This window comes from Pongo abelii, chromosome 10, assembly GCF_028885655.2.
Source record: "Pongo abelii isolate AG06213 chromosome 10, NHGRI_mPonAbe1-v2.0_pri, whole genome shotgun sequence".
NCBI lineage: Eukaryota > Metazoa > Chordata > Mammalia > Primates > Hominidae > Pongo > Pongo abelii.
In genome coordinates, this window is record NC_071995.2 from 108,504,004 (window position 1) to 108,633,291 (window position 129,288).

A 129,288-nucleotide genomic window follows, 5' to 3' on the forward strand; every position below is an offset into this window, starting at 1 on the left:
CGGTGTTGTGAGGATTAAAGTACTTTGCTACATAAGTATTAGCTACAGTTGTTATTTTTAACAAATTCCTCCTAAGGTTGGTTTTTGGCAAGATTAAATTAAATAATGCCGATAATGCACTTATACAGTGCCTTGTCCCAAATATGTGATCAATAAATGACACCGGTTTTGCCACCCCTAGTTCCTCGACAAAGGGACTACAAAAACCAGCATGCCCTGCGCCCCCAGTCGGGGCCCCTCCACCCGGCGCCGGCACGCAGCATGCCGGGAGTTGCAGTCCTCGCGAGGCAGGTTCCGCCTCGTCCCTGCTTGGGGGAGGAGGTTGGAGAGCCGCCCTGCCGGCCTTTGAATTTTGCCGCGAAAAGCGCGCGTGGCGGCCCCCGGCTCCGCCCCTCGCAGGACGCGGCGCCGCGTCACCCTGGTAACCGCCTCTCAGCTGCCGCTGATTGGGCTGGGCCGCGGGGGGCGGGCGGGGGACGAGACGCGGGGGCTGCTGCCGGCGCTCGCGCCTGTCAGTCGGGCCGGAGCGGAGCAGCGGGCAGGACTGCCTGGCCGGCTGCTCCGCGGAGAGGCTGCGCGCGCCGGCCGGGGGAAGCGACAGCCGGGCCCGCCGCCTGTGGGGCGCGGCGCGCGGCACCCGGGCCTGAGACCAGGCGAGGCGCCGGCGCGCGCCAGACGGCGCGAGGCTGCGGCCCCGGGAGCCCCCGCGCGCCGCCCGGGGCCATGGGCGCGTGAGAGCCCAGCGCGCGCGGACCCTGCTGCGGCTTGCGAGCTCGCACACCCGGTGCACAGTCCCCCGGGCCGTCCCCGTGTCCGCCCTGCGCCACTGGGATCGGCTGTTTCTCAGCGCCGAGGCCCCCGAGGCTGCATCCGAGCTTGCGTCGCCCGCTGCCGCCGCCGCCGCCGCTGCTCGCCGGCTTCCCCTCCCCCCACACCCGGGGCTCAGAGCAGGAGGAGGAGGAGGGGCCGGTGCATTCTCGCCGCTGTTCTTTGCAACCTGCAGGGGCCGGTGTATGTCCGGCGGGGAGCCGGGGCCGGTGCGGGTGCGTGCAACCCCCGGAGGAGACAATCCCCCCACCTCGGGGCGAACCCGGGGACTGCAAGCCGCGGGCGGGCGGGCGAGCGAGAGGAAGCAACAAAGACAGGCTGCAGCTGGGGCTGGCGAAAGGGGCCGCGGCCGCCGGGCTCCCAGCGCGGGCGGAGAAGGCGCCCTGGGAGCGGCGCGGGCCGAGCTGCAGCCTTGAGCGGGGCCCCGAGGGGAGGCGCAGCGCCGCCCGCCGGACGTGGCGATCACGGGCCCCGGCGAAGATGCGTCGCCTGAGCGCCCGCGCGGCCCCTGTCCGGGGCGGGCGTGACCCCCGCTGAGCGGAGACCTCCCCTCCCCCCCGACTTCGGACGGCGCAGGCCGGCGCCAGGATAGCCCTCACCGACAGCACCCCTTCCCACCCGGAGAGAGGCATCGGCCCCCAAGGGGGGCTTCCTCAGGCAGCCTCTGCCACTCCTGCATGGCTGCGACCCGCCGAGCGGAGCGTCGTGATAGCTGAGACCTGGTGCCCTTCGACGGCCTGGCTGATCCGGTGAGTTGTGCGGGGCGGGGTTCTGCGCTGGAGCTGGGGGCACCCCCTGGCGTCCGGGCAACCAGGATTGGACAGAAGGGGTCCTAGGCTGTTGGGGGTCCTGAAGCAGCGATAACCCTTGTCCGCCCCTTTCCTCCCTCCAAACACAACTTGTTCAGACGGGCCAGCCGATGGGAGTGGGGGTTGGGAGGCCCATTCGGATTCCGCGGGGCCCTGGGCGGGTTGGTTGCCAGAGAGGAAAGGTCACCCCACCCGTAAAGCTAACAAAGGTAGCGGCTCTGTCATCCGAAAATTTCCCGGGAACTCCAGTGTCTTGGAAGGGCTGCGGGGTGGGGGGCACCCAGGATGGGAAAACGCTGAGGGTCTCCCGAGCAGCCTCTGAGATCGTCAAGGGAAATCACCTCAGAGGGGGGTTTGGGGTTCCAGAAACGCAGGTGGCCACGTTTGAGGATTGTGCCCCATGGGGCTAGACCTTAGAGTCCTCGTTCAAACCACGTTCCCACAAATAACTCGCAGGGACGGTAGGTTCCCCAGTGGGGGCACGACATGATGTCAAGGCTTAGCCTCTGATGTCACCGGGGTTGCCGTGGCAACGCCACTTGCCTTGACCCAAGGCCGGAGGGGGCGGGGTCGTGGTAACAAGGGGAGGGGCTGGATGCCTTTGGGTAGTGGAGGGGTGAAGGCAGACTCCCCCCACCCCTACCATTGCAGTCCTCTGACCTAAATCCTTAGCGCCCCATAAGGTGGGGGAGGGAGGCAGTGCCAGCTGTCCCTGTTGATGCTCCTCCCCCCAAGGACAGGTGTTCAGAGCTTTGCCCATGTAGCCTGGCCTGTGCCTGGGGGCTCAGGCCTCCCAGACAGAGCAACTTTCTGTTTTGAAAAGAGATGCTATAGAAGAGACATTCCTGAACCCCACCATGTACCCAGCCGGCAGGCTGAAGTTCCCAGGGTCCCCAGAGAGATGTGGACCTCCCGCCCTCCAACAGGCTACTTCTGCTGGGGAAAATGTAGGTGCCCCTCCCCCAGCCAAGGAAGGTGCAGAGGAGCTGCTGCCTGCTGCACCCCCTAGTCCAGGGGCTCCCCGTGCTGTTCTACCGGAAGGTGAGGGGCCTTGGCCAACCTGGAACTCCTGATTGCCCCCTGCTCCTTCTGGTGTTTAAGAGGATTTCAATGAGCATATTGTGAGGCTGCTTAAGTAAATGGTGGGCAAGTGAGGCCCATCAGTGCCAAGGTCTGAATAAACTGTGTCTCTGTCAGGGCACCCCCCAACCGACGCACACCCCAGTACTGGCCCTCTTCCCTGCAAAGGCCCAGAGAACCCCCAGCCAGCATCCTGCTTCTGGCTCTGGGATTCGTCTAGGTCCCTTCCAGCAATTATTGCCAGTGTCGGGTGCTGGTGAAACTGCTGTGATCACATTTCTAGGAAAAGGTTCGAAAACTGTGTCATTGCTTCAGCAGCGTGGGGCGGGGTAAGAGCAGAGAAAGTGTGTGTTCGGGTCATTAGGAGAAGCCAGGCCCCAGTCTCTGCAGCGAGCATTTTCCCTGCTCTTCTACCAAGCTCTCTAGCTGGATGAACAGGTCAATAAATATCAGTGGAGCTGCTTTTGGGGGCTTGGCAGGGAGATGGTATTTCCAGCTGAAATGGTGTCGTTAAACACACAAGCTTCCAAGGACAGAGGAGCAACAGCAGATTGGGGGAGAGCCGGGAGAGGTGGGCAGAAGGGCTGTTTGCGCTGCCTCTCGAAGCTTCCCAGTTTAGAAACAAACTCGGAGTGCGCGCCAGAGATTCACAAACACAGGCAGTTGGAGGCCCTCCGCCGAGTATTTACACTTCCACAGCCAAGGCAGAGGGAAAGGCTGTCAGAATTGGGCAATTCCTTCTGTTCCCTTCCCTCATCTCCCTGGGCTTGGCAATCAGCGTGCCAGACGATGAGCAGGAGGGAGTGCCAGCTTTCTCAGCATCTCCCTATATGCCAGGCGTTTTACATGATCTCAGTTACTCCTTGGAGTGGCTCATACGCTGTGGCCCATTTTATAGATAAAGAAACTGAGGCTTAAACAGAGGAAGTGATGGGCTACAGGTGATCAGCCAGGCAGCTGCAGAGGTTCGGCCCTGAATTGCCTTCCTGGCTCCAGAGTCCTTGTGTCTTACCACCTCCTCCCATGGAGTTGGGGGGACACTCCTACTTATTGGACAGGGGCCCCTGCAGGCATCAGAGGCTATCAGCCATGGAGGGGGAGTCTGGCCCCACCAAGATGCTTTGTCCACACCAAAAGGCAGGTTTGAATCCTCTCTTCCTATGACCTACAGGTCAGCGTTGAGTAGAGTAACAACTTCTGCCCGGCCTTGTGGTCTGTCTGGTCCCCTCACCCGCAGGACTCCTTTCTCCAGCACTAGGGGAAAGAAGGTGTAGCTTGAAACTCGCTCCTTGTCACCTGCCCTTCTGGGCTTGCTTGGAGGGAGGTGGTGAGGCTGCCCCTGGCCGCCCCAGCGACCTTCTTGGGATGTAGACGGAGCAAGGGCAAACTAGTAGATGAGGTTCCTGACCCAGCCTGAGGGTCAAAAAGCCCTAGAGGAGAGGTGCCATGTGAGTCACAAAGAGGACAAATAGGAATGTGCCAGACAGGAGTGAGAAGACTGTTCTGGGTGGCCGGAGTGGCCCTGGAGCAGCCAGTGATGTGTATGATGGCCCTCGTGCCTGATGGGGAAAGGGGCAGCCGTGGGTGGCTGTGTCCTGGAGCCTTAGGTGGATGGGGAAGGTTTAAGCAGGGCAGAGGATCCAGTGATCTCCCTTGACAAGGACAGTAACCCCGGACATCCCTTCCCGTAAGCGTGGAAGAGGCCACCTCGGTTCTGGGGGCAGTCTCCTCTCTCAAGGTTGGCCCCACCCCCACCCCTACTAATCCTTCTCACTTATCTAATTCCTGTAAGCTTGTCCATCCCCTGTCCCTTCTGAGCCTTAGGGCTGCTCTGGACTAAACTGGGACTGGGCTGGGCTGCTGAACCCCCTTGATAAGAAACTTGAGGCGCCCTGGTGATGGGAAGTGGCTCCTGATTAGGTGCCAGGCTCTGGCGTGGGTTGGGCCTGGATCGTACTCTTAGCCTGCCGCTTGCAGGCTGTGTGACCTCGGGTGAGTACCTTTGCCTCTCTGAGCCTCAGTTTACTCATCTGTGAGAAGGACCATAGCACTCACTGCGCAGGGTCTGGTGAGGATTCAGGGAGGGCCTAGCACAGCACACAGTATACAGTAAGCACTCAAACGCATGTTGTCATGGCTACTGTTACCTCCTCCTCAGAACGGAGCCTTGAATGACTCGGAGCCTTGAATGACTCAGTCCCTTGGAGCCAAAGGTTGAAGACCCCATTTGCAGTGAGAGGCCCGAACTCTACCAGCTATCTCTGCCAGGGGCTTCTCTGTCCACTGAGGCCCCCACCCACCCACATGGTGAGCACTCGTGGCTCTTTTCTGAGCTTCTGCGGGGGCTGGGACTTGGCCGGAGGTCCCTCCCCAACCTCCCTCCAGCCCCCTCTGCCTTCCCATCCCTCACAAACCGGAGGAAGGCAGCGAAGCAGCTCATATTCATGAACCGTAATTCAATCAGGCGGCGATTCCTCTGGGCTCGGGGCGGGGGTGAGAACGAGGAGGCGCGCACAAAAGGGCCGCTTTATTACCTCCTGCGGGCCGGGAATTGCTGCTCTCCCCCAGCAGCGGCCGGAGCCGCCTTTATTGTGTTAACCCATTTGCGTGTCAAGAGCTATTGTGCGCTTTCTCTGCCTGTACGGTGCGGGCCGCGGGAGGAGGGCTGCGGTGCCGGCTGGTCACCTCCGCGGGCGCCGCCCGCCGCCCTGATTGGTTGCTAAGTGATTTGCATCCAAGGTAATCACTTTTATCTCAGAAGGATGTCGACTATAATTATAAGCTACTGACATCTTTTGAAATCTGCCTAATGACTATTTTAGTCTGTACGGGCTGGGTGTAGGGCGGGAGATTCTGGAAAGGGTGGAGGCTGGGAAGAGGGATGGATTCCTTCCACCTGGACCCCTGATTGCTTAGTTGAGAAATATCTGAGTACCTACTGCATGCATCAAACAAAAGATGGGGTCTCTGTGATGGGGGGCTTGCATTCCTGTGGGCAGAGTTAGTGCCACTTCAGAGATGGGGAAACGGAGACCCTGGGGAAGGGGAGACCTGCCCAGACCTCACAGCCAATGTGCAGCCACCATCTGGGTCTCTCTGACCCCAAACTCATGCCCTGGCCACTCCAGTGGCCACAGCCAGGAATCATGTAATCATGCCTGGATACAGGTCACCAGACTGGTACCTTCCAGAGTTTACATCATAACCCTAAGAAATGCACGTGCTGGTACCACCCCCATTTTGCTGAGAAGCAGGGGCCCAGAGAAGGTATTATACTTTGCTGCCCGAGGTCACACAGCCAGGGAGTGGCAGAAGTATGAGGTTCATTGGCAGCCAGAGATGGGAAGGCAGAGATGGGGTTCCAGCTTCCCACTTCTCTTCCCACCCATTCGTGGTTCCATTCGGTAAAGCCAGGCATTAGGTAAAGACTGAGCGAGGACACCGTGTCGCCCCTGTCCCAGTGGTCAAGTGATAAGGAATCAGACGGCCCACAGCCTCTAGAGGGAGTAAGATGAGTCTGCAGTTAACTTGAATTCTAGACAGGGCCAGAGCAGGGCTGGAGGAGGGAAAACCTGCAGCTGGTCCTGGAGGGCTTCCTGACAAAGGGGGCTGTGCTCTGTGCCCTGAGGACTGAGTGGCTCTGCCCAGCATGGAGTAAATGGGGGTGTCTCTGGCAGAGGGAGTTTGGAGACCCAGGAGCATGACCAGGAAGGGCAGGGGGGAGCTTATAAGATGGTGGAGGTGAAAGGGAGGTAAACTAAGAGGGTGTGCAGGGGGCATTGGGTGCATTGGGTGCTGAGCTAAGGGTGCTGTGAGGCCCTGAGGAAGAGGGAAGCCAGTGAAAGCATCTGAGAGGCAGGGGCCAGCTAAGATCCCGGTGCCTTAGAGGCCAACAGAGAGCTTGGGAGTCACAGACCTGGGCTGAAACCCGTTGAGAGAGAGCACCTGCACTCTCACTGGCTGTGTCCTCAGAGAAATCATTTTACCCCTCTGTGCCTCAGTTTCCTCTTGTTCAGGAGAGTCTCAACAGCTTTCTCATGGGCTTGTGGGTGGGGTGAGCTTGCATGTGCAGAGTGCTTGCGGGGGGCTTAGCTGAGTCCCTCAGAGCTGGGTGGGCTGGGCTTGAGTACAGGCCTGGGCCAGTCCTGGCCCCACAGCAAGCCAGCGTCCCAGCCGCAGCAGCTGTTTGGGGTCCTGGGAGCCCCTGCTATTGTGCAGAGGGCACAGGGGACAAAGGCCTGGGAGGTCAGGGGGTGAGGCCGAGACTGGCTTTGAACAGGCTCCCGGGGATGGGGACTTAATGATGCAGAACTTAATGACCCAGAGTCTATGGGGAGGGGGGCCTCCCTTGGAGGAGGAGGGAGGTCCAGCCACCAGCTGTCTGCTCCAGGATTCGCTGCCAGGGCACGGGCGGCTGCCTCACAGAGTCCAGGCCTGAGCTTGGCACTGGGGGAGGCAGAAGTGGCAGGGCCTCCCGGCATGAAGTCCCCAGGCCTGAATGTCGGGCTTGGCCCTGCCCCTCGGCATCTGCAGATCTCCATCTCTTCATCTGTGATGGGCCAAAGGACCACCTTAGAGGGCAGCTGTGAGGTTTGGCAGTAACCAATAGCCAACGGGCAGTAAACAGGAACTGCTATTTTTGCTCTTTATCCATCCGTTCATTCAGAGAGCTTCACTACTCTAGGCCAGGCTCCCTGCCAGGTGCTGGGGACATGAAGATGAACAAGCCCCAGTTGCCTCGAAAGGTGGTGTGTACCGAGGGAGAGGCCTTGAGCGCACCCCCTCAGCCACCCAACAAGTGCATGTGGGTTAATAGCCACAATGGAGGAATTCACAGTATGTGGGCACTGTGCCAGGGGCAGGGGGGCACAGCAGTGAACAAGCCAGACGTGGGCCCTGCCCTGGGCCACCACCGGTCTCTCAAAGGAAATCAGAGGTGGAAACAATTACTTCTGGCTGGAGTAGCCAGGGAGGGCTCCCTGGAGGAGGTGGCACTTGTAATTGAATACTTTCGCCTATTATGAGAATCACAGGACACTGGTATCTGCTGTGTGCCAGACTGAGCTTCCTACTTTGGCATTTTGTTCTCTCATTTAATCCTCATATCCCTCTCTGAAGGGTGTTTTTATCCCTGTCATGTGAATGAAGAAACTTAGCCTTGATGATGTAAAGCAGCAGCCCTGGGCCACATGGCAGGCCCACAGAACCCCCTTCATTATCCACACAAGCTTTTGCCTCTTCACTGCCTGTAAGGGTACTGGGCATGGTAGAATCCTCGGGCAGGGGCCGAGGGGACCTTGTTCTGGGCCAGCTGTCTCCTTTATGAGCTTCACGACCTTCAGCAGGTCACCTTCCCCCACCCCTCCCAACCCAGACTCAGCCGCGTCCTTCATAAATGTCAAGGATGGCAAATCTGCGGCAGGCCTGGCTTGCCTTACACCGCTGTGCCCTTGGCAGACATTGCCAATCAATTGCTGCCCTCTTCCCCTGCTGAGTTCTTCCCCTGACCTTGGGTTCCTTCCAGGGCTCTGGGCAGGCAGCGCCAATCAATCAGCAGGGCCTGTGAGCTGAAACCAGTTGCCTGCCTGGCCTCAATGAGCTCAGGGTGCCTCTGGCCCATCTCCATGTGGCTCAGAGGACCGGGGGGACAGCGAGGGATTCTAGGGAATCTCTGTGTATTCAGGTTGTTCTTAAGCCACAAAAACCTTTTAGGTGGGAGGGTGTTACCCTCTTCTAACTCCCACTTGTGTTCATCCGTGCAGATTCCGAGCACTGATAGTCTGGATGATGATAACAGCACGTATTGAGTTCTTCCTGAGAGCTAGGTCCTTCCTGGGCACTCTCTCATTCATCATTCTGCAGAACACCTGCAGCAAGCCTCCCTGCATCCCTAGGGAGAATTCTTAACCCATTTTAGAGATGAGGGAACTGAGGCTTGGCTCAGCTAAGCAGAGTAGGGGCATGCACTTGTTGGGTGGTCCAGCTGGCATTCAGACCCAGGTCTCAAAGTTCACAGCCTGCAACAGGGCTGTGGGTGGCAGGCAGACAGGGGAGCCCTCCCAGAAAAGATGTCATTTTTTTGGAGGCTTTAAAGGCTGGTGGGCTTCTGACGGGCAGAGCCAGGAAGGGTGAACTTCCAGGTGGAGGGAACAGCATGAGAGGCAGCTCAGAGGCAGACAGGTGAGAGTGTTTACTAAGGGAGCCAGTGTGTAGCCAGAGGCTAGAATGGGGAGAGAGGACTGTGGAAGGAGCCAGGGCTGGCCTTGATGTTTGGACTTTGCCTTCCCATAGTAGGGAGCTCTGGCAGCTCTTTCAGCAGAGTAACAGTGAGGTCCCGTCTAAGAGTACTTATTCAACAGCTCTGTGAACCCCGGGTGAGGTTGCTTGGGGGGCTACCTTCAGTCTACTAGAAGCTTTGGCCTAGAACAGTGCCTAGTGCACAGTAGGTAGACATCCAAGAAGTATTGATTGAATGAATAATGAATGAAGACTCCCCGGACTGAAATGCTCCTGACCTCCCCAGGGGCCCAGCTGCAAGGAGGGGAGAGACCAGAGTCCCCCTCTCCAGGCAGAGTTGAACACCAGGCCTGCCAGTGACGGGCAGGAGAGGGGGCCAGGCAGGTACCTGGGACAGGGCTTCCCTGTCACCACTCCCCTACCCTGCTGCCTGTCTCCAGGACCCCTCCTAGACCTTCCTGCTGGGCTGTCTGCACCTTTCGAGCCACGCCTGGCGGGCAGTGTGGGCCCAGCGCTTGAGGGGATGAAAGATGAAGGTTCGTGACCATTTTTTAACTCAATAAAGGGAGAGACAAGCTGCAGGCTGCAGGCCGGAGATATAATTAGTTCACAGCAGTGGCGCTTTCTTGATTTAGCTTCTGAGAGAACAAGACAAGGATGTTATACCCAATTAGCAGTAACATCCAGTCGGAGCCTCAATAGGTGAGATAACAAGCTATTTTTATGACTTTTCTTTCCCAGCTTGGAGGGAGCGGGGGAAAGGGGGTATCAGGGCCTTATTTCTTTTCATCAGGGAACAATTATTAGCGATCTCAGGATTTCCCAAAGCCAAATGATGCATTTGTTAACCCAAACATGCAAGCATCCCAGGGTAGCAGCAGGGGTGGCAAGCTGGCATTTTGAGCCCGGGGTGGGTGGGAGGGGTGCAGGCCCCTAGCCTCTATTCTGGAAGCCCTCTGAAAAGGTTCCCAAATGCAGACAGCCCATTGGTTGGGCAGCAGAAGCGCAGGCCCTTGAGATATTCTTAGTATTTGCCTTGATTTCCCTACCTGCGTTCAAAGGGACATAAGGAGGCCAGGCCAGTTTCCCTGGGGATGAGGAAGGAGCCAGTTTTGGCCCTTGGCAGCCCTTCTTGGCACCACTGTAGATTCTTTCTGCCAACTACGCCAGAGGTTCTGGCACCTCAGTCTTGAACCTGCCATTGCACTTTGCCCACCAAACCCCCATTATGGCTCGCCCCACCCAGCCACCCTTCTCCTGTCCTGGGCCCTGGGCTTAGTCCCTGGCAGGGGCAGACTGGTGATTAGCTCCTTTCTCTCCACCATCATTAGCCCCGCAGTCAGGGCACCCAGCACTGGCCAAGTCCCTACTGGGCAGGGAAGCCCTGCCAAGCCCCACCCCAGCTGCCTGGCTGTGCTCCCACTCCTGGCGAAGGCTGGGGGATGCCCGGAGAGGGAGCTGGCAGGGCTGCTGTGACACCACATCGGCCTGGGCCCCAAGCCCAGAGCAGGTTCCTGGGCCTCCGCCCCTCCTCCTGAATCTTGCCCCGCCCTGTCCCGCATCCTATCTTCCTGTCAGTGCGGAGCTCCCCACTCCTGGTTCAGACAACTGACAAATCCAGCCATGCAAAGTGGGAGTTTAATTGCAAACAGTTTTTACGGATCACGGGCCCATCTGTGCCACCATATGCAAAAGAGAAAAAAAAAATCCCCTTTTTTTTTTCCCCAACCCACAAACTACAAAAGAAACAATTGCCAAGGTTTTTCTGGCTGGAACCAAGCACAGAGCTGGGACCCATCCCCGGGGGCTTCCTGCAGGGTGGTCTTGGCAAGGCCAGATAGGGCAGAGATGAGCGAATCCCAGGGGACCCACCCAGAAGTTGAGATCTGACTGCAGAGAGGCTGTGACAGCCTCAGCAAACTGCTGGCAGCTCCTGAACCCACTGAGATCTCTCGCAGCTCTGGGCCTTGGCACGTGCCGTGCCATGGTTCAAGTACCAGGTCCTGGCCTTTTCCAGCTACCTGGCTGACACTATGCATGGCCTGTGAGACAGGGCTTGGTGTGGAGTGGGCACTGCACAGTGTTCATGGAAACATGTGAAAGAGCCGTGTCACGGGGCCCCAAGGACGAGGCGCCTCCTGTCCCCTTTCTACCCAAGAAATGCAACTCCGGGAGGCTGGGGCTGACCAGGCCTCACAGACTCCCTTCTTCCCAGTGGTCCCTCTTGCCCTGGTGCCCAGCCTGGCTCTGCAGATGAATGCCACCCAAGATGTAAAGGACATTGGGCGCCAGCAGCCCACCCTCCTTGGGCCCTCAGATGAGGCTTCCCCCAGGGCCCGTGTGAGCTTCTGAGAGGACTCACCTGAAGCAACCTGCCAAGGTTCGATTCTCATGCCACCCCATCCCAGCTGGGTCACTTCAGACTGTCGGTCCTCCCTCTCTGTGCTTCAGTTTCTTCCTCTGTAAAATGGGAGTGCTGGAAGCACTTTACAGTGCTTCTCTCCTTGTCATCTATCTTCCCTTATGAAGTGGGGGTGAGGGTCCTTTGCTTTGCACACTAATGTCTTCCCAAGTTTCTAATCGGGACACCCAATGTTGAATGAATGAATGAACAAGTGAGTGAAGGAATGCATGAGGGAGGTATTAGGAGGGCTTTCCGGAGAGGAAGTGGGACACAGGCACTTGGCTTGCCAGGAATTCAGGATTTTTACTCCCTTTCTTGTTGGCATCCAGAAACCACCCTGCGATCTATGGGAATGATGAACTCCATTCTACAGGTGGGGGAAACTGAGGCTCGGAGAGATTGAGGGACTCTCCCAAAGCCATGCAGCTGAAAAGAGGCCAGAGCTGGGACTGGAACCCTGGGCTGAGCAACTCCAGCTGGCCAAGTCCCTGCCCCTCAGGTGAGGAGAGTTCAGCCCAGAGCTGTGAAGGAGCTTGGCCAAGGTTACACAGCAAGAAAATAGCAGCCAACATTTGTGGGGCACTTCCTACCCCCATTTTACAGATATACTGTGTGCTGTGCTAGGCCTTCCCTGAATCCTTACCAGACCCTGCGCAGTGAGTGCTATGGTCCTTCTCACAGATGAGTAAACTGAGGCTCAGAGAGGCAAAGGTACTCACCCGAGGTCACCGAGGTACTCCAGCCTCAGAGCCAGGCCAGCCAAGTCCTGCTTGCTCTTCCCTCTTCTCCCCCTCCCTCCCCTTCCCTCCCCTGGGTCTGCACCCTGTGGGTTCCCCATGCGCCTTACCAACTGTGTATGCTAGCAGCCGGGCCCTGAGCGGGGGTTCCAGTGTCCAGGGCTGGGCACCTTGCACAGCCCTCTTGCAGCAGGTAGCAGGGGAAAGTGGGACCCAGGAAACATCCCCATTTCCTGGGACCCAGGTGAGACCAGGCCAGGCACCAGGCAGCCCATTCCCCGCCTGTAGTGATCACCAGCTCCCATTGTAATCATTAAAACTATTAGAAGGAAACGTTCGCTTGAAGCAAATGTCAGGCGCCGAGTTGTGCTTTGTAAACGCTCACAATTAATGCCAATCAGGCCCGGAAAAAAGCCGGCCTGGAATCCTGTCTGTTTCGTCTCATTTGTCAGCTGGTGCTGCTCCATGTTGCACATTTTCATACAATTGCTATAAACATAAAAGGGAAACTCCACAGTGTTCCCGGGCGCCCGGATGGTGCGCGCCGGCTTAATTACTTGGTATTCTGCTGTTCATTTGGCCGCCCTGAGCTGGTGGGAGGGAGAAAGGGGGACTTTGTGTGGCAGGGTGAGGGTTCTTGGGGGTCAGCCAAGGAGATGGGTCAGGCTGCTGGCCTGGGCCTCCTGCCCCGTTCTCTGTAGGCTGCATGACCCACAAGCTAAGCTGGGAAACAAGAAAAAATTGCTAAAAAAAAAAAAAAGTTGGCAAGACCTTCAAGTAGAAAAGGGTGTTCAGAGTCTACCAGACTTGGTTTCAAATCCCTATTCCCTCTCTTTGAATGACTCATCAGGTTTATGGTCCACCTCCTGCTTGCCAAGCGTGGGGCCTCAGTTTTCCTCATCTGTGAGTTGAGGGTAACAGCCCAGCGGTCAGGATTTCAAGCCTGCTGGGGCCTGGGGACATCATGGTTTGGTTTTGTTTTCCCATTTGGTTGCTGCACAGACCCTGTGAGGGTGAGCTGCCTCTCTTAGCAGAGCGTGAGGGCCAGAGTCCCACAGCAGGAAGTGGTGGAGCCAGGATTTGGCCCCGGATCACTGGCTGCAGAGCCTGTAACCATTGTACCATCCTCCCACACCCACCCCGGGCAGCCACGGGTCTGAAAGAAGATGTGATGTCTACAGGTCCCAGCACGCAGTAGGTGTTTGGTAAACAGTGGCTGCTGTCTGCCCCCTGCCTGGAGATGGTCAGGAGCAGCAGAGGGGCTCAGGCCTGGCCTGATGGTCAGCACCAACAGCATGTGGACCTTGCCGGGTAGAGGGTGAGAATGGAGTGATCTAGAAGCAGGTGCCGTTCCCCCTTCCCTCGGTGCCTGGGTCCGCCTGGCTTCCAGGGCAGGACTTAGGAGGGAGATGCTGAGAACATGCCTGGCCAGGCCCCAGGGGACTCCCGCCAACCCCCATCCGCCCTTGCCTGGCATCTGGCTCTGAGGTGCTGGGTGTGGTTGCACACTAGGCCCCATGTTGTCTCACGAGACCTCTGATAGTCCAAAAAGTTGGGTGTGCTATTGTCATGGTCCCCATTGTACAGATGAGGAAGCAGAGGTCCAAGCTGACCCAAGGTGGCCGGGCTGGGAGGTGGGGATGCTGGAACAGGCTCCTGCCCAGGTTCCTCGTTCCCAAGTCTTTTGTGCCTTCGTAGCCCCCTCCCTGTAGAGACTGGACACAGCCCTGCCACACCTTACACGCCCTCCCCAGGGCCCTTTTGAGCTCTCCAGCTCTCTGTGGTCGGGGTCTTCTGAGGCCAGGCTGGGACACACTGGCCTTTGTGTGAGCTTGAGCCGGGCCGGGCGGCCAGCAGAGTGGGGAGAGGGCGGTGCAGCCTGGCCGGCCAGGGACAAATGCTCAGAGCGGGAATAGAGGCCCTTTTGTGTGCCTCTCGGAGGGGGAAGGGGTGCTGCCAGCTGCCATCCCGTGTGACTGTGGAGGCCTGAGCCCTCCACAGAGGTTTGGCCGACACCTCCAGGGGACCAGCCAGGGAGCCTGTCATCATCAGCTCTGCCTCCTCCTCTATTTTGTGTCTTCCTCTTCTTTCCTGGGGGTCCTTGGCTGCTAGAGGAGCCACAGGCAGCCATTAACCTGGTTTGCTGTGGGCCTGCTGTGTGCCAGCCCTGAACCCAACACTCCACCCACCCTTCAGGCAAGGGGCGGTAGTCTCATGTTTCAGATGAAGACACTGAGGTTCACGGAGGACAGGCAACTTGCCACGCTGGCACGTGGTCATGGGGTAGGGATGTGGCCGACTCCAAAGCTTTCTCTGTCTGTGGAGTTGCCCTTTGTGTCATGCCCTGGGGTCCAGGTTTGCAGCTTAAGGTGCTCATTCCCCAGGGTGGACTAGGGGAAGAGCAGAGATAGGTGCTGGGGACTGGGCCTCCAGGTGTACCCCACCACCAAAGTCCTGGGTAGAAACCAGCAGGAAGTCTTCAGGTGTCTCTGTTCCCTGAGGGACATTCCATCCCTCAATCGTGGCGGGACTCTGGGCTAGTGGCTGCAGGGCATTCATAAACAAGCCCAGGGCCCTGTTGAGGGCTACCATACCTGTTCAACCCTCTCTGAGCCTCGATCTCCCAATGGAAATGAAAGAGAACCCGCCCCAGGGGCACTGGGGGAAAATGTAGTGCCAGGACCTGGGTAAAGCGCTGAGCTTGGTACCTAAGCACACTCGGGCTACACAAACGTAGGCTGGGGTTTCCCAGCATTCCTGCTGCCTCCTGGGAGGGGAAGAATATGAGCTACAGCAGTAGGTGGGTGGTGGGAGTTGAAGTCTCTCCCAGGAGCATAATCATGCACCAGGGACTGTCCCACTGGGTCCCCGCCACAGCCCACTTTACATGTAAGCAATGGGAGGATCAGAGAGCTAAGGTGACTTGTCAGGGGTCCCAGGGTCCCAAAGAGACAACACGGGGATTGGGGCTTCTGCTGAGGCCCAGCCCTTAGTCTCTTCCTAATCCCCACTTTGCCTAGTCGGTAGCAGTCCACTGTAGACACGGAGTCCCTTTTATATGAACCCAGCCCCGTGGGAGAGCAGAGCCATGCAGGATGCCCTCAAAGGCCACTTGGCCTCCTGCAGCATATTCCAGCCACCTGGGATGAGCTTGCACCTGCCAGGCCATACCTTCCTCTGTGCCTTTGCTCAGACTGGGGCATCTGCCAGGTGTACCCTCACCATCCCTTGCCCCAGCACACACACGTGTGCCTTCTCTGCAGGGCTAAGGGTCCGGTATCTGCTCACCTCCAGAGCCCCACCCAAGCCCTTTTCACCAATCTCCCATCTCTTCATGCACAGTGTGGCACATGGTAGGCATTCAGTGAAGTTGGAACCAAGGATCCAGTCCAGCCCTCAGAGACCTGGTTCCCACCTAGCAGGAGAGACAGACACAAACAGGTCAGTGACAGGGCTATACGTCCAAGGATGGAATCAAGTGCGGGATGCCCACAGAGCAGGGAGCTCCCGTTCCATCTCTAAGACTAACCGAACCCCTACTATGCTCCTGAAAACTCTGCCATCTCCTTTCAGTCCTCCCAGGGCAAGGCAGTGGGGTTACAGGTAAAAAAAAAAAGGAGGCTCAGACAGCCAGGTACTGACAGGTCACATGGCTGCCCAGGACGCCTTGGCCATTCCAACTCCAAAGTCCCACTCCTTCTCCAGGGTGGAAAACTCAGGTACCTGGGGACCATGCAGGTAACATGAGGAGCAAAGCCATCGCAGCCACCCTCAGGACACATCAGCCCAGGGGTTCCAGCACTGCCAGGTTTGGGTTTTTCCCCCAAGAGAAAGCAGACAATAAGAATTTTAGGTAGAATTCTAGTTTTTATTTTTCTTTTGGACATTGGCAAACACATCATAAGTTTTTAAATGCAGCGAACAGGGCAAAGAAAAAAAGATGTGGGCAGATTTGCGCCCTTTAATGACCCTGTATTGTCTGGGTGAGGGGCATGCTGGGGGGTCTCAAGACAGCTTGCCTTCCCCATCCCCGGCCAGCAAGAGCTCCTGGAACCTAGTGGCATCTCCCTGAGCCCCTCAAGACACCCCCAGCCACCGCCTTCACCGCCAGAGGCAGGAGGCAGGGCCCGAGCCCCACGAGGGCACCACCCAAATAGCTATAATCAGCAGCCTCGCCAAGACTTCAAACTCACCCAATTATCCTGTGAGGGGAAAAAAAACACAAAATGAAAACAAATTAACATGTTTGCATAGAAGCCGCTGCAGCAACACACACAGACGCGCGCACGCATGCACATGCTGGCGCATGCCCCAGCAAGGCTGGGAGACGGCGCCGCCACCCCCGCTCCCTGAGCCTGGCACCCACCTGGACCAGAATGCGGGAGCAGGCCCAGCAGCCAGCTTGTCCCCAAACCTGACTGGGCACTGACTCCCTCCACCAGCTTTCAGTTTTTCTTCTTTTCGATTTAATAAACACAATTCATTGTGTGCCAAAATTCCACTGCACCAATCTGTGAGGCAGATATATTATGAGCCCCTTTCTACAGATGGGGCAGATGAAGCACAGAGAAGTTAGCTGACCTGCCTGAGGCTGCACAGCTAGCACATAGGGGAGCCAGCTGGGGCTTGAACCCAGACAGGCCACTTCCAAAGTCCCTGCCATGACCACCGCACCTTCTCTGTAGCTACTTCTTGCCTGTGGGTGGTGTGCCAAGGCCCCAGTCTGCCTTCGAGGCCCCTCCTAACCCCTGTGGCCTGCGTCCACTCTTCCCTTGCCCACGCCACCCAAACAGCCCACCCTTACCCTACAGGCTGGCTCTCCTCAGGCCGAGGGGCTGTTGGTGTGATGATGATTATTACGGAGCCAGGTGAATGTGGGTTCAAATCCCTGCTCCACCAGTTTCTTACCAGATGGCTTTGGGCATGTGGCTTTGCTTCTCTGTGCCTCAGTTTCCCCCCCTACTAAAATGGAATAACCAAGGAGGTGAGGAAGATTCTCCAGGCGAGTGGCTGCCTACAAGGTACTACCTCTGGCACCTGCCTGGGGACAGTGGGGTTCCTCCAGCCCACACCATTCATTTAGTGCCACAAGGCCCACCTCATCAGACTCACTGAGCCCCTGTTGGTGCCTTTGGGCTCCGTGCCAGGCGCTGCCCTTGCCGTTGGGGCACTCAGACAAGAAGCTCAGATACTCCTTTTTCTGAGAAGCAGCCTGTCCTCGGAAGGACCCCTCTTCTCTGGGCCCCCTGAAGCTCTGTCTGACCTGGGATTGGGGTTGCGTGGGTGTGTGTCTGGTCATCTTTGCCATGTTTGGTTTTTCTCTGGGTTCCTGCAGCCTGGCACACCACAGGTGCTCAGGTAGGGTTTGGTGACTGCACTCGTTGGAGCATCCCCTCTCACTCTCAAGGCACACTTGGGGCCTTGTCCCTGGCATTAAAGGATAAACTGCTGGAAGGAATTGGGGTTTAGGTCCTGGGGTTCAAGGATCCCTGCCCTCCTCCCCTGCTGCTGTGTGATGGCAGGCAAATTGCTTCACTCCTCTGAGCCCATCACTGTCATTTCCTGGGGTGAGAGCTGGGCAGGCAGTTCACGAGTGCTACACTGCATGTGTTGATCACCGGCTTCATCCTCACAACTAGCTGGTGAGGAAGGTGTGGTTTCTACTTCCATGTTTCATATGGAGAAACTGAGTCCCCAAGGGACTCGATGGCTTACTCAAGACAGCCCTGCTAGTAAATAGCAGAGCCAGGGTTCAAACTGAGTTCTGGGTTTTTGCCTTAGCTGAGGTGCTGTTTCGCCCTTCCTAGACACTGTCCGTCAGGAGCCAGAGGGGTAGTGCCTTGTGGGTCTGGAGAATGAGGGCTACTAGGATGCTATGGTGGTGGTGGGAGGGGTAACTCAACTGGCTGCAGGATCACCCCTTTGGCATGCTGGGGAGGTGACCCAGCGCCTACCCCGGGAGCGGCTGGTCCTGTGGGACATTGGGTGCCCACTCAGAATCCGGCCCTCCCACAGCACAGCCATGCCATGGGCTTTAGAGTCCAGCAGACCTAGTTCACATCCAGACCCCACCAGGTGCAAATCCTCTTCCTCTCGGAGCCTCTGCCCCTGCTGGAGAATGGGAGGCGTGGATGTATTCACACTCTAGAGAAGGGCTTCCAGCTCCATGTGAGCTGAGGCATGGCACCCAGCACACAGTTGCTGCTCGATGAAGCTACCCCCTGCCCAGACCTCCTGCAGGAGAGGCCCTCTCCCTTATCCAGAAGCTTCCCAGCCCTGGAGCCTCCATGACACAGGCTGGGGGTGGGGCTTGTGTTGCCTAGTGGGTAAGCTGGGCCCGGAGGAGGCTCTAGCCCTGCCCCTCTGCCCACCCGTGTTGAGGGTCTCTGGGGCCCGGGTGTTCTGGGTGTGTGGAGGGGTTTGTTGGGTTGAGGTGGCAAACTACAGTGAAAAGAAGGGGGAGAGACCCTGAACTGTGAACACTGGACCATGCAGGGAGTGTGGGAAATAAAGGTCCCAGCCCAGCTCTCTGTTCAGGTGGGATTTATTGAGCATCTACTGTATGTCTGGCCTTGGAGTAGAAAGACCAGCGAAGGGTTTGTGAGGCTTGAGGCCCAGCCTTCTCACTGCTGTGCACCCTGGGCAAGCCACACAGTCTGTGGACACAGCCTTCTCACGCAGGGCTGTGGTCACATCACAGTAAGAGGACGTTTGTTACTCGGTGGTTGAGAGTGCAGGTCTAGAGCCCCCCAACCAACCCCTAGGGGTAGGGCAAGGGCTGCTTCCAGTGGTCATCGTGAGGCTTCTGAGGCTCTGAGTGCAGAGACTGAGTGCCGAGTGGGAGGAGGTTCTTTCCCCCTCATTACAAAAGTCATGTTCATCTTTTAGTATTTGGAAATAAGTCTGACAAAGAAAATAAAATTCAGCCGACATCTAACTGCCCAGAACTAACACTTGGTGTCATGTGGGAACATTGTGCCCAGGTGCTGCACATTTGGGGAGTGTCTGGCCCCAGGAAGGGCCACTCTGTGCTAAGCCTGTCCTGGGCTCCTAGACGCCACCTGCCTGCCCGCCTGCCCAGCAGCCCATTGTCTGGCATGCGGGGGCGCGGAGCAGCCGTTGTTCTGCGCACATCTGATCCCGTCTTTTCCACATCAGATCATTTGTAACCGTCACCAGGCAATCGGGCCCGTCGCTGATTCAATCTCAGCTTTGTGCTGTCACAGCCGTTTTTCTGCGCCGGGCTGATTTTGAAAGGACGCCCATCCTCTGGGCCCACTTTTCAGAAGGAGGGGAGGTGGGTGGGGGGAGGTGTGTGTGTGTGTGTGTGTGTGTACGCAGGACATGTTCCCCACACACGTGTATACACACACACACACACACACATTCCACTGCTGCATCTCATCACCTAGAGTAGAATTTGGGATGAGGTAGATGGACAAGGGCCTCAGGCCAGGCCCATCATCCCTACCTCCATTCCTGACCATCTGCCACCCTGAGTGCCTACTGTGTGCCCCATTGTGCAGACACAGTAGAACCGGCACTCCAGTGGAAGAGACAGACACTAAACCATTCATCAAGATAATTTCAGAGCAGTAATGACAGTGAAAGAACTGCTGTGGTGATGGGACAATGGCCGGGGCAGAAGGTTGCCAGCTTGACCAGGTGGTCAAGGAGGGTCTCTCGGAGGAGGTGATGTTTGAGCTGAGGTGTGAATGAGGAAATGGAGCTGGCATGGAGAGTGGGGGAGTGGTGTGTACTGGGGACAGTGTGGTGTTGCGCTGTCCACAGGTGGCATTGAACATTTGCAGTGAGGCAAGTCTGAACTGAACTGAGATGTAAAATCCATCCCAGGTTTCAAAGACTTAGGATAAAAACAAGAACATAAAATATCTCAGGAATTTTTAAATATTGATTACACATTGAAGTGATACTATTTTGGATCTATTGGGTGAAATAAAATATATTACTAAATTTAATTAACTCTTGCTGCTAGAAAATTTACAATTACATATGAGGCTCCCATTATTACATATATTTTTTTTTTTTTTTTGAGACGGAGTCTGGCTCTGTCGCCCAGGCTGGAGTACAGTGGCGTGATCTCCACTCACTGCAAGCTCCGCCTCCTGGGTTCACGCCATTCTCCTGCCTCAGCCTCCCGAGTAGCTGGGACTACAGGCGCACGCCACCACACCCAGCTAATTTTTTGTATTTTTAGTAGAGAGGGGGTTTCACCGTGTTAGCCAGGATGGTCTCGATCTCCTAACCTCGTGATCCGCCCATCTCGGCCTCCCAAAGTGCTGGGATTACAGGCGTGAGCCACCACGCCTGGCCCCCATTATTACATATTTCTATCAGACAGCACTGGTGTAGGGTATTTAGGTAGAGGCAAAACCATAAGTGCAAAAGCCCTGGGGTGGGGACGGGGTTGGCTTGTGAGAGGACCAGAAAGCAAGCCAGTGTGTCTGAGCAGGATCAGCCCGGGACAGGGACAGTGCAGATAGACATTGGGAAAGGGATTCACAGAGGTCCTTCAAGGATATTGTTAGAAATGCCACGGGAGGGATGGCTCATACCTATAATTCCAGCACTTAGGGAGGCTGAGGTGAGAAGGTTGCTTGAAGCCAGGAGTTCGAGACCAGCCTGGGGAACATAGCAAGATCCCACATCTACAAAAAATAATAATTAGCTGGGTGGGGTGGTGCACGACTGTAGTCCCAGGTACTTGAGAGGTTGAGGCAGGAGGATCACTTGAGCCCAGGAGTGAGCTGCAGTGAGCCATGATCATGCCACTGTACCCCAGCCTGGGTGACAAGGCAAGACCCTGTCTAAAAAAAAAAAAAAAAAAAAAGCCATGGAAGCCACTAGGTGAGCTCTAAGCAGGAGAGATGGGTGCTACACACAGAAAGGCTTGGTCTGGCTCCCTGGAGGTGGAGATTGGTAGCAGGGGGGCGATGGGGCACAGGGACGGGCAGGAATCTGTTGTAGAAGAGTCACTGCCGGACCTGCTGGTGAATTAGCTTCACCGGATCTGGCTCCGCAGAAAGCTCACTGCTTCCTGTGGCTCCTGGATTTCCAAGCCTCTGGGGCTTCCTGTCTCTCCCCGCACCATCTCCACCTCCCCAGCAGCTGTTCCCTGTCATGTCAGTGCATTTACAATGAGCACCAGTCGCCTGTCTCCAGGTGGTCAGAGGTTGAAATCCCTTTTGAAAAGTTATTTTAAAAAAAAAAAAAGAAAGAAAAAGAAAAACCAGAAGTCATGCATGTTCATTGTGGAAAAATTAGAAATACAGAGAAGCACAAAGAAGAAAAAGAAAATTCCCCAGAGTTAACCATCAGCCGCTAGGCTATGATGGGGGAGGGGGTTGAACCCTGGCAGTCTGGCTCCAGCACTTTCTAAATCACAGTGCCTGTGGCCAGATGACATGGAGGAAGCTCCCTGACCATAGGAGGGGTTAGAGGCACGACGCCCCTCTACCCTCACTCACAGCAGAGGTGGAAAGCTGGAGACTGACCCACACATGGGTGGTGAGTGGCGTTTGACTCTTGGAGATTTAAATAAAACAAACATTGAGAGAGCTCATGAACTCTGGGATGTGGAGTGGTGGCACTGTCATTTGGGCCGAGTGTCCTGTCCTGTTTCCTAACCCCTGCCTCAAAGGCTCCATTCATTTCTGCCCCAGCCTGATCCCCAGAAGCATCTATTGATCTTACCATTGGGCTAAAAGCTAAGGCCAGCCCTTGCCAGCCACTTTTGTCCACTCTCCTCCCCCGACCTGGGCCACTCCGTCTTTTAAACACTCTTGGGCCATTCTTGCACAAGGACCCAGTCTTCTTCCTCCCCGTCCCTTGGGGCCTGAATCCTCAAACCCTGTCTGGCCCAGGCCAGCCTCTTCCGTGGGGCTTTCCTGTCTGCTCCACCAACCAACCCCGTGGCCCTGGACAGCTCCTTTCCCTCTCTGTTTCCTCATGGGTACAACGCCAATCATGTCTTTCTCCCGGTTGTGGCATGGGTTATGTGAGGTGACGTCTGTAAAGTACTGAGCCCATGGAGAACACTAAAAATAAAAGCTAGCTCTTATTATTGCTCTTACTATTAGATTTTTCTCCTTCCCCGTTGCCTGCTTTAACCCTGAACTGTGGGTGCAGGGACTGGGGGAATAGGTGGGAGGAAGGCTGGAGATACCGGGCCCCTCCCATCTCCACTGTGGGTCTTACCTTTGCCCGTTGCACACAGTGTTCCGTCTTCCGGGATCCCAGTGTCATCTGGTGGCATCCCTCCTTCCCTCTTTTGGTCTCCATTTCCATGTTGTTTCTCCAGAGAGATTCTATGACCACTTCCAAAAAAAACTGGGCGGGGGGCTTTCGGCTGAGCTCACAGCCCCATTATGGCATCGTAGTACTGAAGCTGTTCAGTATCGATTCTCAGATCTCCCCACTCACTCTTTGCTGGAAGGTGATGATGGAGTATTACTTGACTGATAATTTTCATTAAAGAGCCAAGGCTGGAACTAGGAGAACAGAGGCTCAGCCTGCCCCTGGCTCCAAACTTTGCACCTTGGGATCCCTGGCTCTCTGGGAAGAGTGAAACTGCCCCTCAGAGGTCCATGGCTCTGGGAGAGGGCCAGCCAGGCCTGTTGCCAGTGGCAATGACTGCCTCTCCTTCCGGCACCTTCTCTGAGTCCCTGTCCTGAACTAGCACTAGTGCAGAGGAAACAGATCTCCCCGCCCTGAGGTTGGGGGGTCCCTGCCTGGCCCTGCACAGGTGAGGTGCTCTCAGTGACTCACCAGAAGCGTTTGCTCTCCAGCAGCCTGGAGCTCCTTCATGTTCTCTGTTTGCTCCTCTCTCTCAAGTCTCCATGTGGTGGCCTGTGCAGTCCCTTCTGTGGGATCCTTCCCTTCCCCTAGCTTTTTCCTCCTTACCTGTTGATAGCGACCATAAACAATGCTAACAACAGGTACCACTTAGGCAGCTACCACAAGGACCCTGGCACTTTGTTGTAAGGAATTAACCCCTTTTGCAGACATGGAAACTAAGGCTCAGAGAGGAGGGAGGGATTTGCCTAAGCTCACAGAGTTAAGTGTAAAGCTCAGACATCCGGATGTGAAGTCGGGGACAGACACTGTCACTCTGCTTATGAGGCAGCTGGTGTGTCCTTCCATCATGACCCCCCCAGGCCAGGTAGGGTGACCCCATCATGGCCACCGCTTGTCTCCCTGCCTTGTAATTTACCCCTCTGATGCCTCCCATCCACTCAGGGTCTGTCACTGCCCCAGCATCTAGCACAGGGCCTGGCCTGGCACATAGTTGGTGTTTAATCTGTCATGTCGTCCCCAGTGGTTGGAGTGCTGACGGAGGCACATCGCAGTTGTCAGTTCCCATGGCGACTGACATCACTACGCTCTCAGGCTGTACCCCGCCCCTTTCTCCAGGGCTCTTGCGCCGGGAGCTGGCCATGGTGCTGACAGGCCCAGGCATGGCCGCCTAACCCCCAGACCCCAGCCCTGTGTCCCAGTAGGACACTTCCTGAGGCCCGTCCTGCCCCGACTCCCCAGGACAGCCTCTTGCCCATCCTTTGCTCAGGAGACGTTTTCCTGAGGGCTCCTGTGCTCAGGCACTGCTGTAGCACCGTGAACCCATAGAGGAAGGATCAAGGAGAGCCACATGGGACTCTAGTCATTTGATGATTCATCAAACATTTATTATGCACCTTGTATGTCTTGGAGAAGCCCTCAGGAACCCGGACTCCAATTGAAGGTCGAGTTGAGTTTTAAGGGGTAGAGAGCCAGAAAGGGCTTTTGAGCAGTCCTTCTGCTCAAAAGTCCTTCCTGGCTCTTGGGATTGCGTGGGCCAAAGCCTGCAAGTGTGCAGGTGAGAGGCTTGTGCAGAGGGAAGCCCACCTCAGGACTCTGGCTGCTAGCCAGAATTGGTGATTGTCACTTTACTTTTTGATCTCCCCTTTGGCTCAGAACTGCCAGCATCTCTGGCTCCAGTGCCCAGCCCAGAACCGGGCACAATGGAGGGGTGTTGGAGCCAGGCAGGGGACTGGCATCTTTGTCCTGGAAACCAAAGAGCCAGGTATGCTCTGTGACCAGATTTGCAGCATTTTAGAGAGCCCCTGGCCTGCTGGGGTGGGGGCAGATACAGTGGTAATCCTGGCAGAAGATGAGGCCTCCTATTCAAGGGGACAGTACCTCCCCAACCCCCAACCTTAAAAAAAAAAGAAAAAGTAAAAATCCCCTTCTGGTGCTGAGGCCCAAATGGCAGTGGGAAATAATCACTTTTCACAGGCCCCTTATCCACAGCCAAGCCCTGTGCCAGTTTAATCAGCAGTGCCGGTGTGACTTGAAGAATCCCCGGCTTGAGAGATCAGGAGAGGGGTTAAAGAAAATTACCCTCGCCTCCTCCATGCTAATGTAATCTCTAACCAGATCTGCCTAGCCGCAGCTCAAATTGCTTTTTAGATTAACATTTAATTATTAACAGGGTCCCTTGGAAGGCCTCCGGCTCAGAACAGAGATGGGGGAGGGAGCAGCAGGAGGGAGGTGGGGATGGGCTTCCACTCTGGCTGCCTTGCTGAGACAAGTGGGGTGGGAGAGAGAGGAAGGAGCAAGGGAGAGAGGTCGGGAAGGGAGAGGAGAGAGAGAGACAGCAGGAAGGAGAAGGGAGACATCAGGACAGGAAGCAGGTGGAGCTAGGGACAGGGATGTAGACAGAGGAGAGGAAAGAGACAGATAGTGGATCTTCCTGTCGTGGGAGCCCCAAAGGGGGTTGGGGGAAGCTTGCACCTAGATTCCTGAGGACATTCCTGGGCTGGGCAAGGGTCCCTCCACTCTTCCTGGCCAGAAGCAGGTTTGCTGCCCGTCGCTATTGAGAGAGGTCTGGACTTTCTGAGGCTTTCTACTTGCTCAGCTTGTGGTGCTGGGAACCAACACAGAGAAGTGACCCGTTTAGGGCCACACCACCAGGGTCTGACCCTAGTATTCCCAATCCAGCATTCATTCTCTTCCCGGGGCCTGAGCCTCCCACCACCACTTCAGGCTCCTATCTGCCTTTGGAGCAGGCTATGTGGCCAGGCAGCGTGAAGAGACTTGAATTACAGCCAGAGGGATGGAGGTGAGAACTGTGGGAGGGCTCCCTCACCACCCACCTATCCTGCCACCACCCCCAGGAAGGCTGCGAGGCCCTGAGGAGTGGCCGGCATCTCATTCACTTCCTGAAAGGGAATTCAGAGTCTGAACCATCTACTCTACTCCTTGCATGATGAACTGCTGGGTTTTGCCAGCTTCCTATCTTGTCCCTGCTCGAGATTCTAAGTCCCTCAAAGACAAGGGCTATAATCTAGAGCCCCTTTGTATGCCCACAGGTCAGGGACTGCCCCACACCTTGCACACAGCTGGATTAAGTTTGAAAACCAAATGGTCACATCCTCTTATGTCCAAGCTAGATGGCCCTCATACTATCAGCTGGTCCACTCCCCATAAAGGTTCATTTGGGAAACAGACTCAGAGAGGTGCTGTGACTTCCTCCAGGTCACCCAGCCAAGTGAGAACCCCAGTGCCTGGCCCCTGCCTGGCAGGTACAACCCAGAGGCCTCTGGGGCCAACTCTCTTCTCTGAACTAGTCCTGTTGGACACCAAGAAGGGCCTGGCATGACCTTCCCCTCCAGATCACAGCTAGGCTTTGGCCTTGAATGGAGCCATAGAAGCCAGGTAGGTGGCTCTAGGGATTGGAGGTAGAGGAGGAAATGGGGGCTCAGAGGGGTGCAGCCCATGGCTTTCCCGGGGTGACAACCTCAGGGCCCTGCCGTGAAGCCAGGTGTGTCCTCCTATTCTGCCTTGGGGTCAGCCTAGCCTGGCAAGGGGCAGACTGCTGACCTGCGGACACATGAGGGAAAGTTCCAGGTGCCTGCCACATTAGGAAAATGCTGGAGGCAGAGAGAGGTCAGGAACATTCATTTTTAGTGGGAGGTCAGTTCTAGCTAGATGTTCCTTTCTGGCAGGACACTTTGAGTCATTTCCGTCCTCCCAGTACATGGCACAGGGCTGGCCCTCAAAAGATGCTTGGGAAGTGTTTGCTGCCTAAATGAATGAATGGGCGGGTAAGAAGCAAGGCCTGGGCTTTACTCATTTCAGTGTTGTTCTGCCCAATGCTGGCCTCATGAGTTGCACTCCTTGAATGTTTATGGGATGAATAAGTGGCCTCTGGGAGCCCTTCCCCTCCTCTCACCCCTTCCTTCTGTGATCCCAGCCCCTCCCACAGTAGAATCAAAATGGATTTGGGCCCTGGGGAGAAGTAGACCCTTGCTTCCATCCCTCCCTGCCCAGTTGACTGGGAGCTGAGGGCTGACGGGCCCCCAACTACGATGGAGCTGCTGTACAGTGTGGGGCTGAGGGTCCGACTGGCATTGGATCCTTGGGCTCTCCTATCTAAAAGCTGTGTGACCTTGCACAGATTGCCTCCCCTCTCTGTGGCCATTTCCTAAGCTGTGAAATGGAGCCACAGAGGCCACGAGGAGGAGGCACATGGGCTTGGTACACAGGGCAGTCAATACATGCTCACCACTGTTAAGAGCCCAAATTGCGTGTTGCTCTTTCAGAGCTTCCCCTCCCACTGGCCCGTGGGCTCCCTGATGCCCCCTGCAGCCAGACAGGCAAGGGCGAGATGACAAAAGGCAGGCAGGGCCCAAGGCCCCAAATCCCTGTTCTTTTCATAAAAACAGAGACAGCCTCCTCCCATTCATTGTTCTGCTAAGGCGAGCATCACAGACTCAATTCCTCCTCGGACCTGGAAAGTTCCTTCCTTCCTTTCCCCTCCCCTGTCACATTTCCTTTATCTAAATCCTCAGCTATGAAAGGACACATCGACAGCTGGGGGCGTTATCTGGTGGAGGGGACCTTTTCCTCGGGTGTCTCCGAGATAAGGCGTCTTATCAGCCCCCATGTCAGGGAAGGTGCCAAGCATTCTAATCATTGAGGCATGCGACATTTTTCCCCTCCCTGCCCCCCCCCTCCTTTTTTATTAAAGTCACAAAAGACCTTGAGCTTATAAACAGTCTGATTTGCAGATAGGGTTTCAAAATGAACAGTGCTCCCTGGATGGTGCTTGGCCAGCAGGGTAATGAGTCCAGGCGGGGGCTCTGAGAGGCTGGCCTCCTGCAGATGGGATGATGCCAGGCAGGGAGGGGGCAAGATGGGGTCACAGAAAGAACATGAGTGTTTTAGGCGCATGCCCCAGTCCTGTCCCTGCCTTGCTGTGTGACCTTGTTTGGGACGCTTGGCTTCTCTGGGCCTAGATCACTTTATCTGACAATAACCAATTCATTGATTCGGCCATTCATTCAACACCTATTTAGTAAACGATTACTCTTGCCAGGCACTGGGGAGAGACAGATAAATAAGACACGGTCCCTACCCCTAAGAAACACAGTCCAGCGGAGGGAGAGAGATGTGAAAATTGGCAATTACACCTCGGTGTGATTAGAGCAGAGATGGTGGATATCTAGAGGAAGGGACGGGTGAGCCAGGGTCTGAAGATAGATCTGAGTTTGAACGGATCAGGGTCATGGTGCCATAGGCAGGAGAACCAGCAGGGACAGAGGTCTGGAGGTGTGAGGCAGCCTGGCTGGAAGGAGGGCCAGGGGGAGCCGTGAGAGAGATGAGGTGTGGTGGGCAAAGAGGGCTGGGCTCCACGCCGGGGCCAGAGAGGTTTTAAGGGCAAGGAGGGGGATTTGACCGTCTTGGTTACAGATGATGGGGATGATGCAGGAGTTGGAGGTGGTGGTCTCCTCCCCACTTCCCTCCTAGGACACCCCACCACCCCACCACATGCCCCCAGTGGCAGGACACAGGGTTCCTGGGAGAATGGGCAGTGAGTTGGGGGAACTGGGGGTGCAGAGAGAAAAAAGTCCCTCTTCTTTAAGTGAAGAGCATCTCTCAAGCTGCCTGTAGCCCTCCAGAAGCAAGGAATGGGAGGATGCAGGCAGCTGCCCTGGCGAAGCTGAGCCAAAGCTGAGGCCTACACTTGGACACCATCACACCCTGAAAACCCCCGCACCCTGAGCTCAGTCAGGTGACCCCTCCCAGCTCCCAGAACTGCCTGGCATCCACCATAAGAGCACGCTGACAACCAGAGCCCCGCTGGGAAGGGAGCTGATGGGGTCCCAGGAGGCTCCAGAATAGGCGACCTGCCCCTTCCCCAACAATTGCAGCCCCCAACCCACCCTTTTTCAACTGCAAAGCATGTGGGATGTATGGCCCAAGGGGCATTAGGGCACCTAGAGAAGGGCTGGACTTCTGGACCCCTGGCACCCAGTAAAAGGCTGGAGATAGGGCTGGGCATGGCCAGGACTCTGGAAGAAAGTGACCTGGGAGTACCCATAGGGATCATGGAGCCACTGTTACAGGCCAGAGAGGGTCATTAGCCCAGCCGAGGTCACACAGCGTGTGCTGGGAGGTAAGGAGGTTCCAGGCTTCCAGCCCAGGTTTCCACAGGGCACCAGCCTCTGACCTCCCTCCTTACTGGCCTGGGTGCAGCCAAGCTCAGTGGTGAGGGGGTAAGTGCACCCAGCCACTCCCTGCCTGGCAGGCCACTGCCCGCTGTGGCTTGGGTTTCCCATTTGTGGAGGGAGAAGTCTTGGACTGGCTTTCTCCGGATCTCCCTCCTTTCCCTCAACCCCTATGTCAGAGTGGCGAGAGATGGACTCTGCCCTGGAGCAGGGGCCACAGAAAGAGGCTAGGCCAGGGTGAGGGAGGTTGCCACAGGCCTCTTACCTTCCAGGTTGCACACGACTGTGAGTCCTCGTAGACCACCTGAGTGTGCGTGAGAGGGTGCCTGTAAGTGCAGAGGAACATGTCATACAGCAAACACATATGTACATAGGTGAGTGTATACCAGGGTGTGTGTGCACACCCAGCCCTCCCTGTCCACATGCACAGCGTGTCCTCCAGGGCTGGTGTCCAAGGCTGTGGTGATGGCGGGCCCGAGTCAGGCCTGCTCCCGCCACCTGCTTACGTCCCAAGTCCCCGAGGAGAGGAGCAGCACTGCCTTCCTGCAGTCAGGGACTTTCATCCCTGCAATAAGCCCCACTTCATTCCCTTCTTAAACTGTATAATTTCTGCCTGATTGTAATGGCCTATTTTAAAATTACCAGAAATCAAAGCCGGGAAGTGGATACTGCAGCTTTTATTGCGTCTCTGTGTTAAGGCTGGTGACTGGGGAGGGGGCGGTGAGAATCACCTCCCCTCCCCTCCATCCCCCACTTTCTCTCTCTCTCTCTCTCTCGCTCTTTTTTTTTTTTTTCTTGAGACAGTAATAGGAGAAAATTGGTTTTGAAACTGAATAAAAGTCCCTTTCAGAGGAAATCATTTCTTTCAGGGTACCTTTGCTGAAAGTAAAATAGGGCATAATGAAAGGTGGTTACGCGATTGTCTTTCATTTGCCGAGAGGCCAGGACAGACGGGAGGCTGCAACCGTCTCCGGGAAATACAAGATTGGAATAATTGCACCGTAACAAGGAGCTTGTTGTGAAATTAGTATCTTAAGAAAGTAGTGAAAAAAGGCTTTTCCTCATGAATACTTCATTATTAGAAGAAAGCGGCAGAATTTAGGACTCCAGACACCTGTTTAGTATTAAATAACTTCCCTTTCTTCCCGTTCAACACCCCCTCTGCTTTCTTCTTCTTTTTTAAAACCAACATAAAGATTGAGGTGACCCTGCTTGGCTGCTAAGGACTGGGGGAGGTCAGGAGGTGGTAGGGATAGGGTGCCCGGGTAGATGGACATCAGGGGTGTCCGGGGTTGAGCTCACCCTGAGACCTGCCTTCTCCTTAGCAAGAAGGGAGGAAGGGACCTCTAGGTAAGCTCCCACCGCCACCCTCCCATGGGGCCCTCACAGGCAGGCCCACTCTGACCCTGCCAGTCAGGGGCTTTGGGCTCTCAGGAATGTGCCTGGGCCTCCTGAAACATTCTCTGCAGGAGAGTGGGTTTGGGGAAGCTGAAGGCAAGTGTTTGTGTGAATGTCAGGCTCTGGCTGTTGGGGAAGGTACCACACGGACCTGTGTGCAGCCACATCTGAGCTGCTGCCCTGCAGGGCACAGGCCTCTGCCCTTCCCATTCAGGGTAAGGAGCTCAGGCAGCGACAGGGATCTCGGGTCAGGGCAGCCTTGATGGCCCATTGGGGCTGGGCTCAGGGTGCAGCATGGATCAAGGTTCGAGAGCCCCTCGTTCTCCCAGGGACGCCATCCTGACATCTCCCCTCCAGGGGGGCTGTGAGGATACCCTGGGCAGGAGACAGACCAGTACTTCAGTAACCTGGGACACCCATGTACCCACTGGCATTTCCCGAGCACCCCTCTGTGTAGATGCCCAAGGTGACCAGGTGGGGTCTTCAGGCTGACTTGCTACAGGGGGCCACCACCAGCCAGAAGGACAGCCTGCTGCGGGGCACGGAGGGAGTGAGGATCTCACCCAGTTGGGGGCATCAGGGCAGGCCCCAGAGCAGGTGATCCAGATGCCAGGCAGGGCCAGGGCATGACTGATCCATCAGTCCGGCCCCCACTCAAGAGCCCTGGATTCTGTCCCTTCCCGTGAGGCCACAGATGGGCCTCTTGATGCCTCAGGCCTTGGTCCCCTCATTGGTCGAATAAGGGAAATGGGTGTCTGCTTTGAGAGTCTCTGATGTTCTTCAGGGTTGCAGGGAGACTCCCAGGGGGGAATGGTGGGAGGCGAACACGGAGCAGCCCCCAAGTGACAGAGCACTCCATCTTCCTCCTGCAGGGACCCTGCCGCAGAGCGCGCCCCACTGGGGACCCCCAGCTCAGCCATGCTGGCCTGTCTGCAGAGGACCCAGAACCCCCCGGGCCAACACCTGGCCTGCCCAAGCAAGAGCCTGGAGCTGCGGAAGTGTGAGTAGGACGCCTCCCCAGCCTTTGCAGGGCAGGTCGTGGGCAGAGAACACCATTCACCCCCTAGGATGTCCACCCGCCATGGCCCTGTCGGAAAGTCTCTATGCTCTCTTAGGCCCCCAGGCCTTGGCCCCGGCTGTGCTGCCTTCATGGTCTCCCTCCCCAAAATGACACCCACTCCTTTGTCTGGCCGGCTCCTGTGGAGCAAGACTCTCAACTCTGGCTTGACCTCCTTCCCAGCAGCCTCTTCTGACCACTACCATCACCATGCCCCAACCCCACCTCTGCAACTTCACCACCATTATCTCGCCATGTCTGTCTCCCTTACCACCATTAAAGTAGGATGACATGGAAGCAAAAAATAGAATGGGGGCCCCGCTTGAGGCCCATGAGCTGTGTGGTCTTGGGTGTTTCCTTCCCTCTCTGGCCTTGCTTTTTCACTGGGAGCTAGACCTGGTGACCAGGGGTCTGTTCTCACTATCTAGGACCAAGATCCCAAATGCTCTGATTTGGTTATTTTTAGCTATCATAATTTCTTTTTTAATGAAGTACTTAGAAATGGAGATTTGCATTAAAATATGGATTTCTAGTATCTCTTGAAAAAAACAAAAACAGAGGCTCTGGTAACATAGGCCTGTGTGCCTGTACTGCAGCTACAGTTAGAGCTGAATGACTTCCTCTTTTAAAGGGATGCCCATCTCCAGGTCACCGCAGTCCCCACCCCTCCCTATTGCTTCTGTCCTATAGCCCAGGATCCGTTGCCATTTAGCATGATGCTTACAATGTGAAAATATTTTTTTTCTTTTAAATATTTATCTTTAGACAAGGGAACATATTCATGTTATCTAACACTTGGAGGAAGGAAGGGGTATATAGACAAAAGCCTCCCTCTGGGCCAGCCACCCGCTTCCCTCGCAGAGGGAGTCCATGTCGTCAGCTTCCTGGGTGTCCTTCCAGATGTTTTATGTGCGCCCCAGCAAATATGTGTGGACACGCATATTTTACACACTATCCTGCACCTCACTGTTTCACTTTGTAATCTATTCTATATGTCAGCTTCTAAAGAGCTTCCTCATTCTTTCGTCACATAGTTTTCTCTAGCAGGGGTGGCCCATAATTTATTTGGCCAGTCCTCTATTTAGACTGTAACTGACCTGTTGCCGTTACAAGCAGTGCAGCGGTAAACCCTGGATGTGTCACGAGGATGTGGATAAAACTGCAGGGTACATTTCTGGAAATGGAAATACCGGATCAAACGGATGTGTGTTTGGCATTTTGATAGCTGTGGTCTGATGGACATCTTTAGATGGTGTATATGTGGACACCTCACATTGTGGTGTGAGAGGGTCTGTTCCCCACCCCTCACCATCACAACATCATATCACACTTTTAGGTTTTGCTCACCTGGGCAATGACAATAGGATCACAATGTGGGTTTTGTTTTGTTTTGTTTAGGGAGACAAGGTCTAGCTTGTTGCCCAGGCTACTCTCAAACTCCTGGCCTCACGCCATCCTCCTGCCTCTGCTTCCTGATCAGCTGGGATTACAGGTGTGAGCCACTGCACCTGGCTACAGTGTAGTTTTAACCTAGTTTTATATGAATGAGGTTGAGTGTCTTTTCGTGTCTGTGCCATTTGTTTTTCCTTTGACTAATCTACTTATCTCCTTGGCTCCTTTTTTTTTTTTTTTTTTTAGTTGGGTGGTGGTTTTTGTTCTTACTGATTTGTAGGAGCTATTTGTATATGATGGAATCAGACCTCTGTCTGTGCTATGAATTGAAGATGTTTTCCCCAAGTTGGTTTTTGTTTTTGATTCTGCCATGGAGGAATTTTGTTTGGAAAGTAAGACTTATCAGTATTTCCTTTTATGGCATTTGGATTTTGTTTCATACTTGGAAAGTCCTTCCTCAGGCTGAGATTATTATTTTTTAATTCCCCCAGGTTTCTTACAGATATTTGATGGTTTTTAAGAAATGTATGAGGCCGGGCACAGTGGCTTATGCCTGTAATCCTATCACTTTGGGAGGTCAAGGCAGGTGGATCACCTGAGGTCAGGAGTTTGAGACCAGCCTGGCCAACATAGTGAAAACTCAACTCTACTAAAAATACAAAAATTAGCCAGGCATGGTGGCACATGTCTGTAATCCCAGCTGCTCAGGAGGCTAAGGCAGGAGAATTGCTTGAACCCAGGAGGCAGAGGTTGCAGTGAGCCAAGATAGCGCCACTGCACTCCAGCCTGGGTAAAGAGTGAGACTCGGTCTCAAAAAAACAAACAAACAAAATGTATGATCTCTATATGACTTACAGTTTATTGGGTACGAAGTGTGAGGTATGGATCCAAATACATTCAAGTATTAGTGCAGTGCTGTTTTAATTATTATGTTGTTTAAAAATTTTAGCCTTATTGAAATATAATTCATATACCATTCACCAATTTGGAGTGTACAATTCAATGATTTTTAGTATATTCATAGAATTGTGCAGCCATCACCACAGTCAATTTTAGAACATTTTCATCACCTCGAGAAGAAAACCGACACCCATCAGCAGTCACCTCATCTCTCCCCACCAACCTCCTCCCCTTTCTCTACAATTTCCCTATTCTGTACTAGTGACTGGCGTCTTTCACTTAGAATAACATAAGTTCATCCGTGTTGCAGCATGTGTATATCCAGGTCAAGTAGCCCTTATCAGCAATGCTTGAGACCAAAGTGTTTTGAATTTTGGAAAATCTCATTATACCAGTTGAGCATCCCAAATCACAAAATCCGAAATGCTCCAATGAGCATTTCCTTTGAATGCCATGTCAGCACTCAAAAAGTTGCAGATTTGGGAATACTTTGGATTTTAGATTTGGGGTGCTCAATCTGTAATACTTTTTATTTTTTTGAGACAGTCTCGCTCTGTTTCCCAGGCTGGAGTGCAATGGCACGATCTTGGCTCACTGCAGCCTCCGCCTCCCAGGTTCAAGTGATTCTCCTGCCTCAGCCTCCTGAATAGCTGGGATTATAGGCACGCGCTACCACACCTGGCTAATTTTTATATTTTTTAGTGGAGATGGGTTTTCACCATGTTGGCCAGGCTGGCCTTGAACTCCTGACCTCAGGTGATTCACCTGCCTTAGCCTCTCAAAGTGGTAGGATTACAGTCATGAGCCACCGTGCCCAGCCCTGTAGTACATTTTAGTATTTGGTAGAGGTTGTTGCTCCTTGTTCTCCTCCTCTACCCAAATTTCCTTGGCTCTTTTATTATTTTCTTGTCTGAACTATAGAATCAATTTATCTAGGTCAAAACAAAAATCCTATTTGTGCTTCTACCGGGATTGCATTACATTTACAGATGAATTTAGGAAGAAATGACACTTTTATGACACTGCCTTTCCCACCAAAACATGATACAGTTCTCTTTCATGTCTCTCAGGAATGTTTTAACATTTGCCTGGTTGAAATCTTCCACATTGTTTGGTTAAGTTTATTTCTGGATAGTTTAGCTTTTTTAGCTAGTCTTTTCTTCCACAAAGGAAGGTTGCTTATATGAAGGCTGTTAACTTCTGCCACCTTACTGAATTCTTTTATTGTTCCTAACAGTTTTTCACTTTAGGCGCTTGGGTTTTCGAGTTATACTATCATATGATTTACAAATGATAAATTTACCCCCTATTTTATTTTATACCTTAATTTCTTTATTTTATTTAATAGTTGGCTACTATTTCTGGAACAATGAAACAATAATAGTGGTGATAATAGACATTCTTGCTTTGTAGCTTCTAGATTTCCCCATTAAGCAAATGCTGGCTTTGGGGCAGATAGTTTATCAGGTTAAATAAGTATCCATCTATTCCTGTTTTGTTGAGGATTTTAAAAATCAAGAATGGAAGTTGAACTTTGCCAAAAGACTTTTCAGTGTTTATGATCACATTTTTTCCCATCGGTGAATTAATATGAATAATAGATTTCTTAATATTGAACTATCCTTGCATTCAAGATTAAACCCCAGTTGGTCATGGTAAATATTTCTTTATAATATACTGCTGGATTGAATTTGTTATTTAGGATTTTTGCCTCAGTCTCATCAAAGAGATTGTTCTTTGGTTTTCTTTCTTTTTTTTTTTTAGGGGGAACAATTTTGGTTGGGTTTTGCTATGTTACACTGACATCATGAAGAAAATAGAGGCTTTCCTTCTTTCTCTTTGAACAGTTTAAATAGACATGGAATTATCTGTTCGTAAAAGTTTGGTTGATCCTCCATGAAACTGTTTGGGCTAGTGCAGTTATTTGGGGTGAGTGGGTAGCTCTTTGAAAATGCTATTTCTTCCCTAATAATTAGTTTGATTGTTTGTTCTACTCTTTTTGAATGACTTTGGTAAATTATGTTTCTCTAGAAAAGTATCCATTTTATCCAGGTCTTCAGATTGATTTGCATTAGTTTGAACTAAATAATTTTTACAACTCTTAAGTGGTGAGTTCACCCTTATTTCTTATATTGTATATTTTGTGCTCTTTTTCCTGTTTTTCTTCATTAGGTTAGTTAGCTAATGATACTGTCTATCCCCTTTCCCCAAAGAGTCATCTTTAGGATTTATTTATTAGTAATTATTCTTTTCTGGTTTCTAACTCATTAATTTATGCTTTTATCTTTATTAAAACCTTCCTTCTGCTTTTAGTTTTTTTCCCTTAGAGAGTTACATTTTTACATTAATCTTTTTTAAAAAAGGAGAAATTCAGGGTACAAAGTCTCTGAGCACTTCTGAGCTATATGTAGTATTTTCATTATTATTATTTTCTAGATATTTTAAATTTTAACCTAAGACTCATTTGAATCCCATGCATCCACACAAGTAGTAGGTGTTTTGTGTGTGTTTGTTTGTTGTTTGTTTCGGGATGGAGTTTCACTCTTGTTGCCCAGGCTGGAGTGCAATGGTGCGATCTCGGCTTACCATAACCTCCACCTCCTGGGTTCAAGTGATTCTTCTGCCTCAGCCTCCTGAGTAGCCGGGATTACAGGCATGCGCCACCACGCCTGGCTAATTTTGTATTTTTAGTAGAGACGGGGTTTCTCCATGTAGGTCAGGCTGGTCTCCAACTCCCAGCCTCAGGTGATTTGCCCACCTCAGCCTTCCAAAGTACTGGGATTATGGGCGTGAGCCACCACGCCCAGCCTTGTGTTTTACTTCTAGGGTGGTGGTAGTGTTTTTTATGATCAGAGAATCTTGTCTACTATTTCTACTTTTTAGGAGTTTTTTGAAGCTTTCTTTGTGATATAACCTATGGTAATTGTTGTGAGCTTTGTGTATTTTTTTATGGGGACTTAAAAAGGTGTTCACTTTGTTTTCAGGATTCAGTTTGGTGTATACCAATTTTATCTCCCATTAATTAGGCTATTAGGTTTTCTATATCCTTACTTACCTGTCATGGATAGAGAAAGGAACTAGACACCTACTGCTAACATGTTCCTGTCTATGTCTTCTTGTAGCACCTCTTTGGCTTTTGGATAGCGATGCAATGTTATTTAATGCATAGATATTAATAATCTTAAATCTTCATAGTGAATTATATCCTAAGAGATAAAATTGAATCCAGGCCAAAAAGTCCAGGATTCAGTTTTATCTGTTAAAATGGTACTCTCTGCCTTTTAAATTCACATTTTTCTTAAAGCCTTTGCCAATCCTTGTATTTCAACCTTTCTGAATTACTTTGTTTGGATGTGACTCATATACTATAGAGTTGGATTAAGCTTTGTGATCCAGTCTGAATGCCCTTTTTTTCTTTTAATAGAGTTTAGCCCATTTACATTTATTGATATGACACGTCTGGTCTTAGTTCAGTCATTTGTGCTTTATTTAAGTTGTCCTAAAAAGTCTTTCACTGTGTGATTTGTGTTCTCTGCTTTGTTTTGTTTACCTACTAATCATAAGGAAGGTTGGTGGCCTTGTTCTAGTGGTATAACTATTCCTTAATTCTCTATTTCTTTAGAATAGTATCTGTTATTTTCCCTAAGAGGCATAAAATGATGAAATTGGTAGATTTTCTCTCTCCACAACATTTTCTTAGAGTTCACTTCATATTTTCAAAACTCTATTGTCTAACACCAATTTTAGTGATATCTTTTGATTCCGGCTATTAAAGATGAGGATATCAGGCTCGGCACAGTGGCTTATGCCTGCAATCCCAGCACTTTGGGAGGCCAAGGTGGGAGGATCACTTGAAGCCAGGAGTTTGACATAAAGACTAGGATATCAGTCTACTTATAATCCTGTCCCCTTCTTTCCTCCTTCCTTTCTCGTTTGTTATTAGCGATGCTATTACTGTATTCTCAGGGCTTATAATATAGCATTTGGTATGTCACCACAATCCCCACATTTGTTTCTTTAATAAGAATAGTGCTCACTACCAAATCTTTTGCCTTGGTTCACCCATTGTCTGAAGTTGGTCCTCTAGTATATTCCTTAAGAAGGCCTCATGTGAACAATACTCCTGGAGTTTCCGCACATTCAGAATGGTCTCTCTATTGCCTTTCTACTTGAGTGGGTTTAAAAAAAACCAAGTTCCTGGTTCACTTTGTTTGCTTGAGGATTTTGTAGGTTTTGTTCTACCGTCTTCTAATATTGCATGTTGCCATGGAGAAGCTGAGGGCTGATTTTCCCCCATCTATTTGATTTCGATCTTTCCATATCTTTCATGTCCAGTTACTTGACAAGGATGTGTCTTGGAGTTGACCATAGAGAGTCTATTTTCCCTGGAACACAGTATTGTGCCCTTTCAGCATGCAGATCCGAGGCTTGTATTTTAGTTTCCTTCCTTGGGGACTCCAGTTAAGCACATATTGGCTATCTTTCACCTATCTTCCCTATGTACCTTTTTCTGATTAGACCTTTCTGACTCGTTTTACGTTGCTCACTTTTTTCCCTATGTTTTCTGCACCTCTTTTTTTTTCTCCTGTGCTCATTCTATTTCCCCCTTTACTTGGGCAGTATGCTTTTTTTTTCTTTTCTTCTGCTCTTGTATATCTTCTTTGTGTTTTTGCTTTATAGAAACAACTGCTTACTAAATTTTTTCATTCTTGATGAAATACTTGTCTATGATCTTCATCTCTTCTGTGACTATATCCTTCTGATGGGAGGTGTTTTTGGCCAACCATGAATTTACTTATGCTTTGCCTTGCTTTCATTTTTTAGTATATTTTTTATTAGGTCCTATGCTGGTTCAATTTAGATTATTTTTATTAGGTCCTATGCTGGTTCAATTTAGATTACTAGGAGGAAATCTGTTTTTCCCAGTCCATTTGCAGGAGGTTCAGGTTGGGGAAAAGCCAGGGCCATGTCCTGAGCTAACTAAAAATTTCCATACAACCCAGAGTTTCCTATGTGTGCTTATTGATCCTCTTTTTCCTCAGACCGAGGTTCCTGAAAATATGGTTTGTAGCCCCACCTATTTTTCTCTTCTAAACCAAGTAGGTCTAAGGGAAGAGCCTGTCACCAGCTGACAAACCCCTACTTTCACTGCTTCAAATAAGGGGTTTAGATTTTGTACTCAGGGCGTGCCCCTCACTTTTGGAAAGTGTTCGCTGCTGACTTTGAAATCTGCAGGAGTGGCCCTTTTTTCTGCTTCTTAGCCCTACTTGATCTCTGCTACTATTGGCAGCCTGTTCTTTTTTGTTTAGGGGTTTAGCAGCTACACTGTATTCCACTGCAGGAATAAAAAAAATGGTAACATTTAACCAGCCCTTCCCTGATGGACATTTAGGTTGTTTCTAGTCTCTCACTATTCTAAACATTCCTGTAATGAACATCTTTGTACACGTGCATCTGTGCAAAAAAAAATTCCAGGCTGGACTGTCTCAAAGGGTCTGTGCCTTTTAACCTTTGATTGCTACTGTCCAGCTGTCAAGACTCCCTGCCCTCTGCTACCAGATGGCTAGAGGAGGGGCTGGGCCTGATGACCTGGGCTGGCCCTTCCTTCCCGCTCCAAAGCCGGAACAGGAGAGTGTGGATGGTCACCAAGGACATCCTGCTTCCCCCGCCCATTCAGATCCTTTGACATCTCTTCACTTATTGGAAAAGACAGTGACTGCCTGTAATTGAAGAGCACGGGAAACAGGAAGGCAGGAAGAGAGATAAGCAGCTAATTGAATTGGGTGCCCTGCTGCTGCCAATCAGTGCCTGGACGCTAAGCCAAGGAGGCTTCTGCCCTTTCCTCCTAGGCATGGTTCTTGGGTGATAGGGCACAGATCTCTCCTCTTGTCCCTGTTGCCCCTGGGCAGAACCAGGACAGGAAGGGCTTTGTGACCAGACCTGGGGCCATGCTGTGTTTTCAGCCAAGAGAGAAAGGTCTCGACCAGGCTATGGGCAACATGACCTTGGACGAGTGGTTCAGCCTCTCAAGGCTTCTGTTCTCCTCCCTCTGTAAAACAAGGGCTCAGATGAGGTGGACCTAAGAAGCCACCCAGCTCTGGCCCTCTGTGATGATAACATCAAAAGCTTGGTTGAGGGGGACGAGGTGGTCCAGTCTGAGATCCCTGTCTCCCTTTTCCTGTAAAACAGGGATCAGAGTAGCTTGTGATGAGGTCTGGCTGTATGCTGAGAAATGGCCAGGGAACCAGAAAGAGCCACAGTTCACTTCTTTGGGATCCAAGGTCAGATGGGCCAGAGGAGGTGGGTTGCAATGAGCTGTGGGTCCAGGAGTTGGGGTGGCAGGCTGTCGTGGCCTATCCTAGGTGACTGGAAAAAGTGACCTGCAGAAAAACAAAGGAACCTGCCTACCCCTGGGCCAGCAGCCTGTGGATCTCAACTGCTCAGGGCCTTCCCCACTAATTAATAAATATTTGACTTTCCCATTATGGAGTTAATATGCAAACTTTGAGTCACACGCTGCTGAAAATACAGGCTGTGCAGAAGCCCCAGAGAGGCACCATGGGGGCCGGTGGTGAGGTGGGGGTACTCAGGGACTGGGCCTCATCCCTGTCCAAGGGTCCAAGGAGGGTGGAGCCAAGGCAGCTGTCCCAGGAGGCAGACATGAGCACCCACCCTCCTCAGCTGGACTTTGGGTAAGTGATGTGGCCTCTCTGTCCCCCAGGCTGCTCTTCTGTGGCTGAGGGTAGCATGCCCACACTGCCCCATCCCCATGAACCCCTAGGGCACAGGCTTTGGGACTGTCTAGGGGTCAAATACAGGCTGTGCCCTGATGGGGGTGTGTATGTATGGTCTTGGACAAGTTAGTGACTCTGCCTTGGTTTCCTCTGCTGTGACATGGAGATAGGAATGGAAGGAGAGGACCCCGCAGGGCCTTAGCAGCTGACCCAGATACCTCACCTGCCCCCATCCCAGGGGCGGGAGCCTCTCCTACAATATCCATACCCACAAGGGGACAAGAAACTCCACCACCCATATTGCTCGTGATAGATGAGAAGCTTTGAAGGGCTTGTCGTCCAAGAGGATCAGGGAGCAGCTCTTCCCCAATTCCCACCCTCACCCCACCCCCGCCCTACAGACCCTCAGGACACTGACAGGCTGGGGCTACTGCCTAAGTGAACCGCTGCCCACCAGCATTCCTGCAGGTGCCACTGCTTCCACTGATGCTAATAAAAGACGGAAGAAACAAAGCGATTTAAAATTCCAATGAAATTAAAAATAAATCTAGGGCCGCACAGCAGATTCAGTTACGTAGCTGTTGCTGAGTGCAGCCTGAGGGACGGAAGGAAGGTCTGGGGCCGCCTCTGCCGCAGGTACCAAGCCTGCAAGAGGACAGAGGCTCAGAGATGAAGGGCCAGGAGCAGGCCAGATAGATCTCATCGCTGTTTAGGATTTAACAACTAAAAATAAGCTCTGAGCCAACTAGGAAGGAAGTCAGCCTCTTTCATTTACCAGAGTCCAACCATGATCCACTACAAACAAACTTGAGGCTTGATAAAATCAGAGGGAGACAAAGATCCGAATCACTGCTTGTCCACACACTGCAGAGAGGCTGTGGCCAGCACAGGTAAGCTAGGACAAGTAAATTAAAAGGTAGTATAAGGATTAGAAAGGAGTAAAATTATCTGCATAGGAAAACCCAAGAGCCCAGTTGCAGTAGTCCCAGCTACTCAGGAGGAGTCCAAGAGATCAGCCTGGCCAACATATTGAGACCCTGTCTCTAAAAAAAAAGAAAACCCAAGAGAATAAGACTTTAGCAACATAAGATCAACATACAAATGCAACCGTACTCCTTGACAGCAGAGGTTGGCAAACATTTTCTGCAAAGAGCAGATATTTTCAGCTTTGCGGGCCATACAGTTTCTTTTGTAATTTATTAACACTCCGGTTCTTGCAGGACTACAGCCACAGACATACGTAAATGAATGGGTGTTCCAATAAGACTTTATTTACAAAAGCAGGCAGCAGGCCAGATTTGGCCCACAGGCAGTAGTTTGGGACTCTTTTTTTTTTTGAAACAGGGTCTTGCTCTGTTACCCTGACTGGTGGGCAGTGGCATGGTCATGGCTCGCTACAGCCTCGACCTCCTGGGCTCCGGTAATACACCTACCTCAGCCTCCTGAATAGCTGGGACTACAAGCTCATGCCACCATGATCGGAAAATTTTTTAATTTTTAGTAGGGATGGGGTCTCACTATGTTACCCAGGCTGGTCTTGAACTCCTGCCTCAAGTGGTCCTCCTGCCTCAGCCTCCCAAAGCACTGGAATTACAGGCATGAGCCACTGCGCCTAGCCTGTCCATTTTTAAATTCAGCAATTTGTCTTTTTATTAAGTTGTAAAACTTCTTCATATAGTCTAGATACAAGTCCCATATCAGGCGCATGATCTGCAAATATTTTCTCCCATTCTGGAGTTGTCTTCACTTTCTTTGTGGTATCCTTTGAAGCACAAAAGTTTTGAATTTTGATGATGTCACAATGTCTTTGGTCACTTGTATTTTGGTGTTTTTGTCTAAGAAGGCTTTGCATAACCCAAGGTCATGAAGATATACACTCCTGTGTTTTAAGAGTTTTCTGATTTTAGCTCTTCCATTTAGGTCTGTAATTCTTCTCTTTTTTTTTGAGACAGAGTTTCCCTCTTGTTGCCCAGGCTGGAGTGTAATGGCACAATCTTGGCTCACCGCACCCTCTGCCTCCCAAGTTCAAGCGATTCTCCTGCCTCAGCCTCTCGAGTAGCTGGGATTGCAGGCATGCGCCACCATGCCCAGCTAATTTTGTATTTTTAGTACAGACAGGGTTTCTCCATGTTGGTCAGGCTGGTCTCGAACTCACGACCTCAGGTGATCAGCCCGCCTCAGCCTCCCAAAGTGTTGGGATTACAGGTGTGAGCCACCGCACCCAGCCTGTAATTCATTTTAAGTTTTGTGTACATCATGAGGAAAGGATCCAACTTCATTCTTTTGCATATCAATACCTAGCTGTCCCAACACCATTTGTTGAAGAGACCAATCTTTCTCCTATTGAGTTGTTTTGGCTCCCTTGTGAAAATCAATTGACCATAAATATAAGGGTTTATTTATGGATTTTCTGTTCCATTGATCTGCATGTCCATCTTTATGCCAATACCACATTGTCTTGATTCCTGCAGCTTTGTATTAAGTTTTGAAATCAGAAAGTGTAAATCCTCCAACTTTGTCCTCCTCCTTCAAGACTGTTTTGGCTATTCTGAGTCCCATGAAGTTTAGTCTCAGCTTGTCAAGTTCTGCAAAGAAGCCAGCTGAGGTTTTGACAGAGGTTTGCATTGGATTTATAGATGAACTTAGGGAATATTGCCATCTTATTATTGTCTTCCAATCCACGAACACAGGGTGTCTTTCCATTTATTTTTCTTTCAACAATGTTTTATAGTTTACAGATTTTGAGTTTTGCTCTTTTGTTAAATTTATTCCTCAGTCTTCTTTTTGATGCTGTTGTAATTGGAATTTTCTTGATTTTTGGATTGTTCATTGTGAATAAATAGAAACAGTTGATTTTTGTATATTGATCTTGTATCCTGCAACCTTGCTGAACTTCTTTATTCTAATAGTTTTTTAGTGAATTTCTTAGGATATCCTGTATACAAGATAATGTCATCTGTGACTAGAGATGGTTTTACTTCTTTCTAATATGAATGCTTTTTTTTTTTTTTTTTTTTTGTCTAATTGCTCTAGCTAAAACTTTTAGTACAATGTTGAATAGGAGTGGAAAGATACTTTGTCTTATTCCTGATTGTAGAGGGAAAGCATTCAGTCTTTTACCATGAAGTATGATGTTAACTATGTAGTTTTCATAGTTTTTTGAGTATTTTTATCATGAAGGATATTGATTTGGCAAATGCTCTGTGTCTACTGGGATGAACATGTGGTAGTTGTCCTTCTGTCAATATGGTATTAATATTAATTGATTTTTGGATGTTGAACCAACCTTGCATTCCTGGGATAAGTCCCACTTGGTCATGGTATATAATCCTTTTTCTAAGTGGCTGGATTTAGTTTGCTAGTATTTTGTTGGTTTTTGCATCTATATTCATAATGGCTATATGGTCTATAGTTTTTTTGTGTGTAATATCTTTGCCTGGTTTTAGAATTAGGGTAATACTGGCCTTACAGAATTCATCTGGAAGTGTTCTCTCTTTTTTTTTATGGAAGAGGTTGTGAATAATTAATTCTTATTTAAATGCTTGGTAGAATTCACCTATGAGGCCATCTAGGTCTGGGCTTTTCATTGTGGGTAGTGTTTTGATTGCTAGTTCAATCTCTTTACTTGTTATAGGTCTGTTCAGATTTTCAATTTCTCAAGTTAGTCTTGGTAGTTGATGTCTTTCTAGGAATTTATCCATTTCCTCTAAGTTATGAAACTCTGACAAAAGGGGCAAATGGCCTTTATGGAGAAGATAAGTTTATTCAGTGGTATTTTTTAAAGACCTAAATAAACTTAGAAATATGTCATGCATATAGACAGAGATTCAAATGGAAGAAATTCATTCCCTACATCTTGAGCATTTATGTGTGTGTAACTCAAAAGCTGACTTAATTGATAAAAACAAAGGGACCAAAAATGGCCAAGGCACTTTTGAGAAAGAAGTATCAGGGTTGGGGAAGGGGCTTGTCCTGTTACAGCTTAAAGTTGAGACAGTGGGATCAGCACAAGGACCAGGAGACAAAGCAGGGGTTGCAGATCACTGGGGAGACATATGCCATGCTGGGACAAGTGGTTATCCACAGGGAATAAGTGACAGAGGAGCCCTACCTCACACCGTACCCAAAAAGGAATCCCAGGCAGACTAGAAATCTAACTGTGGAAAACAAAACCATATCATTCTTCGAAGAAAATGATGGAGAATATAATCCCCAGGATAGAAAGGATTTCCAAAATGAGAGAAAAAAAAGACAAGCCACAAGTTGAGAGTGGGTGTCTGCAACACTTATAATGGACCAGTGTCCAGAATAGAGAGCCACGGATGTGGCTGCAGAAAGACTGATGGGAACAGGCAGGGAGCCAGGGGTGGGGAGGGGGCGGGACAGGTAGGTGAGTCAGAACAACAGGTGTATGGCTGGAGACAGACAGGAGTAGGTCTATTTCTGGAGAAGGCGAGAGAGGAGGCCGGGCTGAAGGCAAAAGGACAGGCAGCAACATCAGGACAAGACAGGAAACACAGACAAATCTGGGGCCCTGGGTGCAGGCAGAGAGTAAGGTGTGGGCTCCCAAAGACAGAGCCCAGCTAGGGAGTGGGCAAGGGAAACTGAGGCACATGAGAGCATCAAGAAAGTCAGGCTGGAGAGGGATTAAAGTGTCCCCAGCCCCACCAGCAGGGCCACTTTGGCCGCTCCAGGGCTGTGGGGTGTGGAAGGTGTGTGTGGATAAATGTGTGCGTGGAGCACCTGACTCTCTTTGTATGTTGAGGGTGTCCCTGAACGTCTGGGCACACATTGTGAGCATCTCAGCACATGTATGTAGCTTGCGTGTGTGCACATGTTAGAGAACGAGAGGCAGGGTCCTCTGTACAGGGCCCCTTGTTCGCTGCTACCCTCCACTGCCAGTTCCGGCCCAGAAAGAGCTAGAAGGAAGGTGGCCAGCCTTTTCTGAGCATCTGTACCAGGCTGACTGACATGCATTGTGTCATTTCATCTCCATTCCCCTGCCCTCATGGGAAACAGACATCAGGAGAGCTGCAGTCACTTCCCTGAGGTTCCCTGGCTGGTCACTGGGATGCGTGGATTCACACCTGTGGCTGACCTCAGGGGCCCTCAGGCTACCACCCTAGTCATTGGGCTGGGGCAGGGTCCCTGTGACAGCCAGGAAGGTATGGAGCAGCCACTCCTGCCCCTCCCATAGAGGCTGGAGAACAGCTGTGTCTGCCCTAGCCCAGCCGCCATCCCTGCCCCCCTTCCTGGGCGACCTCATTAGGGATTCTGCCTCTGCCACCAGCTAATTAGTGTCACGTTAATTGAGCATTCAGGAGGCTGCCACCTCCAAGGGCAGAGTGTGGCAGCGAAGGGGAATGCAGATGTGGAGCTGCTCCCCCCGGCAAGCTGGGGCCAGGCCCTGTGCCAGGGACCCCTTCCATCCTAGAGAAGCCCTGGACACCCCTTGCTCTCCCACTTCAACACAGATAATACCCTGAGCCCTAACAAAGGAGGCAGTAGACAAAGCGTGCAACGGCTTGAGAAAGAAACGACACTGGGTGAACACCTACTGTGTGCTAGCACACCTTTCACTCTCCCTTCTCTTATGGGAAGGCGAGAATTTGCTCCATTCTACCGTCCAGAAAGCTGAGGTCCACCAAGGGAACCCCTTCTCCAGGGGCATGCCCAGTGAAGCAGTAGGAACCTAGGACCGCAGGGGGATCCAGGAGGTAGCTCTGGTGCCAGCAGAACCCACCTCCAAGCCTCCTGTCTGCCACTCCCGGCTCCTTGGACAGGTGACTTGCCCTCTCCAAGCCTCAGCTGCTTATCTGTCAAATGGGGGCAGCCCCAGAATGCACCCCACAGGATGGTGAGGGCTGAAGAACACACGCCTCTCCCTGGACCCAGCCTGGCCCTGCCTGGCTCACTCTGCAGTAGGCCCTGTGGTGCAGTGTTGCAGTCCAAGCTCCCCGCTGCTCCATGGTCCCTCTGGCACATCCCCAACCCACTCCGCCTGTCCTGCCCCCTCCTCAGCTTCTGGAAGGCCCGCTCTTGTGTCTCCCTTTAGCAACATTAAATCCCACTCAAAGGGCTGGTTTTAATTGGCTTAATATACTCGTTAATAACCACATCTATTTAACACACCTGTAAAAGGCCCATAACATTAACTTAATGGCAGCGGCAGCTCGTCCAGCACTTCCAGCCCAGCCAGCCTTTTAAATTTCCTGACAAGTCTTTAATGGGGGCCGCAGCAGGCAGAGGCAGAGTGGGGGAAGGAGTGGCCCCAGTACACAGTGGGGAGCACCCTGGCTTCTGCATGTTTGAGCCCAGGTGCTGCCTGGCGGCTGCCCTTGCAACCTCCCAAAGGCCTGGGAGCAGGATTCTTTGGCCTTGGAGCCGCCATCCATGGTACGCTTTCCAAGCACCCTCGGTGGTGGCAGCTGCAATTATTTAGATGTCAGGGTGGTGAGAAAAAACAGGATCTGCCCTAGAAGGTCTCCAAATCTAGCCCAGGAGTAAAGTAGACCGACAGCTACAGCATGGGGGTCCTACGAGGACACGTCAGGGGCTGCCTGGCTGGGGGACACCTCGGCTGAGACCTAAGGGTCAGGAGAGCCAGTGGGCCCGGGGTATGTAGGCAACCCCTCTTATTGCATTTACCCAGCACAGAACGCAAGCTCCTACTGTGTACCATGCACCAGTGCATGGTGGAATGCTGGGTGGAGGCCGTCCCTGCCTCATGGACAGCACCCCCCCACACACATTTCACCACTTTGGATCAGGTGCTGTGACCCTTCGCATAGGGGTGTGGGGTAGGGGAAACACATACAGACCCGGAGAGCAGTCTGTCGAGGTGGTCAGCACGGGGAGGCAGTGCTTCAGTTAGACCCTAAAGGACCAGTGAGGCTTCGGTTATGGAGGAAAGAGGGCACATCAGTGTGAGACAATGGGCCCGAGCCACAGTACCAACGCTGCCCAGTGACTGAGAGCAGGAGCCAGGGGGATGGAGGACCTGGGCTCAAATCCTGGCTCACAAATCCTCTCTCGGCCACCAGTGGTCTCAAACTGGCAGCCTGTGGGCCACATCCCGCCCACCTGGTGTGTGGTTGGCCCTGCTGGGTATTTGAATGCTGCTTAAATGTGAACATTCTCTGGTCAGGACACACCTCCCTGCCCACCTCAGTCCCTGCCATCTGTCCTCTCTAGGCATTTGTTTGTGACCCCCGCTTGACGCTCTACTCCTTGAACGTCTGACCTTCTCTTCTGAAGCACGGGGCTGCCACAAGGACTGCGGAAGGGCAAGGCCATGAGAGTTTGGCACAATGCCTGGCCTGGCGGGAATAGTGAACAGAGGGTGGCATATGAGAGGAAGCTGGGGACACCGTGTGTGGCTCCAGGGGCCTGTGGGAAGGAGGCCTGGGCCAGGTGGCCAGGGCCTTGAATGCCACCCTGAGCAGCTCAGACTCACACAAGCGGGAGCTCAGTGGAGGGGGTTACAGAAAGAGGCAGCTGGGAGCTTGGAGGCAGTGGAGGGGACTCCGATGAAGTCATCAACCCCACAACCATGCCCCTACTGAGGGTAGGCACTGAGCTAAGCTGGCTCTTAACACCTCTCACAGAACCTCCCAGGTCAGCAGCAGCATTCACCCATTTCACACAAGGGAAAATGAAAGCTCAGAAAGGGACAGTGGTGTGGCAGAGCTGGGACTTGAACCAGATCTGTGGCTCAGAGTCCACGTTCCACCTGCAGCCCCACCCCCAGATGCTGTAAGGCTGCCCTCCAGGCCTCTATGCTCTTCCCAGAAGCAGACACTGCCTCACCAAGGCGGGTGGGGAGCCAGAAGCGGCCACGGGAGTAAGAGGAGCTTTGATGCAGCTGCCAAGGGCACTACCCCAGGCTCCAGGCAGGACCCGAGGAGGACAGGGAGCTGTGTGCCCCTCCCCACATCCTAAATCAATACTCAGTCACTGGCTGCTGGCAATTATAGAAAAGCACAGAGGAGTAAAATCCCCCTGCCATCCCATAACCCGGGCCCTCTTCCCAGGCAGGCTGCTGTCAGCATTTGGGGCTTGTTCCTTCACACCTTGGTTCTACCTCCTTGCAGAGAGAAGGAGAGAGCCTGCAAGGGTGTAGTAAGTTACAGGCATGTGGGAGCCGCCTCTTTCCATGTGCCTGCCCCGTCCATATCCCCCACATCTCCAGGGCCTCTCGAACCTCATGTTTAAGGCCCAGCAAGTCCCATTGCTTCTGAGGGCCCCTGGGTGTGGGTACTCTGCCTGGAGCCAGCAGTTGGGCAGATCCCAGGGCTTCCTTTGGCCCCTTTCCAGCCAGCAGCCTGAGGGGTCATAGGAAGACCTGAGTCAGATCTCTCTTCTCGGCTCAGAACCTTCCAACATGGAGGAAACCCCCAGGTCCTGGCAGTGGCCCTGAAGCCTGCCGGTTTGCAGTGCACTCCCACCTCTCCAGCCTGCCAGCCTGTCTTCCCCACCCCACCCCAACTGCTTCCCCAGCTGCGCCAGGTCCCAGGTCCCATGCACTCACCAGCCCCCCAAGACTACCTTCCATCAGCCATCCACATGGCTCCTTTGCCCACCTCCCTCCAATCTGTACTCCAAAGCCACATTATCAGAGGAGGCTTCTTTGCTGACCACCCTGTCCAAGCTAGGTGCCCCTCCATCTCGCCACTCATAGTCCCATGCCCTGCTGTTCTGGTTACTGTAGCTGTGTGGTAACCCCAAAACCAGCAGTGCCAAACAGCCACTTATGCTCAGGAATAGGGGCCGGGCACAATGGGGAGGGTGCAGCTGCCCTGTGATGTCCTGGTGATGGTAGGGGCCACGGAAATCTTCTGAAGACCTGCATGCTCACATGTTAGGCCTCAGCTTCCTTAGAATGCAGTGGCCATGTTCCAAGGATGGAGGTCCCAAGAGAACATATTCCAGGTGGAAGCCACATTGCCTCTTACAACCCAGCCATGAGAGTCACACGGCGCCACTTCCGTGGCATCCTATTTGATAGAATGGAGTCATGAAGCCACAGGCCCCCTCCCCACCATCCTTGCCACTGCTGAGAAGCCTGCCCCAGCCCACTGGCTCACCCACTTCCTTCATGTAAGACCTTTTCCTGTCATTACATTTACCAAAACGGGACTGTGCAATTGCACTAAACACTCGCAGCTGGGCCCACTTTCAAGGGAGAGTCTGGAGCCTTCACCAAGCTGGGGTCAGGGCCCCAAGTAGTCTGGGACCCCAAGCCACCTCCATTGCTACTCTAGTGGAACAGGTTGGGTTTGAGGCACCCACAGGTGGGCTCAGGAAAGTCCTTCAGGGAACAAGATGTAAAGGAGGAGCTGCAAACCCAAAGGCTTCCAGGGGCCACCAGGGCACTGTGGCCAGGCCAGGCTTCAGACAGGGACTCCAGTGACCTGGAGGCTCATGCCCCACCTGAAGGCACTCACATTCGAAGCACGTTGAAGCACTGAGCAGCTCCCCCAAGCCCATCTCTAAGAGGGACTGGGGCTCAGGGCCACCAGCTGGAAGTTGCTAAGTGCCAGGCAGAAGCCCAGGACAGGTGTGAGAGCTGCCTCCCTGGGTGGCCTCTGATGGGTGGCCTCCCTGCCTCCTTGAACCTCTAGGCTGACTCTGTGGTCCCTCCTCAGGACTGTCCTCCTCCTGATTCTAGAGAAGAAGAGGGCCTCATGAAGACCCTGGCTTCGCCCTGCCTCAAGGTGGAGGTAGGGTGAAGACAGCCTGGAAAGCAGACAGACTGGGCCTGAATCTCAGCTCCACCCTTTGTTGATTGCATGCTCTCGGGAAACTCTGAGCTTCCACTTCCTCCTCTGTACAGCGGGACCTGCATGAGTCACCTACTGCTGTGTGACAAGTAAAACTCAGTGGCTTAAGGCAGCAACAGTCAGTTAATATCTCTCATGGTTTCTGTGGCTTAGGAAGTTGGGAGCAGCTTGGCTGAGTGGTTCTGCTCAGGGTCTGTCATAAGGTTGCAGTCAGGATATTGGCCAGGGCTGCACTCTCATCCGAAGGCCTGACTGGGGCTGGAGGATCTGCTTCCAAGAAGTCTCACATGGTCTTCTTGGCTGAAGGCTGCAGTTCATGGCCACAGGGGCCTCTTTCTCCATGGGCTGCTTCAGTGTCCTGACACAACAGTGGCTTCCCCCAGAGCAAGTGGTCTGAGAGAGCGAGTGAGGAGGAAGCCACAACTACTTTTATGACTGAGCCCTGGAAGCCCTATATTTTCACTTCCAGAGTATCACACTAGTTATACAGGTCAGTCCTGTTTGGTGTGGGTCCCAGGGACTGGACAAGGGCATGAATACCAGGAGGTATAAAAATCATTGGTGTGAGTGGCAGATCATGGAGGCCAGCTGCCAAATGTCCTAACTTGTCTGTTTCCTCATCAGTAAAACGGGGACCATCTCCCACCTCTAGGTTGTTGGGGCCTCCAAATGAGAGTCGTCAAGAAAAGCCATGGAGGCTGGGTGCCGTGGCATCTCAAAGTGCTGACCTGTAGTCCCAGCACTTTGAGACACCAAGGTGGGAGGGTCACTTGAGCCCATGAGTTCAAGACCAGCCTGGGCAACATAGTGAGACCCGATCTCTACAAAAAATACAAAAATTAGTCAGGTGTAGTGGCACACCCTTGTAGTTCCAGCTACTTGGGAGACTGAGGCTACAGTGAGCTATGATTGTGCCACTGCATCCCTGAGTGAGACCCTGTCTTCAGAAAAAAAAAGAAAAAGAAAAAAAGCCATGGCCATGGAGCCTAGCACATACCAGACGCTCACCAAAATGAGCTTCTGTATTATGGCACTTTCTGTGGAATGGCAGAGGGACCAGGTCACCCTCAGTGAGCCCTGTTGACCACTTGGGGGCAAAATGCCCCTTCTTTCAGTGAATGGGGACTAGGAACAGGCACTCTTTTTTTTTTCTTCTTCTTCTTAAGGTTTTAAACACCAATTTATTCCATCCATTAGATAGATTTTGTAGATTTAATCATTTTCACAGTTGGTGGCTCATTGGATACTCAAGATAAACTCCAAATGAAAGTATAATGGTGAGGACAAATGAGTTTTCACACCACAATGGCAGAAACTTGCTTGGGAAGAGAGTTTAAGAGGAACAAAAATACATACAGATATAATTTTTTTTTCCTCGGCAGCTGCTTTTGCTGACTCCAGTAGGTTACCACAGTTAATTTCACCAGTTTTGTTCATCTGTAAAATTGCATAAAAGTGACATTTTTGTGCTCATTATAGCAACTGCTGATTTATGGCTGGTAAATGAAGAGCTGGTCCCTTTTTTGCGGGACTCTCCGAGTGGTGCTAAGTGCCCATGAAATTGCTTGTATAATGTAGTTTAAATCCAATCTCGGAGAAAGATTCCCCCGTTGGCCAAAATGACATTTCCATTCTCCACACCGAGTTTATTTTAGGCCACTTAGGAGGAGGCTGCTCCGGGCAGAATCGGGATGGGGGTCCACGGCTGGGTCCACTTGCCCAGCCTCAGTGAGGCCAGATGGACGGAGAGCCACCTACTTCTTCACTCCCTGCTGCCCTGGCCAGGTCAGACCACACCCTTCACCCCAGGGCAGAGGCAAATAAGCCAACCTAAGCTCATTTGCCTAGGCCCATAGGCCTGCCCATGCCTTACCCTGCTTAAAACCTCCCATGGCTGCCCAGTGCCCCAGGTCGGGGCTTCTCCCCGTTGGCCCTGCTGACAATTGGGACTGGACCCTTCTCTGTGGCAGAGCTGTCCTATGCATTGTAGGATGTTTGCTGGCATCCCGGGCCATGACCCACCCGATGCCAATAACACCTCTACCCCTAGCTGTGACAGCCAAACATGTCTCTACACACAGCCAGAGTGCCCCGTGCAGTGAGAGCCGCTGTCCTGCAGTGAAGAGGCCCTCCCGGCCGGCCACCTCTCTCGGGCTTCTCTCTGCAAGCCTGCCCCGGGCTCCCTCTCTCCTCCCGAGTCATTTACAGTTCCCACCCGGACTACTTCTCTGCCTCAGGGCCTTTGCCTGGGCTGTTTACTCTGCCTGAAATCTGTTCCTCCCTCCCTTTTCACCCCTTCTACCAGTGGCCCAGGACTTAACCAGGATACAGTTCCTTTTGGAAAGCTATCTCTGGACCCCCATGTCCCGCCGCCACCTGTTCCTCTCCATCCCATTTCACTTGGATTGGTTGTGAGCCCACGAGGGTGTCAGGGACAATGCTTTAGAAGGATGGGACATGGCCTGCAGCCTTCTGATCAGTGGGGAGGTAGCAGGGTCTGCACTCTATCCCCAGCTGCCATGCCAGTCCCACCTGTGCCCGTCAGAAGGGTGGCATGAGTCCCCTGCCCCTTTTCTGGGAGGGCCCTTTCTCTGGGCAGACGGGGAAGGTAGTAATACTCACGCTCACAGAACACCAGCTTTTGTTAACGCCATCTACCGCACATGACCCGTCAAACCCTCCCAGCCACCTTGGGAAGTAGTTTAGCAGCAGCATCACCCCATTTGACAGATGAGGAAGCAGAGGCTGAGTGGTGAAGCTCCTCTCCCAAGCCCCCCTGAAAGTAATGAGCTCCAAGCACCTGTCATGTACCTCACCCACTACTGAGCCCCCTGGCGCCTCCATTCCTTGAGGCTACCTTGGAGACCTGGCGTGATCATGACCCCCATTCTACAGGTGGGAAAACTGAGGCTCAGCTGGGCAAACTACATGCCCAGGGCCATTCGATCTGCCTCATGGAACTCCACCACCACCACTCTCCACACCCCCTCAGCCCTGGGAAAGCCGTGGGCTGCCCTTGGGAATGTCTCAGGACCAGGGAGGGGCTATGGATGGGGGCAGGAGTCTGCCCGCCATGGCCCTCCTTCCCCATGGCAGGGCCAGTTGTGTCCACTTACAGTGGGGACAGTCAGCCTGTAGCACAGAGCGTACCCTTCAGCCCCATGCAGGCGGCTCGCTAAAAAGGCAGCAGCAGCCATGCTGGCCTTTCAGGTGAACGGTAGACTCAAGGAGGGGCCAGGAAGCAAGAGGCAGCAGCTCGCCGTGGCGCTAAGCCCCATCTGCCATGTTCACGTAATAGCACGCTTAACCAGCCCATGAGGTGGGCAGGGGGTCATCATCCCATTTCACAGGTGAGGAAGGGAGGCACAGGGAGGATAAAAGGGTTAGAAGGAAGGAATGTCCCCCAGAGTGGTGACAGAATGAAAGATGACACCAAGCACTGGCAGGTTGTGGGGCTACTGGAACTCCTGTGCTCTGCGGGTGGGAGTGTAGCCTGGCATGGTCTCACGGATGAACGGTCAGGCATTTTCTCCCGAAGCCGGGCAGGGGCATCTCCCCTGTGACCTAGAAATTCCATTCCTGGGTATATTTCCAACAGAACTCTGCATGCACTAAGGGCCGTGGCACTGTATTTATTTACTTTTATTTTTTTGAGACAAGGTCTTTCTCTGTCGGCCAGGCTGGAATGCAATGGCACAGTCACAGCTCACTGCAGCCTCCAACTCCTGGGCTCAGGTGATCCTCCCACTTCAGCCTCCAAAGTAGCTAGGACTACAGGCATGCACCATAATGCTTGGCTTTTTTTCCCCCCCCCATAAAGACGAGGTCTTGCTGTGTCGCCCAGGCTGATCTTGAACTCCTGGGCTCAAGCGATCCTTCCACTTCAGCTTCCCAAAGTGCTGGGATTACAGGTGTGAGCCACCTCACCCAGCTAGAAACAACCCAAATGCCATCAAGAATAGAAAGGATGGGCCAGGTGCAGTGGCGCATGCCTGTAATCCCAGCACTTTGGGAGGCCGAGGCAGGAAGATCACTTGAGCTCAGGAGTTTGAGACTGGCCTGGCCAACGTGGCACAACCCCGTCTCTGCAAAAAATACAAAAATTAGCCAGGCATGGTAGCGCATGCCTAGGATCACTTGAGCCTAGGAGGTCGAGGCTGTAAGTGAGCCATGACTGCACCACTGCACTCCAGCCTGGGTGACAGAGCAAGACCCTGTCTCTAAAAGAACAGAAACGATGAATAGATTGCGGCATAGTCACACAACAAATACCATACGGCAATGAGACAGACCAGACTACTCCCCACACAGCCACCCGGATGACTCTCACATAGCATGAAGTGACAGAAGCCAGGTGCAAGTGAGTACATACTGTACAATTCCATCTTACCACATACACAAACCAGGCACAACCAGTCCATGTTAGAAGTCAGGATAGTGGTTAGCGTGGTGTGGTTAGAGACTGGGAGGAGCCCAGGGACCCTACAGAGGATTAGCAATGTCCTGTCTCCTGGCCTGGGTACCATAAAACAGGTGTGTTCCTTTTGTGAAAGTTCATCAAGCTTATGATGCAGGCAGTTCCCTGCACTTTACACTGAAATTCGAAGTTTAAAAATGTAGAAGGAATAAGGAGTAAAATGAATGGGAAATGAGTGGAGGGGGCAGGACTCGTGAGCCCTGTGGGGAGAGGTGGGCGTGGCCTCCTGATGGACCCTCACACCTGCTTTCCTCCCACAGGCGAGGCGGTGGCCAGCGCCATGCATTCCTCCCGCTACCCGAGCCCAGCAGAACTAGACGCCTATGCCGAGAAGGTGGCCAACAGCCCACTGTCCATCAAGATCTTCCCCACCAACATCCGTGTGCCCCAGCACAAGCACCTCAGCCGCACAGTCAATGGCTATGACACCAGTGGCCAGCGCTACAGCCCTTACCCACAGCACACCGTTGGCTACCAGGGCCTTCTGGCCATCGTCAAGGCCGCGGTTTCCTCCTCCAGCACGGCCGCACCAGCTGGGCCCGCCAAAAGTGTGCTCAAGAGCGCCGAGGGCAAGCGGACCAAGCTGTCACCGGCCGCTGTGCAGGTGGGCATTGCGCCCTACCCAGTGCCCAGCACTCTGGGGCCCTTGGCCTACCCCAAGCCACCCGAGGCGCCTGCTCCACCACCCGGCCTGCCCGCAGCCGCCACTGCCGCCTCCGTCATCCCCCTGCCAGGCCGGGGCCTGCCCCTGCCACCTTCCAACCTGCCCTCCATCCACAGCCTCCTCTACCAACTCAACCAGCAGTGCCAGGCCCCGGGCGCCGCACCCCCTGCCTGCCAGGGCGTGGCTGTTCCCCATCCCAGCCCTGCCAAGCACGGCCCAGTGCCCAGCTTCCCCAGCATGGCCTACTCGGCCGCAGCCGGTCTGCCTGACTGCCGGAAAGGCACTGAGCTGGGCCAGGGAGCCACCCAAGCCTTGACGTTGGCTGGGGCCGCCAAGCCTGCAGGGTATGCAGACAGCGGCCTGGATTACCTGCTGTGGCCACAGAAGCCGCCCCCACCGCCGCCCCAGCCACTGCGTGCCTACAGTGGGAGCACGGTGGCCAGCAAGTCCCCTGAGGTTTGCGGGGGCCGGGCATATGAGCGGGCCAGCGGGTCACCCCTCAACTGTGGCGTGGGGCTGCCCACCAGCTTCACCGTGGGCCAGTACTTTGCGGCCCCCTGGAACAGTGTGCTGGTGACCCCCACCAGCGACTGCTACAACCCGGCGGCGGCGGTGGCGGTCACGGAGCTGGGGCCGGGGGCAGCCCGGGAGCTGGCTGGGCCCCCTGCAGATGCCCTCTCGGGCCTGCCCAGCAAGAGTGTGTGCAACACATCGGTGCTGAGCAGCAGCCTGCAGTCACTGGAGTATCTCATCAACGACATCCGGCCACCCTGCATCAAGGAGCAGATGCTGGGCAAGGGCTATGAGACGGTGGCCGTGCCCCGGCTACTCGACCACCAGCATGCCCACATCCGCCTACCCGTCTACAGATAAGGCCTGCCCTGCGGACATATGGACATGCGGACGGGGCGCGGGGCCGGGAGGCAGGCCGCAGAACAGGGTGGGCGGCTCACAGGGGCGCTCAGCCCCACCCTGTGCCTGCTGATGCCCACAGGGGAGCCAGGCTCGCTGCCGCCTCGCTGCAGCCAAATGGAGGGTGGCAGGGCAACCTCACATACCAAGGCCCCTCCCCACCATCGGTTGCCCCAGGACACAGTGAGGGCCTGGGGGCAGCCACTGACGCCCATGCCTTCCTTTATCTAAGCTGGCAGAGGCAGGGGGAGAGAAACCACTCAAAAACGGGAATGGTTCTTTCTGGGCCTCCTGGGACAGGGGCCCAGGCCAAGGTGGGGTGCAGGAGGAAACAGGCACACCAGAGTCAGGGTGGGGGCAGAGCAGCCTCCCAGGGGTCAGGCAGCTGTGTCTCCCCACACTGGCTCCCCAGTATTCTGGAAAAGGGGCACAGGAGGCCAATAGGAAGTCACTGGGCCCAAAGTGTCTCCCCACCAGCCAGGTGAAGACCACTCTGACAGAGGCCCCAGGGACTATACCAGTCCCCCTGTTCCTCCTTCCCCTACCCCCACCATTCCTTCCTAACACAGAGTTGCACCCCCATCCCCATTCTCCAAACCCTGGACTAGCATCTTCCCCCTTCCCTTCAATACATCTTATATTCCCCCTTCCCGCCAATACATCTTATAGGGCTGCTGGGTACAGTTGTTCAGGCTGTGCACTGCACAAGGGCACCTTGTCCAAGGAGACACCACTTTCACCCAAACTTGTATATTTATTACAATTTTCTGCATCTTGAGGAAGGGGCGTCATTTTCCTGTTCGCACAAAGGCACCACAGGGGCTAACAATGGGCCTGCAATCTTAGATCCCATTCAGAGAGAACCTCCCTTGCCTTCTTCGAGGGATCTCTTGGGACCCTCCTGGTTTTAACTGGGAGGCCCAATCCAACTCCTTTCCTGCAAACCACCCTCCAAGGCCTGTCCCACACGATCAAGGCGGGGAAAGATAGGCAGGAGTCCCCTCATGAAGTCCTCAAGTCCTGGCCCCTCTGGCGCTCTGGCAGCGGTACTGTATCTCTCTCCAAGGCCTGTTCAAGCACTAAGTGCATTTACAAATCTCTGAGAATGTTTTTTTTTTATACTAAAATTGACCATTATATTCTACTGTGAGAAGTGCAGTCTGCACTATATTGTTTTAAAAATGAAGAGAAAGAAAAAAAAAGGAAAACACAGATGGTGTCTCAGCTGTCTGGTTGCTTTTGTAGCTCTTGTTTTCGTTTTCTTTCTTCCTCCCCTTAGGAGTGAAAGGGGCTGTCTCCTCCCAGCTGACCAGGCTTGCAGCCCGGGAGGGAAGCAGGCCAGGAACCTCCGGGTACCTCCTGTGCGTGGAGCATCCTGCCCTCAGTGCTTCCCCTATTCCAGCTCTTTCAAGATGGACATTGTCATTTAGCACACAGGCTGATGGCTGCTAGGTCACAGCCAGCAATCGATCCCTAGAGCAGCAGAGACAGAACCAAACGGGGGCCCTCTTCCTCATTTCCTTCATGGTGATCTCGAGGGGGCATCTCCCCTCCATCACAATTTCTTCCCAGCTCTTCCTCTGTGCCTGGCATGCTCCAAGGGACCATGGTGGCAGTGGGGCTGGGGACAGGCCACAGTGGCTAGGCAGCAGCCATCTCCATGGCCAACCCCATCTCAGCCAGGCCAGACACCCCAGTGTCCACCCACCCCCTGCTCTGGTGCCTGGGGATTTGCAGGAGACCACTCCTGCCCCAGGGAGCTCAGCATTTATTAGGCCTTGGCTGTGGACCAGGCATTTTCCTACATACTGTATCTTGCCAGAGCCTCACAACACCCTTGCAGGGTGGGAGGCGTTCGAGAGGAAAAAACTAAGACATGTCGTGATCTGTGCAAGGTCACACAGCAAATCTGTGGGAAGCTAGGGTTCAAACCTCACAGCATGGACTCTTCCCTGTATCCCATTCCTGCCTTCGCCTCCTCCCAGCTCTTCTCCCCCAGCCTCCTAGCCCAATATCAGGGCCGGAGGAACTGGAGAACTTCCGGCTAAGGCAGGCCTCCCCTCCCATTCACAGAGCCCTGCCAGGGTGGCTGGCAATGGTGAAGTCCAGGGCAGAGATGGGGGCAGAGGGGACGCCTTGGATTCGACTCTGCGGTGGGTGGTCCACCTCCCTGAAACCAGGCACCCAAGTCAGGCAGCACATACTACCCAGTCCACAGAAGAGGAAACAGAGGCTCCGAGAGGAAGGGACTGTGTCCAGGGCATGACCCAGGCCCTTCTGCACTGGGTCAATGAGCCAAGCACATCACCCCAGCCCCTGGGGAGCAGGAGCCGGGCCCTGTGGGGTGAGGAGCTGGGAAAGGCAGAGCTGCATGGAAGGCTGCTGGGAATCATCACAAATAGGACACAACTAGTATAAACAGCAATTGAAGGAGTGCTTTTCTGACCTCACTTGAGTCTATCAGGTAGATGATAAAATCATGCCCATTTTACAGATGAGGACACAACCTGACCAATGGCCACGAGGATGTTGAGAGGGAGCAAGGTGTTCTGGCTGCAAGCCCCACCCCCACCCCCATTCATAATCAAAGCCCACCTGGGTGCATCTGGAACCCAGGGGTGCCTGGACGGGGCAAGCCCAGCAGGCCCAGCCTCTGCAGTGGGCTAGACTTGGGTTCCAGTCCTGATAATGCCACCGTGAGTGACCCTAACCAATCCATTTCCCAAGGGGGGTGGCACCAGAACCAGAGATGGAATTCAAGCAGACAAAAGCACAGTGTGAGCACCTGGGAGGGAGTGGGGCAGGAAACCAAGGCCTAGGGCCAGGTGTTACACTGGGAGGTGGCCTATGTCTCAGCTGTTCCCAGGCGTCACCACTGGGGCCACCCAAGCACCAACTTGGTCACCCAGGTCCCCATGTCCTTGGTCAACTGCCAGGCATACACTGGGGCATCAGGAGAGGGGAAACGGAAGAGGCTGGAGCCACTCTCCGTGCCGGATCCCTCATATTTGGATATCAGGGCAAAGGATGCACCTGCTATCCTGGAAAAACCTCCTCATCCTCCACAGGGTGGGGTCTGTGTGCGTGGCATGTAGGGGCGCATGGCACAGTCTGGGTCTGGACCCAGGAACCCAGCTGAGGCTCTAGCCCTGACTCCCTGTGCCTCCTTGGGCCTCAGTTTCCCCAGCTAGGAACTGGGCTGGCTGATCTCAAAGTGCCCTCCAGTGGCCATTCTAGCATGGTTTCTTTATACAATCAATCTCCTTTGATTACCACATTGATGGGGGAGGACAGGTGACGAAAGCATTGCTATCACTGCTACAATTACTGAGATCCCACACTTACTGCAGGCAGACCGGATACCAGGCTCGGGGCTAAACGTTACTTGTTCCTCACAACCACTTGGCGCAACGGAGGTGCATGCACCCACATTACAGACAAGGTTAGTGAGACCCACAGAAGGGCAATCACTTTGCCCAAAGTCACACAGCTGAGGATTGACGATGAAGAATGGAGAAGTGGCTGGGATAGAACACAGGCCTGTCTGATTCTGAGTCCGAGTTCCCAGCTGCAACCCTTTGCAGAGAATAGAAAACAACTGACAACCACCAAATGTGGCCAATTTGGCTCCAGAACCCAGGCCCAGCCTTGGATCCCAGAGCCCCGACTGCCCAGATGTCCCGGTGGGTGAGGGAGAGAGGAGAAGCCACCATCTCATCCAGGCCCTGGGCGGGAGCTGCAGTCCTTCTCTAGGTCTCTATTCTGACACTAGGATCCTTCTCTCTCTATTTAGCTGTCCTGGGCTCACACCCTTTACCACAGAGCTGTCCAATACGGTAGCCAGGTGTGCAGAAAACCTCAGCTATCACTTCCTGTCATAGTGACCATTAGAAGATCACCCCATGTCAGAGACAGGTGACCTTACAGAGAGATCAGAGCTGCCCCAGAAGGCCACAGGGGCTCAGGCGCAGATTTGGATAGAGGAAGCTGTGTTAGTAGACACTCACCTTTCCAGGGTGGCTCTGTTTTCTTCACTCGTATCCCTGTCTTTAGATCACAACCCCATTTCTGGAGCGGGGAAACTGAGACAAGTTCCAGCTTCTGAACTTGCCATCCAAACAGCGACTCTGAACTTTGCCCTACTCGGCTCCCTCGGCTGCAGCCTGGACTCCTTCACGCCCAGCTCCACGTGTGCCCAGCACCACTGCGCCTGCCCATCCCTCCCGGGGGCTCTTAAAGGGCCCACACCCCGTCCCACCCCCAACGTTGGCTGGAGAAGGTGGGGTCCGGCCAGCGCGATAGGTGAGAGCAAGGGACTAAAGGTTTTCTGTTTAAATTGCCACCATCACCAGCTCGCCAGCGAGTGGCAAGGGGAGGGGAGGAGGCAAGAAAACTGAACTTCGTATCCCACTGACTTCACGTGTGAACCTGGGTGACTTGTGTGCCTCTCTGAGCCTCAATTTCCAGATCTGATCAAGGAAGTGGTGGCACCTGGAGGAGTGAGGTGGCATCAGGTGATGTGTGGTCAGGATGATAGGGCAGATTCGTCCTGTAAGAGGACCCCTCTGAGTGCTATGGGATGTAGTTGTCTGAGGGTCAGACAGAACTCGTTCCATCCTGAGGCTGTGTGCAGGTGTGTGTGGCCTCAGGCAAGTGATCACTCCTGAGTCACCTATTTCCCAACTGTAAAATGAGGCTCCAACGGGGAGCTGTGGCTCATACCTGTAACCCCAGCACTTTGGGAAGCAAAGGCTGGAGGATCACTTGAGCTCAGGAGTTCAAGACCAGCTTGGGCAGTATCTTGAGACCCCTATCTGTACAAACAATTTTAAGATTAGCTGGGTGTAGTGTGTGCCTGTAGTCCCAGCTACTCAGAAGGCTGAGGTGGGAGGATCACTTGAGCCCAGGAGGTCGAGGCTGCAGTGAGCCATGATCACACCACTGCACTACAGCCTGGGCAACAAAACAAGACTTCGTCTCATAAAATAAAATAAAATGAGGCTAATATTTTAATGTATGTACCATGTGAGGTTTAACTTAGGAGATAGGTGGTCAAATCCCCTGGGTAGCACAGAGCCATTCGGTAAAAGACATGTAACAAAGGTGGAGTATTCCCGTCCTTGCCTAGTGCAGCTGACTTCTAAGTCACCTTGGAAAGTGGGTTTCCCAGTCAAAAGAGTTTGAGAAACAGATGCCTATCCCGGCTCTTGGGGATACACAAATCACATTAACATATTAAAGACGCTAACAGATCCTGCAGGCAAGATTCCCTTTTAACTTTTTTGCAGTGGCACAGTCTCAGCTCACTGTAACCTCTGCCTTCCAGGTTCAAGTGGTTCTCCTGCCTCAGCCTCCCGAGTAGCTGGAATTACAGGCATGCACCACTATGCCCGGCTAATTTTTGTATTTTTAGTAGAGATGGGGTTTTGCCATGTTGACCAGGCTGTTCTCAAACTCCTGACCTCAAGTGATCCGCCTGCCTTGAAGGTCTCCCAAAGTGCTGGGATTATAGGCATGAGCCACCATGCCCAGCCCCCTTTTAGCTTTAACCCAGCATTTCCCTAACTTTTTTGACCACCTAAGTTTTTGTTTCCATCTGTTTACACCCCATGGAACAAACAGGACTTCAGGAAATGCTGAGTCCTGCCTCTTGTATTGCAACTGGGGAAACTGGGTAAGTCCTTTCTCCTCTCTGGACCTCAGTTTCCCCAATTACACTGCAAGGACTCATAATGAGTTTGTGGCAGAGCAAGGACTGGAACCCAACCCTGACCTGGGTGGCTGGGTCTCATTTCTAGTACACCCTAACTGGTCCTGTCCATCATATTGAATTAGGCACAAAAGAAGGGGAAGGCCCTCAGGGAAGAGGAAGAAGCCACATTTGAGAAGTAGGGATGAGTACTCTTATTTTGAAAGAGAGGAAACTGAAGTTCAGAGAGGGGAGGCAACTTGCCTGAAGGCACACAGCAACTTGGTCCTGAACTCTCCAGAGGCAGTCGAGGCCACCTTCTCTCCTTCTTGGGGTGAGGGTATGAGGGTGGGGGTGGGATATTTCCTGTCTCAAATCCTCAGGGCACACCCAACAGGGTGCTCACAGGGAGTCTTCCTGACCAGATCCCCAGGTTCCAAGCTTCCTTCTGAACCCCTCTGAGGAGGCCCCTGAGTGTGACGACAGTGGTCCCTGGTGACCAATCTCCAGGACCTCAGCAGCCCCACCCTGTGCTAGCCAAGGGCAGATCTGTGGGATCCAGGGGATGTACCCCCAAAACTAAGGGGTGCCAACAGAACGAGGACTCTCTAATGTCACTAAGAACCTTGAGCTGCTAAGAAGACCCTAAGCTGAGATCTGCGGACCTGAGTTTGAGTCCCTGCTCCAAACCCCAACCTCTCCTGCCCTTGCCTGTTAGCAGCCATTACAGCCTGCTGCTATGGAGAAATAGAATGTGGGCCTGCTTTGGAAAGGCCAAAAACACTAAGTATATATATAAAAAAAAAATCCTGCCACCCCCTAGAAAGGTTCAACTCCACCACATCCAGGCTATGTGTCCTTAGTCATGGGCATTTACTTGATTGGGTCTCACTTTCTTCATCTATAAAATGGGGATACAAATTTGTACTTGTATCTGCATGATTTGGGCCAAATATCAGAAAATCCCCCTGACTCAACTGGTTTAAATGAGAAAGGACATTTATTATCTGGAATAATCATAAGAAGCCTTAAGGCAGGGTGGCCTCACAGTTGGTTAAAGCAGCAGCTCAATGGTGTCATCAGGGACCAATGTCCTTTTCATCTTTGTGTTCTGTCAAGGCCCCTCAGGGGCACAAAGTGGCTGCTGCAGTTCCAGGCATCACATCCAGATGCATTAGTGACCAGCAACAGAGAGGATAGTCTTTTCCTAGATTTCTCTTACTTTCCCAGAAACTTTTCCCAGAATTCCCCCTCCCCCAGCAGACCTTCCCACTTGTCTCATGGGGCAAAACTGGGTCACATGGCTATTCCCACACCGATAATTAGTAAGGGAAGGAGTCATGGTGATTGGCTCAGGTGTTGTAAGGAAGAGGGGGCATGATTTCTAGGATGGTACAAACACTGGTTCATGAGCTCCCGCATACGGTTCCTGAGATTATGAATGCCAAACACTGAGCACGGCGTCTAACACATGGCAGGTGCCTTATCCATATTGCTTCCCCCTTTCTCTGATTCCCTCTAAGAACACAAGACTCCCAGCCTGGACTCTCCTGAGCCAGACTTCCACCCCTCAGTCCTGGGGCTTGGGTCTCCACCACTCAGTGCCTCTCCCATCCTGACCTCTGGCTCCATCACTGCCCTCCCTCTTATTTCTATCTCAAAAGCTTGGGATGAACAAAGATCACTTCCTTGTCCTCAGTGACACTGGATTCCTAAAGAATAAAAGATAGGAGGTGCTAGATTCTTATATAAATGCTTTCACCAGGGAGCCAAAAATTAATAACAGCATGAACAGAGGCCTGGAGTATTTAACCGCTCCATCCAGACAACTGAAATGATCCGAGTACACTGTTATCTGGGCGAGGTGCGGGGACCAACTGCCGACTACGACATTATCACATTCGGAAATGTCAGAAGCATGCATTTTGCGGGGAGATGAACGGTGTGGCTGAATATGGCTTTTGATTAAAACAAAATTCCCAGCATTCATCTAAAACAATAATAACAGCTAATAATAACAGGGCATGTAATAATGAACCATTCATAGGCATAAGAGGTAATTGTTCAATTAAGATCCCAGAGTTTCAGAGACTGTCTTTTCTGATGGGGTCCCTTTGTTTTTGCCTCCAGTAGCACTAATTCTTTCCCAGTAGTGCTTTAAACTTGGGAAGAAAAAGCCCTCCTGTCAAATATGACATACAAGTGCCTTATCATTATTAAATACACATACATGCGCACAATAAGCAGTCCTTGTTGGAATAAAGTTAGGGGTATGGCGCTCTCAGTGAATGCTGACAGGCTTGGGAGCTCCATGAAAGTGACAGGCAACAGCCAGGGCCTTCGCTGCAGAAGTGGTCTGGCCTCGTTACCTCTCACTGCCCAGGGACCAGAGTGCTTTCTCTCCAGCATGGGTTCTGAAGACAGGATGCCTGGGTTCAGGTCCCAACTCCACCGCTTAGCATCCAGGTGCCCTGGGCAAGAGTCTTCATCTCTCTGAACCTGTTTCCTCATCTATAATATGGAATATAGTAGACACTTAGTTTTTTTGGCCTGCCCGGGTTCTATTTACTCTCTCTTCTAGTGTCTGTAACCATTAGCTATTGCTGCCTGCACTTAAAACACACATACACACACACACACACACACACACACACTCATAAAAAACCTGTGGTATCCAAAAACATTAATTTCTCATGCAGCTGTGGGGTTCCTCTGATCTCAGCTAGGTTGCCTGGGGTGACTTGGGTGCCTCTTATCCTCTTCCTGAGGGCTGGCCCTGGCATGTCTGCTAACATCCCATTGGTCAAGACAAGTCGCATGGTCAAGCCCGGGTATGGGAAATTATGCTTTGCCCTCGGTGGGAGGACATCACAAAGTTAGACTGCAAAGGGCACACAGGGCAGGGGAACGGAGAAGGGCATCTAAACTAAGGATGCTGCTTTTTTACAGTCTTCAGAGACGATGAACCTCCTGTCACAGGAGGTATGCAAACAGAGAGGTATAGGCTTGGTGGTAAAAAGGGATCAAGCGTGGATATAGGGTTGGGATAAATTAATGATTCCCAAATATCAATCATTTCTATAACATAGTCATACTTTTCCCCATGAATATTTATTCATTTAATATAGTTCCTTAAATCATCTAAGTATTCTTTTTTTATAAGCTATATTTTTATTATTAAATGACTTTCTTGTAAACTACACTTGAGACCACTACTTTATCTAGAAAACTGTATCATTTGCCATAAAGAGAAGGCTTTATCACACTAAAAATAAAATGAAATTAAAATGTTTTTTATTTTATTTATTTATTTTTGAGACACAGTCTCACTCTGTCGCCCAGGCTGGACTGCAGTGGCACGATCTCGGCTCACTGCAACCTTCACCTCTCAGGTTCAAGTGATTCTCCTGCCTCAGACTCTCGAGTACCTAGGATTACAGGTGCACACCACTACGCCCAGCTGATTTTTTTTTTTTTTTTTTTTTTGTAGTTTTAGTAGAGACGGGATTTCACCATGTTGGCCAGGATGGTCTTGAACTCCTGACCTAAGGTGATCCACCTGCCTTGGCCTCCCAAAGCGCTAGGATTACAGGCACGAGCCACCATGCCCAGCCACGAAATTAAAATGTTTTTAAGTTCTTCCTAGATACCATGTCCTTCCAGAGATTCTGAGTTTTCTCTATTTGAAAACAAAGATTAGTGAATGTTGGGAAGGCATTTAAACACAGAAGCACCAAACTGAGACCTTGATACAGTCAGGGAATACAGAGAACTGAAAAGAGAATATGGGGTTTTTAAGTGTGATCCTATGTCCATTGTATCACCTGAGAATATTCTGGCATACCACCAGCGCATGTCGCACACTTTGAGAACATTGGGAAAGGTCATCTTTAAGATTTTACTGCAACAAACAAAATCCCAATGACTTGAAGATTTTTAAGTTCCCCCAAACAGGTATTTAGTCATAGTCAATATCCAAATCATCAAATATTTAGAAAAACCACAGTTGGAAAAACTTACTACATGGCTAAAAGTATACTCATAGGAAAATTCATAGCCAAAATTATTTCATTATAAAAAAATAAAAATAATTAACCGGGAGATAGTGGCATGCGCCTGTAATCTCAGCTACTCAGGAGGCTGAGGCAAGAGAATTGCTTGAGCCTGGGAGATGGAGGTTGCAGTGAGCCAAGATCATGCCACTGCACTCCAGTCTGGGTGACAGAGTAAGACCCTGTCTCATAAAATAAAATAACGAAATAAATGAATTAAACACTCACCTTAGAAGTTACTGAGTCTCTTTGAGTTGGGAGGGTGTTTTGATTTTGTTGGCAGGCCCATCCCATCCGCCCCTAGAGAAGTGACCTCTTCACAGACCCAGAATGAGCCACAGCCATTCTTGATGAGAATGTGGGGTGGAGGGTGGACATTTGCAAAAAGGACTGTAGTAGATGCTACTGGTTGCCTAGGCAATATCAATTCCCACATCCTCTTTCTCATAGAACCCAGACCTAGCTGGAGTCACTTCCTTCCTCCATATCGCCATCTGCTTCTTTAGGCCAATTGCTGTTTCCTGCCTGCTGATTGGCTGAAGCGTGGGACACATGACACAATTCTGGTCAATAATACAAGAGGAGAGGCCAGCTAGGACACTTCAGGGAAAAAGAGACAGGAAGAGCTGTCTTCCCTTCTACTGAATGAGGCTGAATCTGGATGTGATGTCTGGATCAAGGGCGCCATCTTGTGTCCTTGAGGAAAGCTGGTGTGACGAAAAAGCCAGCACACCAGGCAGGCGTTGCCTCGCACAGTGCCTGACGCATGGTTGGAATCCATGCTTAAATGCTGAAGGAATACATGAGGGACAGAACTGGGTCCTTAATGAATCACAGAGACCCTGAATTTACCAGCCTTAATATCCTCCCTAACTTGGGACATCCTGCTGACACAATAAATATCCTTTTTTTCTCAGCCAGTGTAAGTTTTCTGTTACTTGCTGCCCAAATCACATAACTATATGAATACTACAACCACAATTCTCTCTTCTTCGTCACTGATTTGAGTGTTGATTATTTATGATTCAACTGCTGCCTGGGGGATTTTTTTTTTTTTTTTTGAGACAGAGTCTCGCTTATTGCCCAGGCTGGAGTGCAGTGGCACGATCTCAGCTCTCTGCAACCTCTGCCACTGCCCCCTCAACCACCCCCGACGGGGCTCAAGCAATTCTTTCGCCTCAGCCTCTGAGTAGCTGGAATTACAGGGGTGCCCCACCACGCCCAGCTAATTTTCGTATTTTTAGTAGAGACAGGGTTTCACCATGTTGGCCAGGCTGGTCTGGAACTCCTGACCTCAAGTGATCTGCCCACTTCGGACTCCCAAAGTGCTGGGATTACAGGCATAAGCCACTGTGCCCAGCCTGCCTGGGGGAATTTAATGGGTCCCAGGAATCACTTGATCATCAAAAAGCCTGTGCCCATTTTACAGATAGGGAGACTGAGGCTCAGAGCATTTCTAATCTACCCACAAATACCGGGAAGAATTCCTGAGGCAAGACTCAAATCAGTTCTCTTGAATCCAAATCCAGAGCTTTTTTTTTTTTTTTTTCTGAGACAGAGTTTTGCTCTTGTCACCCAGGCTGGAGTACAATGGTGAGATCTTGGCTCAATGCAACCTCCACCTCCCAGGTTCAAGTGATTCTCCTGCCTCAGCCTCCCAAGTAGCTGGGATTACAGGTGCACAACCACCATGCCTGGCTAATTTTTATATTTTTAGTAGAGATGGTGTTTCGCCATAATTGGCCAGGCTGGTCTCGAACTCCTGACCTCAGGTGATCTGCCTGCCTCGGCCTCCCAAAATGCTGGGATTACAGACATGAGCCACCACACCTGGCCCAAATCCAGAGCTTTCTAGGACATTCCCCTACATGTCAACATCCCCCCTCACTATCCCTGCTTGTTTCAAGGGCACCCAAGGCAAAATAAGCCCCCTCCTTGTCCCAAACAACCAGCTTCAAGGGACGATCCAGGCGGCCATCTTGTCTTCTGACCAACCCGGGGAAGAGCCCAACAGCAACAACTTAAGAGTGTTTTCACTTCAATCAGAGTAGAGGAAAAGGAAAAGAGTGTTTCTCTCTCTGCCCCGACCTTCTGCCCTTCTCGGAGTTGAGCCCCAGGGGCTCAGTCAGGTGGCTGCTCCTTCCCAGAGCCTGACCTGAGGGAAAGATGTTTGCAGCCTCCAGAGAGCTGACCTGCCACTCTTAGCTGGGGTTCCCTGTGGTTCTGGGGAGGTTCACCAGGAAGCACCCTGTCACCCGGACCTGAGGACTGGCTCAGGCACAGCCTTTGACACAACCTGTCTAATCAGAATGGCTCTGGGGATGCCTGTTGAGAGCGCTGGCTGAGGACCCCGTCTGGGTGTGGGAACAGATAGAAAAGCATGGAGCCCTGGGAAGTACTGGGCTACTCCTGGACCACGAGGGGTACAATCTGCTCCTGGAGGGCAATGTAGAAGGAGGTGGGGGGTTGGAGCCCCCTGGCCAGCCTTGGTGGTAATCCGAGTCCTCCCTCCTGCTCATGGAGCTTGGTAGGCTCATGTCCCTCCTGCCACTGACTCTCCCCTTCTGACAGATGAAGAGGTGGAGGCCCAGAGAGGTAAAGTGACTCAACCAACATTCCCTGCACCAAATAACCCATTGCCGATGCAAATTCAGAACTGCTCAACCCAAGCCCCACGCTATTTTCCACTGCAGCTGCCCTTGGCCTTGGTCTCCTCCAAGACCCAAGCTCTTCTCGACTGAAGCTTCAGAAGGACACGAGATCCCAGCTGGAAGCTGGACCCGGAGCTGGGAGGCCATGGGAAACTAGCTGGCTGTGGCTTCCTTGGCTCTGGGGTGGGGGCAGCAGGGTGGGTGTTTGTGGGGGTCCCTCCTCATGCCAGGAGGTCTGGAGCTGCCTCGGAGCTTGATTGGTGTTGGGTATGACCCCAGGCGAATGGCTGCCCTGGTAAGGTGATATAGTTTGGCTGTGTCCCCACCCAAATCTCCTCTTGAATTGTAGCTCCCACAATTCCCACGTGTCGTGGGAGGGACCAGGTGGGAGGTAATTGAATCATGGGGGTAGGTCTTTCCTGTGCTGTTCTCGGGATAGTGTTACAAGATCTGGTGGTTTTATAAAGGGGAGTTTCCCTGCACAAGCTCTCTTCTCTCTTGCCTGCTGCCATGTACGACGTGCCTTTCACCTTCCGCCATGATTGTGAGGCCTCCCCAGCCACATGGAACTATGAATCCATCAAACCTCTTTTTCTTTATAAATTACCCGGTCTTGGGTATGTCTTCATCAGCAGTGTGAGAACAGACTAATACAGAAGAGAAGAAGGTCAGCCTCACCTCCGGCTCATGGCTCACAGCTCCAGGTGGCATGTGGCCCTGTGGACAGACACAGGCAGGCAGTCCTCAAGGAGGCACCATCTCACTCAGCCAGCAGCACCAAGACCCCCACCCGACCCAGCTCCACAAGCACTGCCAATCGCCCCTGCCAGCACGGTCCTCACCACAGCGACCCGCGTGCACACCCAGCACCCTGCTGACACTCCAGGTTCCCCCATTGCCGCGCCTGCTCCGTGCTGCCTGGCAACCGTCCTCCCCCCTAGCAGGACAGCCCTCCCAGCAGCACTCCCAGCACGACTGTCCCCTGATGAGCACCAGAGTCCCCACACCTGCATCGTCAACCCCCGGCCAGCATTACTCTCTCCTGCCCAAATGTACTGTTTGCACAGGGATCATTATCCCCCAGCCAGCACTACTGTCATCCCTACCAGCATCACCCTCGCCCTGCCAGCATGACTCTCCCTGGCCAGCATTATTACCCCCACCAGCATCACTCTCCTCCCCTCCCTCCACCCCACCTTCCCCACAGCCACGCCAACCTCAGCCACCTCTCAGGCCACCACCACCACCATCACAACCACCCAGTCCAGCCCCCAACCACCAACACTCTAAATGCCTCCCGGTCAGTACTTCTGCCCTCACTCTCACCCCTGCCCCTGGCTCCCCCCAGGCATTTCCTAGCTCTCCCATCTCGCTCACTGTAGTCTCATGCCTGTTACCATCCCTCCCACCCCCGCCATCGTCCTGCCATCTCCACCATCAATGAATAAACATTTATTGAGCACCGGCGAATCCCAGACACTACAGAACACACAGAAGGCATGGCCCCACGCCAAGGGCCCCAGCCCCTTGCAAAGCTGCCATGCTGCCAAAAATGGTGGCGCATGCAGCTCAGGCACAGGCTGAGGCTGGGGCTTGGCCGGGCAGTGCACTTGAACGAGGTCCTGAGGCCTCTGCCAGGTTCCAGCTGGGGCAGGGGTCACGTCGCTTCCTGAGAGCAGAGTAAATAAATAATGGAGAGGCAGGAGCTGGGGCCTGAGCCCTGTCGTTGGAGGGGCTCTGGCGTTGGCTTATGTGACTCCATAGGAGCAAGACAGGTGGCCGGGAGCCCCCATCCCAGGGTGGGGAGGCAGAGCCTGGGGACTAGAGGGTCCTGGGGCCTCCCTGGCACCTCCACTGGGCCCTCGCCTCTGAGGCCAAAGCAGAGTGTGGGGGGACACCCCAGAAGGCACTGCTGAAATGCGGCTGGACTAGAAATGGGCGGGCAGAGAGGCTGGAGCTGGGCTGCAGTCCCTAGAGCAGGGCGTCATCAGTCCTCCACTTGGGGGGGTAACCCTGCTGGTGGCCATCGCAGCGGGGGTTCCCCATGCTGTCCAGAGGCACCACCACCTCGTCCGGGTTCGAGTTCTTGTTCAGTTCCACCACACGGGGTACCACCGAGGACCAGCGATCTGCACCGCGAGCACATCAGAGGGAGGGGTGGGGGTTGGTGGAGAGACAGCATGCATATATTGAGTGCCTACTGTGTACTGGGCACTCCACAGTGCTCTGAAGGGGGGGTGTGACTATGCTCATTTTACAGAGGTGGAAACTGGGGCTCAAGAGAGGTCAAGGTGCCTCCCCAGGAAAGAATGGAGGAACCAGGATTCAAGCCTGGAGCCGAATGCCCTAAGTGCCCGTGTCCTCTCTAGCTGCGTCTCGCATGCTCATGGCTTACTGGACAAACAGGAAGGTTTTCTCCACACAGGGATGGCTGAGGAGCTCGTCCTCCCTCCCAAGGCCAGCTCACGCCAACAGTAGGGAGGGCCAAGATGAAGCCATGTAGGTGAGGTGCCCCAGGCATTCACAAGCAGCAGAGGACACTCAGGGGCACACTCTCTCATTCTGTAGACACGGACACTGAGTCCCAGAAAGAAGCAGGACTTCTCAAAGCAAATTCGTGATGAGAATGGACTGGGGCTCCCCTCCGCACCCGCCCCTCCACTCACCCCTGCGGAGGCGGCCCACGGTATGCGAGAAGCCATAATACTGGTAGGTCTCATTCTTGCCCGGGTCCTCGTTGATGATGCCCAAGTTCTGGTTCCAGTGAGACCAGTTCACCTCATCCACCCTGGCGGGGCCCAAGCAGAGGGTCATGGGGAGCCCCTCAGAGACGCTCCCCATGCCACCATCCCCAGCACATCCTCCTATTTTTTTATTATGGTAACATATACATAACAAGGCTGGGCGTGGTGGCTCATGCCTGCAATCCCAGCACTTTGGGAGGCCGAGGTGGGTGGGTCATTTGAGGTCAGGAGTTCGAGACCAGCCTGGCCAACATGGTGAAACCCCACCTCTACTGAAAATACAAAAAAAAAAAAAAAAAAAATTAGCGGGGTATGGTGGCGGGCGCCTGTAGTCCCAGCGACCCGGGAGGCTGAGGCAGGAAAATCACTTGAACCTGGGAGGCGGTTGCAGTGAGCCGAGATCACGCCACTGCACTCCAACCTGGGGGACAGAGCAAGACTCTATCTCAAAAAAAAAAAAAAAAAAAAAAAAAGACTTGTGTGTGTGTGTGTGTGTGTGTGTGTACACACACAAAAAAATTTGCCATCTTAATCATTTTTGAGTATACAATTCAGTGGCATTAAGCACATCCACATTGTGTGACCATCACTGCTGTCTATTTCCAAAATTCTTCCATTCCCCCAAGTAGAAATTTTTTTTTTAATCCTTCTTTTGAGACAGGGTCTCACTCCATTGCCCAGGCTAGGTGCAGTGGCACGATCACAGCTCACTGCAACCTTGAGCTCCCAGGCTCAAGTGATCCTCCCACTTCAGCCCCCCGTGTAGTTGGGATTAGAAGGATATGCCACCATGCCTGGCTAATTTTTTTAAAATGTTTTGTAGAGATGGGGTTTCACTACATTGGTCTTGAACTCCTGGGCTCAAGCAATCCTCTTGCCTCGCTTCCCAAAGTGTTGGTATTACAGTCACCACGCCTGGCCCAGATAATATTTCACTGTACACACAGCCCACATTTTGTTTATCTACTCATTTTTTAATATATTATCTTTTTTTTTTTTACATATTATCTTTAATTTTTTATCCTATCTATTCATATTTGTTTGTTTGTTTTAAGGCAGAGTCTTGCTCTGTCCCCCAGACTGGAGTGCAATAGCGCAATCTTGGCTCACTGCAACCTCCACCTACCAGGTTCAAGCGATTCTCCTGCCTCAGCCTCCCGAGTAGCTGGGATTACAGGTGTGTGCCACCACTCCCGACTAATTTTTGTATTTTTAGTGGAGACGGGGTTTCACCATGTTGCCCAGGGTGGTCTCAAACTCCTGACCTCAGGCAATCTGCCTACCTTGGCCTCCCAAAGTGCTGGGATTACAAGCATGAGCCACCACACCCAGCCAAGATTTGAGCTTTGGATTCAAACTGAACAGAGGCTGGGTGTGGTGGCTCACGCCTATAATCCCAGCATTTTGGGAGGCTGAGGTGGGAGGATCACTTGAGACCAGGAGTTTGAGACCAGCCTGGGCAACATAGCAAGAACCCCATCTCTACAAAAAAATTAAAAATTGGTCAGACATAGTGGCATGAGGAGGCTGAGGTAGGAGGATCGCTTGAGACCAGGAGTTGGAGGCTGCAGTCAGCTATGATCACACCACTGCACTCCAGCCTGAGCAACCCTGCCTCTAAAAACAAACAAATAAAAAATGGAATTGAACTGATCGGCTGGCCTAGGAGGTGGGTGCTATTATTGTTCCCATTTCACAGATGAAGAAACTGACTTTGTCTGACTCCAAACATTCTGCTTATGCTCTATGCTGACAACCACTTTACAAAGAATGAATCAACTGGAAAGAAAAGATTCATGAAGCGGTTCCCCTAAGAAGCTGGCACTCCCTGTGCCTCTGGAACATGGAGTCATTCTGCAGATGGGCTGGGTGAGGTCTCCAGCCCTGGAAACTGCACATTCCTCAGCTTCCCATTTCACCCAAGGCACTAGAGCTCACCCCACTGTTTGGTAGATACAGGGTGATGCTCTGAAATGAACCCACCATCCAAGTCTCTGCTTCCCCCTGAGCAAGAACAGGGGAGCCTGTGGTGTCCCAATGCACGTTGGGCACTGGCTGAGCACTTCTCACGTGCTGACCTGTCTAATCCACACTGCCAGCCTAGGAGCCCGTGAGATCATTGTCTCATTCCACAGATGAAGAAACAGGCTGAGAGAGGTGGGCCAACTTGCCTAAGATCGCCTGGTGGAAATGAACTCTGCTCGGGCCTCTTGGGGCCTCAGTGGCTCCAGAAATTGCAATGGGTAGACGACACTGGAGCAGCAGGGGCCCCGAGCCAGTGGGGACGGTTCCGCCCTGCCTGCCCGGCCCCACTGCCCCAGCCTCACCTGAAGCACCACCTGCGGTCAGGAGTGCCGTCTGAGCTCTTGCCCACAGTGACCATCTCCCCGGAGCGGAAGGCCTTCCTCAGGAACACGGGGAAGGAGCGCTCAATGTCCAGGATGGTGGTGGCCCACTGCGGGGAGGGAGGGTCAGGAGGGACATCGGTGAGCCTCACAGCCCGCACCTGCCGCTCTGGTGGCAGAAATGAGACAACGGGCTGGGGTGGGCCCAGAACTAGGCATTTAGACTCCTGCTCCCCTCTAGACACAGGGTTTATAAACTCAAATACCCACAGGTGGCAGGCAGGAAAACAAATGGGTGAAACAGAATCAGGTGCAGAAAGGCTGCAGCCCAAGTCCTATCACACTTACACAGCAGTTGCCACTCAGTGAGGGAGGGGTGGAGACTGGGGCGAACAGGGAGCAAATGCCCACATGTAAAGGGCAGCTGCCACTCACCCCACCTGAGGGCTGCCAGGCAGGAATCCAGACCTTGCACTGCCTGGGGCTTCTAACTTTTCAAGAAAAGCCAGAAATCTGGATTTTCATAGGGAATCTCTTAATTTTTAAATTTTGCAGTTTGTTTTGTTTTTTTAATGTAATGGTCTGAGGCTGGGTGGAGTGGCTCACACCTGCAATCTCAGCACTTTGGGAGGCCGAGGCAGGTGGATCGCTTGAACTCAGAAGTTCAAGACCAGCCTGAGCAACATGGTGAAATCCCATCTTTACAAAAAATATAAAAATTAGCCGGGTGAGGTGGTGCACACCTTAGCCCCAGCTACTTGGGAGGCTGAGGCCAGAGAATCACTTGAGCCTGGGAGGCAGAGGTTGCAGTGTGCCAAGATCGCACCATTGCACTCCAGCCCACAGGACGCTCAGTTTGCATCCTGTGAGTAATGCCCAGTGGGGAAACTGAGGCCCAATGAAGTAAGCAATACAGATAAAGGTTAAGAGCAGGCCAGAGCTATTTCCCTCAGACCCAGTTCTGGGAGGACAACCTTGGGCCCTTTTTTCTCACTGCTCCATTTTCCTGAAATGCACAGTCAAGGTAAACATGGGTGCTGTGTTCCTGGGCCGCGAGGCAGCACTGTTTATTAGGACACCAGGTTTGTAGGCTGCACCTGGCCTGGGAGGGCTGTGATCCCAGGGCCTGTTCTTCCCAGGATTGCATAGAAAGCTTTTGGTAAGTACAAACTTTCTGCAGCTTCCCGGCGCCAAGGCGGCTCCTGTCCCCATTGGTTTCTCCTCTAGGAAGCATGCTCACGGTTGCTAGTAAAAAACCCCAGTGAGAATGCTGACATCCCTGTGCTGGAGTGCTAGAGCACAAAAACTGCCCCTGGGCTCAGCGTGGGACCCCTGCTGAAATGCTGATGCCCACTGAGAGCTTTCTGAGCCGACAGAAGTCACTCAGTCATGCTAGGTGGAGCCGACTGTGTCCTGTGAGCTGGACCACAAGGAGAATCTGAGCCCACTGCTGGCGGCCAGGCAAGAAGCCACCTCAAAATTCACTAGGCAGCTCCGGGAAGTCAGCAGCAGCCTCTGATGCCCATTTTACAGACAGAAAAGTGGAGGCAGAATGAGAAGACACGGCTTGCTCAGAGTGGAAGGGGAGGAAGCCAGTCAGGTGAGTGTCCTTGGAAGGACGAGGGTGGCCGGTGGAGTGGGGCTGGGGCCCCTGGGGCCTCACCTGCAGCTTCCAGATGTGCTTGCTCTCCTTGGAGACCTGGCCCACTGTCTCACCCATGAGGGCAATGAGCATGTTGAGGAGCAGCACAAAGGTGAGGATGATGTAGGTCACCAGCAGGATGATGAAGACCACGGGGTACTTGGTGCTGCTCAGCATCTCCAGGTCGCCCATGCCGATGGTCAGCTTAAACAGGTCCAGGAGGAAGGTGCTGAAGGTCTCGCTGTCGCGGCACGAGGGGTAAGTGGGCACTGTGCAGTTGGTCTGGTCCTCATTGCACACCTTCATGTTGGCACACGGGTTCAGGAGGGAGACCAGGGCTGTGGGAGGATGGGGGTGGCACTCACTGAGTGTGAGGACACCCACACAGAGGTGGAGGGTGTCATTCTCATTTGCTGGAGGGGAAAGCTGAGGCCTAGTGAGGGGAGCACACTGGCCTACACGCTAACCCATGTCACCTGCACGTCAGCCAAGACACACCAAACCCAGGTCCTCCTGACCCCAAAACCTTTGAAGCCTTTCCATAAACTCTTGCTGACAAGGAAGAGGTTGTCTCTCTCTCTCTCTCTCTCTCTTTCTGAGATGGAGTCTTGCTATGTTGCCCAGGCTGGAGTGCAGTGGCTACTCACAGGCTCAATCCCACTACTGATAAGTGTGGGAGTTTTGACCTGCCCTGTTTCCAGCCTGGGACAGTTCACCCCTCCTTACACAACCTGGTGGTTCCCTGCTACCGGGAAGGAAGAGGTTTTCAGGATCTAGTCCAGGGAGGGTCTCAGTTTTTCCCACCAGGGGACATTTGACAATGTCTAAAGACGTATTTGGTTGTTAAGACTGGGGGTGGGGGTGCTACTGGCATCAGGTGGGTGGAGGCCAGGGGTGCTGCCTGACACCCTACAATGCACAGGATGGTCCCTGCCACGAAGAATGATCTGGTCTCAAATGTCAATAGTGTTGGGAAATCCTAATGCAGCCTACCATTCTTAGAGGTCTTGGGGGCTCTGGAATGCCCCTATTTGCAGGGGTAGACTCTCTCTCTGACAGTTTCCCACTCCACCCCAACCCAGAGAGGAAAAGTGGGGGCTGAAACCAGGCATCAGTCCTGACTGTCCCCGAAGCCATGTTCTCTAAGGGGCCTCTCCTGCTCTAGACATCTCAAACTCATCACGGTTCTCCTTTCCTACTAAGCCTAGGTGGAGCTTCAGATTCCTTCTCAACACAGTTTGGCAGCAACAACCTGTCCATAACCAGCCAGGGAGGGGAGCATGAAGAAGGCTCAGTCCCATCAGTCAGTGGGGCAGAGAATGTCATATTGCCTGCAACCAGGGATTAGAGTATGCAGATTTCAACTTATATGCTAATGTTCTTCAGTTGTATAGTACCTGGTGAAACACTGTGTTGAGATGGATTCTGAGACCTTGTCTGGACTCACCATAAAAACTGTTCTGTGATCCATTAGTGATGTCTGCTATGGACACCAAAGTGTGGGAACAGAAGCGTGTGTGTCCTGTTTATGTCATGTCAGCCTCAGAACTGAGATCTAGTGCATCCTATAAGGAGAAGCCCTGCAACCAAGCTGACTGCTAAGCTGCTACTCTAACCCTTGTTTCTACTCAGTTTCAATAACTAGGACTGCAGTAGGGCTAGATCCCTGACCTGAATCCCAAACTATTGTTGAACCCTTGACACTGTCTAGTTTTTCCAGTGTGACCCCTGGGAAGGGAAAGCTGTACCCTGTCCCCATCTCCCCAGTGAAAACTACAATTCCACTTCCCACCAATAATCTACATAGAGACTTGGCCACTATCATGGGTTAAAATATCACCCTCATCAGATTCCTGTGCCAGGCTCGTCCTCAGATGAACCTGCTCAGATGTGAATGTGTCCAGGTCTAACCTGAGTTGGCCACTCCCCTTTGGATGCTGGGCATTGATGTCAGATTACCCACCCCTCGGGGATCAGCCCAAGGACTTGGTCAGTTTCTCCAGCCCTGGTCCCTGGTCCTTCTCCCATGACCCGTGCCACTGAGGTCCCAGAATGCTTCTTAGTGGCATCGTGACATCACGGAGAAGGTATATCAAAGGGAGCTGATGTTGGGCTTTAAGAAAATACCTAGGCTGGTAGCTTAATTATTAAATTTTATCCTTCCATGTATCCATGCCCCTTCAATGTGGCTTTACAGCTTCTCCCACTAAGAAGTGGAGTCTAGGCCAGGTGCAGTGGCTCCTGCCTGTAATCCTGCACTTTGGGAGGCTGAGGCAGGAGGACTGCTTGAGCCCAGGAGTTCAAGACCAGCCTGGGCAACATAGCAAGACCCTGCCTCCACCAAAAAAAAAAAAAATGGAAAAAAAGAAGTGGCGTCTATTTCCCCATCCCTTGAATCGAGGCTGGCCTTGTGACTTGCTTTGGCCAACAGAGTAAGGCAGCAGTGATGCCATGCCAGGAGGTGTCCTTGAACACTTCTGCTCATGTTCTTGGAACCCTAAGGCCACCATTTGGACAAGCCCAAGCTAGCTGGCCAGGGATGAGTGACCACGCGGAAGATAGATAGCAAAACCCCTCTAACCAAGTCCATACTAGCTAGACCAGTCAGCCAGCAGCCAGCCTGCCAGCTGACCACAGGCACAAGAGCCTGTAGGGATCAGTCAAACCTGGCCCAGGGCAGCACAGCCACCCAGCTGACCCATTGACTCATAAGCAATAATAAGTGGGCCTAGTACAGTGGCTCACGCCTGTAATCCCAGCACTTTGGGAGGCCAAGGTGGGTGGATCACTTGGGGTCAGGAGTTTGAGACCAGCCTGGCCAAAATAGTGAAACCCCGTCTCTACCAAAAATATAAAACTTAGCCATGCGTGGTGGCACACGCCTGTAATCCCAGCTATTCGAGAGGCTGAGGCAAGAGAATCGCTTGAACCTGGGAGGCAGAGGTTGCAGTGAGCCAAGAGCACCACTGCCCTCCAGCCTCGGTGACAGAGTGAGACCTTGCCACAAAAAATAATAATAATAATAATAAGTGGGTGCTATTTTAAGCCCCACTTTAGGTGGCTTCCTTTGTAGCAATAGCTGATACTCCAGTTTTGCCATTCAATCGCTTTTTTTTTTTTTTTTGAGACAGAATCTCGCTGTGCTGCCCAGGCTGGAGTGCAGTGGTGCCATCTCGGCTTACTGCAACCTCCACCTCCTGGGTTCAAGTGATTCTTGTGCCTCAGCCTCCCGAGTAACTAGGTCTATAATTGCGTGCCACCATGCCTGTCTAATTTTTGTATTTTTTGGTAGAGACGGGGTTTTGCCATGTTGGCCAGGCTGGTCTCAAACTCCTGACCTTCAGCCTCCCAAAGTGCTTCAGCCTCCCAAAGTGCTGGGATTACAGGTGTGAGCCACTGTGCCTGGCCACCATTCACTGGCTTTTGAACTTGTGCTAGTTATTTAACCCTCTTAAGCCTCAGTTTCCTTTTCTATAAGAGGGGATTATAAAGGCACTTAGCTTACAGGCTTGTTGGGAGGCAAGGATGGAAATATACTTAGTTTGGTGCCTGGCACACAAATAAGAACTCAGTGGCTGGGCGCGTTGGCTCACACCTGTAATCCCACCATTTTGGGAGGCCAAGGAGGGTGGATCACCTGAGGTCAGGAGTTTGAGACCAGCCTGGCCAACATGGTGAAACCCCATCTCTACTAAAAATACAAAAAAAAAAAAAATTAAAAAATAGCGGGGCATGGTGGCAGGAGCCTGTAATCCCAACTACATGGGAGGCTGAGGCAGGATAATTACTTGAACCTGGGAGGTGGAGGTTGCAGTGAGCTGAGACTGCGCCATTGCACTCCAGCCTGGGCAACAGGAGCAAAACTTCATCTCAAAAAAATAAATAAATAAATAAAGAACTCAGCAAGGCTGCTATTGTCCCCTATACATCATGGCTACTGTTCCCGTCCTTGCACCACCCCTGCCAGGCCCACCTGAGCACCCGGAGCTCACCTGAAGCATAGCCGATCATGAAGAGCAAGTAGACGAGCAGGAATCGGAAAAGGTCCTTGAAGAGAATCTAAAGACCCCAGCGGGATTATGGAGGCAAAGAGGAGACACATGGTTTCTCACTTTCCCCATTCCTCCATCTCCACCCTGGTCCCACCCCAATGTCCAGACCATGCCTCCTGCCCCCATGGTACCCAGCATCCTCAGGTCTGCAGGCGCATAAGTGTGCATGTGGTGTGTGTGACTCCCTCCAGGAACACACGAGTCCAGAGGGTCCTCCCAGCCCGTACCTTCTGGATCATGATGCTATAGGTCCCCGTCAGCTTCAGCCCACGGGTGAAGTAAAGGGCATTCATCCAGCCCAAGACCAGGGCAAAGACCATCACGGCCAGGTAGGCCTCAATCCCTGCCAGGTAGAGGGCTGCTGAGACGATCACCAGGACAGAGTAGATGAAGCTGCAGTGCAGAACACAAGAGAAGCCAGAGGGGAGAGGGGACAATGAGGCTCTGGAGGGGGGAGACATGCCTCCAAGCCCTCCAGGGTATCAGGACTTCCCAATGCCTTCTAGACCCCCAGAAAAGAAACAAAGTGGATTAGCAGGGTTCCCCAGCATTCTGTTAACAAGAACATTCAGTTAGCTGGCAATTAATCCTGAGGTCCCACAAGATCCTGAAGTGATGCCTCTTGGAATTGCTAAAGAAAGATTTATGGTGTTCAGTGGAGATTTTGTGGCTAAGTGAATTTCATCATTCTCCAACTCTACGGGAAATGTGGAAGAGGTAACACACACTCAGTAACTCTCTCATTCTCTGTCCCAGGCAGACATCATTAATCAATACCAACTCTTTCCCACTAAACACAGACACAGGTGCAAAATTCTTAACATGGCACTTCAGGCAGACATCAGCAATCATTCACCAGCATAAGAGGTTAAAATTATTTCTACCCATGGTGTATATGATAACTCCCTAGCAGTCAGAATTTTTCTTTAACCAGAAGACCCTATTGTTTGTGGCTTTGTCCTGACTTTGGGTTAGAGCTGCCTAGGTTAGGCGCATTCATTTCTAATAGAATCACCTCTCTCCTGAATCTGGATGACCTAGCAGCCCAAACCCACCTTCCTCACCCAGCAGCTGCCGGCCCAGGGACCTCTACTCACTAGAGCAGCTGGAAGGAGCCATCAACGAACAGAGAGTTCACTCCAGGGCATTTTTTCATGAACAAGTCTTTGATCTGGAAGACAGAAGGGGGCACGTGAAAGGGGTGGGGCCAGCAGGAGAGGAGAGGAGGAGAGAGGAGACAGAGAAAGCAATAGAAGAGAGGGAGGCAGAGGCTGGTACAGAGAAAAGACAAAGGACGCTTTCCTGTTAGAAAAGGAGAAAAAAGCAGAGATGGAGAACGTGGGATTGGAGGAGGTAGAAGAGAAATGAGAAAATAAAAGGAGGAAGGAAAGGAGAAGGACCATTTGGAGGAGAGAGAAGAGAAAAAGAGGGAGAGAAAAGAGGTGCAGGAAAAGAAGAGGAGGGCAGGCAGGGTGGGGGGCACGGGGGCCAGGCACTTACGTTGGTGAAGAAGAACAAGACCCCAGTGAAGAGCGTAATGACCTCGCCAGCCAGCCGCAGGTAGTCCACCGTGGTGCGGTAAGGGTACGGCGGCTGGGGAGCAGCAAGGGCACACAGGTCGTCACCCGGCCCCTCCAACATCTGGCTCCCAATCCAGATGTTCCCCCAGACCCAAAACATCTGCATCCCATGGAGCCTCCTCCTTCACTTTCTTCCTCCTGAGTCTCCCTCCTCCCAGCTCAGGGCCACCCGTGGATGCTGGAGGGTGCCTCCCCAACCTGTTCCTAAACCTTCTCCAGTTCCATCCTACAGGGGACCCAGAAGGATGAGGTTGGGCCCCAGTCCTTCGTGGCTCAGCCCAGTGCCTGCCCCAGCCCCTGCCGGGTCCCCGGGCACTCACTGTGCCCTCCAGCGGCTGGTAGTAGGCGGTGAGGGTGAAGATGACCATGGCGCACAAGTAGGAGACCACGTTGATGTAGAAGGAGACGGCCCCGAACTTGCGCCACTTGTCCCGCAGCAGTTCATTGATGGGCTCCACAGCCAGCATCTCGTGGCGGTTCTATGAGAGGCAGGGTGGTCGGGGGCTGCCTTCCCGAGATGGGGGGCCAGTCCAGGCAGGCTGCCTCAGGTGTGCCTTCCCCCCACCCTCCACCCCGACAGCGCTTTCTCTTTCCATCCATTCCTCAGCTGCATTCAAGGATTCATGGGGAACTGGACAGATACTGAAAATCAGCCCCAAGCTCCTGCGCTCACCATTTGAGATTCTGCCCAATTCTGCCTCAATGTACCTTTCCATCCTATTCTAGCATCACAGAACTCGGAACTGGAAAGTCCTTAAAAGACATTTATTTTCAGGCCAGGCATGGTGGCTCACGCCTGTAATCCCAGCACTTTGGGAGGCCAAGACAGGCGGATCACCTGAGGTCAGGAATTCAAGATCAGCCTGGCCAACGTGGTGAAACCCCATCTCTACTAAAAACACAACAATTAGCCAGGCATGGTGGTGCACACCTGTAATCCCAGCTACTCCTGAGGCTGAGGCAGGAGAATCACTTGAACCTGGGAGGCGGAGATTGCAGTGAGCCTAGATCGTGCCACTGCACTCCAGCCTGGGCGACAAGAGCAAGACTCCGTCTCAAAAAAGAAAAAAAGACATTTATTCTCATGGTTCCCAAACTCCAATCTGTGGATAGTACCAAGCTGCTGGCGGCAAAATCATCTGTGTAGCTTGCTGCAAGTATAAATCCTGGCCTCCACTCTCAGAAATTCTGATTTAGAGAGAAAGATTGAGAAATTTTGCCCAAAGATGATAAATGATTGACTCACCACAGTTCTCCAATTCTGAACCCAGGGCAGACATCAATAATTGAGCCCTGCACAATTGTATTCATACAGTTCACTGGGTAGACGCTACTAATCAATCAGTTTGCACCTGAGATGCTAAACCTCCTGCCACCACTAATTTAAATCAAGATGGTCACTAATTCAAAAAATGAGGGAAATGAGGTCTTGCAAGAAAGCCAAGCTCACAGACCAGTAAGCCACAGGGCAGGGCTAGAAGGGAGACCACCTACACCCAGTCCCCAGCATTTTCTCCTCCATTTGTATAGCTTCCTAGCCCTTTATTAACTTGAGTTTCTCTATAATCATGATTTGTGCAATAATGCAGCCACAGAGATGCTTTTGTAGTGTTATTCCTGACAAAGGCAGAAACAAACCCAAGCGACCAGCAATAAGAGAACGGTTCATTTGAATATGGTACATTTACATGCAGCGACAATATTACCAAAGAATATTTAAAAGTACAGAATGATGTTCACAAAATACTGCTAAGTAGGGAAAAAAAAAGCTTGTTTTTTTGTTTGTTTGTTTGTTTGTTTTGAGACAGGGTCTCACTCTGTCACCCAGACTGGAGTACAGTGGCATGATCTCGGCTCACTGAAGCCTCAACCTCCCCAGGCTCAGGTGATCCTCCCACCTCAGCCTCCCAAGTAGCTGGGACTACAGGCTCACACCACCACGCCTGGCTAATTTTTATTTTTATTTTTGTAGAGACGGGGTTTTGCCATATTGCCCAGGCTAGTCTCAAATTCCTGGCTTCAAGCAATCCGCCCACCTTGGCTCCCCAAAATGCTAGAATTACAGGCATAAGCCACCATGCCTGGCCGAAAAAAAAGAGCTTTCAAAAGTTCATGTAACAACCATGAATGGTAACAGCTGACATAATGTTTACTCTGTGCCAGGCCATTCTAAAATTAACCTCTTTGGTCCTCCCAACAACCCCATGGGATATCCATGATCCTTATCCCCAGGTTACAAACGAGGAAGCTGAGACCCAGAGAGGTGGAGCCACTTGTCCTGAGACACACAGCATGTAAATTACAGAGCCAGGATCCCAACCCAGTCCTACCTGCCCCAAAAGTCCATCTTCCCACAAGTCTTGCTCATTTCCTCACATGGCAGACACTGTTCTGGGCACTTAGTTGGCACCTTCTCTTGCATTCAGCCAACAGATCCACCACATTGGGTCCTAGAGGCTGGGGCTGTCTCCCCCAGCCCAGCCCCAGGGCCCCGTCCCTGCTCCCAGCCCTGCCCCTCCTTCCTCGCACCCCATGCCCCCTCCTGGAGCCCACCTCAATCTTGCTGTTGTACACCAGGATCTCCAGCACGGAGGCCTCTTCCCCACACGTGTCCAGGGAGGAGAGGTCATAAAGCGAGGAATACACTGGCCCATAGGCCCAGTCCTTGAACTTGCGGGACAGGTGCCGTGTGTCCTCATCCGTCACCTCCCGCCGGATGATGTGCTGAAAGATCTGCACAGGGGGCCGGAGGGTCAGGGGGCTCACACTGGAAAGATCCCCAGGGCTGGGCCCAGCTCAGCACATGATGCCTCCCCAGAAAACAGCTGAGCACCGGCTGCTGGAGGACCCTTTCCTCATCTTGTTTAATTCTTACTCTTATTATCTTGGTTTATAGATAAAGAGTGGAGACTGGGAAAAATGAAGGGTGTTCCAGAAGCCACTTAACCAGTCAGCTGGAGCCAGACAGAACCTGGATGAGCCTTCAACATCTTGATTGTAATGAATATCTTCTTCATGCCATTAAAATAGCAATGAATCCATCTTAATGATACGTGAATTATAATACTGACGATCATATGCGGTCCTTCCTGTTACCACTCCTCCTTCTCTGGCTTACACACAGGGAAGCGGAGGCACAGAGAGGGGTGGGAATTGCCCAAGGTCAGGCAATGTTAGGATTTTGGGGTTTGTTTTTGTTTTGAGACAGAGTCTCTCTTTGTCACCCAGGCTGGAGTTCAGTGGCGCAATCTCAGCTCACTGCAACCTTCTCCTCCCAGGTTCAAGCAATTCTCCTGCCTCAGCCTCCTGAGTAGCTGGGATTACAGGTGCCTGCTACCACACCCAGCTAATATTTTTGTTATTTTTAGTAGAGACGGGGTTTCACCACGTTGGCCAGGCTGGTCTTGAACTCCTGACCTCAGGTGATCCGCCCACCTCGGCCTCCCAAAGTGCTGGGATTACAGGCGTGAGCCACTGTGCACAGCCAGGATTTAGGGGTTTTTTTGAGACAGGGTCTGGCTCTGTTGCCCAGGCTGGAGTGCAATGGCACTATCACAGCTCATTGCAGCCTCAACCTCTTGGGCTCAAGTGCTCCTCCCACCTCAGCCTCCCAAAGTGCTAGGATTACAGACATGAGCCACTGAGCCTGGCCGAAGCCAGGATTTAAACCGGAGCCTTTCTACTGCCTCAGGGCCATGGTATAATTGCAATTTTAGTAATTTTTGCTACATTTTTATTTATTTTTTTATTTTGGTTTTTATTTATTTGAGATCTCAAATAATCCAGGCTGGACTTAAACAATCCTCTCACCTTAGCCTCCCAACTAGCTGGTATTACAGACGTGTAAGTGAGCACTTGCTGCCTCTCCCAAGCTCCTTCCTAAGAGCCTTATGTGGATCACCGCATTTGTCACAACACCACACCAGAGGACACTCTTATATCCCCATTTTACAGACAAGGAAACTGAGGCACAGAAAAGGGAAATGAGATGTCTGAGGTCACACACTGGGAAGTGGTAGCGCCAGGGCTTGGACAGGTGCTCCTGCCTCTAGGGTACTCCAAACTTGGTTCCCAATCACAGCGATGGTGCCCCCCAGAGGACAATTCAGCAATGTTCTGGAGATATTTTTGGTGGTCACAAGTGTAAGGGGAGGTGCTCCTGGCATCTGGTGGGTAGAGGCCCAGAAAAGGGAAGGAACTGGGGCAGGGCCATTCAACAGGTTTGAGGCTGGGAGCACTGCTGTGCTAGGGCCCTAGGACTCAGTTTCCTATCAATGGCTCATCCTGGCTGGTGGGGGTGGAGTGGTGAACATCTAGTAGGGTGACATGAGGCGAGAGGCTCGGGGATGAAGCTAAGGAGCTTGGCTGGACACTAGGGAGCCATAGCAGGTTCTTGAGCTGGGACATCTGCACACTGGGGTTGGCATGTTGGGAGGTGCATGCACATATTAATAATGAATACCAGCAGCACACCCTCGTGTGTATGTGTAGAGGGGTACGAGTGGGTGGATCAGCTGTGCCCCCAGCCGCACACTCACCCCAATCTTGCCCATCTTGGCAGCCATCATGAGGGGCGAGAGGCCGTCATTGTTGAGCACGGCCTCCAGGTTGCTGTCGGGGAAGAGGCGGGCACATTTGAGCAGCAGCAGGTCGTACATCTTGGTAACGAACTTGGTGTTCTCACGGGTGTTGTCGGCGATGGCCACCAGCGCGTGCAGCACCGTGTTGCCTCGCGAGTCCTGGCGCCGCATGTCCGCCTTCTTGTGGGGGTTCTCCGTCAGGTAGTTGACAATGTGGGGCTGGTTGGTGCAGGCAGCCAGCGACAGGGGCAGCTCCCCTACGGGCCAGGGTGGAGGGTGGGAGGTCAGTGAAGGGAGCCCAGGGTGGGACTCTGCCTGCGGACACCCGGGGGACGGACACCGTGGCACTCTGAGGATAATGACGGAGACAGCACCAGCAGTGAATATGAACTGCACGTTTCTCTGGGTGATGCCAGGGAGATGGGGTGTGGCTAGTTAAGGACACAGCCACGCGATTTGGAGGCTGTGAGGGACTGGACACATCCAATGATGGAATTCTTTTTTTTTTTGAGACAAAGTCTCACTCTGTCACCTAGGCTGGAGAGCAGTGGCACAATCTCGGCTCATTGCAACCTCCACCTCCCGGGTGCAAGCGATTCTTGTGCCTCAGCCGAGTAGCTGGGATTACAGGCGCATGCCACCACACCTGGCTAATTTTTGTATTTTTAGTAGAGATAGGATTTCGCCATGTTGGCCAGGCTGGTCTCAAACTCCTGACCTCAAGTGATCTGCCCACCTCGGCCTCCCAAAGTGCTGGGATTACAGGCGTGAGCCACCGCGCCCAGCTGATGATGGAATTCTTTGTGTGACTTTGTCCCTGAGCTGCACATAATGAATGCCTTTAAGCAGGGGTAAAATTCAAAATATTTCATGAGTCCAATGATGACAACGGCAGTGGTGGGCTTTGGGCCTGGTGATGGGGCTGTTGGTCCCAGCATAAACCAGATTAAAGGACACAGACAATACAGAGCTGGGCGCTGACATCACAGCCCAAGGGCCTCTCATGATCCCCACTGCACAGCTGGGGAAGGTGAGGCTCAGGGAAGTGAGGTCACATGCCTGGAAAGTGCAGAGTGAGGATTTGGCCTTTTTTTGTTGTTTTATTTTTGCTTTTTAAAGACAGGGTCTTGCTCTATTTTCCAGGCTGGAGTGCAGTGGTGCAATCACGGCTTACTGCAGCCTCGAAATCCTAGGTTCAAGTGATCCTCCAGCCTCGGCCTCCCAAGCAGCTGGGACTACAAGCACATGCCACCATGCCACCTAATTTATTTATTTGTTGTTTTTTTTTTTAATTTTTATTTTTTTGAGACAGAGTCTCACTCTGTCACCCAAGCTGGAGTGCAATGGGGAAATCTCGGCTCATTGCAACCTCTGTCCCCCAGGTTCAAGCAATTCTCCTGCCTCAGCCTCCCAAGTAGCTGGGATTACAGGCACCCGCCATCATGCCCGGCTAATTTTTGTTATTTTTGTAGAGATGGGGTTTCACCATCTTGTTGGCCAGGCTGGTCTTGAACTATTGACCTCAGGTGATCCACCTGCCTCATCCTCCCAAAGTGCTGGGATTACAGGCATGAGCCACCGTGCCCAGCCATTTTTTAAATTTTTAAAAGAGACAGGGTCTTGCTATGTTGCCTAGGCTGGTCTCAAACTCCTGCCCTCAAGCGATCCTCCTGCCTTGACCTCCCAAAGTGCTGGGATGACAGGTGTGAGACACCGTGCCTGGCTGGAGTGAGGATCTGAATCCAGGTCCATGGTGCCAAGTTCCCCCATGGCACTTACACCTCAGAGGCAAGGGCCCCGTGACCAAGACTGACGTGCAGCCTATGCTCCAGAGTGCTGCCTGCGCCCATGGCCAGAGTGGCCCTGGGTGTCTGAGGGATGGTCAGGGCTGCAGACACCAACCAGTATCATGCTATCTCCCGCCATGCTTCTCCAGCGTGCTGCCAGCCCCCACCAGGCCCCTCCTTACCAAAGTAGAAGTAGCCCCCCTCATCCTTGGGCTGGAAGAAGCGCCCACGGGCCTGGGCATGGACGTCAGCTCCCTGGGCCACGAGAAGTTCCACGTAGTGTTTGCAGCGACGCTCAATGGCGATGTGCAGGGCTGTCTGACCTGGGGGCGGGGGACGGTCATCCAGGGTCCTGGCGGGGCAGAGACCTAGCCAGGCTTGCTGGGGGTGGGGGTGGGGTGCAGGATGTAGAAATTGGGGTGGGGGATGCAGGAAGAGTCCTGCCCAGCGACACCCAAGGGCAGCAAATAGGTCCTTGGATATTCCCTGGGGTCTAACACAGAAACAGAATCTCAAGCCCAAAGGATACCTAGTTTGTGGAATCCTGAATGTGAGAACTTTTTAGATTCATAAGATGCTTTAAAAATCCTAGAGGAGGCCAGGCACTGTGGCTCACGCCTGTAATCCCAGTGCTTTGGGAGACCGAGGAGGGAGATCACCTGAGCCCAGGAGTTTGAGGCAAGCCCGGGCAACACAGTGAGACCCCATCTCTATAGAAATGTTAAAAATTAGCTGGGCCTGGTGACTTAACACCTGTGGTCCCAGCTACTCAGGAGGCTGAGGCAGGAGGATTGCCGAAGCCTAGCAGTTCAGTACCAGCCTGGGCAACTGATATGGTTTGGCTCTGTGTCCACACCTAAATCTCATCTTGAATTGTAGTTCCCACAATCCCCATGTATCATGGGAGGGACCCTGTGAAAGGTAATTTAATCATGGGGGCAGTTACCCTCATGCTGTTTTCATGATAGTGGGTCCTCAAGAGATCTGATGATTCTATAACGGGCTTTTCCCCCTTTTGCTTGTGGCACTTCTTCTTCCTACCACCACGTGAAGAAGGACATGTCTGCTTCCCTTTCCACCATGATTGTAAGTTTCCTGAGGCCTCCCCAGCCCTGCGGAACTGTGAGTCAATTAATCCTCTTTCCTTTATAAATCATCCAGTCTTGGGCAGTTCTTTATAGCAGCATGAGAATGGACTAATACAACAACATAGTGAGCCCCTGTCTCTACAGAAATTTTAAAAACTAGCCTGGCATGTTGCTCCATGCAGGTGGTCCCAGCTACTTGGGAGGCTGAGGTGGGAGAATCACTTGAGCCCAGGAAGTCAAGGCTGCAGTGAGCCATGATCACACCACTGCACTCCAGCTTGGGTGACAGAGCAAGACCCTGTCTCAAAAAAAAGAAAAATCCTAGAGGAAACAACAGTACTTTGGCCTCCCAGAATTTTGGATTCAAGATATAATATTCACGGATTTTGAATCTTAATATCCAGGCATCCGAAGGTCAACTCTGATTTACAGAATCTTAGAATTCAGAACCCGGGATTGGCCCGGATCTTGGCCCCCTGCTGCCTTTGCCTCTTAGAGCTTGTGAGCTCAGGACTCATTATCATAGAGCCTTACAGTATCTGCCACCGCAGCATCTTAGGGCCAGATCCAGAGTTCATGATCACTAGACTCGCTGCATCTCAGAATCTTGGAATCTTTTTTTTTTTTTTTTGAGACAGGATCTCACTCTGTCACCCAGGCTGGAGTGCAGTGGCACAATCATAGCTCACTGCAGCCTTGACCCTCTGAGCTCAAGTGATCCTCCCACCCCAGCCTCCCAAGTAGCTGGGACTACAGGTGTGCACCAACAAACCTGGCTTTTTTTGTATCTTTTTTTTTTTTTTTTTTTTTCCCGAGATGAGTCTTGCTCTTGTTGCCCAGGCTGGAGTGCAATGGCGCGATCTTGGCTCACTGCAACCTCCACCTCCCAGGTTCAAGCGATTCTCCTGCCTCAGCCTCCCAAGTAGCTGAGATTATAGGTGCGCACCACCACGCCTGGCTAATTTTTGCATTTTTAGTAGAGACAGGGTTTCACCATGTTGGCCAGGCTGGTCTTGAACTCCTGACCTCAAGTGATCTGCCCACCTCAGCCTCCCAAAGTGCTGGGATTACAGGTGTGAGCCACCGCACCCGGCTTTTTTTTTTTTTTGTATCTTTCGTCGAGACAGGATTTCACCATGTTGCCCATGCTGGTCTTGAACTCCTGGGCTCAAGCGATCTGCCCCCCTTGGCCTCCCAAAGTGCTGAGACTACAGGTAAGAGCCACCACACCCAGTGGAATCTTCTATTCTGAAACTCGAAACAAAGTTGGAAGGGGTAGTTACTGTTCCTTCATCCTTCCATCCATCCATCCATCGATCCATCCATCCATCCATCCATTCGTCAGGTCCTGGGTACGTGCTGGCACTTAGGCCCAGATGATCAAAGCTCTCAGGAGTCAGACAAGCAAAGGACAGTGTCTCCATCAGCCCCCGTGGTACCCCTGCCCAGCCCGGGGCCCCACCTCGATAGTAGATGTCACGGAAGGGCGAGTTAATGAACTCCCGCATGTTGCCGGTGCGCTCCGCGATGTCCAGCAGCACGGGGATGGTGTCGTTGCGGCCGTTGCTCAGGTTCAGCAAGGCCTTGGGCAGGCAGGTCTTCCCCGTAGATGGCTCTAGCAAGACAGACATACAAGATGACCTTGAAATTCTAAGCATTGGGGTACAGAGCACTGGGTAGGGGTTCAGACGTCCTGGCTGTCAGCATCTCCTCTCCGAGCCTGTTTCCTCATCTGTCCAGTGGGGACCCAGGGCCACTCTATCTTTCTGCCTCCAGTGGTGCTGAGAGGGTACAATAAACTCATGGGATTAGGTGCTTTGAAATGTGAGAGGCTTCAGCCTACAGATTGGTATTTATTTAATTAATCTTATTTGGGAAGATTTTTTATTTTTATTTATTAATATCCTTTTTTTTGAGAGAGAGGGTCTCGCTCTGTCATCCAGGTTGGAGTATAGTGGTACAATCCTAGCTCATTGCAGCCTCCGATTCCTGGACTCAAGTGATCCTCCCACCTCAGCCTCCCAAGTAGCAGCTAAGACTACAGGTGTGCACCTCCATGCTCAACTAATTTTTTAATTTTTATTTTCGTAGAGAAGGGATCTCACTCTGTTACCCAGGCTGGTCTCAAACACCTGGCCTCAAGTGATCCACCTACCTCAGCCTCCCAAAGTGCTGGGATTACAGATGTGAGCCACCACACCCGGCCCTTGAAAAGATTTATGTAAAGTGCTTCGTAAACAAATAAATGGTGAGAATGCTGGGTTAAACAAAGCCAATCATGATTCCTTACTACAGGACTTCTCAGAGCCTTTCATACACTAACAGGGACTGTGAACCTCTAAAAGCAAGACACACTAGGCAGCATTCACCTACCTGTCAGAGCATCGAATCCTTTTCCCATGAAGCATTTACACTGGTGCCCCTAGAAGGGAGTGGAGGGGTGCAGTGTTCCCTGAAGTGTGGGACTGTGTGCCACAGTGGACGTGAACTGAGCTTAGGGGAGCCAGGAGAGAACCTTGGGGGTTCTAGGGGTGCAACAATAATAACCCTGAAGGTTTCATCCACTATCGAATCTTTCTCATGAAGTTAACTCTCCGTTTGGTACTAGCAGGTCCTTAACCCCTCTCACTAACGCTTGCTGATGTCTCTTTGCAAGTTTCTATTGTAGCTATTTTTATGGCTACCTGAGTTGATTTATATCTCAAAAGAGTAAGTTGAAAACTCCCCTGTGAATCAAGGACAGGGCAAAATCAGCCAGGGGCTCAGGAATGGCCAGAGGGTGGGAGACGCAGATGTGGGTTCAGGTGCCCGTTCTGAAGCCAGGCACTTTGGGTTCGAGGCCTGGCTTTGCTCCCGACAGCTGTATGACCATTTCTCTGCTTAGGGTCCTTTCTGGCTAAATTAAAGCTATGAAGGGAAATCAAAGAGCTAATCAGTATTTGTTGATTAGCCCAGTACCAGGCAGATAGCAGTCTTTGATAAATATTACTGTTGCTGTTATCAATCCATGAGAAGGGATTTAGGAACCGTCTCCCTAAATGCCAGGAATCAGTGGGGCAGACTCAAGAGACCTGAATTCTAGTCTCAGCCCTTCCAGGAGCAGGGTTGTTTGGGACAAGCCTCATTCCCAGTTGCTTTCCCGCTGTCCACCTGGAGCCCAGCTCAGAGGCAACACCAAACCTCTCATGGAATAATGTGGCCCAGCCACCGTCCCTCTCACATGCCTAAGACACCTCCCTCATTTCCCTCATTTCCCCCAGCCTCTCTGGCCTTCCTTCATCCACTTTCCATATAGCAGCTGGAATGGTCATTTCAGACTGCAATTGACCACGGTGAACGGCAGGGTCTTTGCACCTGCTGTCTCTGAACCCCCACCCCAAACTGAAACATTCCTCCCTCCTCTTTTCACCTGGTTAACTGCAACTCACTCAGACTCTGCTCAAGTGTCACCTCCTCCAGGAAGCTCTCCTGGATTTTCCCTGACTAGGTCAAATCCTCCAGTACAGCCTTTTGTTGACACCTGTTACAGTTCGTAACTGTGTGCTTATTTCTGTGGTTGCTTGGTCAATGCTGGTCCTGTCCAGGAGCCTGTGAGCACCCTGAGGGCAGGGTGATGTCTGCTTTGCTCACTATCGTTCGGCCTCTGCCAAGCACAGTGCCTGGTATGTGGTAGGTGCCCAACAACCATTTGCTGAGTTAACACACATTGAATGAAGGGGAGAGTTGGGCACCGCAGGTAATTCCAAACCATAGGTGACCCAAAGTGGAACTAGAGACCCTGGATTCGGGCTTTCAGACACAGGTTACAGACCCAGGGAGGGGACGCCTGGGTCCCGGGAGGAGATGTCAGGAGTAGGATCTTCCCAGAGATGAGGTGGAACATGCAGTTCCAGGAACCAGCCACCAGGTGGCGAAGTGGCTCTGCCCAGGGTGGGCTGCTGTAGCCAGGGGCTCTAAATTGACAATTGCCAAATTGGAGGTTGTAAAACCCTGCGGAGGGGAGGTGGGGGCACAGGAGGGCGTCCCAGACTTTCCTGATAATCAGATGAGCTCATGACCCTTTAGCCATGCAGGGACGGATCCAGGTTTTCTGGGACGTGGACTAGGTCGAGGACCTCAGAAAGGGCCTTAGCCAGGGGCCCTGGCACTTAATTAGTATCATGGACCTCACAGTAAGTCTCCTTCTATGCACATACGCTAGCCTCTGCAATTTCAGAGACCCACCTCCCAAGCCTATCTTAAGAGTCCCCCACCCACACTCATGCACAGACACACATGCATCTGGGGGTTCCTGGACTATGCTAAGAGCCCCCGACTCAGTCCTGAATTCAGGAGAAGCCAGAGGCCTTGACAAGCCTGAATTCAGGAGAAGCCAGAGGCCTTGACAAGCCAGCCTGGTGCTGAAGGCACAGGTGCCAGCATCCATCTCCCAGGATTCGCTCTACCCCAAGATTCCGCACCTTTGCCTCACGTACTTGGTGCACCAGAAGAGGCCATTTGGCCAGGGCTTAAACATGGGTTATCTCCGAATGAGATTATTCATGCCATCACTGAGCTACTCCAAGAGCAGAGAGAGAAGCCCCATCGTCCCACAGCTCTAAACTTGTGCCTCCAAACGAGGCCACATCGCCTGGCCAGGAACCACGAATCAATATTTTTCATAAATCCAGCAATTGTCTTTTTTTTTTTTTTTTTGGAGACAGAGTCTCACTCTTTCACCCAGGCTGGAGAGCAGTGGTGCAATCTCGGCTCACTGCAACCTCCACCTCCCAGGTTCAAGTGATTCTCCTGGCTCAGCTTCCTAAGTAGCAGAAATTACAGGTGTGTGCCACTAAGCCTGGCTCTTTTTTTTTTTTTTTTTTTTTTTGTATTTTTAGTAGAGACAGGGTTTTACCATGTTGGCAAGGCTGGTCTCAAACTCCTGACCTTAGGTGATCCACCCGCCTCGGCCTCCCAAAGTGCTGGGATTATAGGCATGAGCCACTGCCCCAAGCCCCAGCAATTGTCTCCTGATGGACACAATGATACTGCATTGTATTGTTTCAGGGTAAGAATGAGGTTGAGGCCAGCCTCAATGGCTCACGCCTGTAATCCCAACACTTCGGGAGGTTGAGGCAGGAGGATCACTTGAAGCCAGGAATTTGATACCAGCCTGGGCAACATAGTGAGACCTGTCTCTTAAAAAAAAAGAAAAAAAAATTAGCCAGGCATGGTAGCTTGCACCTGTAGTCCCAACTACTGTGGAGGCTGAAGTAGGAGGATTGCTTGAGGCCAGAAGTTCAAGGCTGCAGGGAGCTGTGATCACACCACAGCATTCCAGCCTGAGTGACAGAATGAGACCCTATCTCAAAAAAAAATACAAAAAAACAGGTTGACAAAGGTATATGTGGATGATGTAGCACAGACTTGTTCACCCTGTTTGGGAACTTAATTTACTTAAAGTAACCGAAGTCTTAAAAAATGTCTTCTGGCTGGGCACAGTGGCTCATGCCTATAATCCCAGCACTTTGGGAGGCCAAGGCAGGCGGATCACCTGAGGTGGAGAGTTCAAGACCAACCTGACCAACATGGAGCAACCCCGTCTCTACTAAAAATACAAAATTAGCCGGGCATGGTGGCGCATGCCTGTAATCCCAGCTACTTGGGAGGCTGAGGCAGGAGAATCACTTGAACCCAGGAGGCGGAGATTGCAGTGGGCAGAGATCATGCCATTGCGCTCCAGCCTGGGCAACAAGAACGAAACTCTATCTCAAAAAAAAAAAAAAAAGAAAAAAGCCTCTTCTGACATCCCTGAAGCCTCCTCAGACTTAGGCTGTAGACCAACCATGGTCCGCCTCCCAAGATGGGCCCTTCTTCATAGCAGGTAACACAATTTTTTTTTTGTTTTTTTTTTTTTCCTGTCTGTCACCCAGGCTGGAGTGCAGTGGTATGATCACAGCTCACTGCAGCCTCAGCCTCCCAGGCTCATGCAACCCTCCTGCCTTGGCCTCCCAAAGTGCTAGGATTACAGGTGTGAGCCACCATGCCCAGCCTTGGTGTCACACTTCTTGACATGGTATCTTGACTTGTGAGATCACGGCCAGTTTAATAATGGCTTACCCAGAACCCAGCACATAGCAGGTGGCTGATTTGGGTGCAGGTGTTCACAGGTAAGGCCTGGGGCTGTGGAGGGTGCTGGTGTCCTGAGGTGGGTGTTTTGAATCTGGACAAGGCTGAAGGGTGAGCTCTCTGGGCTGGGGCTTCAGCCTAGGAAGTGGAGCCCTAAAGCTGGGCTGGGGTGGAGCAGACCCCAAGAAGTAGAATCAGGACTACCAGCCCGGACACCCTGCCCATCCCTCCAGACCTTCCCTCAGGGGAACAGGAGCTCCAGGACTCCAGCTGCCTGCGCTGGGCTCTTTGTGGGATGAGAGCCAGGACAGCTCTGCAGAGCCAGGAGTATGCTGTGATTATTCCCCAGTTTACAGATGAGGAAACGGAGGCTCAGAGAAGTCACACATCGCTTAAGTGGTAAAGGTAGAATCTGAACCCAAGTAGGTGGACTCTGCTTACCTACTACACTAACCTTTTCATAAATAAGGGCTGAATGAATGAAAGAATGAATAAATGGAGGTAGCTGAGGCCCAGAGAGGTTAAGTAACATGGTGAAGGACACACAGGACCAGACTCCCTGTCCAGTGCACTTTCCAGGCCAATGCAGTCCACCGACCCAAAGAAAGAAGCTGAGGGGAAAGGGGGCCCCCAATGCCAGGCTTCCCCCACACCCCTGGCTGTCCCACTGGCTATGCCCATCTGGGTGGCTCACCTCGAAACTCCTCATCAGTTAGGCGTTTCTTGTGGGTCAGCAAGAACGGGAGCAGCCCGTCCAGGTCAGCAGTGGAGCCCCGGGACACGATGTCAAAGAGGATGGGCCGGTTGAAGACTTTGAGGATGGGGGGCGGCTGAGGGGCAGGGGCTTTGGGGCTCTGCGGCTGCTTCCTGGAGGAGGTAGGGAGGCAAGTTGATGGGAGGGCTCATCCCCTGCCTGCCCCACTGTCCCTGGCCTTAGGGACCCAGAGACTGTGGTGGGGGGGGGGGCAGCTGAAGCCCTACAAGGAACAGGGTGAGGTAGGTGGGGCAGATGTAAAAACTAAGGAATGTTTTATCCAACAAACTATAGCTAGTACCTACTGTGTGCTGCGTGGAGACAAACAGAAAGAAATGCACAGACTGCCCATACATCTATCCACCCATCCATCCACACATCCACTCACCCACCCATCCATCTATCCACCCATCCATCCATCACTCTTCCATTCATCCATCCATCTACCCATCCACCCACCTATCCATCCAACCATCACTCATCCATCCATCTACCCATCCACCCACTCCTCCATCTATCCACCCATCCATCCATCATTCATCCATCCATCCATCCATCTACCCATCCACTCACCCATCCATCCATCCATCCATCACTCATCCATCCATCCATCTACCCATCCACCCACCCATTCATCCATCCATCCATCACTCATCCATCCATCCGCCCACTCATCCATCCATCCATCCACCCACCTACCATTCACCCATCCACCTACCCACCCATCCATCTATTCATCACTCATCCATCCATCACTCATCCATCCATCCACCCATTCATCCATCCACCCATCCATCCACTTATCCATCCATCCATCACTCTTCCATCCATCCATCCATCTACCCATCCACCCACCTATCCATCCAACCATCACTCATCCATCCATCTACCCATCCACCCACTCCTCCATCTATCCACCCATCCATCCATCATTCATCCATCCATCCATCCATCTACCCATCCACCCACCCATTCATCCATCCATCCATCACTCATCCATCCATCCGCCCACTCATCCATCCATCCATCCACCCACCTACCATTCACCCATCCACCTACCCACCCATCCATCTATTCATCACTCATCCATCCATCACTCATCCATCCATCCACCCATTCATCCATCCACCCATCCATCCACTTATCCATCCATCCATCACTCATCCATCCATCTACCCATCCACCCACCCATCCATCCATTCATCCACCCATCTACCTACCCGCCCATCCATCCATCCACCCATCTACCTACCCGCCCATCCATCCATCCATCCCTCATCCATACATCCACCCACCCAGCATCCACCCATCCACCTACCCACCCATCATCCATCTACCCACTCATCCATCCATCCATCACTCATCCATCCACCCATCACTCACTGATCCATCCATCCATCCACCCACTCATCCATCCACCCACCCATCCATCCATCCATCACTCATCCATTCATCTACCCATCCACTCACTCCTCCATCCGTCCACCCATCCATCCATTACTCATCCATCCATCCACCCACTCATCCATCCACCCATCCGCTCATCCATCCACCCACCCATCCATCCATCCATCCATCCATCCATCACTCGTCTATCCATCCATCTGCCTATCCACCCATCCATCCATCCATCCATCCATCCGTCCATCCATCCATCCAACTGCCCATCCACTCACCCACCCACTCATATATTAGTCATTTATTGAGTACTTACTAAGGCAGAGAGACTGAAAGAGACAAAAACAAAGATAAAATAAAGAAACAGCAGACTAAAAGATGAGGCATTTCATCCATTCATTCCATAACTAACCCATTAATTTATCCATTCAACAAACATTTGAGACAAATGAGGCCATGCTCATATGTACTTGCCCATGGCCCACCACACGGTAAACATTCAATAAATGTTAGTTGATATTACCATTATTAATGAGTGCCTACTGTGTGTCTGGAGCTTGTATGTGCATGGGAGAGATGTGGGGCTAAAGACGCAGATGGCGGAAGGGTGTGGCACAGAGAGGGCTGAGAAGAGAAAAGATAGAGAGAGAAAGGAAGGAAACAGACACTAAGAGCTGGAGGGCTTGGAGACACTCATTCAGTCATTCAACAAACATTATTTCGGCATCTATTATATGCTAGGTTCTGAGAGAGAAAGACCTAGCCCAGGGCCACCATGAGGCAGGAATGCTCTCTCTGTCACATTCTTACCTGGCCCAGTGCCTGGCACATCTTGGGATGCAGTAAGACTCTGTTTAATGAATAAGAGACTAAAGAGAAGGAGGAAGATGGAGGCACAGGGTCTGGGAGGGAGAAGAGGGGAGAGTAGGGGAACAGAGAAAACCCTAACAAGAGGCAGCAGGGCCAGAGGGGAAGGGGGAATGCAGTTGGGGAAACGCAGTTGGGGAAACTGAGGCCAGGGCAGGTAGTGGAAGCAGGTGGGACAGGGTTGCAAGGGTGGACAAAGCTGGCAGCTGGCTGTACCCAGCCTGTCTTGCCATGAGAAGGCGACAGCCACTCTCCTCCCTTCCTCTTCGCCAGGGGTTGAGATTTTCCATCTCAGGGCAGCTACTGGCAAAGGGGGTCGTTAGCATCCACAGTAGGGTAAGAGGTGCTCTCCTATTGACAGGGGCACAGGCACAGATACAGCCTCTAATGAGGGCACTTAGGCAGCCCCCACTTTACCTCTTCCTGAACTTTGACCTTTGAGCCAAAAAATAAAAAGCAATACTGCCCCCACCAGATCTCACTGAGGCAGCCTTCAGGGCTCAGCCGTGCCCCACTTACTCCACCAGCCTGGACTTCCTGGGATAGGGGTGGGGAGGAGGGCTTGCAAGAGGGGTCTGAGGGAGGGGAAGGGGAGATACAGAGCCCACCAGCTTTCAACAGGACCTGGGAGGGCTTGGGGACAGAAGGATGGGAACACTGGGCACTCTGCTGCTCTGGCCCTTAGTTTCCACCTCTGAGCAGAGGTTGTACAGATTTTTCAGCACACAGACAACTGTGAGGCCCTGTTCCTTGGAGACATCTGCAGAGCCTCTCCAGCCTTAGGCCCTTGTACTCACATTTCTCTCCACCTAGAACACCCTTCCCTCCCTCTCTGTGACCGCCCCTTTGCGACCTTTAGCTTTGGGCTTAAATGTCGACTCCTCCAAGAAGCCCTCCTGGATTACCTTTCTTGTATGCACCCACTCTCTAACTTCAGCACCTCCCCCAACTCACATGGCACATCCATGTGCTCAGCTACTTGCTTCTTGCCTGTCTCACCCTCTAAACGGAAAGTGCCGCCTGAATCACCTCTACTGAGGTGGATCTGGTCTGGCTCAGCCTGAAGCCTCAGGGCCAACCCCACTGACTGGTAGATAGTGGGCACTCAAGAAACAACCACTGGTCGGGTGCGGTGGCTCACGCCTGTAATCCCAGCATTTTGGGAGGCCGAGGTGGGCAGGTCACTTGAGGTCAGTAGTTCGAGACTAGCCTGGCCAACATGGTAAAACCCTGTCTCTACTAAAAATACAAAAATTAGCCAGTTGTGGTGGTGCACACCTGTAGTTCCAGCTACCTGGGAGGCTGAGGCTGGAGAATTGCTTGAACCTGGGAGGTGGAGGTTGCAGTGAGCCAAGATAGCGCCACTGCACTCCAGCCTGAGTGACAGAGCAAGACCCTGTCTCAAAAAAAAAAAAAAAAAAAAAAGAGAAAAAGAAACATCTGAATGAATCAATGACTGTGAATAAATAAAGGGGGCGGCTCTTGACCAAGCAAGGGCTGAGAAGGGGAATCGGCTCCATCCAAGAGATAAATGAATCTGTGGCCAGCAAGGGGGACAGAGGAGGACCAGGCAAGTCCAGGCCATCTTCAGACCTCAGGACCATCCTCCAGGACACACACAGAGGCCACCAAGAGGAGATTTCATGGAGCAGTTGAGGAAAGGGTCAATTCAGGGTACATTAGGGACAGCAGGGCCAGGACCTAGAAAGGATACGGTTCAGCAGGGCCTGCTGAGGCTCAGGAGGAGCTGGCTAGGAGACTGCAAGCCCTGCTCCCTCCCCCAAACTGCCAAAAGCTTGTGGAAGTCCCTGGGCTTCCTAAAGGACCAGGAGGGAGGGCTCAACTTCACAAAGCAGGGAGTCTGCAGGTGACAGACAATAGGGTCATGCTGGAGACAGAACCCGGGATGCCTGAGTTTGCAGAGTGCCACACAAACCACATGCAGATGCCAGGCAAATGCCTCTGAGTCTAGAGTCTGGGTTGCAAGACTCAGCTCAGCAGAACCCACTGGGGGAGGATGGGGACCAGACAAGGTGGTCGAGGGGGCTGGAGGCTCCCTGTCCCCAGCTAGGCCTGGCATGGAATGCGTCATAGGGGCCACATGCTGTCACCCCATCCAGGGCTTCTCTCCACTCTGTCTTTTCTTTCAGCAAGGCTGTCATTATGGGAAAGAAAGGTTGAATGCCTTGGGGTTTCCAGCTCTTTCTAAGCCTCAGGAAAGCCACTGGATGGCCAGGAATGGAGGTGATGATTGAAGAAGACCCAGGAGGGGCAGCTGGATGTGTACCAGGAAGAGAAGGTAGGGAGATGGATGGATGAATAGATGCAAAAATGGAAGAAAAGATGAGCAAATGAATAAATGAGTCAGTGACTAAGCAAACAAAGGAGTGAATGGACAAATGGATGGACAGAGATCTGGGTGAATGAATTGGTGGTTAAAGAGAGAATGAGAGGAAGGAAAGAAGGACGGCAGGCAGGTGAGCAATCAAGCATGAGAAATGGAATGAATGAATGAATGAATGAATGATGAATAGTTTGATAGCTGAATGGCTAGATGAATAGAAACAGTGGGTAGGTGAGAGGATGAAATGACATTCAGATAAGAAAATGGTAGATGAATGGAAGGTTGGTTATATGGGTGTATGGCTGGACAGATGGCTGACAGATGGGTAGATGGGTAGATAGATATTTTAATGAGTGGACAATGTATGGATAGATTGGACAGGTGGACAAAAAAGTGGAAAGATGGGCATCTGGGTAAATGAATGAGTAGATGATAGATGGATAAATGGATGGATGGATGAACAGATGTATAAACAAAAAGATAATAAACAAATGGAAGGCTGAATGTGTAGGTGAAGAGATGGACAGACAAGTAGATGAGTGGGGGACAGATAAGTATGTGGATATGTAGGTGAATAAAAAAGCAGATGAGGCGGGGCGCGGTGGCTCACGCCTATAATCCCAGCACTTTGGGAGGCCAAGGCAGGTGGATCACAAGGTCAGAAGTTCAAGACCAGCCTGGCCAAGACAGTGAAAACCTGTCTCTACTAAAAATACAAAAAAAGCTAGCTGGGTGTGGTGGTGGGTGCCTGTAATCCCGGCTACTCGGGAGGCTGAGACTGCAGAATTGCTTGAACCCAGGAGCTGGAGGTTGCAGTGAGTCGAGATCACGCCATTGCACTCCAGCCTGGGCAACAGAGCAAGACTCCATCTCAAAAAGAAAAAAAAAAGCAGATGAATGAATGGAGAGTTAGATGAGTAAATAGTTGTATAAATGAGTGGGTGGATGGGTGAATGGGTAAATGGGTGCATGGATGGATGAATGGATGAACAGACAAATGTCCTATGGAAGGGTGGACAGAGGGGTAAATGGGTAGAGGAATAGATGATGGATTAATAGATGGATGACGAATAGACGGATGGATGATGGATAGATGGGTAGATGGATGGATGGATGGATGGATGATGGGTGGATAGATAGATGACATATGGATGGATGGATAGATTAATGTATAGATGGACATATGGAATGATGAATAGATGAACAGATGGACACATGGAAGGATGATGGATGGATGAATGGATGGATGGATAGATGTATGGATGGTTGGATGGATGGATGGATGGATGGATGGATGGATGGTTGGATGGATGATATATGGATAGGGAGATGAATAGATGGATGGATAGATGTATGGATGGTTGGATGGATGGATGGATGGATGGATGGATGGATGGTTGGATGGATGATATATGGATAGAGAGATGAATAGATGGATGGATAGATGTATGGATGGTTGGATGGATGGATGGTTGGATGGATGGATGGATGGATGGATGGATGGTTGGATGGATGATATATGGATAGGGAGATGAATAGATGGATGGATAGATGTATGGATGGTTGGATGGATAGATGGATGGATGGATGAATCGACAGATGGGTGGATAATAGATAGAGGGGTGGATGATGAATGGGTGAATGGATACAGAGGAGGAGACCACAGGCCAGGAAGCTAACAATACTCACTCTATGATCTTCTTCCTCCACCTCTTGTTGTCACTGGGGTGGTGACGATAGGTGCCGTAGTCAAAGAGTGAGTCCATGGGTGCTTTCTTGGGCCCAGGCACCACCGAGGACTCATATAGGGTGGACTCCAGCAGATCGATGGGGTTGGGTACCCCCTTGCGGAAGGCGCCCTGGAACTTCATGCGCAGATTTGGTCGCCCATCGCCTGGGCCGGCAGGGCGACTGGCATCAGCCGGTGAGGGCAAAGGGGAGCCATCCTCCCCCTCAAACAGATTGGCCAGGGAGGAGAGAGGAAAAGCCTCCCCGCCTGGGGTGCCACTCTCATCCCCGGGGAGCTCAGCCACCTCCCCGGGCCCCGCGCGGGGGCCTTCGCTGGAATCCGCCATGCCTGCCCCAGGCCCGTCTGCACCGCTCAGCCTGCAAGGGAATGAAAGGGGAGTCAGGCAGAACCCGGCCAGTGGCGGGGGCTCCAGGAAGCCCCCTCCCACGTGGACCAGCAGCAGTGCTGCCAGCTGCTTCAAAGCCACCGTTGTAATGACAGGGGTACGGGGAGGCCACTCCCAGATGTGGTTGGCCGCCAGCCTCAGGCGGGAACTGCAACAGGAGCCTCTTTCAGGAACCTGGAAACACAAATTGGCCCCAGGTCCAACTACCCTGGGCATTAGCTGAAAGAGAGGGGACTTCAGGGTCAAGCTGGGACCCCATACTTGGATCCCAGACCCTACTGCTGACCAAGAAAGCCAGCTTTGGAGCCCCAGAGAGCCAAGTTCAAATCCAGGCTCCATACTTAGTCATTCCATGACATTGAGCAAGTCGACATTTCATAGCCTCTGTTTCCTGATCTGTAAGATGGGGATATCCAAGCCTCACGGGCAGAACATGCAGTCCAGTGGCCGGTGCAGTGCAGTGCAGTGCCTCGCACGTGGTAAGCACCTGCTAAGGCAGAACCATTAAGCGTGGGCTTCAGGCACAGGAGGGGCTCAGAAAATCCATGTGGACTTGCTGTGTGGGCCGGCAGTCCTGTTTCCTCATCAAACACCGTCATGAGCATCCCCATTTTACAGAACAGGAAACTGAGGCTCCAAGACTTGAGTTGACTTCCCCAGTGCACAAACTCTGCTCCCCAGTGCAAAGTGCTGATCCCTCCCTGCACCTTTGCCTGGTCAACTCCTCCCCACTGGTGTCCCCGCTCAACTGGGCTCCTCTGGAAAGCCCTCCCTGGCCTGCACACACTCGCTCCCAGGATCCATGCTCCTCTCCTCAGAAGCTTTATCCCAGCTGTTCACGGGATGGTTCGTTCCCAGGCTGTGGGTGCCAGGAGGCAGGAAATGTATCTGTCTTGTCCATCCCTGAGTCCTCACACAAATGAACAACTTTATGACAAAGATGTCATTTGTTCCCATTTCTCAGATGAGGAAGCAGCTTTCAAAGGCAGCAAACAGCTTGCAGGAAGAAGAGCTGGACTTGAACCATGTCTCCCTGGCTCCCGGGTCCAATGCTTAGCCAGGAGCCAGGGCAAGGGAGGGGCAAGGCCCCACTGGTTGGCTGTCGGCGCCCTGCTCTCTGTAGCATGGTGCCAGCCAGGTGGGGCTGGGCACCGAGGGTGAGTTTCCTGGAACTCTTACCACCCCACCCGGGAGGCAGGGGCATGTCTGAAAAGCCCTCTCTTGTACATCTTACTCTTCCCACCCAATACGCACGTAGAAAAACAAATAAACTAGTTCCCACCTTGTTTGTTCTGTGGCTTCCAGGAGGGAAGGCTTGGACCAGAGAGGTGGGGACACAGCAAGAGGCCTCCCTTAGTGGGCGCAGCAGGACACAGGGTCAGAGCTCCCACAGGGGGCGGGCTTCCCTTTGGACACCAACAGGGAGAGAGAGCCTGGCCTTTGGAGTCATTCAGGCCTGGGTTCTAATCCCAGCTCTGCTATTTACATGTAGTGTGATCTTAGGTAAGTTACTTGAGCTCCCCAAGCCTCAGTTTCCTCCTCTGCAAAATGGGTACAATTGTAGTCACTTCTTCATAGGGTTGCAGGCAGTGGGAAGTGAGGTCAGATATATCCAGTGCCACTTCTGGGATTAAAGTGGGGTTTTGGCTGGGTGCAGCGGCTCACGCCTGTAACCCCAGCACTTTGGGAGGCCGAGGCGGGCGGATCACTTGAAGTCAGGAGTTCAAGACCAGCGTGGCTAACATGGCAAAACCCCGTCTCTATAAAAAATACAAAAATTAGCCAGGCGTGGTGGCACGTGCCTGTAGTCCCAGCTACTTAGGAGGCTGAGGCAGGAGAATCACTTGAACTCAGGAGGCAGAGGTTGCAGTGAGCCAAGATGGCGCCACTGCACTCCAGCCTGGGCAACAGAGCAAGACTCTATCTAAAAACAAATACCTCAGGTAAGTCGCTTAGCCTCTCTGAGCCTCAGTTTCCTCATCTGTAAATAGAGTGGGGCTCTCAGTTATTATAACCAAACGAAGAAAGAGAAGTTAGGAGGCCAGGTTCTGAAATCAGACCCAGTTCCTGTCTTGGCCCTGGTCATTAGCTGTTTGACCATGGGCAAATCACTTCCTCTCTCTGCCCCGTGCTTTTCACACCTGTAAGACCGGAGTGACCACGCCCCCTCCTAGGGTCCTCCAGCATGTGAGGCACCTACTCAGTTCCAGCACCTAGTAGGACCTCTGGAGACATGAAGTCCTTTCGACTGGCCAGGCAGGAGAGGGGGATCTGGATCCCCAGTCCCTCGTGGCTGCCACATGCATTTGGGCTTTGCTCTGCAGGAATGGGGGCCGGGGGGTTGCTGAGGCAGCAGGTGCATCTGCAGGGGCACAGGCATTGGCGGGAGGCGGATTAGACTCTCCTGGGCATGGCCCTGTCCACCTCACTGGGGGCCCTGAGGTCAGGGGGAGACAAGGCATCAGGCACACCCTCTGTGTTGTCAATACCCTTCTATCCACTGCACCCCTCACCATGGCACCTCAGGAGCTAATGGAACCCACCCCAGGGAGCTCCCAAGGCCAGAGAAGGCAGCCAAGAAGGTCCTTCCATCCCCCAGCATGCCTGCACCCTCCTCCCCTCAGGAGGATAGCCCTCCCCTAAGCCTGGACAGCATCCCAGGTTCCTGGGGACTCCAAAATGGGGGCTCTGGTGCCAGCCAATCCCGGGTTCAAATCCCCTCCCAGCAACTCTCAACCTGTCTGGCTGCTGTGTGGCCTTCGGCAAGTCACGCCGTGATCATGATTAGCATTCTAATTAGGATGAAATAATAATTGTGAACTAAATCACCATCCTCGCCTGATGACGTAGCTCAGGCTGTGCCCAGCACGGGGCCTCATCCAGCCCTCACCATGACTCCAGACCAGTGGTTCTCAAACAAGGACAGTTCTGCTCCTCCCCTAAGGACATTTGGTAATATCTGATGACATGTTTTGTTGTCACAACTGTACAGGACAGGGAGCACTACTGGCATCTGGTAGATCAAGGCCAGGGATGGCACTAAACATCCTCCAAAGCAAAAGACAGCCCCACACCACAAAGAATGACCCAGTCCACAATGTCAATAGCACTGAGACTGAGAACACCTGCCCTGAAGGTAGGTACTGCGATCGTTCCCATTCTACAGATGAGAAAACTGAGGCTCAGAGAGGCTAAGCGACTTGCCTGAGGTCACACAGCAGGTTAGTGACAGAGCCAGCACTGAAATACGGGCAGCTGGCTGCAGAGCCCAGGTTGAATCCCTCCATGGACTGGGGATGTCCTGGGTGCCAGGTGAGGGTGATGGGGAGCCGTCCTCACCCTCAGATTGACCAGGGAGGAGAGGGGGAAGGCCTTCCCACCAGGAAGCTCGGCCACCTCACTGGGCCTGCACAGGGGCCGTTGCTGGGATCCACCATGCTGGATAGTAGTAAACATCCTCCAAAACAAAAGACAGCCCTACACCACACAGAATACACCACACAGAATAACCCAGTCAACAACATCAACAGCACTGAGGTTGAAAAAATCTGCCCTGGAGGTAGGTATTGCAATCATTCCCATTTTACAGATGAGGAAGCTGTGGCTCAGAGAGGCTAAGCGACTTACCTGAGGTCACACAGCAGGTTAGTGATGGAGTACCAGGGTACTACCTGAGCGCTTACAGTGTCTCTTCAAGCTTCACAGCCACCCCAGGAGGAAGGGATGATTACTGCCACCCATTCTCATTTCTCTGAGCCTCAGTTTCTCTAGTTGTAAAATGGGGATTGCAATAATAGCACCTCCCTTGTAGGGCTTCTGGGAGATAAGGCAGGTCAAGTGTTTCTTGGGCACCTAAGAAATACTTGATAAATGTTGGATCTTGTCACATTTAATCATCATCATCACCACTATGATACGGTCCTGATTAACCTGTCCTCCTTACTCCCCTTCCCCAAAACACACATGCACACACGTGCCAGAACTACAGCCTGACATTTTATAGCCCACGCTAAAATCCACTAAGCCCCTCTCTCATTCACTCCCCCGAAGAACCTGAACAAAGCTAGGCTATTGCTCCCACTTTATAGCTAAGGAAATGGAGGCTCTGAGAGGCCAGCTAGGGAGCAAATGGCTTTGGAGAAAACCTCTAGACTCCTAGCCCTGGGCTCCTTCCACATCACAGCACTCAGGAGTGTGTACACACCAGCTCACGTGTACACATACACATAGGCATGTGTACACACACACATACACACACACACACCCGGCTCTGCTGCTCTGTGGCAATTCCCTCCCCAAACACTGCCCTGTTCTCTGTGGTCAGAGAAAGAGTTTACTCCCTGTTCTAATTTGCCCTAAAGGCTGTTATTACACATTCCAAACTCATGCCAGCTTTAGGAGGGAGGGAAGGGGGGATGCAGGCAGGGAGAGAGGCTGAGAGCCAGGGTGTGAGTCCACATGTGTCTCCTCTGCGTGTGACTGTCGTGTACATTTCTTCCGACCTTCCTCCATGGGTGTGTGCATGTGTGTGTGCCCACTGTGAGCAGGCATGGTGGGCCCTTCGTTCCCGCAAGGGCTCACAATGCCTCCTACCAGGAGCCCCTCCACAGTGGGGAAGCTCCCAGCTGCACCAGGTGTGCATCAGGGAGGCACCCAAGAACGTTCCTGCATGACTGTGAACATCCCCACACACTGACATCTTCACAACAGCATTCATTCAGAGCAGTGGGTGTTTGTTTGTTTGTTTGTTGAGACAGGATCTCACTCTGTCACCCAGTCTGGAGTGCAGTGGCACAATCTCAGTTCACTGCAACCTCCGCCTCCCAGGCTCAAGCAATTCTCCTGCCTCAGCCTCCCAAGTAGCTGGGATTACAGAAACACGCCACTACCACTGGGCTAATTTTTGTATTTTTAGTACAGACGGGGTTTCACATGTTGGCCAGGCTGGTCTTGAACTCCTGACCTCAAATGATCCACCCGCCTTGGCCTCCCAAAGTGCTGGAATTACAGGCATGAGCCACTGCGCCCGGCCAAAGTAGAGGTTTTTGAATATGTTGGTTTTAAATCCTATATATTCAAAAGAAGGTTTATATTCAAACCCTTCTTTAGAATATATATACCGAATGGTATATATATTCTAATATATATGTATATATTCTAATATATATACCAGAAATGGTCCACACAGAGATGGCCGTTATGTAGGATGGACAGAGAAAGAATCTGCATCTTCCTCTGGAAAGGGCCCAATGGGCAGGAGTAGAAGCTATTTATTTATTTATTTATTTATTTATTTACCTATTTATTTATTCCACACGTTTACTGAGCACCTACTATGTGCCAGGCACTATGCTACGTACTAGGGACACAGATGTGAACAAAACAGATAACAATCCCTTTGGGGGCAGACCTTCCGGTGGGGAAACAATAAACTAGACAAACCAAGCAGCAAAGTCACATCGGGTGGTGTTAAGAACTGCATAGACCGGAAGGGCTCAGGAGTGGGCAAGTTAAGGGGTCCAGGAGTCCTGAGTAGGGTGACGAGATACAGGGCTGAGCCAGGGTCCCCAAGCCTTCCTTTCTGCCCTAGACAGAGACCCCAGGCTTTCCGGGAACCTGGCTTTCTGCTCTCATGGTCCCCTGAGCCAGTGGGGCACAGAGGGAGAGAGCGTTTTGACGTCAGGCAGACCAGAGGGTCAGATCCCAGACCCACAGCTCATTTGCTGGGTGAGCTTGAGCAAGTTACCCAACCTCTCTGATCGTCACTTTCTTCAGCTGCCCTATTTTTTCTTTTTTTTTTTTTTTTTTTTTTTTTGAGACAGTGTCTCGCTCTGTCGCCCAGGCTGGAGTGCAGTGGCGCATCTCCACTCACTGCAAGCTCCACCTCCCGGGTTCACGCCATTCTCCTGCCTCAGCCTCCCGCGTTGCTGGGACTACAGACGCCCACCACCACTCCTGCCTAATTTTTTGTATTTTTTTAGTACAGACAGGGTTTCACAGTGTTAGCCAGGATGGTCTCGATCTCCTGACCTCGTGATCCGCCCGCCTCCGCCTCCCAAAGTGCTGGGATTACAGGCGTGAGCCACCGCGCCCGGCCCTCAGCTGCCCTATTAAGGGATCGTAATAGGGTCTTGTGAGAGGTATATACGTTGTGTCAAGTGCCTGGCATAAAGAAAGCCTCAATAAACAGCAGATTGCACAACAGATGCCTTCTCTCTGAGAATCCCGGATTCAAAGGCGGTGGAGGTCTCTGGCTCCGTCCCCATGCCCCAACTTGCGGAGGGTGGAAAAAGGGGCCCATCCTCGGGGTTACCCGCGGCTTTGCCTGATCTCATGGAAACCCTGGCACACATTTGTCAAATCCCATCCTCCTGATTACGTGACCAAGGAAAGCTGCTTAAATCTGGGGGCAAGTTTGGGCGTGCAAGCCTGCTCCGCCCCAGCAGGCAGGATTCCACGGAGCTGGTTTCTCCCAATTCCCTCCCTTCTGGAATCAATTCATTCCACCAGGCATCAATGCAGTGGCACCTGTTTGCAGGGCACAGGGGAGACATAAAAGTGTGGAACCTCAGAGAACTCGCAGTCCAGGAGGGAAGGCAGATGGCTATTTCTGCCTCCAGGCCTTTGCCTAGGCTGTTCCCTCTGCCTGGAATGCCTTTCCCTTCAGCGGCTGGCTCCCACTTACTCCTCAAGCCTCATCTTAAAGGGCACTTCCTCTGAAAAGCCCTCCTGTTTCCCCTGCTCTTTACTCTTAGAGCAACATGTGCCTTCCTTTACAGCACTTCCCACGATTAAACTTTTCTATATATGTATTTTTTTTTTCAAGAGAGTCTCGCTCTGTCGCCCAGGTTGGAGTGCAGTGGCATGATCTCAGCTCACTGCAACCTCCGCCTCCCGGGTTCAAGCAATTCTCATGCCTCAGCCTCCTCGAGTAACTGGGATTACAGACATGCGCCACCACACCCGGCTAATTTTTCGTATTTTTAGTAGAGGCAGGGTTTTGCCATGTTGGTCAGTCTGGTCTTGAACCCCTGACCTCAGGTCATCCGCCCACCTCAGCCTCCCAAAATGTTGGGATTATGGGCGTGAGCCACCGTGCCCGGCCTATATATTATTCTTTGATTCATCTTCTCTCTTCGCCTCCAGAGTTTTAGTTCCATGTGGTAGGGATTATTTCGTGTCCCCTGTGTCGCCAGCATTCAGCATGGTGCTGAAGCAAAATGAGGTGTCAATGAATATTTGGTAAGACCAGGGACCTGAAGTTCTAGGCAGGGTTGCAGAGCAAGGGCAGCCGGAATTCTGATGGGGAGGGGGAGAGGCTGTGAGGAGGAGGAGGAGGAAGATAAAGGGCAGAGGAGGTGTCAAGGACAAAGGTGTGGAGGGGAAAGTGCAGGGTGCACAGAGGAATGGTGTGGCCTGGGGCACAGGGAGAAGGAAAGCAGGAGAAGAGATGGGTGAGTGGGTGGGCAGCAGGGAGATGGGTGGGGGTTGGAATCCATGGGTAGGAAGGAGCCCACAGAAAAGGTGCTCAGGCTCCCAGACAGACCCAGTGTGCTTCTACCTCCCTCCATCCTGGGGCTCCTTGGCCAATTTGGGGGCACCCACTTCCTGTGGTACCCTCAAATACACACAACTGTGAGTGCCTGCCATTCCAGAGCAGTCTTGCAGGGCACATGTAGATAGGAAGGTACTAGGAAGACAAGGACTCTGAGCTTTGCTGTTACTAGAGAGAAAGTTCCAGACCTGTCCGCCCCCTCTCCACCTTCCAGGTAAGAAAACTGAGGCTCAGAGAGGTGAAGTCACTTGTCTGGCATTGCCTTGCTCCAGAAAGGGGGAGGCAGGATTAGAACCCATGCATCCCTGGGACCTGCGCCTTTGATGGACACTTTACAAAGACAAGGGAACTCTGGGAGGGAGGAGCTGGAGAAAGAATGGAGTGGGGGGTGGATCGCAGTCCCTGGTGAACTACCAGTTCACCAGCTCTGGGCAAGTCACCTGGCCTTCCCATGCCTCGGTTTCCTCGCCTGTAAAATGGCAATGATCCTAGCACCTACCCCAAGGGAACTGTCATGAGGGTTAAATGAGATAAAGCATGCAAAACACTGAGCCCAGTGCCTGGTACAGAGCATGCATTCAGTCAAGAATGGCTGCTGTTGGAATCATCAGTATCAGTGTACTATTTATTAGTATCATTAGGGGAACAGACGAACAAAAGGACTGAGGACCAAGGAAGGCAATGACTCCTAGAGAAGGCAGAGCGGCCAGATCCAGAGGCTTGGAGGTAGACTCTGGCAGCCACCTCGAAGTGGCGGCTGCTGGGAACAGCTGGCTGGGAGCTCAGCTCCTTGGCCAGGCGAAACCTACTGCCTGCCAGGCTACCCACGGCTCCCAGGCCCTTGGCAGGCGGCAGCAGTAGGGGGGCATCATGCCATGCCCAGCACCTTCCCTGGCCAGCCTGTATTTACCTAGCAGGTCTCGGCCCAGCCCGCTTCCTGTTTGCTGCACAGTGGCCGCCTGTCCAGGACAGACAGAGCCCCAGTGTCCTGCTGGGCCCCCACCCCATGCACTCACACCACCCAGGCAGGGCAGGTCTGGGGTGACTCACCGGGCCCCACAGAGGGCAAGGCCAGCGTGGCCACGGCAGTCATTTGGTCATTCTGCAAGCCCTTGGCTGGAGGGAGGCTGGCTGACGGCACACACAGATGCCCCTCTGAGCTTTCACAGGGACCAAGTCATTTCCAAGGGTCCCATCCCCTGGGTAGGAGCCACCAAGAAGCGGTGTGGCTTAATGGTTAAGAGCATGCACCTTGCAGACACAAAAGACCACATATTGTAGGATTCCATTTATATGAAATGCCCAGAACAGGCAAATCCATAGAGACAGAAAGCAGATTAGTTGTTGCCAGGGGCTGGGAGGGGGGAGTGGTGACTGCTAATGGGTACAGAGTCCTTTTTTGGGGTGATGAAAATGTTCTGGAATGAGATAGTGCTGATGTCTGTACAACTCTGAATACACTAAGAAACCAACTGAATTGTACGTTTTAAAAGACTGAGTTATGAGTATGTGAATTACATCTAAATGACCCTTCCAGGCTTGGTGACCTCGGGCAGGTCACTTCCCTCCCAGAACCTCAGTTTCCTTGTTGCAACATGGGAATGTTATGGAGATTAAGCACACATAAAGGGTTTCTTTTTTTTCTTTCTTGTGTGTGTGTGTGCACGTGTGTGTGTGAGAGAGAGAGACAGGATCTTGCTCTGTCACCCAGGCTAGAGTATAAGTGGCACAATCTTGGCTCACTGCAACCTCCATCTCCCAGGTTCAAGCAATCCTCCTGCCTCAGCCTCCCTAGTAGCTGGGATTACAGGCGCCCGCCACTGCGCCAGCTAATTTTTGTATTTTTAGTAGAGACAGGGTTTCACCATGTTGGCCAGGCTGGTCTCGAACTCCTGACCTCAGGTGATCCGACCGCCTCGGCCTCTCAAAATGCTGGGATTACAGGCGTCAGCCACCGCGCCCAGCCACATAAAGGGTTTCAAACAGGGTCTGGCACGTAGTAGGTGCTCGAGGATACAAAGTCACTACCCCAGGAGGCTCCAGGTCCTTCTTCCCTTATCTCACTTCCTTCCCATCAGAGCATAGCCCAGGATTCCACCCTCTCAGCCAGCCCTGCTTGAGAACATGCTACTCAGCTCCAGCCCGGGAGAAGGGAGGTGTCAAAATCTTAGTCCGGCCGGATGCAGTGGCTCACGCCTGTAATCCCAGCACTTTGGGAGGCCAAGGTGGGTGGATCACTTGAGGTCAGAAGTTCAAGACCAGACTGGCCAACGTGGTGAAACCCCATCTCTACTAAAAATACAAAAATGAACCAGGTGTGGTGGCGGGTGCCTGTAATCCCAGCTATTCAGGAGGCTGAGGCATGAGAATCGCTTGAACCCAGGAGGCAGAGATTGCAGTGAGTGGAGATAGCACCACTGCACTCCAGCGTCGGTGACAAGAGCAAGACTCCATCTCAACAAAACAAAACAAAACCTTAGGCCCACCTTCTCTCTGGCCTAGCCCCTCTCCTAGAGAACGGTCACAGCCACAGAGAACTCCAGAGAGGATTCTATAGTCTCAGAACGTTGCCTGATCAATGCTCTACATCTCATCTGCCACTCACTGGCCATATGGTCTTGCACAAGTCACATCTCATCTCTGGGCCTTGGTTTCCTTACTGTAAAATGGGAGTAATAATTACTACGACCTGGGTGGGGTTAAGCCATGTTTGCTCCATAGTTATTTGGTGTACAGTACATTCATGCTTTAAACTAAAAAATAAGGCTGGGTGCAGTGGCTCACACCTGTAATCCCAACACTTTGGGAGGCCAAGGTGGGAGGATCGCTTGAGCCCAGGAGTTCGAGACCAGCCTGGGCAACATGGTGAGATCCCATCTCTACAAAAAATAAATAAATTTATTTATTTTTTAAAATATTATAAAATAACAGCTCCTACCCCAAAGAGCTATTGTGAGGATTAAATGTGATAATTCAAGCCTTCAGCGCAGTGCCTGACAAACACCAAGTGTTCAATGAACTTGAACTTATTTTTTAGTTTAAAGCATGAATGTACTGTACACCAAATAACTACTGAGCAAATACGGCTTAACTCCACCCACGTCATAGTAATTATTACCCCCATTTTACAGATAAGGATGTTCAATGGCTGCTTTGCCATTCTTGCTAACATTCCCTCAGTTTGCAGTGGGGGGTGGGGGATGATGACATTGAGGTCCAGGGAGGTCAGAACTGGGCAGGCACTGGAACCCAGACTTCCCGGCTCCAAAACCAGGGCTCATGACTGCAGAGACCTCACCTTTGGAAAGGGTTTCCTCGCCACCTCATTTCCATCTTCTGTCACCTTTGTAAGGCTGTCAGGACAAGGGCTGCCTCTCAGCTGGGAGACTAAGGACCAGAAGGGACAGGACACTCGTCCATGCATACACTCCTCTATCCCACTTCTAGGAGCAAAAGTCCCGAGTTTGCCAAATCAGAGGAGGGGGTTAGAGGGCAGGCGCCCGTTATGAGCGGATGGGGCAGGAGTCGGGGAAGGGAGCCCGAGGCAGCAGAAAACCAGTTTGAGATCCTTCCTCTGTCCCAGCCCACCTCAACACCAGTCTGTGCCAACAGTAGGCTGCTGCCTCAGGGGTTAACTGCTTGAAATTATGACTGAGGCTAATGCCTGCAAATTACCATCAGTAATGCCTACCCTCCATGGCATACTTCACACAGCACCTCCCATTTGGTTGTTTTTTGTTTTGAGACAGGGTATGGCTTTGTCACCCAGGCTGGAGTGCAGTGGCACAATCATAGCTCACTGCAGCCTCGACCTCCCAGGCTCAAGCAATCCTCCCACCTCAGCCTCCCCAGAAGCTGGGACCACAGGCATGTACCACCATGCCTACTATATATATATATATATATATTTTTTTTTTTTTTTTTTTTTTTTGAGACAGAGTCTCGCTCTGTCACCCAGGCTGGAGTGCTGGAGTGCAGTGGCGCGATCTCGGCTCACTGCAAGCTCCGCCTCCCGGGTTCACGCCATTCTCCTGGCTCAGCCTCTCCGAGTAGCTGGGATTACAGGCGCCCGCCACCACGCCCGGCTAATTTTTTATATTTTCAGTATAGATAGGGTTTCACCGCGGTCTCGATCTCCTGACCTCGTGATCCGCCCACCTCGGCCTCCCAAAGTGCTGGGATTACAAGCGTGAGCCACCGCACCCAGCCCATCATGCCTACTTTTAAAATTTATTTTTTGTAGAGATGGGGTCTCACTATACTGCCCAGGCTAGTCTCCAATGCCTGGGCTCACGTGATCCACCCACCTTGGCCTCCCAAAGTGTTGTGATTACAGGTGTGAAACACCATGCCTGGCCCCTTCTATTTTAATCTAAATAATAACTATAGAGATTAAATATTATTGTCTCCATTCCCAGATGTATAAAGTCAGTCCCGGGAGAAAGGAGGTAAGGGCTGACGTTTATCCAATACCTATCATATGCTAAGCACTTTCACATTTCTCTCTCATTTGAGGTAGGTGTTATTGTTACCTTTTCACAGATGAACAAACTGAAGATCAGAAAGAACGAGATTTAACTGAGGCCACAATGCTACAGGAAGTGAATGTGGCTAGACTTCCAACCATCTGCTTTTAAATCCATTTGAGTTCATTCATCCCTTTGGGGGCTACCATGCCCTCTCCCTAGGACCCCCCTTCTCAACGCCATGTCCCTTGGAACTCAGCAGGACAGGATGGCACAGTGGTGACAGGCTTGGAGTCTGAATCTTGACTTTGCCATTTAGTAACTGTGTGGCCCCAGATGGATCACTTGACCTCTCCGAGCTTCAGTTTCCTCGCCTGTAAAAGGGAGCTCATCACAGTTCCCACTGCTGGATTACTTGTCATTGTGGGTATCAGAGTCTCACAAAGTGGCCTCAAAGCACTACGTGTGGAATGATGTCACTCGGACAAAAGCTCTAGGGCGGAGGGACTCCCTTCTGGTAACTGCTGAGGCCCAGATGCCTGGAACAGGTCCTGGCACATAGCAGCTGCTCAAGATGTATTTGCTGGATGAATGAATGAATGAATGAATGAACAGGGCAAAGGAGTGAAAGACGGGCTTAGTCATTCTCTCCAGGGCAGACAGGTCTCCAAAGTGAACCTCTGCCCAACTAACTAATTAGCTTCCTCCCATCCATCTTTTAACAGACAGCTTACTGAGCACCTACTATGTGTGGGGTTTTCTGGCCTATAAGACCAACACTTCTCATGAGGACAACTATCATGAGCCCATTTTATAGATGAAGAAATTGAGGCTCAACAAGACCAGGACACTCACCCAAGCACACTTGGTCTCAGAGCCAGAGCCTGTATCTGAGCAGGTGCTTCCTTCTGATGCCCTGCCTGGCTGGCTTGTCCAGTCACTCATTCCTTCCTTTATTCATCCCTTCACTCTATCTACAGGTATTCCTGAGCCCCTCCTGTGTGCCAAGCAGGGACAGGAGTGAGCCAGACCCATGGGTCAGTCAACCCCATGCCCCCTGTCCCACCCTCACCTGCTGGGGTCTCAGCCCAAAGCCCATGGAACCCCCCCTCCATAAACACACACACACAAAATACACACAAATACATATACACATTACACGCATATATACATACGTACACACAATAAAAACACATACATATATATACACACAAACATACACACACATACACACATGCACACGTAGACATTCACATACACACATACACACGTATATACATACACATATGCACACACATACACACAGACATACATATACACACATACACACATATATACACACATACATAAACATATAGTCATACATATACACACATACACATATATACACATACATACACATACACATATAGACATACATATACACACATACACATACACACACATACACACATACACATGCACATCAATATACACACACATACACACATACACAAACACACAGGGAATGGTCCCAGAAGATGGCCAGCCCGCTCGGTCACCCGGGTGGAACCCAGGCCACTCCACCCTCAGGGGAAAGCGGGTGCCCGGTGAGACTGAGGAGCTCTTTGTTCAAGGAGTAGGGTGGGTGGACAGGAGGGGCAGCTGTTACTCACTAACCAAAGAAATAGAAGGATATTCCCGTTTGGTCAATGGCCCGCCTGTCTGTCCCCTGAGACCCCGCCTCCTTCTGTGGCCTTTCCAATGCCCTGACCTCATCTGGAGACCGGCAAGGGCTTCCTGTGCGCCTGGCGTGGTCTCGTATGATCCTCCCTCACCGATGAGGAAACGTGCTCAGAGAAGTGATGTGACCTCCTTGGGGTCACACAGCCAGCAGTGGCCAGGGCTCGGGGCAGAAAGGGGAAACCAATGGTCAGGAAGGGGCTAGGAGTGGGAAGAGTCGCATCGAAAGTGACGCCCTGTCCCTTCCTCATTCCTGTCCAGCCACTGGGGTGCCAGCTCATGGGATGCAAGCGCACCCGAGGCCAAAGAAGCCCAGGCCAGGACAAGAGCAGCAGCCAGAATAACCCAAATCCCTCCTCAAGTTGGCAGAGCTCTGACCTCAGCAAAGCCCAGGAACAGAGAGGTTAAGCCACTTCCTGAGGTCACAGAGCAGCAACTGGCGGAGCTGGGAGGTAAGCTAAGGTGGCTCAGACGCCAAGGTGGGTGAACCTACCGTGGCTTTCCATGTAAGAAGCTAAGCTGGCCACTGGGCTTTTCATGGACCCAAGGACACCAGTGTCACTCAGATCTGGCTTCCGGCTCCAGCTCTGCCATGAGCCAGCTGGGCATCCCTGGGTAAATTGCTTCCTCTCTGAGTCTCGATTTCCTCAACTGAAAAATGGGGCTCAGCATTCCTGCCCCTGCCCACCCCCGGCAGTTGGGAAGCTATGACACCATCAAAATGAACATCAGCCCTCACGCCTGTAATCTGAGCACTTTGGGAGGCCAAGGCAGGAGGATTACTTGAGCTCTGGAATTCCAGACCAACCTGGGCAACATAGTGAGACCCCGTCTCTGAAAGAAACCTTTTTTTAATTAGCTGAGTGTGTCCCAACTACTTGGGAGGCTGAAGTAGGAGGATCACTTGAGCCCAGGAGTTCGAGGCTGCTGTGAGCTATGATCACACCACTGCATTCCAGCCTGAGCGACAGACTGAGACCCTGTCTCTAAAAATAATAAATAAAAATAAAAAGTGAACATCAGGCAATAGATGCTGGTTTTAAACTAAACACTCAAGGTTGTGCTGAAGACTGTCCACAACCTCCCAGCAAGGCAGGCATTACCTTATCCACGTTGTCCAGATGAGGAAACTGAGGCCAAAGGAATAATGGAACTTATTAGAAGCTAGGATTTGAACCGGGGCAGCTGGGCTCCAGCCCTAGTTTTTAAGCATTAAATCAGGAAAGTAAAAAAAGTTGACGGCTCCTGGCACTCAGTCAATGCTCATAAATATTTCATTGCTGAAAACATATCATTATTTGCCTAAATACAAGTCTAGCTTTGCCCTCAATACCTTCCACCCACCCACCTGGCATGGAGGGGCTCTCTGAGGATGTCTGGGGGATAAGCTGGAAGAAAACATGCCCTGGAATGGGCTTGGGGACAAGGGGAGCTGACACAGGCTGAGGCAGAAGAGCTGTGCTTCTGTGCTTCAGAGCCCCATCCACGTGCCTTGGATCATCCCTGCAAAGTGGGATGAGAGTCCCTTTGACAGAGGAGGAAATGGAAGCCCAGAGAGGCCAGGTGGCTTCCCTGAGCTCCTCCAGGGGGGAATAGCAGGCCTGTCTTAAACATGCAGATGCAGTTTAAGCCCAGGCCTGTCTGCAATTCAGGTTCTTTGTTTGTTTTGAGACAGGATCTCTCGCTCTGGAGTGCAGTGGCATAATCGCAGTTCACTGCAACCTCTGACTCCTGGGCTTAAGTGATCCTCCCACCTCAGCCTCTCAAGTAACTGGCACTACAGGTGCGTGCTACCATGTTCAGCTAATTTTTGTATTTTTTCTAGAGATGGAGTTTCACCATGTTGCCCAGGCTGGTCTCAAATTCACGGGCTCGACCGATCCACCCGCCTCGGCCTCCCAAAGTGTTGGGATTACAGGTGTGGGCCACTGCACCCGGCCAATTCAGGTTCCTATCTCTGGACTGCAGAGTAGCTCCCCCATGACCCCAGGCACCCCAATGAGGGTCCAGACAAATGGGGACGGGCCACCTTACAGGTGAAGGGATGGATTTGCAATCACACAAATGGGATTCAGGTCCCAGCTCTGCCCCTTCTCAGCTGAGAGAACCCAGGCAAGCGATTTCACCCTCTAGACCTCATTCTGCCCTCTGAAAAATAGAGACAAAAATAGTTTTGTATCCAAATGTGCTGAGGGTGCTTGACTCAGTGCTTGGCATACAGTAAGCGCTCAATAAAGGCCTGCCACCATCATAATAATTGTTAATGCAACCCAGGGTTGGCTAAAGCCAGACAGAACCTTGTACCCAGAGTTCAGAACAGCAGCCACTTATCTCAAGAGATCGGAATTAATCTTTAACAGGTGAATTCTGCTCCAAATTGGAGATGTGGAGCATTCCAGAGGGCCCACTGGCATGAAATAAATGTTATCTTGGCTCCTCAGACCCTATCTGTGACAAGAGGAGCTGTTACCCGGGTCCCTATAATTTGGAGAACAGACTGGAGTGTCTTTCCCAAAGTCAAATGGGGGAACGTGAGGCAGACAGCAGGGTCAAGGGCCTGCCTGGAGTAGAGACGCCCACTTCATGTGGACCCTATCCCCCTAGGAACAGAGGAAGGAACTCAAAGGACTTTGACCATCTCAAAAGTATTTGTTCAGACAACCATGCCATAGATACTGACTGAGCACCTACTATGTGCCAGGCACATGAGGCTCAGTCTTGTGTGTTTCCTTCCCTCCTACATCTCCTTCCAGCTGCCCCTCTCCACTCAGAGCTTGGATGACTTCCCCAGCCTTGAGGCCGGCCTCTGTCTCAGCTCCTCCAATCTTTCCCACTCTGCAGCCGGGGGACCTTTCTAGAACACACAAACAACCGTGTCACTCCCAGGCAGGACTTCTGGGCCTCTGGATCTGATTTAGCCCCTGCCTGTCTGATCCCTCACCCTTTCCAGTCACGTCACAAACTCCAGACAAACAGAACTATTTCTCTGCTCTATAAACCCCAGGTGTAGCCACCTGGTAACAGGTAAAAGTCATATCTCTGCTAGTGCCATTCTCTTTGCCTGAATACTCTTTCCTCTACTTCTGCGTTTATTCTTTAAGGTGCGGCTCAAACACCACCTTGACCAAGCCCTCGTGGGTCCTTCCTGGGCCAGTCCTCCTACCCTACGGCATTCTCCCCGACCCCATCCATTCCACAGCATACATTTACAAAGCGTTGGCCATCCACGCACACCTTGCTAGATGCCCACAAGTCAGGTGTGGGAGCTTCTCCCCGGGGGGCCACAAGGGAAAATCCTTCTTGCCTTCACACCCCTCAGGCTACAGCAAAGCTGGGATTGGAAGCATCTCAGTGCTCCAGTGCCCAGCCCAGAGCTGGCACGGGTGAGCTTGCAGAGAGCATTTGCTGGAGAAGGGAGTAAGTGGCAGAGGCCCAGGTGGCACCGGATGAGGCAGGAAGAACCTCCACAGCCCCTTCCCCAGATACAAGGTGTCTGGGTTTCACCTGGGGAATCCCAGCCATCCTCACAGGAGCTCATGTGAAACATCCCTCCTGGGGGCATCACACCCTTTTTGTTCAGGCAACCATTCCCTGGTTACCTCCATTTCAAAACAGCCCCACCTTGATCTTACAAAGTGAACCGCCCTGAACTATGACTGCCATTTGCCATTTGTGTCTGGGACCCCTTCCCCCTGCAATTCACCAATCAAGGTGGGTGTCCAGCCTTTCTGGTTCCCATGGTTCTTCAAACAGAATGAACTAGAGAAATGTGGAAATGGCCAATTGACTTTTTTCACCCTCTTTGTTAAGAAAATGTTTGGGGCAACAACAACTGGTGAAACAATGATGGCAACCAACAGTGGCTGTGCCAGGTTCCTGGAAGGTCATCGGTCCTCACGACAGCCCTAGGGGCTTGCCCTCAGGCACCTCAGTATTACAGAGGAGAGAACACAACGGCTCAGACAGCTAAGGGACCAGGCCAAGGTCACACAGCAGGGGACTACAGAGCACACCCCAGGCCCCACACAGGCCCACTCTTAGCCCTGCAGATGACCCAGGCCTGACCTTTCTACCCATGTTCCCCCAAAAGCCCACCTCGTCACCCTCCTCAGGAGCCCGGGGAGTCCCGACTTACCCTCTGCCCTTGCTCTGGAGCCAGAGTGGCAAAGCTTAAATCCTCAAGCGGTTCTTAGCATCCCAGAACAAAGTTCCCACAGGGTATCTGCCTAGCATTTCAGGGGTTCACGGCCCCCCTGCCCCCAGCAGAGGCCCTTGTTTTAGAAGCTGAGCCAGAACAGCCACAGGGCCCACCTCTGCCCTGCCACTTCCCAAGCACCCCGGCGGCGCCAGGCCGTGTGTGCAGAGCTGGCCCCAGGACAGGCCACCTGGTGTGGTGGGAAAGGCTTTGGGGCTGGACAGCCCCTGGGTTTAAATCCCAATTGTCTAGATCCCCGACCTAAGCCTCAGTTTCCCCATCTGCAAAACAGAGAGGACAGACAGAGGGAACAGCTGGGGCAGGCTGGAGCAGTGGGTGGCTGGATGAATGGTCCGTGGTTGGTGTTTCCAGGCAAGCGGGGAGTGTGGGAGTCTCTCTCTCCCCCACCCCCACCCCCGCCACCCGCCCCCGGGACGTCCTGAGAGTCCAGGGCAGAACTAGAGGTTAAAGATTTTCATGCCTCTTGGAGGAAACAGCCGTCTCTCCGGGACTCAGTAACCAAGAAGAAGCCTTTGGAAGCTCCAGACTCCAAATTCCCTCCGACATGCTCAGAGGCCAAGGGCAAACCTTAGGTCCCCCGAAATCCCCCTTCCAAATCTCCTAAGGTGGGCTGCAAGGCTCCGGGCCTTTGGTTCCCTGGCTTGGGGTCTCAGGGAACCGAACCGCCCTCCCCCCAGACCTGCCACCCCAGGCCCCACTTTGGTGCCCATTTCACAGGTGGTAAAACCGAGGCCCAGAGAGCCGGTGTCCGGCCCAAGGGCACTTAGCGGAGAGGCTGGCGCCTGCGGAACCTCGCGCCTTCCGTCTCCCGCGCCCCCGGCCCGCACTTTGGAGCCTTGGGACCTCCCGGAGCCGGACAGGCCACGGAGATGTCCCCAGGGGCGCGAGGGGACCTCGGCTGGGCCGCCCCTCCCGGGCCCGGGCCCCACTCACCTCCGGGACGGCTGGGCGCCGGCGGCCGGGAGCTCCTCGCTTCCTGAATCCCGGCCGGCCCGCCCGGCGCCCGTCCGCCCGCGGGTCCCTCCTCCGCCGGCTCAGATTCCAGCCGCGCGCCGCCCCCGGCCTGCTCCCCGCCCACCCGCCGGCCCGCGGACCCCGCCGAGCGCAGGCCCCAGAAGGGGCGGCCCCTGCTCGCACCCCGCCCGCCCAGCGAAGGCCTCCCCTGCGGGGGAGGTGCTGGGCCAGGGCCTCAGTTTCCTCACCTGGAAAATGGGTGTCGCGATCCCTGGATAGAGCGGCAGACTGTCTTTGGAGAGGGCTCTGGTTGGAATCGGCTGCGATTCGATCTTGCTCCGTGATTTCGGGCCGCCCTGGGACTGTGTCCTAGTCTGTTCATGGGCGTCCCGGCCCAGTCCTCCAGGTGTTTGCTCATTCATTCATTCAGCAGACAATTCCCTCTGAGGCGTTGAAGGAGGTCCCTAGCCTCGGGTATGGCCCATAGAGATGGTTCAGGGGTAAATAAATGTGAGCTGCTCTCCTTGGTCTTCACCCAGTGCTTACTGCGAAGCCTGCCTCGGAGTAGGCCATCAATGATTGGTTGCTGTTGTTTTTGAGACAGGGTCTCACTCTTGCCCAGGCTGGAGTGCGGTGGCGTGATCACGAATCACTGCAGCCTCAACCACCAGCGTTCTAGCAATCCTCCCGTATTAGCCTCCCTAGTAACTGGGACCACAGACGCCTACCACCACGCTTGGCTAATTTTATTTAAATTTTTTGCAGAGATAGGGTCTCACTATGTTGCCTAGGCTGGTCTCAAACTCCAGGGCTCAAGCGATCTACCCACCTCGGCCTCCCAAAGTGCTGGGATTAGAGGTGTGAGTCACCGTGCCTGGCTCAATGCATTTTTGTTTATTTTTTATTATTATTATTATTTTTGATACATGTTCTCCCTTTGTCACCCAGGTTGAAGTGCAGTGGCACGATCACGGCTCACTACAGCCTCAAACTCCTGGCCTCAAGTGATCCTCCCACCTCAGCCTCCTGAGCAGCTGGGAGTACAGGCATGCGCCACCACACCCCACTAATTTTTATTTTTTTGTAGAAGGGGGGGTGGGGGAGGGCAGCCGATCTCCAACTCCTGGCCTCAAGTGACCCTCCCACTTCAATCTCCCAAAGCACTGAGACTATAGGCATGAGCCACCACACCCACCCATGTATTTTTTTTAATCAGATAACAAAAGTGGGCCCCAACACATAGCCATACTCTCTACCCAGCGCTGAGTCCACTTGAATACCTCCACAGGATGGGCAGCTCACTTCCTCCAGGGTGGCTGGAAAGCCTAGCAGGCCCACAGCTTGGCTCTGTGACTCCCTAACCCAGCAGCCCTATGCAAGTCCCTTCACCTTTGTGCCTCAGTGCCTCTACGTCCCCCTGTAGAGTGGGGCATACAAAAGTCCTCACCTCACAGTCACAGTGAAGATGCTGGGAGCATCCAGGCTGTGCAGAGCCTTTTTTTTTTTTTTTTTTTTTTTTCTGAGACAGAGTCTCACTCTGTTGACCAGGCTGGAGTGCAGGGGTATGATCTCAGCTCACTGCAACCTCTGCCTCCTGAGTTCAAGCGATTCTCCTGCCTCAGCCTCCTGGGGGCTGGGATTACAGACGTGTGCCACCATGCCAGGCTAAGTTTTTGTATCTTTAGTAGAGACAGGGTTTCACCATGTTGGCCAGGCTGGTCTCGAACCCCTGACCTCAGATGATCCTCCCCCTTTGGCCTCCCAAAGTGCTGGGATTACAGGTGTGAGCCACCATGCCCAGCCCAGAGCCATGCCATTTTCATCTTTAGTGTTTTCACTAAATTGAGCTGACTCAGGGATTGTGGGGTAGCTCCTTCCTCCTCAGCTTGAAAATAGCAGCATCTCCCCTGAGGTTCAACAGCTGGAAAGTGAAATTTTAGAATTGCTGGGTGCGGGGGTGGGGAGAGAGAGAGAGAGAGAGTGTGTACCCCTGAATAGGAGTGATGTGTTCACCTCCAGCGTGAAACATTTACAAAGAAACAAACCCTAATAATTAACTCACTGAGCACAGAAGCGTAGAGGGTGAGAGGGAGAACAGGCTGTGAGGTAGGTTTTGCTGTACCCATTTTGCAAATGGGAAACTGAGGCTTAGAGAGGAGTGTGGCCTCTCCAAAAGCTGCTTCCTCCATGGTGGGGGTTAGGGTGGGAAAGAGAACCCTCTGAGGGTCCGGAGTAAACAGGCAGATGTCTGGCAGTGGAGAGGAAGGTAAACACGGGGCCCCTCACACCTCCCTGACAGACAGCTACCTGCTGGGGGCCCTCAGGGCTGGGGCTGGGGCTGGGCCAGGTTGAGGGTGGAGGAGTGAGTCTGGGACCCATTTCTGCAGAAAGGCCTGTCTTAATTTAAAGAAAATGGCAAGAGTGATCCCAGCCATAAGGAGGCTGATGTTGGGGACTGGAACTAGAGGAGATGGGGCCAGGGATGGTGACCTCCTCGTCTCTAAGCTCAGAGGGAAGGGGCCTGAGCCCTCAGCATCAGCATCGCTAACCCAACTCTTTCCTGATCCCCATTTCACAGATGGGGCAACTGAGGCCCCCATGCAGGGAAGTGACTCATCTTGGGCTAAGCAGCTGGAGCTTGGCCTCTACACCAGACACCGGGGTTCAAATCCTGCCCTGCCGCTGATGGGAGAAGGAGCTGTGGTGGGAGCTGTGGGCAAGAGCCTCCCTCTCTCTCTATGCCTCAGTTTCCTCACCTAAAAAATGGGTACCAGTGTCCATGAAGCAAGGGAATGTGTTCATGACCACAGGTCTAGCACCTGGCACTTAGTAGGTGCTTTAAAAATACTGGTTGATGGGTCAGGCAAAGTGGCTCATGCCTGTAATCCCAGCACTTTGGGAGGCCGAGGTGGGTGGATCACCTGAGGTCAGGAGTTTGAGACCAGCCTGGCCAACATGGTGAAATCCCGTCTCCACTAAAAATACAAAAATTAGTTGGGCATGGTGGCGGGCACCTGTAATCCCAGCTACTTGGGAGGCTGAGACAGGAGAATTGCTTGAACCTGGGAGAGGGAGGTTGCAGTGAGCCAAGATCGCGCCATTGCACTCCAGCCTGGGCAACAGAGAGCGACTCCATCTCAAAAAAAAAAAAAAGTCCTCGTTGATGGAGCTGGGGGAGAGGAGAATGGGAGGTTGCTGTTTGTTGGGCATAGGGTTTCAGTTTTGCAAGATGCAAAGAGTTCTGGAGATGAACGATGGTCACACAACAATATGAATGTATTTTTTAAGTTTAATTTTTAATCTTTTTTTTATTTTTAGAGAGAGACAGGGTATTGCTCTGTAGCACAGGCTGTAGTGCAGTTGCCTGATCATAGCTCACTGCAGCCTCAAATTCCTAGGTTCAAGCGATCCTCCCGCCTCAGCCTCCTGAATAGCTGGGACTATAGGTGTGTGTCACCAAGCCTGGCTTTTTAAATTTTATTTTTTGTACAGGTGGAGTCTCGCTATGCTGCCCAAGCTGGTCTCAAACTCCCGTGCTCAAGTGATCCTCATAACCTGGCCTCTCAAAACGTTGGGATTACAGACATGATCCACTGTGCCTAGCCAGAAATAACGTTTCCTCTTAGGGAAGGAAAAACTTTCAAGGCCCTCAGCATTGGCTGTGAGTCATGTGGCAGCCACAAGTGGAGCGCAGCCTTGCTCTCCACGCAGCTCCTGGACTGCCCCAGGTGGACTCAGCTACCTCCCCTAAGAAAGATTCCTGGGCAGCAGCCAAGGGTTTGCATTTACCAAGTGCTTACTGTATGCCAGGTCCAGTGCCAGATGCTGGGGAGAGATTGGTGAGCCAGACAGGTCAGGATCTCAGGGACTTTATACCCAGGGTACCCAGTTATGAAAACAAGACACGTGCACCTCACTTTACATACTTTACAGTTGGCATAGTCCTGATCCTGCCACTAACTCAGTTCATCTTTTGACAGCCTGGAAAGGAGGAATTCTTCCACCATTTTATAGATAATGACACAAAGAGGCCACTTGTCTGAGATCATCCCACAACTGGTAAGATTTGAACCCAAGCCCAGCAGACTCTACAGTGTACCATGACCAGCCGGAATATTTTCTTGGCCAGGTGCGGTGGCACACACCTGTAATCATAGCATTTGGGGAGGCTGAGGCAGAAGAATCACTTGAGCCCCGGAGGTCAAGGCTGCAGTGAGCTGTGTTCGGGCAGCTACACTCCAGCCTGGACAACAAAGTGAGACCCTGTCTAGGAAAAAAAAAAAAAAAAAAGAATATGATCTCAAAAAGACAGACCATAAGTATGGATGAGGAAGTGGAGAAGCTGGAATCTTCACGCACTGCTGGTGGGAATGTGTAATGGAGTGGCTGCTATGGAAAACACTCTGGCAGTTCCTCCAAATATTAAATCTAGAGTTACTGCCAGGCACGGTGGCTCCCGCCTGTAATCCCAACACTTTGGGAGGTCAAGGAGGGCGGATCACTTGAGGCCAGGAGTTCGAGACCAGCCTGGCCAACACGGTGAAACCCCAACTCTAATAAAAAAAAAAATACAAAAATTAGCCGGGCGTGATGGTGGGCACCTGCAATCCCAGCTACTCAGGAGGTTGAGGCACAAGAATTGCTTAAGCCTAGGAGGTGGAGGCTGCAGTGAGTTGAGATTGTGCCACTGTACTCCAGCCTGGGCAACAGAGTGAGATCCTGTCTCAAAAAAAAAAAAAAAAAATCTAGAGTTCCCATATGACCCAGCAATTCCACCCCAGAAACAGCCAAGAGAAATAAGAACTTACGTCCATAGAAAAACTTGAATGTTCACAGCAGCATTATTCATAATAGCCAGAAAAAGAAAACGACTCAAATTCTCAATGGATAAACAAACACAGTATATCCACACAATGGAATACTATTTGGCAATAAAATGAATGGTTACTGAGTCATGCAACAACATGGATGAACCTTGGAGGCAGGATGCTAAGTGGCCAGACACAAAAGGCCACATATTACATAATTCCATTTATATGAAATGGCCAGAAGAGGCAAATCTATAGAAACAGAAAAGAGATGAGTGGTTGTCAGGGGCTGGGGGGAAGGGAGGATTTGGGGGGCCAAGGGTAATAGCTAAAGGGTTTGGGTTTTCTTTTTCTTTTTCTGTCGCACAGGCTGGAGTGCAGCAGTGCAACCACAGCTCACTGCACCCTCTAACTTCCGGGTTCAAACCATTCTCTCACCTCAGCCTCCCAAGTAGCTGGGACTATAGGAGCATACTACCACACCCAACCAAAGAGAATGATGCAAATATTCTAAAATTGACTGGTGATGGTTGCTCATATGTATGACTATACTAAAAACCACTGACGGCCAGGCACGGTGGCTCATGCCTGTAATCCCAGCACTTTGGGAGGCCAAGGTGGGAGGATCACGAAGTCAGGAGTTCCAGACCAGCCTGGCCAACATGGTGAAACCCCATCTCTACTAAAAATACAAAAATTAGTCGGGCGTGGTAATGCACGCCTGTAATCCCAGCTACTCAGGAGGCTGAAGCAGGAGAATCGCTTGAACCTGGGAGGCAGAGGTTGCAGTGAGCCAAGATCGTATTGTTGCACTCCAGCCTGGGCAACAGAGTGAGACTCAAAAAAATTTAAAAATTAAATAAATAAATAAAATAAAAACCATTGAAGAGTATACTTTAAGTGGGTGAATTGTATGGTATATGACTATCTTAATAAAGCTGTTGTGAAATTTTCTTTTTAAAAAAAGAAGACAGCCAGGTACAGTGGCTCATGCCTGTCATCCCAGCACTTTGGGAGGCTGAGGCAAGAGAAACGCTTGAGGCCAAGAGTTCAAGAGCAGCCTGGGCAACATAGTGAGAACCCACTTTTACAAAAAAAAAAAAAAAAAAAAAAGAAGAAGAAGAGGAGGAGGAGGAGGAGGAGGAAGAAGAAGACATGATCTCTAGGATCAAAACGATTGGGTGTGGCTCTATCATACTTCTAAGCTGTGACCTAGGGCAGGTGACTTTGCCTCTCTGAGCCTTGCTTCTCTCATCTGTAAAATGAGAGCAGTAATCTCCCCTGCCTCTTCAGGTTGTAGGGATTAAACACAATAGGGCTTGTGAGGGCTGGGCAGTACGGGAACACAGTAACTGTTCAATAAATAGTCCCACAATGGGGCCCCGCCTCCTCCAAGACTAACTTCACGTGCCCTCCCACCCAAGCGCTTCCAGCTTCACCCAGTGCTCTCCCGTATGTTCCTTCACATCTCCCTTCCCAGCAACCCTGCGAAGTGGGCATCAGTTTCCCCATCTGATTGTGCCCATTTTACAAATGGGAACTACTGAGTCCAAAAGACAGCAAGCATAGCTCTCCTCCTCACTCCCCAGGCAGAAACTTCTTTCCTCTTCTTCCCCACACTCCCTGCTGTCCTGCCCCTGCTCTCTCCCTTCCTTCATTCCATGTCCCCTCCCCAACCCTGCCCCCTCCCCTTAGCCCAGCTAGGGGTTGGTTTAGTCCAAGAGTTAATGTCTGGGTCCCTGGGGGCCTGGAGTTGGTCTCTGAGGTATGGATGTAGCCAAGGCCACCATGTGGGGTTGGACCCCTGCAAATCCCAGCCTCTCAGCCCCTCTTCCGTCCTCCCCATCATCTTCATCTCATCCACCCCTCCCGTGGGTGAGTCTTCTCCCCTACCTTTTGCAGACCGACAAACTGAGGCTCCACACACAGTGAAAGCCGTTTGCCCAAGGAGATAGATACCTGCCAATGGTGCCATCAGGATTCAAATCCAGGATAGTCTGAATTCCAACTGCACCTTTCAGCCACTAAGCAACCGCTTTCCACTGTCCTGTATGCCTCAGGACCCTCACCACCAAGGGGGGGGTCCCTGTTCACACCCCCTAGGATGAGATCAGGGAGTAGGGGTGGGGTGGGAGATACGGAGAGACATTCTGGTCTGCCGCCTTTGCTGTTTCCCCAGTGAATGCCACACATGGGCTCAAATCATGACGAAAAGAAGGAAAAACACAGGAAACTAGGGAGGAAAGGGCAGGGGAAGCACCAGGGCTAACATGTAGGCATTTATGCACTGCTTGCTGTGTGCCAGAGGCACTGTGTAGGGCTCTGCCCTCATGAGCTCCATCCAGCTGCACGAGAGGAAGCACGCCCAGAGAGGTGAAGGAACCTCCCCGCAGTCACACAGCAGGGAGGAGGCAGGGTCTGATGGTCTCCCAGATTCCCCATGAAATCACATCTCCCCCCATTTACCAAGAAGCCACAGAGACTGGACACAAAGAGGCTGCAGACAATCAGTGGCTCTGTCCACCCTGGTCCCGAGAATAGCAAGCTTTTGTCCCAGACACCGGGGCCCCACCCTGCCAGGGACCTTCAATGAGGCTCTTCTGGAATTCTCTCTGGGCCAGAAACCTGAGGCCAGGTGGGGAGGAAGCTCATCTCAGATGACCGTTGCCATGGGCACAGCTACTCTCAGCTGCCCAGCCACTGGCTGTGATTCCATTCCTCTGGGCAGCCAGGTGTGGCGGCCTGTGGGTAGGGCCAGTCACAGCTGGCCATGGGCACTTCAAAGATAGCCTCCATCTGAAGGTGATGGCACAGGCAGGGATGGGAGTGTCTAGGCCTTGGTCCCAGGGAAGGCAGGCTGATTCAGGACTTCCCATCTAGGGCCCCTGGGTAGGCAACTGGGAGTCCATGGAGGTCCTAGAACAGGGAGTGAAATTGTGAGGGGGTGAGGGAGCACCTTCTAGAGAGGGGAGCACCTTCTAGAGAGAGGATCATGACTTTCAGAGGCCTGGGACACCCTACCTACTCCATGCCCCCAATAAAGTAAAGCACACTTTGTGTGAGGAAGTCTCACTTTACCCAGCCAGGAAAGAGCAAAGGTTGGATTGGGGCAGGGGAGGGGACAGCCTCTCTTCCGAGTCCCCCAAAGGGACCCCTAGAAATAGATCCTGGCTAACAGCTTGCAACCTGTAAACTGGCTCTGTCGCCCCCTACTCACAGGAGCGATGACTTCTCCTGTTCTTAGACCAGAAAACACACTCACGCTGGCCTCAGCACCTGTAGGTTTCATCCCCCACTGCCACCCTCTCTTGTTCTCCAGGCTCTGGCCACCTTGGCCTCTCTCTGTCCTTGGTGCATGTTGCTTTCTCTCCTGCCCCGGGGCCTTTGTACTAGCTATGCCCCTTCAGATCCCAGCTCAAGCGTCACCTCCTCAGAGAGCTCTGCCTACCTGGACTCCAATCTAAATCAGGGGTCTGTAGTCATTTCCATCACATGACCCCTTTCGCTGTCCTCCACTGCTCATTTCCCTCTCTGGATTCATTGCGCACTGGACCTTGTTGTATCCCTGGGGAATAGAGACCTTATCTGTCGGCCGGGCGTGGTGGCTCACGTCTGTAATCCCAGCACCTTGGGAAGACGAGGCAGGTGGATCACACGAGGTCAGGAGTTCAAGACCAGCCTGACCAACATGGTGAAACCCCGTCTCTACTAAAAATACAAAAATTAGCCGGGCATGCTGGCGCGCGCCTGTAATCCCAGCTACTCAGGAGGCTGAGATAGGAGATTTGCTTTAACCTGGGAGACGGAAGTTACGGTGAGCCGAGATCATGCC

General features: G+C 52.3%; 2 protein-coding genes and 1 long non-coding RNA gene across 7 annotated transcripts; 1 reads left to right on the plus strand and 2 right to left on the minus strand.

The window, feature by feature from the left end:
- Nucleotides 1-738: 738 nt before the first annotated feature.
- On the plus strand, nucleotides 739-57,619 carry FAM222A (family with sequence similarity 222 member A). Of its 4 annotated transcripts, XM_054528210.2 has the most exons (4): nucleotides 1,258-1,577; nucleotides 4,876-5,024; nucleotides 30,874-31,001; nucleotides 54,604-57,619. In XM_054528210.2, exons 3-4 carry the CDS (start codon nucleotides 30,920-30,922, stop codon nucleotides 55,878-55,880), a joined length of 1,359 nt encoding a protein of 452 aa, XP_054384185.1. In that variant the 5' UTR covers nucleotides 1,258-1,577; nucleotides 4,876-5,024; nucleotides 30,874-30,919; the 3' UTR covers nucleotides 55,881-57,619. The 4 variants fall into 4 exon arrangements, with proteins under 4 accessions (XP_054384186.1, XP_054384185.1, XP_024112627.1 ...); XM_024256859.3 differs by lacking the exon at nucleotides 4,876-5,024 and having other exon boundaries at nucleotides 1,269-1,577; XM_054528208.2 differs by lacking the exons at nucleotides 1,258-1,577; nucleotides 4,876-5,024 and adding an exon at nucleotides 5,031-5,456.
- A 4,970-nt stretch (nucleotides 57,620-62,589) lies between these two features.
- Nucleotides 62,590-67,169, minus strand: LOC129049343 (uncharacterized). Its single transcript, XR_008512385.2, has 2 exons — nucleotides 65,889-67,169; nucleotides 62,590-64,119 (listed from the first exon to the last, which is right to left on the minus strand). It is a non-coding gene; the product is annotated as an uncharacterized LOC129049343 (long non-coding RNA).
- Nucleotides 67,170-69,748: 2,579 nt separating this feature from the next.
- On the minus strand, nucleotides 69,749-120,710 carry TRPV4 (transient receptor potential cation channel subfamily V member 4). 2 transcript variants are annotated; one of them, XM_024257515.3, is made up of 16 exons: nucleotides 120,628-120,710; nucleotides 101,290-101,706; nucleotides 94,932-95,104; nucleotides 89,592-89,744; nucleotides 87,224-87,364; nucleotides 85,213-85,511; nucleotides 83,228-83,407; nucleotides 80,995-81,153; nucleotides 80,595-80,687; nucleotides 80,192-80,265; nucleotides 79,322-79,487; nucleotides 79,035-79,101; nucleotides 75,064-75,380; nucleotides 73,383-73,510; nucleotides 70,978-71,099; nucleotides 69,749-70,440 (listed from the first exon to the last, which is right to left on the minus strand). In XM_024257515.3, exons 2-16 carry the CDS (start codon nucleotides 101,673-101,675, stop codon nucleotides 70,283-70,285), a joined length of 2,616 nt encoding a protein of 871 aa, XP_024113283.2. In that variant the 5' UTR covers nucleotides 101,676-101,706; nucleotides 120,628-120,710; the 3' UTR covers nucleotides 69,749-70,282. The 2 variants fall into 2 exon arrangements, with proteins under 2 accessions (XP_024113283.2, XP_063568321.1); XM_063712251.1 differs by lacking the exon at nucleotides 87,224-87,364.
- Nucleotides 120,711-129,288: the final 8,578 nt, after the last annotated feature.

Excerpts from the sequence above, each read along its gene's own strand:
- FAM222A (XM_054528210.2), top strand. The coding sequence starts at position 30,920 with ATGCTGGCCTGTCTGCAGAGGACCCAGAACCCCCCGGGCCAACACCTG. Across the intron at positions 31,002-54,603 it reads GAGCCTGGAGCTGCGGAAGT|GCGAGGCGGTGGCCAGCGCC; the intron begins GTGAGTAGGACG and ends TTCCTCCCACAG.
- TRPV4 (XM_024257515.3), bottom strand. The coding sequence starts at position 101,675 with ATGGCGGATTCCAGCGAAGGCCCCCGCGCGGGGCCCGGGGAGGTGGCT. Across the intron at positions 81,154-83,227 it reads TGTACAACAGCAAGATTGAG|AACCGCCACGAGATGCTGGC; the intron begins GTGGGCTCCAGG and ends TGCCTCTCATAG. Across the intron at positions 79,102-79,321 it reads ATAGCATCATGATCCAGAAG|ATTCTCTTCAAGGACCTTTT; the intron begins GTACGGGCTGGG and ends TGGGGTCTTTAG.